At 37.9% G+C, this 144,179-nt stretch overlaps 1 protein-coding gene across 2 annotated transcripts; it reads right to left on the bottom strand.

Annotated features, from left to right (window-relative positions):
- Positions 1-524: 524 nt before the first annotated feature.
- unc5b (unc-5 netrin receptor B) lies at positions 525-119,497 on the bottom strand. Of its 2 annotated transcripts, XM_002938959.5 has the most exons (17): positions 118,872-119,496; positions 30,605-30,826; positions 27,311-27,454; positions 25,424-25,527; positions 21,665-21,845; positions 20,629-20,796; positions 19,639-19,803; positions 19,233-19,265; positions 18,222-18,416; positions 16,739-17,116; positions 16,140-16,227; positions 15,634-15,802; positions 14,351-14,584; positions 9,953-10,102; positions 8,781-8,945; positions 8,167-8,345; positions 525-7,655 (listed from the first exon to the last, which is right to left on the bottom strand). In XM_002938959.5, the coding sequence occupies exons 1-17, from the start codon at positions 118,960-118,962 to the stop codon at positions 7,490-7,492; spliced, it is 2,832 nt and encodes a 943-aa protein (XP_002939005.3). In that variant the 5' UTR covers positions 118,963-119,496; the 3' UTR covers positions 525-7,489. The 2 variants fall into 2 exon arrangements, with proteins under 2 accessions (XP_002939005.3, XP_004916000.2); XM_004915943.4 differs by lacking the exon at positions 19,233-19,265 and having other exon boundaries at positions 118,872-119,497.
- Positions 119,498-144,179: the final 24,682 nt, after the last annotated feature.

Genomic DNA, 144,179 nt, shown 5'->3' on the forward strand with positions numbered 1-144,179 from the left:
ACCAGAATACACAGCTTAGGGCTGTTTAAGGTGAAAAACTGAAAGGTGTGCTCAACTATAGAATGTTCAGCTGTAAAACATTAAAGTCAATGGGGGCCAAATCTTGTAATTATTGCCACGATTGTTAACCTGGCAAATGATGGAATAGAATTTTGTTTACATGTATATCTAAACTCTGTGCAGAGGTTGAGTAACGTAACAAAAACAGCTTCATACGTTCTTACCTTAGCAGGGTTGGACTGGGGGGTGCAGGGCACACCGGGGCTACCGTTTTAGGGGCCCCTGCAGTGGCCTTTACACCCCCAATCTGACCCCTCCCCCATAAATTAAGCTTAACTTCAGCGCCTCAGGGGAGGGAGACTGGTGGCTCGGGGGAGTGCCCTGCAGGGATCGGGTCTGTCCAACCCTGTACTTTAACCATTAATACAGATGTAATTTACAACAGAATAGATAAATTAAGACCACACATTTCTTTTTTTTATTACACTAGGAAATATAATTTATTGCATAAAAATTAATTTGTTACAATAGGAATGCTAAACATTATTTACAATTTGTAAATTACAGAACAGACAGACGGGTGTTTGAAGGAGAGGCCGTAATGGAAAAACAGGTGAGGCAGAAAGTCTCAAACTCCCTCCGTCTGTCAGAGTCCAACACCAAACCCAGACGCACACAGAAAATGTCAATGATTTTCCGACAAAACAGTACATATTATTTAATAAACAAACTGTGAGAAAATAGAATGTATCTGAGACATGGAACAGTTATCAAACAAGCATACAATACTTTGTTGCCGCTACATATCCTGATAGAAATGAAAATGTCTCCAACTCCCGATTCCTTTGCTTGGTTAGAGCTCTACGTTTCCCGTCCATCTGCCCAAGGACATAAGCTTTACTGGTGGCCATATTGATACGACAAGCGCCACCAATAACACTGCTGCAAGTCAGAAATAGAGCTCTGCAAATATATCACTGTTTCTGTATTAAGAGGCTGTGATTAAAATATTTCAACAAAAATGGTGTTGCAAAAGTGTTTTTTTTTTTTTTTACAAGCGCTCTTAATATGCCTGCAACCAAAGAGCTTAAAGGAATACGGTCATGGGAAAATGTGTTTTTTGGTTTTTTTTCAAAATGTATCAGTTGATAGAGCTTCTCCAGCAGAATCCTGCATTGAAATCCATTTTTTAAAAACAAAAACAGTTTTTTTACATTTAATTTTGAAATATACCACACAAATCATGACAGTATGCCTTTAACTTTTAATACATCAATATGGTGGTTACATTCCCTTGCAGCTTATGCAGAACACTAGCTACTAAGGCCAACACATTGATAAATAGTCTTCCAGTTTGATTTGTAAGAACCACTAAGGAAGAAGACCCTTGAAAAAAAAAATCTGATGTGCTCCTGCACCCATATTCTTACCTCCATCAACATGTATAATACTCTTCAGATGGAACCCCAAACATTGCACTCTTTATTAAACAACACAGCATATATATAATGAACACTACATTAAAACTCATCCTCAGTGACCCTTGCCAATTAAACAGAATGTTGTGGGAGGCAATTACAACAGTGTAAAATTGAAAACAAAACAACCAAAGCCAAAGTTGCTACAATAGATTAAAGGACCCATGTTCCCTTGGTTTCCATGCATACGGTGAATCTGAATCAGTAACTTTTCATGTCATTATTAAATACTTATAAGCTATCGATCTTATGGCCCCAGATCCATTATGTGTTTATTTTTTATATAGGGCTGCCCTACCCCTTATGTACCTTGTGTTATGCTTGTAGATCTGTGTATGGGAAGCAGAACAGCAATCCTATGCATTGATATGCATAGAGATAGTGTTTTAATTGGCCTTTAGACCTCATTGGTAAGGTTTAATAATCAGGCCATTACACTGTTGCTATCAGGCAATATTGCCTCTCCTGTGTGGTTACATTATCTAATGCATTCATTGTCAATGAAATCAGGGACTTGAATATGCCGAATGGCTTTTCGGTGCTCATACATATAAAGACTAAGGTTCCAGCTGAATTAAAAGCTACATAATATGGTGATAAAGAAAAAACTGTTCAACACTAAACACATTGAAAGAAAGAAGAGCAGCATAAACCACACCAGAAGATGAACTGAAATTGTCTGACCAAGCAAACCTTTTTAGCTAATGTGGAACCAAAACCATGAAGAGACAGCTGCAAGGCTTTGCAAATTTCCTTAGACATCTGAAAAAGCATTACCATAGGAATGCTCATAATGCTTTATAACTCTTTGTATTTCCACAGGAATACTACACACCAAGAATTCAAGCCAAATGCATAATTATAGTATTAACGCAATTGCAAGCCCAAGCATTAATGACTTGTCAGAAAGTTTCAAATCCCTCGCATTATCTCCTTATCACTTCTACCAAGCTTTCCCACTTAACTAAAATATCCTAGCACCTACGGGAAGGGTGTAAGAGCATGAAACAGAAGGCATTAGAATACACTGATAATCTTCTAAATGCAAGAATGGATGAAGAGAAGCATTTCAATGAAAGATCTATGCATCATATGCCAGAACAAGTACATCAAAAGGGTTGCCTGGTTACACGTTCAATTAAATCAGTGTTGGGCAAAGGAGGCTAGAGTCTACTGGTCGCTGGATCATGTGGGAAGTCACAAAAAATTGTGTTCAATCTAACTGGGTTGAGAAAAGCCCATGGCCAGCTGTCAATTCTAATTGTTTTCTTAATGTTGTTTCTGCATTACATGGTGCTGCCTTTCTTGCAGCTACTTCTAGCAGTTGTTGTTGACAGTGTAATCAGACCATGGCCCTTGGAAACAGCTTTGCTGCCTTTATTTAATGCAAGGAGATTATGGCATAGTCTGGTCATGGGAGGACATATGCAAAGTTGTGGTCTGAAAGCCTTGAAGTTTTAATGCAGAATCTTCAGGCTGATTCAGTAACACATTTATAAATATGAGGAAAACATCCAACAAATTATATATTTGCCTCTGTATATGGTTTATTGGGACTTTGCAGCTTCTAACCAACAGCAGCAACCTTTGTTTTTCTTTGTCCAAAGCAAGAGGATGCCAGTTTGTGAGCACTTTGGCCTCTTATTCTATGCCAACCCTCATAAATGCTAAATGCAGGAGGCACGTAACACTACTACTTAATCTTTTACAAATACTGTAGAAGAGACTCTGACCAAAATGAGGATGAAGTTATAACTCTATGCTATGAATGTCATTTTATTATTGTAGGAGTGGTTGCCCATTTTACTTATTACCCCAACTTATTCCCAACTTTTGTTTTCTTTAATGTCTTGTGGATTAAATAATTGTAGACAGTTTGTAGAGCCATGGACCTTTCTGGTCAATATATAATACTGACTTTATACAGAATTAAAGACAGTGGAAGTATTTCCAAGTTACTGTTAACAGGCAAAAAATAAAAATATAAATTGCCTTCTGGTGAAAAATACCTAAATATATTACTATAACTTTAATTTTTTTTTTTGTACAACGGTACTAACTGAGTTTAAAATGGTTCGGAGAGGTCATTTACAAAGACCTTGGGCAAAAGTACAAAAGCCATAAGTGGTGCAAGAGTGCACCCCATAATTCTCATGCAGTGAGCACTTCTACCCAGGGTCTGGCAGTGTTCTACACCTCCCACCAGCAGTACGGGTGGTAAGTACAGGGTTCCATTGCAGGCTGTGTTTGCCTTCCAAGGCTGTAAATGACTCCTAATGTAGGGCTATTGCTATTCCAGTTGTTCTGTGCAACAAAATTCTAGCTGGTGTCGCTGTTATATTGCAAATTTTGCTTAAGATGCCACACATCCATTTATATTTAGCAAGGGATTGCATATTATTTACGCAAATTCTGCTTCATATATGCTTGTCTCTAAACAAAAACAGTTTTCCATTTTAATAACCTTTGCTGTGCTTCCACTTGTGATTTACGAGTCCTAAATGAAACCACATGCATTAAAAATAAAACAACAAAGCATTATGAAGGAATATTATTTTATAAATATTGTGGTAAAAGGGTGCTAATGATCAAATAGTCACATAATTAATGCTCTATTCGACCAAAAATGTGCAAGCTACGCTTACTTGGGTTATACGTATGTGTGCCCCTATTTCTCTGCTGCTTAAAACTTCATTTTACCAAGTGGTGACAATAGTATTAAATATAGAAAATAAGCATTGTCTCGAAAATTGGCATTCAGGCTGGGTGCCATTGGGTGAGCAGCCACACAGGTTGGTTGGGAAACACTGCAATAAAGAGCTGGAGAAGAATTTACTAGCACTTATAGACCAAATACCACTGTGTACAGCAGTTATCCCTATTTTCCTGATGTAATAATGGCTTGCAATTTTAGTTTCCAACATTATGTTGTTGTCTCAAAATTAATTTTAGCAAAATTATATTTTTTAAACTTATTTGTGCATCAGAAGCATAGCTAATTTATCCCTTATAACTAGAAGACTAGTCCTTACAGGTCCCGTTTTTCAATATCATTTATTGATCAAATGATGGTTTCAGAACATGTCAGTGTGTGAAAAATAAATGACATGAAAATGATCTGCATTAAAAACTTGTGCATATATTATATATAAGCATTACTGCGGACAGCACGCTGCTTCTACAGCGATTACTGCAAAGGGAACAAAAAGACGACTAACACGCAGCGAGTAATAACTAGTTGCGTTCATCGAGTGCTGGCTTTTTTTACACACACTCTTAAACTGATCAATTAAAGCTCCCCAACATATAAAAGACATCAGCATACAAAATACACTAGTGTATTGGGGAGCAAACACAATTTTGTTTTTAGAAAGGCACACAAAATGTTATTCCCACAGGTACATCATAACCTACCATTGCATTACCATACAATTAGCCTTTGCCAGCATTTGGATATCTTATAAACAGCCCAGAACCTTAAAATAGGAGTTAGCCTAAATTAAAATACAAAACAAATCTCAGTGCCCCAAAACTAAACTCCATTTGATCTATCTAGGCCAACTTAGAAAGTAACAGTAAAAAAATATCAAGCTATTTATAACACAGGCAATAAAGTCATGGGTTAAATTAAAAGATCAATGGAAAGGCACTTCGGTGTCAAGGCCCCTTGCATTAGTAATAGTCTTAGAGAACACCTTAGATGAGAGGGGCTCTGTAGTAGAATTTGACGTTTAACAAGAGTTGAAAATGACATCACCAAAATTGAATTCAGACTTAGGGCAAAAGGATTATGGAGAGTGTCAAGAAGGCTATAGGTCCTACTGCCATAACTAGTATATTTTCTTACTGGAATAAGCATAACATTGAGGTACGTACTGATAAGTGATCAACACACAGACATATACCATATGCATTGGTTTTTTTTTGGTAACTGAATAATAATCAGCAGAACAACATCTGCAAACCATGATCTCTTTGGCAGTCATGCAACAGCACTCAGGCAACCCACATGAGTCAATGTGTTTGGGTTAGACCAAGGTATATAGTGTGAGAGCCCTCTATATGGACATGGAACATATTTCTAAAAACCTTTATCCTAACTTACCACAAAGACATAGCAGAAATCTGAAGTCAGAAATCAGAAGTCTTTAAAGGGTCTTTTTGCTATTTCATTTTTTCATTAATGGGCAAAGTCAAATGTAGAAAATCATGAAATGAACAATTTAAAGAACATACCACAGAAGTAAAATCTTTGATCACACTTTCCCAAAAGCCCCTGAGAGAAAGAGAACCTGAATTATTTGTGTCTTCCTTTTGTCTTGTACACTTGTAAGGCCTGCAGACAACAGATTGTAGGCCCTTCCTGCAAGCAAGCGTTGCAACTGACTGCCTGAACCCTGAGAGAAGAGCCTACTCAAATGAAAAGTAGCTGTATGCCTCCTCCTATAAATAAGTTTGACAGAAGAATTAGATGAGGATCAGCGATGGAAACTTGCAAGTCCTTTAAAAAAATATAACACCTTTAAAACATTTCCCTCTCATGAAAAGTCTATATTTTAAAAACAGGTTTTGAGCTTTACATCAATGTACTTTAGTTACATCTCCATCGTCACCTCTGTCTGTAAGTATAAATGAAATAGCTCAACGATGAGAATATAGAAAAAAGCCTTATAATACTGTTCTGACTGCCTATCAGGGTAATTAGCTGGACTACACACAGGGCTAGTTCTCATAACTACATTTATTCAAAGATCTAGCAGTGTAAAAGGTAGTGTTTCCAGAAGTGTCCTGCACAGTTATGTATCAGTGACAATGAAGTTCTTTTGACTACGAAAATACATCCATCCTGGTCTTGAAATTGCTGAACAGGTGGGACTAGTGAATATCTATACAAAACAGAAGTTGTTTGAGGGCCCTTTAAATTGAAACATACACCATTATGTTAACCAAGGTCCATGCTTCTGAAGCAATGCCAGTGTCTTTGTTCATAGTAGTACATATGTTTCTGACTCCAAATAATAAGTCCCGCAAATAAAGCAGGAGGAGAAAACCCACATCATATGTTTGCTCCTCTCCTACTAGTTTAAAAACAATATATCTTTTTAGGGAAAACATTTGAAGGTTTCCTCATTTTCCTTTGAAAGCTCTAAAAACATAATTATCATGGTGTTCAATTAGGATGCTTTCCTTGCAATAAAAAAAGGTACTCTTGCTCATTGACTAGCTCTTTTATGCAAGTCTGATGAATTATCTCCCTGAGCTGTGTAGGGTTTGTAGCCAGGCATTATAAATGGAAAATTAGGGAACATTTCTCCATTGACGCATGCTCAAAGGAACATAGTTTAGCTGATTACCAGTGTAACACCACTCCCTCCCTGTTAATGAGTGCCCGTATTCTAAAGGATTTAAAATGAGATGTTGAACTAAAAAGCCTATCTATCTTCCTTACCAGCCCTCATGGAATCATACACTCAGAAGTATTGTCATTTCATATATAAAACAAAAATTCATCCAAAGATCTGGATAATAAATAATGCTGCGTTTCCTAGGAAACCATTTGCCATATCATTTAGGCTGTTCCAAGTCTGGATAGGAAAAAAGCAGTTTGTTTTGGATGATTAGAAACAAATGATAATGGACAAAGAAAAATTAGAAAATATAACATTATAAAGTCTTAAAAGCTTAGTGTGTTAAGGTGGAACACATCTGCCAGCAGTTATCATGATACCAGTGATGCCTTCTTCTTATGCAGGCCTTTATGTAAGTAATGAGGGCAATAATATATTCCAGTAGACACTTGAATGGCTTGTAAACAGAGTTTTTAAGAATTTCTAAGGCTGGTTGCGATTGGACTTTAAGGAGCATGCCCATCTCCTTACTGAACTGTAGTTCTGAGTTATCCAGAATAATCCAGGACCACAAATGTCTCTTGTTAATGGGCCAGAAGACATCCTCCACCAACCTATTTTGTCTTTCAAAGAACAACTCATATCAATTGAGCAATGAAGTCATTAGCAATCCCCATCAGTTGCCATTACAAGCATCATCTCACTTTTGCCCATTTCCTCCAAGGCACTGGCCAGAGTGTTGAGGTCACCATCATCTTGGTGTAAGGCTTCCCATAAGTCCAAGATAACTCCTGTGGGACTTGCTTTGGTAGCAAAATAGTTTAAATATCTGAGGAGGGAAACAAAACAGATCGATGAATGGAACATCATTGGTTAACATACTTTGTAAATGCACAGAAAGGTTAGTGGCTTTGAAATCGTACTAGCTTTAAAGTTTGAGAATCTTGCTATCTTGAGAGGATTATCAAATAAAAATTGGGCAAAATTAGTATCCATTTGTGTACATGTTTGCTGCAAATCATACAAAAAATAAAAACTTACTGGGTGGAGGGGGTAGTGTAATTAGAGGTGCAATACAGGTTTAGGATCCAACCAATGACAGTTAGCATTGAGAGGTCATTGGGTTGGTTGCCATGGGTTACTACATAGGCAAATATTTTTATTACAGTTCCAGAAGTATGAGCAAAACACATGTTGCACCCCTATAATAAGAATTTGTTGTATCCACAGACGAAGCAGACCTTACTAAAGTGTCTAGATCACATGTATTCTATTGGTGTAAGCAAAATATGTTGAGTATATACAAGTGTATAACTTAGGGCGATGATACGAAGACTCACCGGTCCATGCAAAGCTTTTGTGCCAGAAGCCTCCAGTCATTTCCTCTGGAATTAGGGGCATCCAAACTGTTGCAAATTTTTTGACGGATTGAGTATGGAATTTTGAAGGCATATGGTCCCAGCTGAGTAGTCACACTGTTTTCAGTATGTGAACAAAACGGGTCAAATGACTTGACATTCTGGGGGGAGGAAAAACAAAAACAAAAACTGTAGATTACAAAAAGCTGTTTTTTTCACTCTACTGCGCTTGCACCGGCCCCAGGATTCAGAAGACAGATGAAAGAAGGAAAAGGAAAGCTGGCTCACAGCTACCTCAGACTGGTGTGGTTTTCTCCTAACAGGAGCACCAGCCTGGGGTATAAGGTAAGTGATTACAATCACTGTAGGGGCCTAACATTTTGGCACCACCTAGTGATTTTCCCTTTCCTTCGCCTTTAATCAGTTAAAAGAGCAGTACAAAAAGCAAATTATTTACAATCTCCAAGCCAAAGATTATTATCTTGCTTCAGACACAGCAGTTCTAATTATATACAGTGCATTGCACAGCAATTTTTGACTCTCAAGTGATAAACTAGCATCATGTACTTTGTAACTTGAAGCCTGTTGTTTCTTACCTCTTCTAGCGAAGTGTGTAGCTGGAATATCTGTCCTTCTCCTTCAACCTGCCTTACACAGATTTTGCATGTTAGTTCTGTGGCTGCCAGGCTGTACCTCTCCAGTGTGAATGTGCAATGTAATGTGCGCTGGCTCCCACTCCAGATATGATAAAAGGGAATTTCCTGAAAGACAAATAAAGGCAATAGTGCTATTTTTCAGAATTTCAGTTATCAGTTTAGAGGTGAATTTTGGGTAAGATTTCATTAAGATATAAAAAAGTTTTTACAGATGTAAACTACCCCACATATCAGCTGCTATTATGACTACATTTTGCAATTAGTGGAAAAGATAGATTATAGGTCATTGTTAGCTTGGTCCAAAAATCTATGTAGGTGCCAACTGGTACTCAAACATGATCACATTTGCCAGGGATAACCTGGTCTGAATGAACCTGTCCAAACAGCCTTTAAGTCAGTTTAGTGCTAACGCAACAGATTTAGAGCCAGGTGGCTATAACACTGCGAAACTAGCAAATTAAATCTTTCTGTGTAAGATATGCTTGATTTCTACAATCCTAGGTTGAGCGGTTTGTGGTGGAGGGTGGTCGTAGCTTGTGTTGATATGAGAGTCCATAACTCTAAAGACAATAAATAAAATATATACCCTATGTTTAAGCAGGCTTTATGGGATGGATTTATAAACAACTGCATTGGCAAATATATCTGTTAGAATGTCATAAAAATATTTAGAAAATGGTCTAGGACTTCCTCTGTAGGTTCATTAGAAATTACAAAGTCCCCTGGCATTGCAGTTAAGGGAAATGTTTCTGGCTTTAACACAAAAAAATGGCCATAGACTCCAATGGCTGCAAAATAATGTTGCGCATTAGCTGCCAAAAAAGGCCCATCATCATTTTAGTGTTTTGCGAGTTTTTGCCGTTTTGACAATTTTCCCGCAAAGCAAAATGGGACCAACTCACTTATCACTAGTTACCACCTGGCTGGTATTTTACCAGTAAAATGATGCTTGGTACCAACACTTTTAATTGGGAGAAAAAAAAAAGATAAAAGCAAAGGCTGGTATTTTTTCTAGAAAAGGTGGCAACCCTAATAACAATAAATACTGGTGCATGATCAGCACATGACAATATAATGCTATAAAAAAAATGGTATTTCTTCTGATCACTGACCTGATATTTAGCCAACAGTTTGCTTCTCCACAATGAGTGGGGAATATCGTGGATGGATAGTCGTAAATTGTGGTAACTGTCCTTAAACATTAGTGGCTTTGGATCTTCTACAAGGTATCCTCCCAAAGTCTTTTCCAATTCAAGTACTTCCTACAAATAGGGAAAATAATGGTGCTATTAGTGTAAAAGCAAGATGTCAAGCCTGAACCCCTTTAGAATGTTTTCAATTTCAAGTGTAGTTTAAACAATGACTGTTTATTAAAACTACAAACCTTACAAATTCATCCTTTAGGCAAAATGAGCGGGTGCTACATAGGGTTGTACCGTGTATATTTCTCCAAAAGTTTTGTTTTGTATACATGGGATGTATTGAAGTGAATTCATTAGTGGGGTTTGACATCGTGAACAAGGTCCTAGACCCGGACCAAAACGTTGATGTGTGAGCTATGATGTAAGTTATTAATAAAGCTAATTGATCTACGCTGGAGTGCACATAACTTTTGGAGATATATATATAAAAATTACAGGCAAAGCATTACATTACAAGCATCTGAATGAATCACATCCAGATAAAGAGTCAGTTTGAAAGAATAAAGTACAAAAATCACTGAAAGCTAATTAAAATATTCTAACAACTTGATGACAATAACCTATTACAAGCTAATTTTTTTGTTTATAATACACTAATAACATGTCAGGGGATGTGTTAATCTGCAAAACCTTTAAGGCAATATTCTCAAAATTGAACTTGCGTTATTTCACAAATCTGAAATGTGAGAATTGAATGCAAAATATTTTAAAGAAAGAGAGCTGAAACCCACCCTATTTATTCTACTAATCATAGTTAAACAGAGTTATTTTTATGCTGGAGAGATAATTAGGCCATTAGAATAAATGCATTCACTTGTGATGAGAATTTGAGAAGTGTAGCTAAAAAATTTTTTGCCCTTTTAAACTCACTTAGAACACTAAATACACAACAGCTGAATTAGTAAAATATACAATGCTTCAATAAGTTATTTCAGTAAATACAGATATGGGATCCATTATCCAGAAAGTTCCAGATTACAGGAAGACCATCTCCCATAGACTCCATTTTAATAAAATAGTTCACATTTTTTAAAATGATTTCCTTTTTCTCTGTAATAATAAAACAGTACCTGGTACTTGATCCCAACTAAGATATACAGGTCCTTTTCAAAAAATTAGCATATTGTGATAAAGTTCATTATTTTCTGTAATGTACTGATAAACATTAGACTTTCATATATTTTAGATTCATTACACACAACTGAAGTAGTTCAAGCCTTTTCTTGTTTTAATATTGATGATTGTGGCATACAGCTCATGAAAACCCAAAATTCCTATCTCAAAAAATTAGCATATTTCATCCGACCAATAAAAGAAAAGTGTTTTTAATACAAAAAAAGTCAACCTTCAAATAATTATGTTCAGTTATGCACTCAATACTTGGTCGGGAATCCTTTTGCAGAAATGACTGCTTCAGTGCGGCGTGGCATGGAGGCAATCAGCCTGTGGCACTGCTCAGGTGTTATGGAGGCCCAGGATGCTTCAATAGCGGCTTTAAGCTCATCCAGAGTGTTGGGTCTTGTGTCTCTCAACTTTCTCCTCACAATATCCCACAGATTCTCTATGGGGTTCAGGTCAGGAGAGTTGGCAGGCCAGTTGAGCACAGTAATACCAGGGTCAGTAAACCATTTACCAGTGGTTTTGGCACTGTGAGCAGGTGCCAGGTTGTGCTGAAAAATGAAATCTTCATCTCCATAAAGCTTTTCAGCAGATGGAAGCATGAAGTGCTCCAAAATCTCCTGATAGCTAGCTGCATCGACCCTGCCCTTGATAAAACACAGTGGACCAACACCAGCAGCTGACATGGCACCCCAGACCATCACTGACTGTGGGTACTTGACACTGGACTTCAGGCATTTTGGCATTTCCCTCTCCCCAGTCTTCCTCCAGACTCTCGCACCTTGATTTCCAAATGACATACTTTGGACCACTGAGCAACAGTCCAGTGCTGCTTCTCTGTAGCCCAGGTCAGGCGCTTCTGCCGCTGTTTCTGGTTCAAAAGTGGCTTGACCTGGGGAATGCGGCACCTGTAGCCCATTTCCTGCACACGCCTGTACACGGTGGCTCTGGATGTTTCTACTCCAGACTCAGTCCACTGCTTCCGCAGGTCCCCCAAGGTCAGGAATCGGTCCTTCTCCACAATTTTCCTCAGGGCCCGGTCACCTCTTCTCGTTGTGCAGCGTTTTCTGCAACACTTTTTCCTTCCCACAGACTTCCCACTGAGGTGCCTTGATACAGCACTCTGGGAACAGCCTATTCATTCAGAAATTTCTTTCTGTGTCTTACCCTCTTGCTTGAGGGTGTCAATGATGGCCTTCTGGACAGCAGTCAGGTCGGCAGTCTTACCCATGATTGCGGTTTTGAGTAATGAACCAGGCTGGGAGTTTTTAAAAGCCTCAGGAATCTTTTGCAGGTTTTTAGAGTTACTTAGTTGATTCAGATGATTAGGTTAATAGCTCGTTTAGAGAACCTTTTCATGATATGCTAATTTTTTGAGATAGGAATTTTGGGTTTTCATGAGCTGTATGCCACAATCATCAATATTAAAACAAGAAAAGGCTTGAACTACTTCAGTTGTGTGTAATGAATCTAAAATATATGAAAGTCTAATGTTTATCAGTACATTACAGAAAATAATGAACTTTATCACAATATGCTAATTTTTTTAAAAGGACCTGTAATACTTATTGGAGGCAAAACATTCCTACTGGGATTAAAGGAGAAGGAAAGGCTAGTAAAGAGTTAATCTCAAGCTGCAAGCATACCTTCAGTTGTCTCAATAGTGCCCTTAAGTCTCCCTTTATTTCTCCTGTTCAGAAGATCTGAAGCCAAACAGGAAGAAAAAACGCTGAGCTGTGTAAAGAAAGTTCCCATAATGCCTCACTCCTGCACAGACACCGGGACTAAGTGAACATGCTCAGTTAGTTAGACTATGTGTCAGCTTCCTGCTGATTGGCTCAGATCCACATTCCTAAGGGGGGGGAGGGAGCTCTTAGCATTCTTGTGGGAGGGGGGAACAGGAGAGAGCAGGAAGCCGAAAGTTGCGTGTGGAAAACAGACACAACTAATCTTTTTACAGAGAAGTCAGTGCAGCGTTTCTGTGAGTGCTTATGGCTGTATTTACATAGACCTTTCTGATAAAGCTTACTTAGTTTTTACCTTTCCTTCTCCTTTAATGTTTAAATGATTTTTCAATAGACTTGAGGTATAGAGATCCAAATGAAAGAAAAAACCCTTATCCGGAAAACCTCAGGTCCCAAGCTTTCTGGATAACAGGTCTCACTTGTAGTAAGATTTACTAATGCTTAATCAGCATTTATTCAGCATGTGATTTCAAAAATGGAAAGTGTGTTTTCTGATAAGAATTTTCTGAAAGGTAATTCATGCCCCTGGATAATCTCATTTTTGTCATTGACTGAAATAATTGCAAATGTTTAATGCCACCATAAAGTAATCTGACTTTATGGAAAGCTGTGGAATGGAACAAAGTTTAAACCTTTACTTTGAAGGACCAAAATAAATGTAACCAAATTTAACACAGTTAGTACTAGTGGTTGTATTTATAGTTTATGTATGTGAGTATATAGATTGGTAGGTGTGGGTTAGGTGTGCTGCGTTTACTTGGATGGGTTGAACTTGATGGTCTTTTTTCAACCCTATGTAACTATGTAACACAATACCCCATATTTTGCCATTAAAAGCAGCCTCAGCAGCCTTCTGTATGGCTCTTTCTGGAATATCAAATCTTATTATACCTGCATTTTCATTCTTTGTTCTGACTGCTCTGTATATTTTTAATTCTACTACAAGTATGGGAACCATTATCTGGAAACCAATTACCCAGAAAGTTCAAAATTACAGAAAGGCCATTTCCCATACTCCATTTTAATCAAGTAATTCGCATTTTTAAAAAACAATTTCCCTTTTCTCTGTACTAACAATACAGTACCTTGTACTTGATCCCAACTAAGATATAATTAGTAGTAATAAGTAGAGTTAAGGTTTGGAGAAGACTCCCTATCTGGAAAACCCCAGGTCCCTGCATTCTGGATAACAGGTCCTATACCTGTATGTTTTGGGCTTCTATACAGGTTGCAAAACATGTCTGAAAAGATGTGTATTCTGTGGGATAATATTTTCAAGATCTCAGAATTATTTAGAAAGTTACCATGTATGTTTATAAAATAGTTAAATCTTGATTTAACATAGTGCCACTGGGTAAGGTGAGGTACATGTATCTCATTACCATCCTCTCCCAGCACGCTACCTCATCAGGCACAAAACACCAGCACCCAGTAAATGCTCTACCTTTAATGCATCAGGCGTGTCTTCTACACAGTATACTTTAAGATTGTATTCCAGGGAGGTGCAGAGCATAGGTGCAAATATAGCAAGCTGAAGCCTCTTTACTGCCGATTTAGAGTAGGACTCTCCCACAAAAGCATAGGTGCCCAGCTGGTCAAGCAAAATGTGGCAGGAGTGACTTTCCAACTGACAATAACATGGAGTATTAAGAGTTTCTTCATTCAGTGTCACAACCTCCTGGAAAATAGCAAATTGCATAAAAAACAATATGTGGTTAACATGATACAGCAAAACAACTAATTTCCTACCCCTGTGCCTGTGCCCCACAGTGTGGTTACAATTTTGTATAAACATATACAAAGGTTTTATTTTGTCCCATCCTTATTCTTGGCTTGCTTAGTCTACAAAATGGTGTGGAGCTGACTGCTATAACTTCACTCTAAGGAATTTGAAAGCAACGGCTGTCTAAAGATCCACAAGTATTATTTACTGCCAGCACTGACACCCAAAAATGTGAAATAAAAGGGTGTGGCGATTATGTAACACTTAATAAAAAAAATAGTGATATTGCACTAACCAATTCTGACATACAATACTGTATTGCAGTACAAAAGTACTTTGAAACCAGCGCTCAGAGTTAATGCTTGTTAATGGTAGGCTAAAAAAACATTATATAATTTATACGACAATATAGCCACAAAAGTGTTTCATTATTAATTTGGACACATTGCTTTATTAGAGGACCCATAGCTGCTCCATCTAGGTTAAATAATTAACTAAAAATATTCCAGTATATTTAACTGACACAGTGATGCTGTGAGATATAATAAAGGTTTTAACTGGGAGTTATCTTTTCCATATTAACTATATGTATTTATAGACAAATTTAGTGGATTCCAATTATGATTTATCTTTAAATCCATATAATGTCTGTAATTATTAGAAGCAAATTAAAAACAAAAACTATAGGCAGGCAAAACATTTATGGTAACAGTAATGCTGTGACTAGCACAATCCTAATCTCAAATGGTCCAGAAAACACTTATACCAGTTATTGTCTAAAGGGACAATGTACTGCCATCTGTGTGTTATAGATAATACAGAATAATATTGCTTAAACAGAGTTGGCAAGGCAAATGTAATATGAATAAGTACTACATACCAGGCCAGTTCCCTAACAGGAAAAGGCCCTTTCTGTACAACACAGTACTAAGGAATAGATTTCCAAGCAATGAGCATTTCTAAAGCATTTGTTTGTCAGAAATACATTCTTTACAGTAACCTACCTCCCAGTTGCCTTGATGTGATTGGGTCTTCAGCTGTAAAATCCAGTCCGATGTGGCAATATCTGCACAGTGAGGAACTGTTAGGATAACTGGCTTGCATAGTAGAAGTCCGGTGGGACCACAAGTGATTATGGGACTCAAAATGGTCTGTGTCCCTTCTGAAGGCAAACTACAAAAGAACATGAAAAGGTGTGTGTCAAACAGGGGCACAAAACATAAAAAGGTTTAAAGCATGGAGGGAACAGATTGCAGCTTTTGTGGTAACAATTACTTCAGTCCCACCCAATGGATATTTGTCTAAAATCAATTCTTTTCCTCTATGGAAAGGAAAACAAACAGAGGCTGAATATGGAATAGGTAAGAAAACAAAAGCATTATTAACCAGCAAATTATAAGCAGGATCTCTAATATGGCTGAATGCAGCTGATTTGTTTTAAGATCTATCCATACATGTCTCTGAAATATTAGCAATAATTCATGTTCACATACAGTGAAACTATACTTACACAGTGTTTTCTCGCTTGTTGATCATTAGGTACATTTCATAGTATTTTCCCTGTGGAATTGCCCCTTGAGGAATCAATAAACTCACACCTGTTGGTAAAAAAAAATAAATGTTTCTTTTCATTACCTAGTATTTTGTATGTCTCTGTTTTAAAACCAACTTTTACGCACAAAATCTTAGATGAACACAAGCAGCTAGACAGCAACAAGTGCATTTGCATTACAGAGCACTTTGCAGCCACACCTGTTTATGAATTCATTTTCAATTCTTGGTGTGATAAAACACAACTTCCATGCAAAGTCTAGCCATTGACATCATCTTTTCTGCTAAAACTAATTAACAGAATTGCGGAAACATAGCCAAAAAGAGTCATTATAGACTTGAGTTAGTCTGATGTGGAATGGGTATTACTAATGCATGTGTAATTTCTAATAATTTCTGTTGTGAAGCACTCTGAACAGACATTAGATATCTATTAGGAATAATAAAACAAAATAAGGTTATGTTTGAATCACTGGCCATTTTATGTAATCTTAGTGAACTATGATATCACATTATCAAGGTATGACAAGTTCTAAACTCTTTTTGTACCAAACTCACCAGTGTTAGGAAATGTTAGTCTCCCACCAAGGCTTCCGAATGTCCCTGTTACACTGTTACTAGAGTCCCGAGGTAATGTGAGCAGATGCTGAGTGCTCATATTTTTATTTCTTGCATTCATTATGTTGTTATCAGATGGGTAGGTGCCAGTGGGCTTTACCCCAAGCAGGTCATTCCCATCATGTATCCCAGGACTGGAGCCAACTGTAGATGAATTAAAAACCTTAATCTTCAGGTTTGGTAGAGGATCCAGTAAGGGAGAATTGGTCATGGGAATTTTATCTGCAGAGTCCTGCAGGGCGTACATATGACCACGGTAGATGCCAGCATTTGCAGTTAAATCTGGCTGCATAGCAGGGTGAATAAGATGGGAATTATCTGCAAAAAAAAAAAAAAAAAAGAGAAAAAAAAAATATTTTACAGTATTACTTCTGCCATAAAGCAAACACACATAAAACTGATCCCAGGAATCCGCTAAAGAACATAAACCCTATCATAATTGTAAAGAAGATACAAGATATAAGGGCATAGGTCACACTGAAATATTGTAGGTTTACTAAAGTGATAAAATAGATTAACAGAAAACAGTGCATGGACTTCAAAAATCCAACAATCTTACCTCCCAGTGTGATAAACATTTTATAGTGATCACATTACTAGCATGCCTAAATGTATTATTTTTACCATGTTGCCACCAGTCGACTACTAGTCCAAGCATTCTCACCAAGTACACAGTGTTTAATTAAACTTATACGTGATAAGCTGCATTCCAAATTACACATATGTATGATGTGTGTATTGTAATGTATAACAAAGATGATTTTATTATCATCAGAAATAAATTTGTAAAATTTCTGATCTCATTGATTGAAAAACACTATGAATGCAAAAGAAAATGTTAAAGCCACAATCAAAATTTTGATATGCCTTTTATCAACCACAGATAATGTAAACATATCCAGAGGATCATACATGTTTCTATATTCCTTTGCTTTAATAATGAAGACCAGAAGACCAACCAATTAATACAGCTTCGGGTAAGAGTAATCGTTTATGAATAAACTCCTTGCCATGGTCATTATACATGAGTAGACATAGATCTGTATCTTAGCCCCTAGAGGTGGTAAATTGTTAGTGTTTTTCAAAAGTTCAGAGTAAATGACTAGTTACTGCTTATTGCATGCTTTCATACACTGTGCAAGATAAAGTGACTTCATTGTTAACAGCAGACTCAGTAACTTCAAAGCACAAAACTGAATGACAACAATGTATCCTTTAGATGCATGTCACAAAGAGATGAGCTCTGTAATTACAAACTATACAGTCTGTAATTACAATTCCCTGAATAGAAACCAATGGAATGTTGTCTTTATAAGCTTCATCTGTTTTGTTTTCTGCACCATCTGCCAGCACCTCAGATGATGACAGTTAATGAGCGCACACAGCAGTGAACAGGTCAACATGTCAACTACATTAGCCTTACCATGTCTAGAGGTTTTAAAGTTGACTGGATGAAACCCTCCAGTAAGGGCAGCTGATGAGTCTGTAATGTCTGTGTCAAGCTCTCGGCAGTTGCGTCGATAAACCACTATGCCCACAGCCATGAGTAGGATGATGACGATAAAAATGGCAACAACTAGGCCAGCATACAAAGCCACATCCCCTGTAGATTCTAGCACTGAAGGGAGATGTAGAACAGTGAGTAACAAGCCAGGACCCAACTTACCAATCAGACCTTTGTGCATAACTTTCATTGTCTGCTCTTATAATCTGAGGAAATTCATGATCTAAATCAAGAATACCCTAACAGTGACTTCCAGCACCTCCAAAGATATATTTTAAATCACCCTCACCCAACAGGGAAAGGAGATTGCTTATGCCTAGATTACACATCAAGAGTTGCAAACATTTTTATCCTCTCACTGTAACTTTGTCAGATTTATAGAAAAAACCCTCAAATGAAACTGATTATAAAAACTAAAGAGGCAGCCATACAGTGTATTGCCCCTTGTATGATTTTTATCTGTTTGGAATGATGGCCAGTCAGTCAGATACTGTGCAGGGCTGGAGAGTGAAAAACAGCAATATTGGATTTCCTGTACTGTACTGGACTTGTGCATTTGCCAAAATGCAGTGGATGCAACAAGGCTACTTAGACAGGAGTTAGACATATTAATGAATGTTGCATTTTTTTGGCAAACAAAAGACATGGAAAAAATTCTCGAAATGTTTGATGCAAAACTGTACTGGGCAAGACAATTTTCTCATCCCTACTAAAGACTAATCAGATTGCCTTAAACACTGCTGAACACTTGAACACTGTTAAATACTGATTGTGAGACTTTGTAGTTATTTATCCTGTATAATCAATGGATATAATGTCATTATGTTTGAATGAAAACTGACGTCAGTAATCAGACATGCAGAATAAAAATAATGATGTTACATGATAAAAAGGCTGAAAAAATAAAAATAAATATGAAATGAAACTTACAATGGCTTTTTGTTTCACCTAAAACTCTTTTGTCTGTTAAAAACACAAATTAAAATAATGAAGTTAGTTGGCATGAAAGCATTCAAAATAAAATGAAGAAAAAAATGAATATATAATGAAATAAATATAAGGTTACATAAATGGTGAAAGAAAAAAAAAATGGATAAATTGGTTTTCCAATATTGCAGGTAGTGGGAGAGGAAGGAGTTAATTGGTAGATTATCTTGCATCTCTTGGTCTACTCCTTATTTCTATGCAAGGCCGGACTGATTTATATTCTTTGTAACATAGACAGGAAGCTATGTAATTACTGGGCATTACTCTGCACCACTGCTCCCTGTTGTTAAAATATTGCACATTATACCTACTTTAATAAGTTATTTGTAATTAGTGAACTGACACTTACTTTGCATGCATAACCCATCAGTGCAATTTTTAGAATCCAACAGCATGCCACTGCAATCCTTCCCTCCATTCTTTGGTGTGGGTGCATTGCATTCTCGACTTCGCCAATGTGTGCACTCAGTGCTGCAGGCTGACCACTTGCTCCATTCAGTCCAGCCTCCATCCACTGCATTGTAAAAATAGAATGTGCATGGAATGAAAAAGTCTAGTGCAGAAGACTTGTACATTTTGGAAGATGCTTAAAGATTAAAAGGTTAGAATTATGGTTTTCACTGCCTCTCTATAGTAGGGGTTGCTATGTGATTATACCACTTTTGCCTGGCTCGCGAATTTGCCAAATAAGTCACACCCCCACAGCCATTAATGGGGTGGGGCTGACACTCTCTTAATGTATTCTTTTTGCTTAGGTCATGATTAGGTCATTTATTTCATTCAAATAATGATTAATATATCACAAATAGCTACAAAAAGATGTAACTGTCAACATTTCAGTCTGGTAGAAAGCACATAGATATCTTTTGTGTGCTGCGTTCCTCTCAGGGAGAGCCTGTGCTCTAAATGTTCTTCTCTGCTAATAACTGCTTCAGTCACTTGAATTGGAAATGCTTTATCTACAGCAGACACTTGTGCCAATATGTGTGCTCCCTCCTGGCACAAATGCCAGCTGTAGATAGAACATTTTCAATTCAAGTAAACGAGAAGCAGTAGCTGTTGAAGAAGGGTATTTTGATCACTGTAGTTTCTTCAAAGGGATCATAAAAACCTGTGAAAATTGACAGAACTTAGGGAATGTCTGTGTTCAGACAAAAACACTGCCGTTTGATCAACAGAGTACTTTAAGTAATGTCCACAGTTTGGCTAATATGGCATCACAAAAACTGTATCACTAACAAATCAGTTAATTTTATACAACAAATGGCAACACTTAATATTTATGAGCATTTCTATTATAGCAAATTATACAGGATATGCAAGGAGGTAGGTCATATACCTGGGCACATAGTGTTGCAAGCAAATTTTTGGTATTGTTGCCCCTCGCACATTGTGCCACCATTGAGTGGAGCTGGGTTGGTGCATGTTCTTGTCCTTTTCTGCCAGCCATGGCCACATCGATTGTTACACGGGGACCATTCTGTCCAAGAAGACCATCCTCCGTTAACTAAGCAGAAGGAAAAAAAAAAACATCATCAAAGCAATTCCCTAAAGAATCCCACTAAGCACAGAGTAATTGAATATGAAGTGTGGCTGGATGCAAAGTAGAAAAGCAAGCTAGGAAAAAAAAGTACAGGCAGGAAGAAACTGGAGAGAAAAATAACAGTTATTTTATCTTGATGATTCGAAAATCTTTTACCACCATCTGTTAAGCCAAAGCCCAGTCTGAATAAATGTCTGCCACCCACCGTCTGCTGGACAGAATTGGCACAAACAACCAGTTAACAGGTGCTGTGATTATTTCATTATAAGCATGCAATTAATTTACTAGACAAATAACAGTTAAGTGACTTCATCTTGGGTGTCTGTAACCTTCTGCTATTTAGATAGCCAACTCTGACAGGGTTAACTGTATCCATTAATTTAGGACTTGTGCTGAACACACTTTTCAACTATTGTTTTGACGACAGAAAATCTGTCTTTTTTACTATTTCTTGAGGTAAACAGGGAAACTAAAGCTATTCCATGTTTGGTCTGTGCCAGGCTGATAATTAGATGTGCACTGCCCTCTCCTTTCACCCAGTATGCACTAGGAATCTAGGGCCAAACATGGAGTAGCTTCAGTTTCCCTACATTCTCAGCCTTGGGGCATATGTTGTCCCATTACATTTTTTCTTAAAGGGACAATACAACTAAATTTGCTAAAAATAAACACAATAAATAGGACTTGCGTTAAAATTACATTCTGTTTTCCAAAAATAATGCATTTTTTTAGCTCTGAACAAAGCATCACCCCATGTAGTCATAGCTGCTCTCCATGCATTAATAGACACAAGCCAGTGTAAACAAGCCACTGCAATAAAATGTATATTTACCAAATACAATAACAGTTGCTGTGGTACTTCTGCGCTTAGCGACAATGTTCTTAGCAACACAGGTGTAGTTGGCAGTGTCTGAAAGGCGAGCTTGTTTAATTATGAGGTTGTGGTCAATTGTAATGAGAAAATTAGTGTCTTTTGTAGGATCAATGATTTCTTCATTTTTTAGCCACTCCACCTACAAAAAAAGGTTAAGACATATATATTTTAGTAATTTAGAGGGCACAGCAAGCCTTATATTATTCCTGGGTTGAAACCACCATCCAACAATTACCCAAACAGTAAAAAGTAATAGTCAGATATTCAGTTTGACCCTTCGCTTGCTTGCCCTGACACAGACACAACACCCTTGAGGTCTTAATATATTTACCCAAAAGTGGCAATACCAAAAATTAAAAATGAAACCATTAAAAAACAATACCATACAACACAAGTAATCTCCATAGCAGTTGCTGGGGCATACAAAGCAGGGGTCTAGGCCTTAGTTTGCATTAATATGTCTAGCTCTTTAAACTAAAGTTTGTAAAACCAATTATTAGGATAAAAATTCTCAAAACTACAAAATTAGGGCTCTCTTCCAAAGGAAATATCTGTTATTTTTATCCTGGTGGCTGACTGAAGTAAATTCCATTTTAATATATAGAGAGATTATTGATTTTTTTGTGTTAAAGGTGCCTGAGTGAATGTGATATTACCCTATAGGCTTGATTGGACACTACGAGAAAACAAACAGGTGTGGAAGGCTGAATGTGTCATATGTCAGAATAACAGATCCAAATCCCAAAATAAACAATTCTACAGAATAATGAAATCTGGCAGCTTTAATGCAGTCACATTTATCATGTTAATGCATCTGTATGGATGGAACTAATTCATCTCCATCCTTTTGTTCCTAAAGTTTAACTGCCAAAGATTTGTAGGTGTCATCCCCTACTGAGACACTAAAGCTGTTGCAAGGGTTTCAGGATGGCTGCATTCAATAAGGCAAGTCAAATTAAATCTTGCCTCGGGGAGACAAGAGTTATTTTAATTGTGAACAAAGTCACTTCCAGCAGTGTTAAAGACTGTACAACTTACAACAGTCACAAGTGTTAGTAATGTGACACTGGCTTGCACCCCCCCACAAACAACTTGAAAGGAAGCTTTCATTTGTTCATTTATTTTGTTAAATGAAAATTTTTTTGTAAACTACATTTAAGAAAATAAGGGTCCTTCAATAAAGATGATGAAAATATCCAACATCACTGTAGGTTACCTGGCTACTTGTTTTTTACTCAGTGCAGCAAAGTAATTATACAGTAACACCTTACTAATATAGTATCTCCACAGCAAAGTCCAACAGCTACAGCCCCTTAACAACCATATATTGCACCTGGTAGAGAAAACAGAAATCTTCTGCTACCTCAGTATTATTAAGCACAGCTTTACGGACAATTTTGGTAAATGTAATTGCAGCAATTTGTTTATCATTTTCTGTTCCCTAGTTCTGACTCTTAAAATAATGTAACAGTAGTCAGTTCTCCTCTAGGTTAGAGGTGTAAACAACCAGACAACTATACCCCCAAACAATGTAGGTCTCTATAAAAATATATTGCATAAACAAGCTTATATGTAAAACCCTGCTTCATCTAAATAAACCATTTTCATAAAAATATATATTTTTTTAGTAGTATGTGCTGTTAGATACTCCTAAATAGAAATTTGCCATTTTAAGAATTAAGGGCCGCCTCCTGGGATCATAGTATTCACAGTGGGAGAGGGAGAGGAGCACACAGCCCAACACTAAATGGTGGATCAAAAAAAAAGGATGTAAAAGGACAATATTTACTGATATATCTATTTTAGTTTGGTGAGAACCTTTAATAGGTCACTTAGTATGATATAGACCAGTGCTGTCCAACTGGCGGCCCGCGACCCCCCTCTGTGTGGCCCCCCACCTGTCTGGCTGCTTTGATGGCTTACCTTTGAGTAAGCATTAAATGGTATCAGTACTGAGATTAACTGCCCCCCTGCATGGTTCCACCTCAGATTCAGGCTGCAATCCCTCTGTATTGTTTAAAAATGTAATCCCCTGTGTTGTTCACACCTTTTAATCCCTGCATTGTTCACCCCCTGCAGTGTTCACACCTCAGGCTCAGACTGTAATCACTCCCATTGTTCACTTCTTCACACCTCAGACATAGGTACTGTAGGCAGAGTATGGCACATACAGCCAGCATAGGGCAGGTAGAGTATGGCACACACAGGCAGCATAGGTCAGGGAGGGTATGGCACACACAGGAAGGGTAGGGCAGGCAGAGTATGGCACACACAGGCAGGGTAGGGCAGGCAGAGTATGGCACACAGAGGCAGCATAGGGAAGGCAGAGTATGGCACACACAGGCAGGGTAGGACAGGCAGAGTATGGCACACACAGACAGCATAGGGCAAGCAGAGTATGGCACACACAGACAGCATAGGACAGGCAGAGTGCTGCCTGTGTGTGCCATACTCTGCTTGCCCTATGCTGCTTGTGGGAGGTGAACCTGGCAGGGGTTTGTTGTGGGAGTTTGTTAGCAGTTGGAAATAGCCATTAAATGGCCCCTAAGGTGTGTAATTATGTACTGGGGGTTGCTCTGCTATCCACAGGGGAGGAGGAGGCATATGGAATTTAAGGGTATATCTTAATATGACATAATTCTTTCACATATGAATGATGGTTGATATCCCCACAGTAAGGACCAAGCATTTGGGATTTTGCTGTGCTACCACCATTGTGATAAAATAGGTGTGGTTTGAAGTGGGTGTGGTTTCAAAAGGGGGAGTGGTCAAAACTGGCTTCCATTAGCGGCCCTCCACCATGTATGCTAGAGAAATTCCGGCCCTCGGCACCGTAGAAGTTGGACAGCACTGATATAGACTATCTGTTGGTTAAGTATTCATTCTGGGGGTAAATATTTCCTTTAATAACAATTACATTTTCAAATGTGCAAGTGGTCCCCTTTAAATTAGGCATGAGGGTGGAAAGATTTTTCATTCTTTATGTAGGGACTTCATAGACCGCTACTATGCTGAGTACAGAAGCCCCCCAAAAAATGTTTTTTTTTGGGGGGGGGGGGGACACAACACACCCTGAAAAATATGAGCTAGGGTACTTCAGAAATGTATACATATAAATGTATAATTAATTACTGCTCCAGTATATTTATTTAGTCACATCTGCAGGCACAGGAGACAGGAAAACAGATAAGCCCCAAGGATACCCCCCACTCCTGTGATATTCCCCTTCCAGTAATGAAATGATCACTTAGGGGCATATTTATTATGCTGTGTAAAACTAATTTGCCGAAAAAACGGAGTAAAAAGCTGTGTAAATGGAAAAGATCGCCATCTGAACGCCGGATATTACGCCGTTATTTTCCATAAGTTCCAGTGGAAGAAAAAAATGCGTAAAACAATTACGCCGATTTTACGCCATTTTTACATGGCGTTTTTTACACAGCATGATAAATATGCCCCTTGATGTATTAATGTAGAATGTAAGTTCAAAGGTTTCTAAATGTTGCTGAGACGATCAAGCCATGAGATTTTATGAGCAAGTGTTTATGGTTTCTATGTCTCTATGCATTCTGCAATGTTCCCCCTGACTAATATGGAGTTCTAAAATGAACAAGCAGTTAGTTCACAACAGTACTTCTGGAATAGTTCAACTTTTTTTTAGTCACAAATAAAACAGTAAAAACATTATAGCACAAAGTAATTAAGTATCTCCCTCACCTCAGCAGGTGGCACGCCTTCTGGGGGACGGCACTGAAGTAACGCTTCCTGTTCTAAAGCTACCTCTTTGCCCAGCGGTTCCTGGTCAAAATTCTTCCTCAAATCTGTGAGTGAGAAGCACAGGGCACAATCACAAAATATCCTGTCAGAGGATCTGTGTATTATTTCGGAAAGAGAACATTATTTTTCAGATTTCATAGACACTTTAGGAAAGTTACTAGTCCAGGCTCTGTGCCCAATCTAAAAATTTCCATTTTCCCACCTAACACATGCATAACTGCACACTGGTGCTCAATGAAACAGCATAATGTCTGTCAAAGGCTGGTGGGGAATGCAGTGTATTGCAGTTTAACAACAAATGCAAAGTAGCAGTTTGGGCATAAACGGCTATAATCCATTCCCACCCCTTTACTTACTCAAGCCCTGGGAGGTTGACTTGTTTTTACTGATTCCGATTTCCTTGTACAGGAGGAATAGAATGCGCTTTTATTAAAAACATGCCAACTGTTGTATATTATTGTAAAGAAAGCTTAGTAACTGAGAATCTAAAAATAAGTTTATTCCAGAGTCATCCACAAGATGGGAGTGTGGATCTGCCCTTGTGCCCTCATGGCTCTGAAACTTGCAAAAGTGCTGGCAAGAGCCTGCAAGTGACACAAAGCCAGGTGAAAATGGAACTTATAACTTTATTCCCATAAGCAGCTATCAGTTTAAAGATTAACAAATTAAAATCAAAGCAAAGTGAACAGCATTAAAAAAAGAAATTGCCCATATGTAAGTATAAATGATGGACACTTGGTCTACATATAATAATTATTTTATAATTATAATATTTATACAACGTCCACATTGTAGAGCCCTCAGACTTAATCATAACTAGGTATTACAAAAATGATGTATTGCTTGTCTGCAGTTGGTATCTTTGAAAACTCCCCTATATTTATTCTCAAACATTTCTCTCTAACTTGCAGTTCTATTGATATATGCAGACCACAAGCCTACATACCATATTCATTTTATATCCTACCTTTGTATTTAAAGGAACAGTTCAGTATAAAAATAAAACTGGTTAAAATAGATAGACTGTGCAAAATAAAAAATGTTTTCTATATAGTTAGTTAGCCAAATATGTAATCTGTAAAGGCTGGAGTGGACAGATGTCTAAGATGATAGCCAGAACTCTACTTCCTACTCTACTTCCACTCTAAGCAGTTAGTAACCAATCAGTGACTTGAGGGGGGCAATGTGGCCCCCTAAAGTCACTGACTAACTAAGAGGTTAGAGAGCTGAAAGCAGGAAGTAGTGTTCTGGCTATTATGTTAGACATTTGTCCACTCCAGCCTTTATGGATTAAATTTTTACCCAACTATATTGAAAACATTTTTTTATATTGCGCACTCAGTTTCATTTTTACACTGTAGTGTAGCTATTGCCAATGAACAGGGTTGGGCTGGGATGGCGGGACACCAGGAGCTGTGGACACTCTACCTCTCTTACCTGAGGAAGGCAATAACTCTTATGCAGCATGATGGCAGCGGGGAAGGGAGGGGGTTGCAGCTCTGGTGCGCCCAGGACACCCCAGTCCAATGCTGCCAATGAACCTTGCATCTAATTAAGTGTGAGCCAACTAATAGATACATCTATTAGATCTATTACATCTATGGCAGAAAATGTAAACCTTCCCAATAGATGCTTGGGGGATATCTTTTATACAATCTGTGTCAATCTGTGTTCAAGAAAGAAAAAATGTTGTTAAATAAAAATATAGAATGAATTGTAATGAAATCTTTAAAGAATCATTGTTTTCTATTTACAAAAATATGAATATCCTTTTCAACAGGGAAAAGGATTGTAACATTTTGGACTATAACGCTGTGCATGACTTACAGGCAATTCTGACATAAGCTCTTTTGCTCTTGGTGGTTCCTGCTGAGCTCCAAGCAACGCACTGGCACCAGTAATCTTCCAAGCCAAAAAGTTCCTCTACCTGCTGCCTGGAGACCTCAATCTGGACTTCTCGTACCACGAGGCCTAATGAGGGTAAAAAAAAAAAAATGCTTATTGCACATATGACAGTTTCATGATATGCTCAGTTGATGCTATATAAATCTCAAGAACAGTTACAACATGCATAGATTTTTTTTTATTATACATGGAAAAGGCACATGTATGTCCAGAAGTGCAAGAGCAAAGTGTACTATGTATCCCACAAATCGTGTGCAGTTGTGCAGGAGTTTGCATGGTGTCATTTCCGTTATTATCTGCCACCTATTTGTGCTTTAAAAGCATGTTGGGTGCCTCATAGTTTTAATGTGCATCTACTGAAATGCATAAATTAAATTCAGATTTTTTTTTAAGCCAGGAGTGCTGTTTATGAGATTAACATGCATTTTTTTTATTTTAATGTATTCAAAAGCATGTCAAATGCATAAATATGCAACAGGTTATGTTAAACTACACAAATATAACTGTGCCAAATGACACATATGATATTGGTGGGTACAACCAGGCAGAATAAAACACAATCAATCAGCTCATGCATTAGGGTGCACTTATTCCTGCATCTTAAATGCTTAAACTACACCCGTGTATAAGAACCCACACATAGGAACTGATTCCATACTATTTAGGTTTATGTTGGTGAAGCCAAATATAATCATGGAAAATGCTAAGTGACAGAGCTGTGCTGATTTCAGTGCTCCAACATAATAATTAACCACCCCACACACAACCCGGTCTCATGTCATAAAGAATAGTGTGAAAATACGGTGTGACATCGGCACAGGGATATTTTATTACATTAACTGGAAAAGGAAAGCGCATCACATGATTATTCTTATTTATAGCTTATTACAAAGGCACAGTTCATGTAACACACATTATTCTGGTGCTTGGTTTTTATGGAGGAAAAAGTGAGTTCAAGGTTCCAGAACAAGGAGATTCCCTACTTTATGTCAGTCCTAAATCAATAAAGGAATGAAGTTGTTTCATGGATGATCACTATATTACTCTAGGACCACTAATAAAAAGATACATCTTCCCAAAGCTTTGGCTGTTATAGAATGTATATGCATTCATTTACTTGGCTACTTTCATCTCCCTTAAAGGGACAGTCTTGCTGTTAAAGGGTTCACCTTCCAAACACTTTCTTGGGTAAATATTTTTTTATTGCAAAATATAACCGACAGATTTTCTAAAAAGTTTTAAATTTCAGTTTTCACCCTTGTATGCCTTCCAATTAACCTGTCACAGGCATTACAAGCTTCCTTCTCAGAAATGCTGGTTTCCAACAATCTTTAGAGGGCACTGCAACAGTGCAGTCAGGTTTCATATCTGAGAATTGTTACGTAAGGTGTCATTTGAGAAGCCTGCCTCAAGTAGCCCCAAATCATAGTGTGCCAAAAAATCAAACTGGCGTTTAACCAGTTTCTTAAGGTTTGCTAATAATGATCCCCACTACTGCTAGTAATTATATATTACAATTATTAGTTGATTTTAGAGCAGTCATGTGCAGGCCTGGACTGGGATTTAAAATAGGTCCTGGCATTTCAAGTACAAAGAGGCCCAAACAGCTCCCACCAGCCCACTAAATAGTAACTGTCTATGGCATCGTACAGCAGCCCCTCTGGCATGTGCCAGAATTCACAGATTGCCAGTCTGGGCCTGGTCAGGGGCAACATCTTTTAAACATGTCTGCCTGCTTTTTTGAATGAGCTTTTATTAGCCTTCAGTCACCTAGAGTATGATTTACTTATAAAAAATTAAAGGTATTAAGAGAGCAGAATGTTCATGATCTGGTCTCTCAGCCTTTTACAGCAATAATGTTGCTTGCCGAATTCATGTATACTTATCTTACTTTCAGATTTTGCTGTCATTCATTTTCACTTTTAGTTAAGTGTCAAGACACTTAGTATGGTATTCACAGAACACTCACTCTGCATATAGGAAAATAAAGTCAGCTTATAAATAGGGCTGGTTTTCAAAGTATAATTGATTCAGAACAATGAGTGAATGCTACTCTAAGGGGTTTTGTTGTCGTAGTAAGCAGAATCCATAAAGTCTGGGTGCACATTCTAGCCTGCTGCCTTGTCTCTTGTGGGAAGATATCAGAAAATTTCATGTGCAACACCATCTGCATAACCCAGTATCCACAAGGGAGCATGGCATGAACTGTAGTTAAAACTAATTATGCAATGACACACACACTAACCAAATTTATTATGTGGAAAATCTACATCAATCATCTAGCGGTTTCGGCATTAAGTTAATCATATATTAGGGCACTGAGATATCCAATTTAGAAGTCAGATACATTTGTATTGAATGACTACATATAATCAAATACCCTGGATACATTACAAAGGAAAAGGCTCCAATACTTTTGCACCAATAAATAAACTGATGCAGAGAATTTTCTCTTCAAGATATGTGTAAAAGCGAAATAAGAAGATATTTCCTACACACTGTGTAGGAAAGAGTTGTCCTATTGGAGACTCGTACACTGGACGTTTTGTATGAATTGAGAAAAATATACTATTGTGGCATAATCTGGCTCAATAAATAACCAGCCCACTAGATTCAACTTAGTTGGAAACCACTGATCTAGGAGGTAAAAAATTGACTGAATGATTGAAACAAGCTAGTTAAGGGTGATAAGCTCTTTCTTTGTCAGAAAATGAAGGGGTGGGGGGGTGTTGATGGTTTTAGCAGTGGTTCAACAAATCAAAGTTTTTGTTTAAGGATTCCAGGAGTTGCAGTACAACAATATCATCTGAGCAGCCAAACGTTAGACATCAAAGGCATCAAAGTTATTGAAGTATAAAAGTCAAGAATTTTTCTTTAATAAAAAATAAAATGATTAGCAGAAATGCACATGTAAGGAACGAGCTAGCAGTCATGCTAGGGACTGTAAGGTATTGAGACAGGAAATAATCTCAAGTTTACTTTATAGCTGAGCTTATTCAGACAGTGAAGAAAGCAGCAGATCAAATGGATGCCAGAATTACAGGCAAATACCCACTCCAAAACATAGACTGTAAGCTCTTGTGAATAGAGCTCTCTGATGATATTATTTTTCTGTAACTCTTGTTTATTAGATTCTTGTAACACCCTTGTTTGTTGTAAATGAATGTAAATTGCTGCAAAACTTGCTGGCAGTATAAAAATTAATAATAACCATACCTGTCACTTCATCCACTCTTTCCTTGGTGATGTGGTCATTCTGGTTGACCCATTCCCCATTGCACTTGAAGTAGATCTGTGTGGCTGGGTTTGCTTTGCATACCAATTCTACAGGCTTGTTCTTTACAATATAGGCATCCTCTGGTTCCAACAGGAAATGTGGCAAGGACTCTGCTGGGGCTGATGGGAAGGAGTCTGGTAGGACATCACTGTATTCAATTCCTAGAAAGACAAAGAAAATTTTGAGCAAACGGGATAAAGAACCATGATTACCACTTATATTTTAATATCTTTGGTTAGTGACAATGTTTTTCATGGCTAATTCAGTGCATTATTTATAAAAATAAGTCTATAATGGAGAACAGGCAGTAAACTTGTACTGGGTTATGCAGCTCTATGTTAAGTGATTAGTACTGGATTCCCAATGTCTACTATACTAAATGGGCCAGTAACATTTTTGATATTTGCCTGATTTCTTGATAACAAATGTTGTAATTTATATTAGGTATTTGAGAGAGGCATTTGGCCCCTCTCAATCTTTCTGCGTAAGCATTATACCCATGATGTTCTTATTTTGACTGTTTTACATCATTTTTTCTTCCCTTTGTTTATATAACCATATCGTACTTATCATGGCATCTTTAAAACATATGTTTGTACTATAACGCAACTCAATAAAGACACCTGTATTGTATTTATGTATAAGCTCTAAATCAATAAAAGTGTAAGATTTCCTTTAAAACCAGTTCCTGAAAAGAAGACTATTAGAATGCTAGAGCACAGATAATAGCTCTGCATAATGCTGGGCATACACGCACCGATAATATCGTACCAAACCTCGTTCCATACGATATTCAGTGCATGTATGGCGGCTCGACAAGGCAACAGATATAGCAAAAGGCTGCAGATATCGGTCGATTGGCCAGGTTAAAAGATTTGATCAGGCGACATTGAAGTTGCCCAAACAAAATCTATGTTCAGGGCTGAATCGACAGAAGGAGGTAGAATTTATATTGTTTCTACCTCCATATCTGACAATTCAGCCCTGAACACCAGTGGAGGGCGGGAACGATCTTTTGTGCGACCAATGGTCGCACCAAAGGTCAAAATTGCTTTGCGTATGGCCACCTTACCAGAGCTCTGCTTTTCTGCAGGTCAAAACAGTCATAAAGAAGGGTGAACAGAGGGGGTGGCTAATACAGAGCTCACTATTGCTATATCAAATTACAGACAGCAAGGCAGCAAAAGTGTGAAAGCAAAATAATGTTTTGTTGCTGCTTCATAATTAAAATAACTAAGAAATATGCATTTTCTAGGAATAGACAGAACCTTTTTCAGCATGATATTTATTTCTTTTGCTCATGTTAAAAAAAGGTTTATATTGGTATATCCTGCCCCTATACTGATAAAAAAAATATTTTAAAAATAATGAAACCACCAGTTAAGGGATTTGAGAAGGTGTGTGGGCTGACTTATTTAAAAACCATTTAGAAAAAACATTACAGTTTTGACACAGCAGGACATTGTTATATTCTATTAAATGTTCTTTTGGAAATGATGAATTCAACTCCAGGCTAACCTCATCAATGTGTTATCTCCTTTACTGACTGCCTCTATATCATTCTACCATCAGATGCCACAGAACTTTCATCCCAACTTTATTATCGGCCAGTAATTTTCTCAGTAGCCCACCAATTGTACCCAGTTACTAAGTAAATAGAATGGAAAGCGCTAAGCTACTGCCCTGGGGTGAGCACAGCAACACAGAGTTTTAAAGTATCCTACAGATGCAAATTTAAAAAAGATACAAGTAAATAGCAGGACCGTTTCATTATTATTTTATCACTACTACTCTTCTTGCTAGCCTTGTCTCCTGAATAAACCTTAATTTTTTTTCTCATCTGCTTTATTTTTCCCATTTTTGGGGTACTCTAAACTGGTGTCTTCCTGCTGGTCCTTGGACATCTTAAAACATAAATAGACCTTACGTTACTTTTATGTTACATTATCTTTCATATGTACCCATTTAACTAGCAAAGCCCAGTGGCTTACAGTCTTTCTAACAACTAGCCTAAAGGAAAACAATAAATAAACAGTTGTTAACTACTACACATTTAGTTGCATTTCTTCCCTCCCGCAAAGTTAATTTGTTTCCTAAGCACTGAGGGACTGCAAAACAGATGGCAGGAATGCATGTGAAAACCTATTTAAGGTCCTAAACAGGGCCCACATGCCTTTGAGAATCTGTGGGGTTTATTTAACACTGCTTTGCAGTCACGCAACAAAACACAGAGCTACGATTATTGTACATTTATTCTAACTACTGAAATTGCTAAAGGCAAGTCTAGCAGATCATGGCCGGATAAATCCAAAGGGATTAGGGAGAAAATGTTCAAACGTACAATATTTTATGTCAATGCATCAGCCCGTACTCTTTTGATGTATGGAGTTCTCATGCTAATGTAAATTGTATATATAAGCCCAAGCGTGATAGATGTCAAGCACTACTTACTTGAACGTGTAATGCCAATTGTAACTTTTGATTGAGAAGGTATAATGGTTAGGGTCTAGAATTCCAGTAAAAGCAAACCTTAATGTTACAGTAGGAAATAATATTCTTGATAGGAAATTAGATGGACTACTGAATTCCTTAAAAAAATCAGAGAGAAAAAAAGGGAACCAAGCTGGTGCACATAATCCAGTTTTGGGTTGCCCAACCGTGGTCTCTAAAGGTGGCCATACACGTAGCAATGCCGATTTTTCGTGCGACCATTAAAATCTTTTAACCTGGCCGATCGACAAGTCGACCAATATCCTCAGCCTTTAGCGATATCGGCCACCTCTTCGAGTCGCCATACACACACCAAATATCGTACAAAACAAGGTTTTATACGATATTATCGGTGCATGTATGGCCGGCTCAACAAATAAAATTATTCAAATATTTCTTTTTTTACAACTTCCACTTAAATATATTTTGGATTGGAATTTGAGAAGATAGGAGAAGAAATAGAGAATAGTATGCAGTGTTCCGGCCAATTTCTATTTTACAGAGCTCATTTAGCTCGGGATATTTTGCTTATATGTTATCGTTATATTTTCTATGTCCCCCCAGAGATGTGATTATCCTAGCACGCACCAACTCTGTTTATGGTTCAGTGGTATCTGTGAGTGCTTTATTATTATTTATTTTTTTTTAAATGACGCTTAGTTTATAATTGAAAAGATACAGAAATAAAATCACCCTGTGTGCTCAGCCATAAAATTATAAGACTCATCAAAAAACTAGATGAACACAGCACTAACAACTCTAAACCAATTAGCAATGCGATCTTGTGCTAAAAGTTATGAAGTTATGCTACATTTGCAGGGTCAAGCACATCATATAGACTATGTACACAGTGTTTCCGATTACTTCTTAAATTCTTCTTTTTAATTATTCCCATCTGGTATGAGAGTTTTAGGAAACACAGGATCGCAAAATTCAAGAAACAACCCATATGGAATATAATTGGTCATATTATATGTTTCACTTTCCTGCAGAAGGCAGAATGAAGGGGCTGATTTATTAACATAGGTGCTAAATTGTAAAAGTGCAGTTGTCAATAGCAACTGATCAGCAATTAGCTTTCAACAGTCTACTCACACATGCTGAATAATGTACCCCCTATTGTTAAATGTTATAGGTTACCAAGGAATTCCATGTAAAGTCATAGAACTCCAAGATGACTTATAATATCCTCATCATTTGCAAAAGAGAAATACTTTATTATAATACACGCGTCAGTCATTACTAATAATATTAGTAAGCAGCACTTATGAACATCTATTTTATTGTGATATACATATATATAATGTGTGTGTGTGTGTGTGTGTATACGTCATAATAACATCATACAAGAATTTTGATAGTGTATTGTAAACATGATAGCAATGATTTTATAAATGCAGGATTAATTTACTTTCTATGTCTACAGTTTTCCCTCCTTATACTGCCCCTTTATAAGGGCTCCCTCTTTATAATACCATCACTGGCCTATATTACAGGTAGATGGAAAATTAAAGGAGTACTGTGGCACATATTTATAATTAAAGTGCCAATAATTATTTTTCTTTCTCTTTGCCAGTCAGCTGCACGGCTACATTACACCTCTGAAACACTTTTTCAATCCAGCAGGGACACAAATGTATCAGGTTACCCTGATTAAAACCAAGCCTAGCCGGGCTCAGAATTGTTAATTATCTTAAAGATGCTAGGAATCCCAAGGGCAAACCAAAGATTTACAAAATAATCTTTTAACCCAATGCCATGAAGATGATTTACAACATTTTTCCTGTAATAAATACATGTGTTCATTTTTGGAACTGGAGCTACATAAGAGCTCAACTTCACCATTCCATATTCAGTATTACTGCCATACGAATTAAGGTACATATAGCCATTTCAGATCACCGTTATTCTGAGCTGATTGTCACAAGGGATGAAATATCAAATAAGATGTAGCCTGTGTATGAATGCATCATTTATATACACACTAGCTTCTTTTACGCTCCCAACAGCATTCTAGGTAGCTGCAACACATGCTGAGCATCATTGTAACACTTCAGAACATACTATATAGCTTATCCATGGTACTGTAATAAATGGATACATATGCTGTACTTTTTTTTAACTGGAGCTGCTGCACAGTCCATTAAATCAGTTGTTGACATAAATTAAACCACACTACTGCACTTCTAAGTTATGGTTAGGATACAAAAGCATAAATAGTTAGATAGTTACTGGAGATCTGTGGAACCTTTACAAGCTAATGTACAAAATCCTGTAGTGCATGGGCAAAGTGACACGTCTAGTAGGCAACCGATAAGCAGTTAAAGGACACCTTCCATGCAAAAGTTTTTGCATTTCTGTTAAGGGAGAGCAATAGTATTTTGTCAAGGTAACCCCTTCTGAACGCTATGCTCCCTACAATGAAAGCAAGATCCAATGGAGTTTTGTTTTGTTTCCCTGGAGTTCAGGATCTACAAGCCCATAACTCCGGTATGAGAAAATATATTTGCACAACAGGTGCTCTTTAACTGGGTGCAGGTAGAATTGGTCATTACAGACTACAGAATTGGAGCAAATCATATTATCCTTCCCCTTTAAAGGAAAACTATATCACCAACATGAACACTTAACCAACAGATAGTTTATATTATGTTAAGTGACCTATTAAAGAATTTCGCTAAACTTGAATATATATAGCAGTACATCCTTTCCTTTGATCCACTATTTAGAGATGGGCTGTGTGCTCCCTTAGAGATTTCATGACCAGAAATAATGCAGCTTTAACTGTAACAGAAAGTAGTATGGGAGTAAAAGGCAGAACCCTTTCCATTAATTGGCTGATGTGACCTAGCAATGTGTGCCTTGGATTGTTTGTGTGCACTGTGAATCCTATGATCCCAGGAGGCGGCCCTTAATTCTGCAAATGGCAGATTTCTATTTAGGATTACCCAGTGGCACACACTACTAAATAAGTATATTTGTATAAAAATGGTTTATTTAGATGAAGCTGGGTTTTACATATGAGCTTGTTTATACAATATATTTTCATAGAGACCTACATTGTTTGGGGGTATAGTTTCCCTTTAAGATTTTACAGACTACAAATTTAAGACCATTTTCGGAAGCAGTGAAGTAGCCTGCTGAAAAGAATTCACCACTATGTATTGGTTGAGGGAATTTGATAAATCACACCTGCTGTGTATAGGGATGGCCAATTTTTCATTCCGTCATCTCCCGTTCTTCATAAATAAAAATAAGCCAAGAAAAGAACGTACACCTAAGTTTGCTTGACAGTAAATAAGTGTTTAGATATAACAGCTCTAGATCCTTTTTTACCCTTCTATAAAGGCACATACCAGTCTAGTATGATTATTTTTCTGACTCTAGGTATAGTACAGTTCTACTGCCTTAAAGTGATTTGAGTTTCTGGAGACAATAACCCATTACAATCACTCAAACTTCTATAGTTAAAATAGATTGAAAAGGCCTTGTACATGATGATGATCTTATACAGAAACCTGTTATCCAAAAAATATCTGAAATATGACAATGCCATTCCTATAAAATCCTATTTAAAGGAAAAAGAAATCCAGATTCACTGGGGGAGCCACTATGTTTGGCACGCCCCAGTCAAAGTTTTGTTGCCAGGGCTGGTGCTTGTTTTATGAAAACTAAGCACTGGGGTCTTTTGCAAAAATTAATGCAGTGCTGCCATTTTGCTTACCTTTCCCTCATCAGACACGCTCATGCGCAGTAAAATAAAAAATCTAATACAAAAAAAAGATTTAAATCTACTAAGCATGCACTCGTCGTACCAGCTTAATACGTTGGCATTATTGTCTGAATATATTTTGGTGGCACTCTTTCTACACTGCCCTTTGTGTAATATATCTCATAACAGAAAGCCAAATGTGTTTTGGTATTTAATTCACTCCTGGCTTCTTGCCTGCTCTCAATTTCCCAGACTAATCTGGGTGCTGTTTAGACCAGAGCTGACATGAGTCTCAGCCATTACATACACTTAAAGATATATTACTCCGCTGAAGCTTGTTGTGACATTTGCTCGAGGCCAATTATTAAACTCATCTTTTTCCTGTGCAATCATATTCTTAACAATAATTATTTTTGTAATCCCTTTATAGCCACAGGGTCATTGACAATGTTGGCAGTACTTGTTGCCTGGCAATGTACTCCATTCCCTCATTAATTTGGGGGAGAAAAAAAAGTAAGTTTGTGTAGCAAATGTGCGGTTCATACTGACTAAATCGCGTTTCAAAATAAGACAACAGCTGTGAGGCGTAAAGCACTACTACAACTTCATTTATAATAAACCAAGTGTGACAATAGTACTTCCATTTCATTCTTTTTAAATAAAGCACAAGTACAGTAACATTGCTAAAGGGGCAAAGCACAGAAAAGCAGGGCTTTATGTGTACAACTGTTTTATAGGGGGTTGACAGCATGGGCGTAACCACAGAGGGGGGCGGGGGCATAGAGGGCCCAGTAAAGCCCTAAATAATGAAGAATTTCAATCTATCTTGGTAAAATAGGTCAACTTGCCTAGATTTTGAGGCTCAAATTGAATTTGCTGTGCAGCCAACTAACAACTAGTTATGGTTGACAGTCCCCAGCCCCAGTACATCTCTCTACTCACAACCCTGGTCTTTATACATGTGGTTCTCTCTCTGAGCAGCTAATTTCACATTGTGACACAGAGGCTGACAACTGTAGTGGAAGGTTATTTCCCTGTGCTGCAAAAAAACATTTGCTTATCTGACACATTTGCGCAGACACACATATGGATAAACAGGCATGTTGTAGGGCAGAGGTCCCCAACCTTTTTTACCCATGAGCCACATTCAAATGTAAAAAGACTTGGGGAGCAACACAAGCATAAAACATGTTCCTGGGGTTCCAAATAAGGACTATTATTGGCTATTTGGTAACCCCTATATGGACTGGCAGCCTACAGAAGGTTCTGTTTATGCAACCAAAACTTGCCTCCAAGCCAAGAATTCAAAAATAAGCACCTGCTTTGAGGCCACTGGGAGCAACATCTAAGGGGCTGGTGAGCCACTGGTTGGGGATTACTGGTGTAGGGGGAAGATGAAGGCCTTTACCGGGCCCCTCTGCAGTTGCAGCTTCTGCTGTAGCACAATTAAGCCACTAGCTATTGCATGTAGGCTCACTAGCTACATTGCACTGGTTAAAGATCTCTGAACAAAATGTAAGATCCTTTTAGGATCCAAGGGTGAAAAGTTTCCAAGGATGAAAGGCAGATTTATGAAAGATCAAAATTCCCAGCAGTCTAATAGCAAACCGACATTTGTCAAAGGTTTACTTAGAGCAGTTGAACACATTCATTGTCATATGGGGTATTACCTGCTTAACTGATAATTGTTTTTAGCAATGTATCTTATAAATTAAGAAACAGAATACAATGAATACTACTAAAATGCACAAGACCATAAATTACAGAAGACACTTGGAAAGTTATACTGGCCATTCAGACATGAGCAAATTAGAAAAAAAAAAAAAAAAAAAAAAAAAGAAACAGGAGTGGGCCAAACATAAAAATAGGCTCTCCCTAGAACTAAAGTAGTATTCTATTATCAATTATATTTCAGGAACATTAGTGGGAAAGAGTGAAATACTGGCTACCAATCTTTATTAGTATCACAGGCAGCCAAGCTCAGGAGCGTGGAGTTCCCTCTGGCTGGTGGAAGAATAGATGAGCGCTATTAACCTCCGCACTCAAGACTCTTACTGCCGTAAATCTAATAAGATTCTATGCTACCCTGTAGCAGACTTAAAGCTTCTACTTCCTCTGTATCTCATTACAGAGCAAATAAATGGCAGAACTTCACAGGCCAGACCTTTTTTTCTGTAAAGTATTGATTTCTGTGTTATTAGATTATATTTTATATTCATAGATCTAAGTTTATATTTTACATTGACTGCACATAAAAAAGAGGTTTCACATCTGATTAAAAAGTAAAGTATTACATTTCTTCGGATTTTAGGGATATTCAAATTATATTAACAGAGTCACAGTTTTTCTATTAACAAGTAAATGTTTAGTGAGATTCCAGTTACTTAACAGGGAAATAAAACATTTTTTTATTGCTCTTTTTACCGCAGAGAGTCAGATTACAAATTCTTAAAAAGTAAGTGTGGGGGTCCAAATATACAAGGTTATGTGAGTAATATAATCTGTTTGCCATCACTGATTTGGTTATATCACGTGGCATTCTAATAAGAGTAAAAGGGCTATCTTATTATTTGTGAACGTACCACAAATGCATTAAAGGGGACAAATTGTGTGAAAAACAATATTGTGCAACAAATTGTACCCATCTAAATATAGAAGGAATGTGCTTTAAAAAGTAATGTTTTGGGGCAATTTATGAAAAATGTCTCCCAAAAACCCCACTAGTCCCGCCCATCTGTTCCACTACCTGCTGCCTCCTTTCCCAGGCTGTGCAGGAAGGCCGGTGGCACTTGGCACATTGTACTGTAGGATAAGAACCAAACAGCAGCTAGACTGACTTGAAAGGGAATTGAAGCCGTCTTGTGTGACTGCAGGGCTGTAATTGGCTATCCCTCTTCTACTGTGCTTCTGGCAAGGACCACACCCATCCCTTATTTGAAACACCACAGGGACCCGAGAGGATCTACAGAGAGCTCCAATAAAGGGGCCATTTTTACAGATAGTATTCATTTTTTGACCAAAGTGGAACCATATATTATTCAAAAGCGCCTACAATTAGAAGTTGTTTAGTTTATCCTATATGTCTCTTTTAAATAAATGATGGCAACAGACAATTCAGCTTTAATAAGCTGCTTTCTGTAGTCTGCTTATAACTGAAACTTTTAACCAAACATCGAATATTACATCATGCTTTCTCTGAATGTTATCACATTATCCCATAATAGGGTAAAATATCTTTTTTCCCCAAGAAAATCCTGGACGTTGTTTTCTTATTTTACAAAAAATGATTAATATGTTTTGATCCTTTACAAACATTAACTGCCAAGGTACAAGCAAGATCCATTTAGCCCACGTATATAAAGGAGATATAAAGTATAAAATAATCCACAGTAACGGCAGTAGACAGCACTATAGGCACAACTATCAGAGATTATGTGGTGTTTTGGCAACCCAAGTAGATTTTACAGTATTAAAGCCGCGACGACCACCAACAAATGTTTTGACCAATTGAATCCTGCTGTGGTTGCAATGTGGTTATTGGCCAAAAAAAAAAAAAAGAATGAATGCTGACCACTGATGCCTATCCGTTGACCTAAACCAGTACAGCACTGCACAGTGCTCTGTTTACTGTGATTAAAAATATGTTGTTAAACTACATATTTGCCTTAACCTTAAAAATACGAAGCTGTACATATATGGGTTGATAATTCCCTAATAGTATGTGCCACTGAACAATCCCATACTAAAACACTACCATTTTAATCCCTCAGGCCCATATAAGGCACTATTCTCACACACAAATTAGGGACACACATACAGAGAAGGTTACATCGGTTATTGGAATGGATAAATGAGTGTCTTTTTGACCCATATTCCTTCCAGTTAGAACTTGTATTTTTTTTCCTGTCAGGCCAGCAGTGACCAACACAAAACAATTGCTTAAGGTAAAATATGTAAAAAGGCACCATTTATGGCTATATATTGACCTGTTTAGGAAGTTTAAAGTTCAGCAGCAAAGTTCACTCTTATTGATGTTAGTTAAATTTTCATTCAGAGTATATTGTTCCCTTTTAAATACATTTTAGCCAAGAGAATTATGGCTCTCCATTACAAAAACTCTCCTGGGCTGATCCTAATGCAGGAGGTGGAGAGAATGACAAATAAAATACAAACAAGAACAAGCAAACTGAATAAAAGATTCCTGCAGGTTTTCTTTGTGTTTCTTTCCAAGTGGCTGGTACATTTTATGCTGTGCCAAGGGAAAGGAAGCAGAGGATGCTGGGAAATTAAGGCAAAGTCTCTCAGCTAGCAGGGGGAGGCTACCATGCTGGGCACATTTATCATAGGCAATCAAAACATCCTTTCATACCCATCCCAACACTTTCCAAATCCATGCCAGACGGGCCCACCCACTGCATGGGAACTAACTTGCATTGTCTCCTCTCAGCTAAAATTCACAGTGGGGAGAAAGGAAAAATCCATTTATAGGAAGATCCTTTCCTTTTATGCAGAAATTCATTGTGAACAGCAGGAGTGATGGCTTTGGCGCTTGAGTTTAAATAGTACCAGGTCAGAAAATGATTTAAAATGCAATAGGAGGTATATAGGTTTTACTTGTTAAATTGTGTGCGCTGAAAGGAATGACAGAATGCAACATGGATTTTCCTGTTTCGAGGAAAACAAACTAAATACAGATTTAAACTTCAAAGAGTGTCTGTATATTTATTCTTAAAATCCACTATTATATTTAAACAATTCTTTTGCTATCTCTTTATGTAGTGCTGTCTCTAAACATCCACTGCATAAAAGGCATTTTAATCCAACCTTTGTGTAACCTCTAAGGAAAATGTATCTGTTTACAAAGAAAACATGCCCAGCCAAACTTCAGCAAAAATCGCTGCCAAATTCTGGCCAAAGCTTTATAATTGATCGGAAAACAAGCAGCATTTTTAGCTATGGATAAAACCAAGAGTGCTTAATAAAACAGAAAAATGAACACTTCTTGACACAGATCTCTTGTTGATTTGACCACCCCATAATAGACTAAGCCCATCATTTGGATCTGATCACAATAGGGGCTTATGAAGATCTGTCTGGTGAGAACAGCAAAAAGCAAATGGCACTCAGGGCTAGAGGAAAAATTCCTTTAAAAAAAGATTTTATTTGCGGAACAATGCAACGTTTCGAGGCAAAGTAGCCCCTTTATCATGCTTGATAAAGGGGCTACTTTGCCTTTACTTTTTTGGCCCCCTCCCAAAATCCCAAACTGGATTTTGGGAGGGGGCCGATCCCTCTGGCAGTGTGCACCGGGCGTTCTAGTTTGGAGAGCTAGGGTGTGCGGAAAAAGCCTCTGTTGTACTGATCTGTCTGGTGAGGACAGCATCAATAGCTTTTAACCAATGGGATTTAAAAACCTTTCTTTCTGATACCTACCTAGGCAGATCCCTGACCACACAGAGGTTGGGCAGGCATTTATTTTCCCCTGTAGATAGGACACTTTAGATTATGTTGGTGAAAAAGTTTTTCCCAAGTATGGTTACATGGCAAGCACAAAGTCTCTCAAGCTGAGAGATGAGATATGCTTTCATAGTTGGGGTTGCTGAAGTAGACCTTTTGCTTTATGTACAAGGATAAACTGTTCTTAATTTGTTCAACATTGTATCTAAAATGTCAAAAATGCATTGGGTTTCTCCTGAGTGCAGTCTGTTCTTGTGTTTTCTGTTGGCAATGTCTGCAGCTACAAGGAACTTTCTTGTTATTACAGAGAAAAAGCAAATCAGTAAAAAATTAACATAATTTTTTTAAACAGGATACTAAGAAGATTTCTGGATACTGTGTTCCAGGAGAATACATTCTAAAATGTTTTCCTAAAGCAACAAAGCATTTCTGTAAGCCTATATTGTGCAGGTGTACTACAGTCCTACACATACCTGTATAATCCCAAGTTATACTAGGAAGCAGAAGAAAAGTAGAAGAAAACTCATTTCTGCAGAGAAAGGTGCAGGCGTATAGAGAAAAACACCTCCCTGGTTCATATACTGCAATCAGATAACTCCCTGGAGCGCCCATACATTTAAAATTAAATATATCATATATAAATCATATATATTAAGTATAAATTGTTTTTTAAAAAGAAGTCACAATAACAAGAATTACATTCAGAAAGGGAGTAATACATTCTTTAATAAGTAAAAGGAGATGCAGAAAGAAAGTATGCATTGTGAAGCAAGGTATTGTGCACCTGCCTGCTAAAATCTTGTGCATGTCAAAAATCTGTTTAAGACCCCTTATTTGAGTCCAGTAACAAGCCCCTGTCAGAGCACTCCAAATGCATTTCTAATACTAAATGACAACATGCCTTGGCTGAACCAGTACTTAGAGCATAGCCTTTCCAATTTATTTGTTTACTTGTACCCAATGCTGTATAGGAGATATTTTTAGCAGCTGTTAAACCTGCATTCTTGCTTGTGGCAATATATTGACTATCATTGGAAACAAATTAAAAGACAATTACAAAATAATTTTCCTTGGGGTGGGACACAGTTACCAAACACTAATAGATATAAGTACATGTTCAATTATCTGGAAACCTGTTATCCAGAGATGTTTACAATATGACAACTTTATTTGTTTTTTTTTTCCCTGGTAACAAAAACACAGAACTTTGTGCTTAGTAGAACTAACTTGTATAAATCCACACTGCATGCATGTGCAGATTAGAGATAGCTGTCTGGACTGTTAAAGTATGCCACTGTTGAAGCCTGGGGGTCACTATGCAAACGGGGTCCCCTGTGTTATATATGCTAGGGACACACCTTGTCATAAAAGCTGCGGTCAAACTTTCAAGAAATGCTGGGGTCTTATGGAACCTGGATTAGCCTAGATGCGGTCCACTTTAACCACTGAATATCTGCAATAAACTAGAAGCACATTGGTCAAGCTTCATTTTGAATCATAAGGTAAACTGCGGTCTTCATCAAAGTCGCTTTAAAGGGGATGTAAAGGGAAAAAACAATATTCCCAACAACCAGTGCTAGCACAAAGTCATTAAAGCCTCTTTCTCTAGTCATGTTAAACTATTACAAAATCAATCGAAAACCAAACAAGGCTTTATTTTTGACAGTTTTTTTGCAGTTGTTTTTTCTTTTTCCTAAAGCCAACCAACAAAGCTTGTTTCAAAACCACCACCTAAAAGTCTGGATTGTGTCTTCTGTTATTCATTAAGTAAAGAATTTATGGATGATTGACTAGTGGATGGAGTCTCAGATTTGCTATTTAAGTAGCACATAGTCTGTTTGAATGATCAGTAGGTAGTGGAAGAGTAAAAGAGCAAGAATTTTTCTGCTTTTGAGGTCCTTTTAATTTTTTTTTTGTTTTTTTTTTATAGAGGTTGATTCCTTGGAATTTACATTGTCTTTATTTTTACTTTTCCTCCAGTACATGGTCAGCCATGACTGCAGAATAAAACATGATAATCAGTCCCATAAGGCAATGACAAGGGCTTCTAGAAGAACAGACCCCAGACACAGACAGACTGTGGCATTTTACAGCTCCTCCTGGTATTTGCCACAATCTACAGATTGACAATAACCAAAAACTAGACCTGTTTAGTGCAAACCTCCAGCTGCTAAATATTACTTCTGGCATCCCCTCAGTAGTTGTAGGTGGGAGTTTGATGTCCTTAAAAATGCTTTTTAATAAAACTGAAGGTTAAGAATGTAACATTAGGGATGACTAGTATCTCACAAAAGGAAATGGTCATAAATTAAAAGGCAATTAATATTGAATAATAAATATTGCTTAATGACTGCATGTATGCAAGCCTGCTGAACAATTTTACTTTTAACAGCATCCCAATAAAACTTACATTTACACCTCAAGCCTCTACCCAATTTATTTTCCCAAATCTAAAATTAAAATAAATACACGTTATCTACCTTAGACATGCAGAATGAAAAACACAGTAGACTGTGCTTCCCACCCCTTCTTTCTTGTTTTTATCTTCCCACGCTTCTAAAGCCACTTGCCATTTTCTTTTCGCTTCCTATTCTCAAAAAAATGGTAACATATAATTATCAGGGACTTCTGACAACTCTCTCTCAAATTATGCTACCATAGGTGATTGCCTTGTTTGTGTAACTGCTAGTTTACAAGGACCATTTGTCTGCATAAACTGCATTGTAAATAAATTGTATACTTGTTTTTAAAGAAAGTGACAATTGCAATTCAGTTAGGATTTGCCAGTTTCAAAATAAATCTTAAAGGAACAGTAACACCAAAAAATGAAAGAGCTTTAAAGTATTAAAAATATAATGCACTGTTGCCCTGCACTGGTAAAACTGGTGTGTTTGCTACAGTAACACTACTATAATTTATATAATAAGCTGCTGTATAGCCACGGGGGCAGCCATTAAAGCTGGAAAAAAGGAGAAAAGGCACAGGTTACAGAGCAGATAACAGATAAGTTCTGTAGAATACAATAGTGTTTTATCTGTTATCTGCTATGTGCCTGTGCCTTTTCTCCTTTGAATGGCTGCCCCCATGGCTACATAGCAGCTTATTTATATAAATTATAGTAGACTTTCTGAAGTAAACACACAACTTTTACCAGTGCAGGGCAGCAGCACATAATATTTTAGTTACTTTTATACACTTTAATTTTTTGGTGTTACTGTTCCTTTAAGCAACAGAAGGAAAGGTAAAATGTGACAGCAAAGGCCACAATGTAAGGTGAGGTAGGCTACAGAAGCTGCTCCAACACAACTTGCATGATGGCCCTAAAAGTTAAGGACTGGCAATAAACCTTTAGATGTTTGTTTAATTTTTTAAACTTGGATAGAACGATGCAGAGCCATAGTTATTTGACTAGGGCAATCCGCAGAGCCATCTTCCAAATGAGTGAAATACAGATAATGGAAACTACATGACTGTACTAACAAGCATTGTTCCCTAACAGCTGTATTAAAAGTGCACAAAAAATGACAGAGAACATTGTTATAGGCATTCTGTGAGTAGCAAAGCTCAACCATGGGAGACAAAAATAGTCGCGCAGCAGCACTTATTACAGTGTGAAAAGCAGCTTGCAAGAGGAGACCTTTCCCTGCAGGACAATGAAGCGGATATACAAACATAGGTGCCAAATAGTGCATTGGGGGAGATTTGCCCTACACTGCCTGTGTGTGCCATACTTTGCCTGCCCTACCCTGCCTGTGTGTGCCATACTCTGCCTGCCCTACACTGCCTGTGTGTGCCATACTCTGCCTGCCCTACCCTGCCTGTGTGTACTATACTCTGCCTGTCCTATGCTGCCTGTGTGTCATACTCTGCCTGCCCTACCATGCATGTGTGTATGGCACACACAGGCAGCATAGGGCAGGCAGAGTATGCACACACAGGCAGCATACAGTGACACAATGCTGGCACTGCTCCTACAGTCTGCAATAACTTAATATTAAAAAAAATTGCAGTACCACCTCAGTATTTGTTCTTTTTGTAGTGTGCAATGTTTATTTGTGGGTTTCTATTGCTCCTACAGTCTGAGGTGTGAACAGGTGAACAATGTGGGTGATTACAGCCTGAGCCTGAGGTGTGAACACTGCAGGGGGTGAACAATGCTGGGATTAAAAGGTGTGAACAACACAGGGGATTACATTTTTAAACAATACAGGGCAATTGCAGCCTGAATCTGAGGTGTGAGCAATGCAGGGGGCAGTTAATCTCAGTACAGATACCATTTAAAGCTTACACAAAGGTAAGCCATCAAAGCAGCCAGACAGGTGGGGGGCCACATAGAGGGGGGTCCCACGGGCCACCAGTTGGACAGCACTGGTCTAGTGCAAGTTATTAAAATGTGAGCAAACACCTGATAGCTTGCTGCTGGCAACTATCATTGTTATAGTGTAGCATATATGTAGCATCTATGTTCGTAAATCTCCCCCAATGCAATATTCTATTCTCATCTTTTAGTGGATGGCAACACACATATGTGCTGACTGAGCTATTATGTTGCCTTTTTTAAGATACTTGGTTCTTCTTCTCCAGTCACAGATAGAAGGCGTATGTCCTTCACCCTAAGGTGTAAGTCTGTATCCGAGTCTACTGTGCAGCTATGCACTTCTTTATACTGCCCCGCTGTCTACTTTTTGCTGCTTAATCCGATAAAGGTTTTATACAAATCAATACTTTTTCATAAAGCCTCTGATAAATAATAACTGGCATATTCCCTAGGAGGAAGATGATTTGATGATACATAGCATTGAAGTTAATACCAGACTTTTCCAGCAGAAAGGTCAAAATACTGAAACTCTGGACATGAACTGCACAATATAATCTGTTCTGTCTGAGTCCCGGATTACAGAAAACATCTGCTCTCAAGTGACTTCTTTGCAGATGTTTACAACAAACTAAAGACATCAATGAGCAAAACCTCAGAATAATGACTGTGAATAATTCTTTCAGCAATAATTAAGCTAATAAAGAGGTTAAATATGATTGAGAAAATAGGCATATAGCACAACCCCTTATCAGAGCAGGTCACATTTTTCATTTTACAAATTTATAAAGTTAGTAATTAAGCACAATGTGGCATTATACATTTTAATCAAACCTAACTGTAGAGGCAATCAAAACACCTGTTTCTTGCTAAGGACCCAACCCCATAAATATCAGTGGGAAAAGGCAGTAATAATGAGCCTCAGTGACATTGCCGACATTGTGGAATGTTTTTATAATAAAGGAAAAAACATTTTGAAAATTCTTTTTTTTTTAAATAAATGGGCTGATGGGGGGGGGGGGTCTCACTATCCCCTGCCCTAGTGGGACATTCCCCTTTTGTTTATTTATAAAATCATCCCAGATCACTCACTCAGGCAATCAATTCCCCATTTAGCAACACATGTTTGGCAGGTACAAGTGTCTGTGTGGCCATGTACTTATGCCACTGAAAAAAAACTAACCCCTCATTTGCATATTCAAGTTTTGTTTTGGTATTAAGTAAATACATAAGGGTGGTTTTATATTTAACACCTAACATATTTTACATGCACAATGTTTCTTAAATTAAGGCAAGTATACATACACACACACCCATAACAAGTAAGGACTCTTACCCCCAATTACAAAAGTGTAGTAAGCATGCAAGAAAACAGAACAAACCGGGAGCCTGTAACACTAGTTTTCCCAGATGTAAAAGAACAGATACCTCATCAACAACTATTTATTTTCCATGACTGAACATTTAATAGGATACAGTGTGGGCTTTTTAATTTGTATACTTTTCTTCCTGTCAAGACAGTAACAGAGGTGTCACATGACTGAAATTGGTACAAATGCCTAACTTTTTCACTTTAAATAACTGATACAATATCTGCACCAGATAATTTACTAAACTCTTCTGCACAGAAATCTATGACAAGACCACAATGTGTTACAATAACTGGCCAGATATCCATTCTGGCAGACCTTCTGGAAAACACCACAGGCAAGCCATCTTGCTCTAAAAAGGCCTGAGTCAGCAGCTGTGTATAGTCATCTAGAATTCTCTGCAGCACACAACCAACAAAAACAGGTACACAGCCTGGTACCACAATCTATTATCTAACACAATACATTAAAATACATAAAAGATAAAGTTAAAGCACTCCACTTACTAACCACACATATGCCTTTAAGGGAGATGTAAAATAAAACTGAAAAATTTAGGTAAATGATGTAAAAGTGCTATCAACTGATATGTACTATTTTTATATTTTCATGTTTGATCAATTAAATAGAATTTATCTCAGAATCCCAAATGCCTGAAAGTGTCAGCATAATCTAACAAAGTGATGCAGCAGATAATATGAACAAACTACAAGCTGTAAACACATTTAGCCTAATGCTATTGTCTTTTTGGCACAGAACAGATACATTTGGACATTCCCGAACATCACAAAAGCCCTTTCTGTACATTAGCAGCCTAATCCTGTGATCAGTGTGGAAGTAATTGAGGGGATCTGGGTGTGCTGGTGGGAAAACCTCTTATCTCTGGAAAACAACACAGAACAATACAAAAACCCAAGGTTACAGATCATCACATCTATGACTTTGACTGCCTGCCAAGACAGTTTAATTAAACTTTTGCAACTAATTTCACAGAGGGTCCTCTGAGGCAGAGAACTGCAGCGACAAGTTAGAACAGTTACCAGCATCAGTCTGTAAACATTTCCAGGTAATTAAATAAGGTTTCAGCTCTAGTGTTTATTGATGCTCATGCAGGTATTTTTTCTATGCAGAGGATCAACATTGTAATCACTGTCTGAATAAACGAGACAATCGATGCTCTTTGTTCGGCGTACTCAGATATTGCATGTTTTCAGCCATGGTTTAAATTCACTTTTTCTTTACTTTATAAAGTAACCCTGAATTCTTTTTAAACAGTGGCTTGCCCATATAAATACAGTAAATGAACAATAATGGTCTCCATAATTTCGTTTTGACACCCATACAAAACTTCACCCTCTCTTTCATTTTCAGATGTCACGCCATGTTTGTGGCACAATACTATATTAAATCAAATGGGCTGTGATATTTTGGGAGAGGTTTGCCTTTCCTTGGTGACCCAGCCTGTGAAATGGGTTGGTTCACCTATGTTAACTTTTAGTATGATGTAGACTAGAGAGTAATATACTGAGATAATTTGCAATCAGTCTTCATATTTAATTATTTGTAGTTTTTATAATTGCAGGAATGGGCCCCCTTATCCAAAAACCCCTTATCCAGAAAGTTCCGAATTACGGAATTACAGACTCTATTATAAGCAAATCTAATTTTTAAAAACGGTTTCCTTTTTTTTTTTCAGTAATAATAAAACAGTACCTTGTACTTGATCCTACCTAAAATATAATTACTCCGTATGGGAGGCACAACAATCCTATTGGGTTTAATTAATATTTAAATGATTTAAAGCAGACAAGTTATGGAGATCCAAATTACGGAAAGATCCCTTATCTGGAAAACACCAGGTCCTGAGCATTCTGGATAACAGGTCTCATTTACCTGTATTTCAATTTTTATTGAGCAGCTCCCCAGATTGCAGTTTCAGCAGTTATCTGGTTGCTAGTGTTCAAATTACTTAGCAACCAGGGAGAGGTTTAAATAAAAGACTGGTATATAAATAGGAGAGGACCCGAAAAGAAAAAAAAATTATAAAATGTAAAAATAACAATAAAATTGTAGCCTCACAGAGTAATAGTTCTCTGTCTGCTGGGGTCAGTGACAACCATTTGAAAGGTGGAAAGCGGCAGAAGTATATTAAAAGAAAAATAATGAAGACCATTTGAAAAGTTGCTTGAACTGGTTATTCTATAACATAGTAAAAGTTAACTTAAAGGTGAACCACCTCCTTAAATATAGTCTGAGGCCTCTAATAGTTAAAATAAATGTCTATAGTGCTTGAAGGATTCCTTTTATATGTGGTGGTAGTTTTATTGAAGAGTTAGTAATTGATACACCAGTATTGTCCACCAACTTAGCTGTCAAGAAACTTCAGATTTAATTTTGAGCACATCACATTCTTTCCTGTAGAGTTATTATTGTACCTGTAAAAATTTCAAATGGATTTTATAAGACACACAGTAAGACAGGCGCAACAATCGTTGATGGTTTATTAGGATACCAATTCTCTTTTCTCTAACGACATTTGTAACATTAGATGTTGCCTGTTGAAGAGGTGAAAGTGAAAACTGAAAGTTGACAAAAGGACGTTTTGCTTTATTAAACCAGGAATTAAACCGAGCTCTTAGGGCTCTGGCACACAGGGAGATTAGGCAACTTCCGCGCCGTGTATGCCATCCCACCGGCCATTTACATTCTCGCCGGTGAGATGTCAAATCGGGGAGATTAGTCGCCCACGACAAGGGAGATTTGTTGCGAGCGACTAATCACCCCGTGTGCCACAGCCCTTATTGTCTCTCTCTCAATTTATCTTAACAATAAAAATGGCAAAATCCCAGCTGAACATTTGATCAAAATTAAACTGTAAACACTGACCACTCCCTTCCATAAAAAAGATACAGAGAGATATATATCTTCTGTTAAGATGGAGTGGTGCTGAAGGTAGACATGATATTCTATTACTCATATTCTAACACACAACTAAACTGCTGTATATGCAGTACTTCCACAATTTCTAAAACAGCTACAAAAAAAAGGAAATGCCCCATGTCTGCACATGCACTGTAAACATTAGTTAAAGGTGCTTTAAATACAGATACTGGGAAATGCTGTAGGCCCCACCTTGATCCACCAAATCTGCCCACTAACATTCAGGTTTACTCTAAACCAGGGGTGGCCAAAACGCTGATCGCGGTCCACCAGTCGATCCCCCGTGGACTTCTGATGGACTGTGTCTAAGCCGGGAAAAGCGGAAGTGCGACGCTTGTATTGGGTATGTTTATATACGAAGGGAAGAGCCAAAGTCGATCGCTGCCCAAAAAAGTCTGGGCACCCCTGCTTTAAACACTCTCCTCTGCATAGATGCCCATCAGATTTTTTTTTTAATGGTTGAAACCAGGGGTCCCCAACCACCGGGCCGCGGACCGGTGCCGGGCCGTGGACTGATTGGCACTGGGCCGCCGCGGTTCCCCTGGAGCATAATAAGCCCTACCCAGAGAGGCACAAATTCAACAAGCATCGCATTTTAAGGCGCGAACGAACGTGCCGTAAGCAATATTGTGCAAATGAACGCAACGTGCGCAATGCGCAAATGCATGTAAGACCACGCCTGCAATTCACGCTCCCCGCCCTGGTCTGTGGAAAATTTTTTCTCCTTGCAACCGGTTCTTGGAGAAATAAAGGTTGGGGACCCCTGGTTCAAACAATGTCACACCCCTCCTAGCTAGTCAGGTGATCCCAGTGGAGCCAACAAAGGGCAACCATTTGGTTTTAACCTTACAGGACAGAATGTCTTCATGTCCTGTGCATACAAATATATTTATAATGGCTGAGCGTTAAGGACCTCTTGTTGCTGTCTGTGCAAACAATTATGATATATAGCCCTTCCCAGTATGTAACTACCCATAAAGTTTTTACATTAATACAACTGCTGTACCATTTTTTAAATATTGTCGTGTGTGTAACCCTTTCAATTTGGGGCCTTATGGCTATTTTACCTCTGTTTGCTATAGGCTGTGCCTAAGCTTCAATAACCTGTATGTAAAATAAGCAATATAATTAAATAAAAATACTTATTACAAATAGGGTTTATTTTCCCTTTAAAAGTAAGAGATTCTGTTTCACCACACATAGTCTCCTGGGAGCTCTACCATGGAGATTCTCATATCTTTCTGTAAGGAAGGGAGGTTGGAGGTTAAACCGTTCTCAGCTTCCTGTCTAGTCACAGGGGAAGCCCTCCTGTCTGCAACCAAAATAAATATGTATGTTAAATAGCTACAAATTTTATCTTGTAAATGATTCATTATGATTACTAAAGAGATTATCTTTTGTTTTCATAAGTCTGTACTGCTGTTATGATATTACTTTTACGTAAGCTACAGTGCTGAAAAATCTGCAATTATACTAAGATGGAATTTGAAAATGACCTTCCTGTGCCTCTTACATGAGGCAGGAAAAGATTCCTAGTCTTTTAATAAACTATTTTGTATAGCAACAACAATCTATGGGGGGGGGGGAACCAAGTGCTTAGGATGTCACTGCAAGAAAAAGGTTTTTCACTAGTATAGGACCAACATAACTAACACATATTGATATGAACAGAGTATACAGAGTATACAGAGGGTAGTTGCCAGAAAATAGCATCCTATTTTTTTTCTTTTCTTTTTTTTTTAAACGCACTAAATAATCTATCTATACATACATACATACATACATATATATATATATACATATATATATATATATATATATATATATATATATATATATATATAAATGATTGGCAAAGGGAGGGGGTGGTTGGAGGTTCGGGGTGTGTGTGTGTGTATATATATATTTAAACCTCTCTCACTGCATCCTGATGCATCCCAGTAAAAAGTTGGCATAGGTGATCATTATAGGGAGCTGAACCACCAAACGCTGATGACATGGAGCTGTAAAAATGGCTGATGCAAGGCAGAACAAGCCAGTGTAATACAGAAATTAAGGATACAGGAGAAAGCACTCTTTCTTACTGGCCTCCCCTGAGAGAGTTCATTTCCAGGCTGTTTGCATGCTGCTGATGTAACAAAGAAACCTCATTAAATCAGTGTATTAACTTTTGCAAGGCAAAAATCACATCAGAAGACTAAATGAGCTACAACACTTATTATTACTAGTATTATATATGAACACACACACTCATATATATATACCCTTGGTTCAGCACTTATGAGGTAAGGATCAGTGACACTATACCAGTAGAGAGAACCAAAGAAAGGAATATAGCTCTAATTAAATAGGGTTCTTCTAACCTTCTACCATAGTAGAATACCCAATCCAATGCATGTCCATCTGTGGTCAGACTAAATGACCTGTTTAAGGCCCCCTTACACGCGAGATCGCCAAGCGAGCGGATCTGCACCCGATATCCCCACCTACGGGTGGGCGATATCGGGTAGCGTGTAGTTAAAAAAATAATTCGATCGTTTGGCTACAATCTGCCCGTGTATGGGGACTTTTAGACTATTCTGCCTAATTACCTGGACCTTTCAGTTAGCTTGTAGTATGATGTAGAGAGTACTATTTTGAAACAATTTGCAATTGGTCTTCATTTTTTATTATTTGTAGTAATTTTTTTTAGTTATTTCTTTTATTTCTTCATTTTTTGTGCAGCAGCTCTACAGTTTGGAGTTTCAGCAGCTATCTGGTTGCTAGGAACCAATTTACCTTAGCAACCAGGGAGTGGTTTAAATGAGAGATATACGAACAGGAGAGGACCTAAGTTGCAAAATTAGGTATAAAAAGTAACAATAACAATAAAATTGTAGCCTCACAGAGCAACAGTTTTTGGCTGCTGGGGTCAGTGACCCCCATTTAAAAGCTGAAACAGCAAACAATTAAAGACTATAAATAATTAAGACTAATTAAAAAGTTGCTTAGAATGGGCCATCCTATTACATACTAATAGTTAACTTAAAGGTGAACACCCCCTTCCAACACACCATCCTGGGATCCTATTAGATTAAAGCCCATACCACAAGGTTTACTTGCTTCCCTTCCAACTCAGAGCTGTCAAAGGAAGGCCATCTTCCATAGACTTTGCGTGCATTAATTTATTACAGAGAAAAAGCAAATTCACATAAGCGGAGAACTAAAATAGTGCAAGCTTGATGTATTTATACGTATTTCTAAGTCTTCTTGGTGGCATACATGTGGTGAGAGTGTAAAAATGATATTAAAAGTAAAGCATATGTGATATATTGACACTTTAATTCTTCTCTTTCCCTTTTTCATTAAAATACTAACATATCAATAAAGTTACTTAGTTGTGCTAGAAATCGCCTGCTGCTTGCGTGCTACGAAAAGTAAATATAATTATATGAGATGATGGGAGCAACTATGCTGAATTGTTAAATCAATTGCCTTCCAACATGTTTGTACAGGCTTTATAGATCTTTGAAACAATAGGCAACTACTGGGATAGCTTTAATTCCATTACACTGGAGTTCGTCAGCGATGCGCTTCACAAGGTGTTTTCTGGTCATAGCTCAGCAAATGCAGAGACTTTCTTTTTAAATCTACATTGTCTTGCAAAAAATGTACAACCTTGACCAAGTGTCTAATTTTACTCAAAAACAAATCTAACCATTATGTTCTCTGTGATATTTGTATCACAAAACACAGAAACTCCAAAAACATATTACCTACAGCGAAGTATGGTGATCATATCATGCTATAAGAATACATCAGGAGGGACTGAGCATCTTGTTAAAGGAACAGTAACACCAAAAAATGAAAGTGTATAAAAGTAATTACAATATGATGCACTGTTGCCCTGCATTGCTACAACTGGTGTGTTTGCCTCAGAAAGACTACTACAGTTTATATAAGTAAGCTGCTGTGTAGCCATGGGGGCAGCCATTCAAAGGAGAAAAGGCACAGGTTACTTAGCAGATAACAGATAAACCCCCATTAGGGCTCTGGCACACGGGGAGATTAGTCGCCCGCTAATCTCCCCGAGTTGCCATCAGTTGCCATCCCACCGTCGACAATGTAAGTCGCCGGTGGGATGGCATACACGGCGGCGCGATTTTGGCAAATCCCTGAAAATGCCTCACGAGGCAACTTCGGCGATTTGCCGAAATCGCCTGCGCAGCGTGTGCCATCCCAGCGGCGACTTAAATTGTCGCCGGTGGGATGGCAATTCAGGGAGATTAGACGTCCGCGAACAGGGAGATTTGGCGCGGGCGACTAATCTCCCCGTGTGCCAGAGCCCTTATATGGGGCTTATCTACTAGTTATCTGCTATGTAACCTATGCCTTTTCTCCTTTTTTCCAGCTTGAATGGCTGCCCCCATGGCTACACAGCAGCTTATTTATATAGTAGCTTTTCTGTAGCAAAAACACAATTTTTTTGCAGAACAACAGCACATTATATTTTAATTACTTTAAAACACTTTAATTTTTTGATGTTACTGTTTCTTTAAATTAGTGCATAATACAGTAAAAAAAAGTCTGTTGAAGTAAAGCTTCTTCAAAAGTTTAGTAGGAAAATTAACCCAAACACAAGGCCAAAGTAACTATTACGTGACTTAAAGAACTAGCGCTTGAAAGGAACATGCTATATTTTATATAATGTACCAGCCCAGTGATTCAGCAGCCCTATATTAGTAATGACACATGTTTTCAAAGTGTCAACTTCTCATGTTGTTTACCATCTTTTGAGTGTCAGTGTGCTCTGGGCTGCAGCTGAAAAGCTAAGCATAGTGATCAGAAATTTTAAACATTAGCAGAAAGCTAATCTGCATTAAAATGGATTGTGTAAGATTTACTATTTATCAGTCTTGTATTGTAAAGATTTTATTGTGTACATTCTGTATATTGTGAGTTAAAAGGTGGCCATACACCTTCAGATCCACTCGCCACCAGAGCATGTGCTGTAAATAAGCACAAAAAAAGCTACTGGGGACATCTTCAGAAACACAGATACTCAATGCTAAAGGGTTGTGGTGGTCTTAAGCTGGCCATACACGTGGCGATCTGACGATGTTTCGTGCGACCATCGGTTGCACGAAACATCGTCAGATCCGCCACACACCATTCAGGGCTGAATCGGCAGGTAAGGAGGTAGAAACAATAGGATTTCTACCTCCTTCTGCCGATTCAGCGCTGAAGGGAGATTTTGATCAGGCGCCTTCTATGGCGCCCGATCGGCGAGTCGGCCGATATCAGCAGCTTCCTGCGAGATCGGTCGACTCGCCGAGATACCACACACGCACCAAATATTGTATGAAACGAGGTTTCATACGATATTATCGGTGCGTGTATGGCCACCTTTAGACTGGTACAAAAGCTGTAGTATTTATACCTTTATTTTGTCATGACCTATACACAATGTGACTGAAACAGTAAGGTGACTGAAACAGTAAGATGACTTGCTACACAATGGGATTTCACGGTTTTCTCTGATTAATATGTTAATCAATCAGCCTAGATCTCTGGTACTCCTGAGATCATAGTCAGTTCAGGTAAAAGACTGAGAAGCATGCACATGTAATAGTTTTTAGTGTCCAATGTAAAATAACTGCATCTTTATGCTTAACAATTTAACCCCAGGCTACACCATTTATTAACAGTAAGGATTACTAATTACTGATTACTATTTTGTCCATCTTACAAATTATTTCATTTATAAGCAGAGTCTTGCTTAAATAGATTCCAAAAGCATTAACATCTTGTCAGACTCCCTCTGTAAGGCCATATGCTTACCTCCATTAAAATCAACTGGCTTTTTAATTTCTACAAGGTGTCAGTTACTGGCCATGTTAGCATGACCAATGTGTGACAAGTGCTGGAAAAAGGAACCAAAAATGCACAAGAAAGAGATTACTTGCATAATGACATTTTGAGAAAGATTATGTATTTAAAATACAGCTGAAGTTGAATGAGACTTTTTGACCTTACAGTATCCAACAGATGTGACATGTTCCAGAAGTATTTTCTAGCCAGCTGGCAGGCTCAGGAGGACAACAGAATGAATTAGCAAGTAAAATAATTTATTCCCCACTTCTGAAGTCCGTTTATACAGTGGCTAGAGCAGTGCTGTGGGGTACAGGAAGGATTTTGTTTCCTATATTCATTTCACAAACACACATGTACAAGAGGCTCAAACGAATAATAAATGAGACAGCTGTTTTTTCACTAAATATATCCTTTGGGGAGGGTGTAAGGTGAATCTGTTAAGCTCCATATGGGGAGTTATGTAGACGTGTGTAAAAGACCATGCATTAAAAACAGCCCCCCTGGGTCTGCCTATATAATAGCCCTGGAATCAAAATGCTAAAAGGAGAGGCAATTGCAAACACTTCATGCAACTTTTAGCAGTAACTATCCGAGTGTGTGTTTTTGAGTAACAGAAGCACAAATTGCTTTCTGATATTTTGTTTTCTACTTAGAAACAACAATCGCAACAACTCGTTTTGCCACAGCTCTTAAAGGAGAAAGAAAGACTAATAAAGAGTTAATCTCAAGTGAAAAAAGCTATTGTACCCTACACCAGTAACTGCCCTATCCTGCAAACCACTTAGTATTTTGAATGCTTTAATAGAAAATACCTGCTAAAACTTGGCTTCCTGTCAATTGAACTACGTTGATACGGCGAAGGAAGGAGCAGATTGATCGATTGATCGAGCCTAGCCTGACTCCTTCCTATACAGAAAGAAGGCTAGGCTCGATCAATAGATAGTCGCATAGTGGATGCTGCTCCTTCCTTCGCCGTATCAATGTAGTTCAATTGACAGGAAGCCAAGTTTTAGCAGGTATTTTCTATTAAAGCATTTAAAATACTAAGTGGTTTGCAGGATAGGGCAGTTATTGGTGCAGGGTAGAATAGCTTTTTTACTTAAAAAATGTTAGTGTTACTTTTCCTTTAAGTCTCCCCATATTTCACCTGTTCAGATGATCAGAAGCCAAACAGGAAGAAAAAACGCTGAGTGGTGTAAAGAAAGTTCCCATAATGCCTCACTCCTGCACCGAGACCCAGGCCAAGTGTACATGCTCAGTTTCCTGAGCTTCCTGCTGATTGGCTCAGATCACACATTCCTAAGGGGGGGGGGAAATTCTTGAGAGAAGGGAGAACAGGAGGGGGGAGAGAGGAGAGAGCTGCGTGTCTCTGGCACATGAATTACAGACACAAGAAATCTTTTGACCGAGAAGTCAGTGCAGCATTTCTGTAAGTGCTTATGGCTGTATTTACATAGACCTTTCTGATAAAGCTTACTCTTTTTAGTTTTTACCTTTCTTTCTCCTTTAAGCAAATGGTACATAGGGCACTTGGTCATGTTAAGAGGTCTAAAGCAATCTTCACTATTTAGATTACCACAACCATAAGCAACAATCAAGACATCTGGTGTGCCATAGGCCTCAAATAGAAAACCCAACCAATGTATGGCAAAATAATGTTTTGCAAGCAGTTTTTTTGAGAGACTGCTAGCTTAGGCAAGCACATTCTGGGGCACTCACAAAATCATGTGCTAGTTTGAAAGCCTGGGCATATATCATCAACCACTAAAAGCAAGACCATAGTTGCCCATTCATATTCATTGGGTGTGGTGACACATAAAAATAAAATAGTGCAAGAAAAAAAAATCACAAGAAAAATACACCCTTCAAACTGTAAAGACACAATTTTACAGAAAAAACATTCATACTTATGCCAGTATGAGATCCAGTATCAAGACTGCTCAGGACCTGGAGTTCAATGAAAATGAGGGGACACTTAGAACAAGTGTAGGGAGAAAACTACAAAATCACCAGCATTTTTTTCCCAGCATTCCAGTGCTGTTGCGTTTGCCAGGGCATGTTGAACCTGAAGCATTTGCTTCAGTGTGTTAAAATTGAAGGCAACTGTGCTTACATTTCACTGTAAATTGGACATAATTGTGCAGAAAGTTTTCCAAGTCCAGTTGGCATAATTCAAGGTGTTCAGTGTGAGAGTATGTGGGCCTGATACTTTAGACCAGTGATCCCCAACCAGTATTTCGTGAGCAACATGTTGCTCACCAACCCCTTGAATGTTGCTCCCAGTGGCCTCAAAGCAGGTGCTTAATTTTGAATTCCTGGCTTGGAGGCAATTGTTGTTGCATAAAACCCAGTGTAAAGCCAAACAGAGCCTTCTATAGGCTGCCAGTCCACATAGGGGCTACCAAATAGCCAATTATAGCTCTTATTTGCACTCACAGGAACTTTTTTCATGCTTGTGTTGCTCCCCAACACTTTTTCCATTTGAATGTGGCTCACGGGAAAAAAAAGTTGGGGATACCTGCTTTAGACACAAGTAGGCACTAAGGGAACTATGCAGCTGCCACCTAGTCTGAAGGTGATGGCAGCTTCAGGGATCCCCTGCATAATTTGGTAGATCAGCACTTCATTCGAACAGGAGGCAGGCAGAAGGCAGCAGTGGTGAGTGCAAGTATACAAGGTAGAGGATTGCATTTTGATGCAAGTATCTTTAATGGAGGTTTTACACACAACTGACTGTGGGGGAAATGTGCACACACAGTTGTGATTGCAGACCTCTAAGGTCTTTTTCGAAATGAGGAAAATCATGCCTTTGAACTACAAAAAAAACCCCACCAGGATTAAGTAGCTACTAAATGTGCCACTGCCCTACCCTAACCTAACCTAACAAAGTACAAAATACGGTCACATTTTGGTGCTTTCTGATTTGTAAGGAATGGATCTTATGCTTATAAATATTTGTAGCGATGAGATGCACTACTTCTGCAAACACCGCTATAAAAACAGATTATCTTTCTTAAAGTATAAACAGACTTCGAAGCCTGAAAAAAAACTGACAAATACCATAGCAAGCAGTGTTCTAAATAGCATTTCCCCTAAGATTTCTCATTGCTCCACATAATCACCTACTGAGAGGAATCAGTTCAGCGTGGCAAAGATAAATTTGCTATGTGGTTGGAACAGACATAAATCCATCATCCTATAGCTATGACATATCTTTATTTTTGCTGATAAAAAAAAAGATACAGAAAAAAATTTCTAAAAATGACAGCCATGAAATGAAAAACTCAGAACTAAAAAAAAAATATGAAAACATTACAATACACATTTGATCCATTAGAAAAATGAGCAATAAAGCCAGCGTCACTTGGGTGACGTCTGTCACTGCATCTCTAGCAGTGTTCGCCTGCTCGGTTATTGCTTTGGCTGCAATCTGAGGCAAGTTAGGGGAAGAGCAGCCAACTAGCATGCACTACCTGGTTCATCAGTAAGCTGCCTGGCACATTCACTTCCTAGCACTGTCAAGGAGTAAGCTTATGTGCTTAATCTTTTATGAAGGCAGATTTGGGGTCCAGAAAATGTGCCTAATGAGCTGAGTAGGTTCAGTGTCTGTCAGGAATAATAGAACGAAAAGCAGCCAATTGCTTGTGTATGGTTCACAATAGCACTGTTACTTTTTTTTTGCAGCTTGGCTCCTGAGCAAGAGTTTAAGATGACTTTTGCTCATATGTCTGGTACATTAAGCCAATTGGTCACTCAGACAGCAATACTGGATAACATTCCATTCACTGTAATCTTTGTGATCTTTCAAAAATTATATATATATATATATTTTTTTTTTCATATAAATCTGGTAAGTCTCTTTGTTACATTTTGTCCAACCTAAATAGCATTTCATTATACAGAAATATGAAAAATAAACTTATTTTGCACTTATCTGTATATATCTCCACACACTCCTGGTAAATCTGGCATGTTAAATTAAGAGAGTGGTCCTAAACTACAGTTCCCACAATAACTGCAGTCAAGAAGATGCAGTTAACATAAACTGCGGGACTTTGAATTTGACATCCTTCGCTTAAATGAAATCATTTAGAATTACTTCTAGTGCTGAAAAAGACATTTAACCTATTTTCTCTCTGAGGCGCCTAGTATCCATTGCTACACAATATGTCAGCAGGCTTTGAGAAGCTTTGGGATTAAAATGGCTAGCATTGTAGCCCTTTTAATCTCTGGTGGTCAAACAGCAATCCCGATCTACAGATTATCATATATCTTACAGCCCACATGTATTTCCTTAAGGAGTCTGAGTTCCTCCCAAGTGTTGGTTTTCCCAGTAGTAACGCATATATGGTTGGATAAGAATTTGAAATACCAAACCACATGTCTGTCTATCTGTACCACATGCAACTTCTCAAACATGCACCCATATTCTCCCCCTTTTAACCTTGCCACAAATATCCAGCCAGTGTAATTATACTCTGAAAGAAGCAGCATTCTTTCCAGTCACTGGTAATGAGAGGGTACTGCTAGCCAGCAAGTAATTACAAAGTTTAAAATAAGTAGGCGCCTTCTCCAAGCAAATTAGAGGGCTGCTGTTTCTGGTCTCCTCCAGTGTACACCTTATTAAAGGGAAAGACTTACACTGTCGACATGCAGAGATGAAAATGTCTGAAGTACAGTTACTATTAAAGTCAATGACAGGAGGAGTTGGTGCCCGGGGGCATCTTGTTATTATGTTAAGTTTGTGTTATTGCTGTCTGCAGACCTCCCACGTGTGCCCTGAAAAACAATGCACTGACTGTAATATCAATCACCCGTTTCCCATAATCCACTCTATTTCTTCATTTCTGTGGCAAGCAAACAAGCCAAATTGTTTGCATTTCTCAAAATTTATGAAACCTGGTTTATATTTATTTAAACTAGCATAGCAAAAAAGCTTTTATTAGTACTCTATAAAATAATTTTTATAAAAGAGCATTATGACTATACAGGAAAACTATAATAAGGCAATTTTGTTGCATCCTTTAATTATGCCGATTAGGTCTATCTTTAATTAAGAGAAGTCCTGAAGGAAAGTTTAGGATACAGTTGAATATAAAGACCAGTATTGTTTGATTTAAAGGGCCTCGGCAGATATTTCGTTTTTTAGTGTGTTTAGTGAGCAGCTCTCTCCTGCAAACGATCCTGCATGAAATATAAAAGATCCGTCCCCTTAGAGTAACACTAAAAATTTTCAAGTAAAAAAATCTATTCTATCCTGCTCCAATAATTGCCCTATCCTGCACACCATTTATTATTTTGAATGCTTTATTAGAAAATACCTGGTAAAACTTTGCTTCCTGTCATTTGAAATAGGGCGATACGGCGATGCAGAAGCAGAATCCACTATGCGATGATCGATTGATCGATCCTAACCTTCCTTCTGTATAGGAAGGAGTCAAGTCAAGCCAAGTTTTAGCAGGTATTTTCTAATAAAGCATTCAAAATAATAAATGGTGTGTAGGAGAGAGCAATTATTGGAGCAGGGTAGAATAGATTTATTACTTAAACATTTTTTAGTGTTACTTTTCCATCTGAGGTGCCTCTTGGAGAATTGCAACTAGAATAGTAGGTTTTGAATTGTGTATTCTGTTAAATAGAGGCATAATCTGTGTGGAACATAGGTTAGCAGGTTTATGGGAACATTATCATTTTATGGGTAGCAGCAAGGAAAGGGGAACAATACCCCTTTAAGTGTAGGGGTTGATGGTCCGCTTTCTCTTATCCACAGGCTGACAATCTGCCCCATGTGCCCTTGCCCTAAATCCCCTGCATAATGGACTCATGCTAAGAAAACTGTCACAACATAGTGTGAATTAGGCGCAAGTTCAAGGAAGCAGAAGCGGACCTGGGCTGGCAGAGACCACAGGGCTTTTTCTCAAGGTCCCGCCAGCCCAGTGCGACACTGCATGGAGTTGCCTTAATTTCTCTGTTTATCTCAAGAAATAACAAAAATCATTGACAACAAGTGTGTGACAGAAGGGTTGGGCCATATTAACACTCTCCAAATACTGAAAATACACAGGCTTGCCAGCTATAGACATAATAGTGTCTGGCTGCAAGCAATTTGGATTTCAACCATCAACCATACTCAGCCTGGTCAAAATGTTCAGGGTCTACTTCGGAGAAGTTGAATTATTGGTTATCAGCCTTGTGAGCCTGTCACTTCCTGGGACACTAATCAGTTAGCAATCTCTATTGCTGTATTCTGTATGAACCTTAATGATTTGTTTATTATAATACATGCAATTCTTGGAACCAGCAAACTATGACTGGTGATGTCCTTAGGCTGCATTTTAACAGTAGAAGACTCTTACCACACCCTAGATTTTAACTCTGCAAAACCTTTGATGATTTTGTTTTGAAAAATAAATAATCAGATGATCTTTGCGCTCTAGTAACCCATATCCACATTAGTCTGTCACCCAGGTATATCTAGCAGACACGAGACTGGGTTGTATCTACTCTGCGTGCACTTAAGAAACTAAGTGGGCAATGTGTGTTAAAACCTGGAGATAACTATAGACACCCTGGGCAGCCACAGAGTATTTAGCAGTTGTGAATGGAACAGTGGAATGCACAATTCTTGGGTGTACAAGTCACAGAGGCATTTGTAACCTCCCCATGAGTTAAGATTCCAAATGGAAATAGATTAAATTCCTTGTACATAGAAGGCTGTCACATTTGGGGTGATTTTTTTTAGATGTGGAAAATACCCCCATTTAACATCAGACTATACCATGACTCAGAGGTCCCCAACATTTTTTACCCGTGAGCCACATTGGGGAGCAACACAAGCATAAAACATGTTCCAGAGGGTGCCAAATAAGTGCTGTTTAATTGTCTATTTGGTAGGCTCTATGTGGACTGGCAGCCTACATGAGACTCTGTTTGGCAGTACATCTGGTTTTTATGCAACCAAAACTTGCCTTCAAGCCAGGAATTCAAAAATAAGCACCTGCTTTAAGGCCACTGGGAGCAACAGCCAAGGGGTTGGAGAGTAACATGTTGCTCACGAACCACTGGTTGCGGACCACTGCTCTAACTATTGGGCTTCTTCTTAGTATCTAAATGGCCACTTAATGTGAACACATTGCATATGGTCTTTTAAAGCACTTTAGAACTCTTGATATTCAGGGCTACATTTCCATATAGACACAGCTAAAACATGACATTGACTGAAAAAAAGAGCCAGTCATGTTACTACAGGAGCCAGGCACATTTATTTAGGAGCTGGAGAGGATCAGCCCATACAAGAACAAATATAAAACATCCTAGAATCCTTGAAGAGCCATGAGGGAAACAGCCATTGTAGAGCCACTGTGCAAGTAAAGTTTGAACTAACTCATACAAGATGATGTTTTGTAACTTTATATTAATTACTTTCTCTAATTAAAGACATTGTAAAAAGTTAAATGTCAGTAGGAGTCCCCCACTGAGACCTTTTGACAGAAACATCATTAGATTACAGCAATATGCAAATGAGAGCAAAAGGACAGCTTCAGTGGGAATGAAGTATGTTAACCTCTTTATAATGAAAGTCAGGCGTTGCCAATATTACCTAAGTGCACAAATTAGCATAATATATTCAGCACCATTGTAGTATGGTTAAAGGGTAAATATAGCCTTTGTGTAAAAAAACATTTAAAAAATAAACAAAAATTCAATAAAACATTGCTATGGGTTATTTTACATAAGTATCCTTTAATATCTGGTTAATCACATTAGTATAATTAAAAATGGGAGTTTCATTTTACCCTCAAATCTGGATCAAAGAAACCTAGCAGAAAACTGCCATCCCACCCCATTTGTCAAAATTACATTGCATATGTAACTACAGTTTTAAAAATGCAAAACAAGAATGGTAAATATATGTGACATTTGATTTGTTCAAGTTATTATATTCATTTTATTCTAACATTTAATTACCAAATGTAAACTTAATAAATGTATTTATAATGTTGTGTTCCTCAAGCTACATCAATATAGTTTGCCTATGCAGAATGCATTGCTCAGAGTGACCTTGTATAGTGACTCTCTGCAATAACAGTTCATTGAATATAGTCTCCAAAGATTCCCATCAAGCAGTATCACAAATATTGATCAGCCTTGATCCATGGTTTTTACTTGCTTCCCTTTCTTTGTCTGTCGATCCCAGGCCATTAACTATTATTGCTTTTACAATCCCTACATCCCACATTTCCCCCACTTTTGTTTTTGCAAGCTGGGTCAAGTTTTCATCACTATACTATTTTCAGTCAGTCACCAAAATTGCCTATTTTTTTTAGGGGGATGTTATAAAAAAAAGCCACATATTGCTAGTGTACCAGGTGTAGGGTTGCCACCTTTTCTGGAAAAAAAATAGTATATTTTTGCTTTTCTTCCTTATTTATAATATTTAATATACCGGGCCAGGTGGCAAGTGTAACCAGGTGGGATCTAGCACTTATATTGTTATGTTTTATTATTTATTATATTTTAAATTTTTTAAACCAAGCATAAGTCATTCAAAGGGTTTCTTATATATAGCATTTAGCTCTTGACTGGTTGCTAATTGTTTCTAGACTGGGACAAACACTGTCTATGCTCCAGCATTTCCTGTGCTAGCATTACGGAAGGGGCCAAATCAGCTTTAGTCTAATTAGCATGGTTATGGGATGGAAAATAAATAACCGTTTGTATGCTACACTGCAGTTTTGCCAGGAAAATAGTAGAAAAGTTCCTAGTTAGCCAATGAAGCTGGAGGTAGTAACAAGTATTCTTTCAAGAGAAAAAAGCCTGTCCTGATCTTTTCTACTAGGAAACTTCAGGAGCTCATTTAAAGGGTTAAATATCCAGTGCTTAAATCCCTTCACAGACACAATAATATCAGCTTGTTTGTGTTGTGCTAAAAGATGCTCCGTGTAAAGTCAGATTCATATGAAGCTGCTTTATTGATGAAAGCTGTACTTTTTGGCTCTGTCACAGTAGGTAGCTTTCCACTGGAATTACATCCTGTTATAAAAAAAAATCTCCTTATGAGAGCTCTTTTACTGCCTCCCAGGGGCATTCTTATATTCATACTGACACTAAACTTTGAAGAAAGGATCTGCAAGTCAAAGTGTGATGTTTACAACAATATGTTCTCTGGAATATATTAATGTACATAAATACTTGAGTAGTACAAACACATGTATATACAAATGCTGTTTATAAACATTTTCAAGACTTGGCAAGCAAAAACATCTGTAAACATCCTGCACATTGTAATTGTGACACTGACCAGCTAGTTTTAATGTAATATGACATGTTTCTAAAATGAGAACTGCAATTTAAAGGGTACTTTTTACCTCTAGACTGTGCTTCCATTACCAGTTAAGTTGACTTTTCAAGGAGCAACAACATATCTGCTACCCCTAAACAGACTTTAACAATGTGAACCCACAGCTATAGTGCCTTTGCTGGGCATTGTGGCTTTTCATTGATATCATGCTATTTTGCGTAATAACAAGACAATAAAACTATAATGTTGTGATCATTAATTTATACTGTGAGCTCACTTGGCCTCATGCATTAACTAATTACAAAGATTGCTGTCTCTGACATACAAATGTGCTAAAATTCAATGAAAAAAAAGACAATGTAATTATTAAATATAAAAAGTATAGAAAACAGGAAAATGCATAGGAGAAAAAAAAAAGTGTGAATTTAAAAGAAAATCATGTAATTGGACAATAGTGTAGGTTCCCTAAGTGCTGGGCTTCCCGTCATGTCCCCAAACAACAGATTGTTCGGAACAGCCTGGAAGCTAATGAGACTGAGATGTGACTGGTCGTTTGTGGCACTTGAGGGGCAAAGCATTAGTTGTCTGCACAACCATATGTATGTGTCATTGTGTTACCATATATTTAAATGAAAGAGAATCCAAACAAAAAAAAAGGGACATTTTTCTTTAAAGTTGTTATAGTTAGCACAAATGTGACTGACTACATTTCCACAAGAGAAACTATAATGTAAGCAAAAGGTTTATATGCACTAATTTTACAAACATCATCTAATGTGTCAGTTTTTAATCATGCCAAAAGGAAGTGATGGCTTTTCCTGTCTGCCTCTGTTAAAGCCATGTAAACTAGCACCATATCTGCACCTGCTGACAGCACTAAATGCACACATATTGTTTATCCATGGGAATTTCAAGAGTACATAATACATGGCTACAATAGGAAATACAACAATCCAAGGCAGAACAAACACGCTTTGCACTCACAATTATATTCCTTTTCCATTAATTGTAGAATAACTTCCCCTCCCTCTCTATTACTTTAAAACCCAGTCTCTCATTCTACTTTCCCAATTGACTGTGTTCAGCAACTGTCTGCTTCCTTTGGGAGTTTCCATGAATTGTTTGCGGAGGGGGTGCTGATCTTGGTTTTGAGCACCAGCCTCTTTTGTCTTTTTCTGGCCCATATATTATTAATACATCAACAGCACAGAATACACACTTCAGAAACTGGATCTTGCCTCTGGCGACAGTATTATTTCATAATCAAGGTTGTGTATCTCCACCTCTTCCATACTGTGCTGTTTCAGTTTTCAGAGAAAATGAAAACTTTTTGCTACCGCAGCTCATAAGAGCAGTTATTTTATGTGGGAAAGGAAATGCAGGCAAAGGCGATGATTCATCATGAACATTATTTGACACAATAACTTCCGTTTAAGTAATTCCCTTGATCTAAGTGGGAGAAAAAATAAACATCCCCTTGATTTTAGCAGTACATATTCTTTCCTTGATGGGAAAAAGCACTGCTTTAATAAAGCTCTAGAGTACTGAGTATCATTTTTGGAAGAATAAAAAACATTTACTACTGCTATAGTACCTTTTATGCCCCCCATTGCCCAAGGGATTAAAATAAATTTCTGTATGACATCATAATTTCCATAAAACTTGGCACTATAACATGTAGAATATGTTTTTGCCCGCTTCATACTTGGTTTTGATTGATCATATACATACTAAAAATAACCAAATAAAACATTTCTAAATGTAGCCAGTTTGAAAGAGAGCAAGTCAATTTAGATGAAACACAGCAGTATATAATGTTCCCCTGGCCCTCAGTGAGTTAACTGCGTCCCCCCTGCAAATCCCACTTAATTCTTGTCCTGCCCAAGGGAAAGTAGGAGAAGGATGGTGGTGCAGAGGCTGTAAATTGCTGTATATTGCTGCCGAGTAATAAAACAAGCTATATTGTATCTTTACTTGCTCCTTAAGAAACTATACCATTTTTTATACCCACTAAAATGAATTAGATAAATAAGATGCATTCAGTTGTCAGCACCAAACTTCTCTGTTTCTGTCTAAAAGATTTAGAAGCAAAAGTCAGTTATCATTTGTCTAACTTTAGTTGTTTAAATTGATTTCAGAGAGCCTGTATAAAATAAGGTGCTGATTAAGGTGCCCATTGTGTTTCTCCCTCATCCACACATGCATTCTGAGAGTTGTAGTTCACTTGTAGCTAGAGAACAGAAATATGCAGATATATAAGTTATATATAAAATTCATATAAACTGTATATAAATAAGGTAATATATGCAGCAGGAAAGAACAGCAGTCATTTTTTTCCTGACTTTAATTAATTATAGAGATTCTCTGCTGTAACCAGAAAAGAAAAACTTACTTTATGCAGCCCAGGGATCCAACCACTGGTCTGCATTAATCTATTTGCAATCAACAGGAGAACTCTGCTTGCTCACTGATCTGTATTATACTGAACTATTTGCATTTAAGCAGGAAAAACAAGTATGATTGTTTTTGCCTCAAATAAAAGTTTTTAGTGTAGAGTAAGGGTAAATACAAGGCGATCAGCAAAGTTGAGTAGCCACATAAATATCTAGACAGTTGGCATAAACTTGTTTTCATGGTAGTAACCAGGGGATTATAACTAGATAAAATAACTAGATAAAATAAGATTGTGTTTATTGTATTGTCATGGTTACTGCATCATGGGGCACTTAACAGGATATTGTCTTGAGACAAGGAAAATTAAGAACCCCGTGGATAAAATACAGATATAGCTGCCATTATTTTGAAATAACCTAAGTGGCTACCAAAGTATTTAACATCTCCAAAACATATCTAAAGTAAATTTATTATTGTAAAACTGAAGAGACCCATTGAGTTTTAACTTTTTCGACGCTTGCGCAACTTTTTCGTATTTTTAGTGCAGAAAAAACGGATCGTTTTTGCCGCTGTTTACAATCGTTTGGTACGAAAATTTTGTGACTTTCGGATCACCAATACGATATTATCATGACTAATACGATTTTTTTCGGAAGCATTTTTGTGATATTTACGATCTTCAGAAATTTTCGTTTCCAATCAGAATTTTTCCATTCGGGATTCGAACTCGTGTTTTGATAAATCTGCCCCTATGAGTCAGCTTCCTGCTGATTGGCTCAGATCCACATTCTGAAGGAGAGGGGGGGGCGAGTTCATAGCATTCTTGAGGGAGGGGGGAGCAGAGAGCTGCATGTCTCTGGCACATGAATTACAGACACAAGAAATCTTTTGACAGAGAAGTCAGTGCAGCATTTCTGTAAGTGCTTATGGCTGTATTTACATAGACCTTTCTGATAAAGCTTACTTAGTTTTTACCTGTCTTTCTCCTTTAAAGGCTTTAGAGACTAAAAACAATTACTATTGCTCTAAATGGCATCACTAACTACTTCTTATGTATGACTTCTCCCTCTTTCCTGGACTCCTGGGTGCCAAATGTGTGGTTTTTAAATTGAAACCCTTACATATATTGTGTTTGACAGGAACCTTTGCTTAGCAGCTGATAATAGCTTTAGACATAAGTGCTAGGAACTACTGGAGATGAAAAGTGAAAAAATACTGCTCCTCCAGGGACTTGGGTTTCTAAGGAAAACAAGCCAGAGATTTTTAACTTAATACATACGGGATTTAATACCTCAAGGGAAATTAGAAGACTTCTGTGCTGATGTGGCCTAAAGTCATCATGTTTTTATTTTATTTGCGTATCTGAATAGAGTATATAAGACACAAATACTCTGTCCCAACAAGCTCAAAGGCATATGGCTGGAAATATGGTTGAAAACCACAAGGAAGGATCAACTGAAACCAAAGTGGTATAGAGTAAAAAAAAATATTCTAAAGGACAGAGGAAGTAATTTTCCGGTATGATTTGCAGAGTACTGGGCAGGAAGAACAAATGAAAATATCATAGCTCACTGTACTGATACTCAAAATTCCCACAGTATCACTATACTTCTTTTGTAGAATGATTTTTGTAGCATTAATACAAACATTCTGGTAAGGTCTAAAGGGACAGCCAATAATGTATTTGTTGGAAGGTTGGAAGTATTTCAGAATTTTCATGTTTTTAGATAATTTAAAATATTAGCAATATAAATTTTGTTTACCTAGCTGAACAGGAAAAGTCTTCCTTAGTGCAGAAATTGTAACGTTTTCATTCAGCAGCAGGCAAGACTTTCTATTCAGTAGAAAGGAAAGGGATAAACTGGTAGAGAGGATTTTCACAAGAAACATTCTATTATATTTTGGACCAAAAAGTAATTTCAAATATTTGAAAGGTCTGTAAATATATTTAAATATGGTGAAATATTTACTGAATGTTACGGAATCTGATAAGGAGGAGCAACAGGAACTCTTCTACAGTTACTGTTTATTAAACAAAGAACTGACTGTAGAATGAAACAAGGACAGTGGTTTAATATATTACTGCATTTATACCACCAGGATATTACTGGGAAATTACCACCTTAATTATAGAAAATTGAATAACTGAGAGAGCATAAAATCGCAAAGATCAATCACATAAACTGTTCCTTATTATTCATTTTCATGCTCTGACATTTTAGAGGCCACAGACAGCCCTCAGAATGCACAACTTAAACCATACTTGAACTCTGCTGAGAACAGAAAAAATTAAACCAGCAATTATGCTTCATTAAATATGCAATGCTAATATATACTAATAAAATGTGTGATTCTCAGATATAAAGTACTTTCTTGCAAGTTGGAATTTGCAGGCTATGAAAAAAGGAGACTGCTAAATAGGAAACACCACGAGTAGCTCTAACCAATTCCTTTCATTTATTTGACTCAATCTACAGTCTAGGGTTCCTTGTAAAATGTGTTAATATATGTCGAAAACCCCTTTACACATGGTCCTCTCATTACAGGGGGGTGAAGGGGGTATTAGGGCTCTGGCACACGGGGAGATTAGTCGCCCGCGGCAAGAGTTTTGCCGCGGGCGACTAATCTCCCCGTGTGCCAGAGCCCTAAAGGGTAAAAACAAAACAATGATTAAAAAGCGAATAAGATTGCTTAGGTCTCAGGCACATGGGGAGATAAGTCGCCAGCAGGAGACTTATCCCCCCCCACCCCCAAATGCCTTCCCACTCGCAAGCATGTGAATCACTGGCGGGATGGCATATGCATCTAAAACCAAAGTGAGGTGTGTGCCCTTACTCTCTCAACAGGTAATGCTGATCATATTACTATTACATATTATACCATTAACCTTGGTTTGCTAACTTAATGTTGTACTTTGTGCAGAAAGCAGATGAAATACTGGTAAAGAAGGTTGTAGCATCAAGGATCCCATATAGTGGAAACATAAGGTATCACATTAATATAAACTGCTACAATTTGATACATTTATTTCTAACATTTATATCAGTAGCAACTCCAGCCCTTTTGAGTTTTACTAAACTCTGTTAGTTACCGTGTTTCCCCGAAAATAAGACACTGTCTTATATATTTTTAAGCTCCAAAATATGCACTAGGTCTTATTTTTAGGGGATGTCTTATTTTTCCATGAAGAAGAATACAGTACACATTTATTCCATCGTTTGGGCGAGATTTATCGCCCAGCCCTAGGTGGGTGTCTTATTTTCGGGGGGTGCCTTATTTTCCACAGGGGGGTGAAAAATCGGGGGGGGGTGCCTTACTTTCGGAGGATGTCCTATTTTCGGGGAAACAGGGTATTAGCTGATACTTTACAGAGAAAAGCAAGCAAGTGAAGTGTCAAATTATTACTGTTGGCAACAAGGTTTGCTAGTGTAGGAAAATGAAAACTAAATATTTTCAAAATATTAATTGTAGAAAAAAAAAAAGGTGTTCGATCTGTGGATCTGGAGCTTTATTTGCCCATCAAGTATAAATCTTTGCTATAGTTTTGTTTCACAGAATTTTTTGAATTTATGTCCTTTTTAAAATGCTAAAAAACTAGAATTTAAAAAGGAAAAATTCTGCTGCAGTTGAACAGTTGGACAAAAAGGGGCCTATTTATTAAAGTACGACAGGTACGAAATACAAAAAATTCATATTTGTTTGGACTGTGCGTATTTTTTGAGACTTTTTCGTATATTTGCACGACTTTTTTGTACTTTGCGACAAAATTGTATTGTCGCGCTGTGTAGGAAAGTTTTGGATTCATTCAAACTTCGGTATCATGCCTTTCTTTGGGCCAGGTTGGAGCTGCAGAGTGCCATTGAGTCCTATGGGAGGCTTCCAAAATCATGCACAGAAGGATCAAAGTCGGATAGGTTTTCCCGCCGTTTGGATATGAAAATTTTGTGACTTTCAGATCGCCAATACAATATTATCATGACTAATATGATTTTTTCGTAAGCATTTTCGTGATATTTGCGATCATCAGAAATTATTGTATCTAATCTGAATTTTACCCAATTCGGGATTCAACAACAACAACAACAAAAAAAAAACATTTGTAAAGCGCTTTTCTCCCGTAGGACCCAAAGCGCATGATGAATCAGCCCCATGGTCTCAGAAACAAAGTACTACACAGACATACATATTTCTAGTAATAACAGCACTAGAGATTAATCCATTTTACTCTTTTGAAAATTGAACATATTACAGAAAATGTATATTACAAACAATACATATCTAAATATTGCTGTAAATTATAAAACAATAAAATAGAAGCTTCCAAAGACGATCCAGCAACACTGATCCATGAAATGCAAAAAAGTCATTTATGCTTTGTGTACATGTCTGGCGGCATATTGCTGTCATATTACCAACAGCCAGAGCATTAGAAAGCAAAGATGGGCACATGTTCTACATTTGAATGGTCTGGTTTTATAGACTTGATACCTCAAGGAATGTATGCAAGCCTATTCAGTGGTTTGCTGGAGTGCAATAACTGATGCACTTTCCAATAACACAGGACTAAAATTTACATTTTCAAATGAATTTTCCAAGTGTCTGAGAAAATTGCTTTACTGAATACTTTGTCTGGAGCCATTCACATTTATAAATTGTAGGCCATAAAGACAGTATTTCCAGCAAAGACTCTTGGAAGGACACATCTAATATAACCTTTTAGAAAAGTGGGACACAAAGAATAGTTGGTACTGCAGGAACCATGTTTAACACGTGCCATCTCCCAGGCCTCAAATACTACATAAAGCTGACACCTAAAAAAACATCTATTTAAAACACTACTACTGTAAATACAACGCAAAGTCAACCTCTTATGGTCTGGTATTCACATTCAAGTTCATTCCAGTGGGGGCTTCCTTGTCCTTTAATGCCATGTAATAATGCCCAAGAGAAAGGTCTACAGTGAGGGCTGCAGCGCATCTGCTTATCAGATTGTGCCTTGGTCCTTTGCACATTTACCCCTGCACCTTATCTTGTATCAAGATGTCCCTAAACATTAAAATGTCCATGTTTTACACATACTGGAATGTTTTAGGTTTCTCATCTACTCTGCAAACAGAATGGCTTAGTAACCTTTTGTCAATTTCGGATTAGCAGCATATTAAATGACTATTCAGTTCTACATGTTAATGAACCTTGTATAAAGAGGACTATTACAAAATGCCACACATACACTTTGAATTGAAAAAGTGAAAATTTCAGTGAAAAGGATTTACAGCAGTTATGGGTTCTTCTATAACCTCTTACAACAGGACCTAAATAAAAGGTATTTTGCATAATGAAAGTAAATGAATTATAAGCAACTATCCAATATACATTACACATTTCCATTAGTTTTAAAATTATTTGTAAATGTAAATGCAGCTGAAAGCAGTATTTGTTCTCTTTCTGCACCATTCCTTTAGGAAAGACTTTTCCATAATGATTCTTTATAGACTTATCAATCTGTTTTAAAATCAAAGAACATTTGTAATAAATGTTTATTAGAAAGCTGCTTAAAATGTAACTTTTATAATTTCATAAAAAGCATTTAGAATCCCTTCAAGTCTAGAAGACAGTTTTGTGACCTAGAGCTCATTATAACCAATCATGTACCTAATTATAATTGCTATTTTCTACAAATTAAATGTACTATACTGATTTAGGAGTAAATGTAAATTATATTAATGTTAAATCAATAAAGGTGAGCAAACCTTAGCCTAATAAGTTAAGCATCTTTGCACTACAATATAAACATATTTTTGAAAACAAACTGGCACCATATAAAGCAGATGGAGTAACAGTGGATGATAATTGTGCACCATTGTGGCAACTTGATACAAACTACAACTCACAGAATTGGTATAAGAGTTGACTGCTGATCCATAACTTCTGTACACCTTAGGGGGAGTACATTTTACACATGAACAACCTCAGGTTTCTGAGCATGATGGATCCTCAATAAATCGGTGATCAGGAAGAAACAAAAAGGTCACTTACCTAAAAGGAAAAAGAGAAGGAAAAGGTCAATAAGATGTTACAAGAAAACAAATCTATATTGTGCAAATGATGCTGGCAGCTTATTGCCTAGAAATTCAAATCCTAATGTATAGGTTTCTATGATAAGATGAAAGAAACTACACACAGGAAAGAAGAGCAATATTCTCTCCTTTCTTTTATTATAGTAGTAAGCAATACATTTATATACAAATGTATGCTTTCATAAACCCCATCTTAAAGATGCCCGTTTTTCATATTATTTATTGTCACCTTGAATCTAAGAGGTAAATTCAACAGCTAGTACATATAACTCACCAACTCCTGCATAACCATGCACTAGAGAATTACATTGCTAGAGACCTTTTTTACTATTTCATCCTCCAACACAAAACAATAATGTCTGAACCACCCTTGTGTTGGCAAGATACAGGCACATTTGCCTAGCTGGGCAAGAAGTGCATTACCCTAAAAAGTGCTTTGACCCTTTTACCTCTTAAGGTTTGAAATACAGGGGGAAAATAGAAAAGGATTACATGTGTCTTTAATTGAGGCTACTGAAGTACCCGTTACAACAATTATTCCAGTCTGGTATTACACCTGTAATTTTACCACTAGGTACAGAACAGCCTCTGTTTTACTTCATGTACATAAAGCTAAGAAAAACAAATTCCACTTAAAAACACTCAAAAACAAACCCTGATTGCCAAATTATACCAGCACCAGCATATATGAGCAGGACATTTATGTTTTAAAATGTACACAATCCAGTTTAGTTGCTCTATTCGAAGGCCAATTAAGTTGGATACTGTAAAAGGCATCCAGTACACATCCAGCCTTATTCCTGCAATTTATACTGATTGGTTAACTTACTCTATGGCAGCCAACAACAGCTGTGGATCAGCTTAGAACACAAAGAGGTTGCTCTGCTGTGCAAAGGAAATAGGCCTGAGAGCCTGCAACCTAATAGTTTCCTAATTTTGACAGGGCTTTCCATAATATTCAAATATACAGAAGTAAATATTTACATCAGATAATACAGCTTATGCATTATGCACTCCCCCTCATTGGCCCAAGGAAGTCATTTAACATCCTTATCACTCCCTGCTATTCTTGTCATAGTAGACTCCCATCTCCTGTCACACAATTAAAGAATTCAGAAGAAAACTATTTCCCACAGTATTCTAAAAAAGAGCACATCTCTTAGATTATATGCAGCCCCTTTTCTAATGTAAGAGGTACCACCATTAAGTCTCAGGTCACAGCTTTTAGTGAAGTGCTAGAGAATACATATTCATGAATATGGACATATTCAATATTCTGTAACTATAATTATGTTTTTAAAATTATCATTATGTTTGAATGCATATAATAAAAATGTTCTTTTCAACAAATGCCGCAAGCTGTAATTCACCAAATGTTTTTGGATGCAGTGCAAGTTGCATTATCATATGATAGGTATCCCTTTGGAAGTGTTTTTTTTTTTAAATATGGCATGAGAACATGTATATGCTGGTATGAAAATTGTCCATTATTTTGACAGACTATAATATATTACAGGTTCTATATTACAAGAGTTGGTTGTTGTTTTTCCCTAATCATAAGCCATAATAAAGACAAACTGCAATATAAACATTTGACTAGTCTTAATACGTTAAAAACAAACTTTATGACTCTGGGTTCCTACCTATACCTGTAAGAAAACTATTCTATCACCCCTGTGGGCTGTATTTAAAGATCCACTTGCTGACCAACTGCTCAGAGGGTATGGGTGCATTCATTTTTGGCATCACAGGGTGTGGCTTCTTTTGGTTGCATGGGGCCTCATGCAAGGACATACATACTAAATATGCCTACTGCTTACAAAATTTGACACTGTGGGTTGACAGCTCTGTTAATAAAAGGAAATGCATGAATAATTTCACACAACCAAGGACTTAAACTGTAAGGTCATACATTGTCCCTAAATATACACAAGAGTCTATCATTGCCTGAAGTTCCTCAGCACTATATAGTACTATCTACAGGAAAAAGGAAGATGTTAATGAATACAAAAGCCTATTGTTTACCAAGAATGCACCACTGAAAAACACTACATTCGCTTTGGTATTCCATTTTAGATTGTAGCACAAGTAATCAAAGTCATATATCATTTTATTAAAGCCCTTCACAATTTAAGTATATTTTCTGTTTTAGTTATAATAAGCAATAAACAAGTTAGCATAGTTGGGCCATACAGCAGGTTCACAAATGGGCTTTAGGGTGAAGACACATGGAGCAACTAGTAGCAGCTACTAAACGCTAGAAAATCCCCTGCCATAGACTAAGGGGCACATTTACTTACCCACGAACGGGCCGAATGCGCCCAAATGCGTTTTTTTCGTAATGATCGGTATTTGGCGATTTTTCGGAAAATTATTGCAACTTTTTTGTTGCCATTCCGAATGTTTTTTCGTAGCGTTAAAACTTGCGCGAAAAGTCGCGCCTTTTTCCTAGCCATTCCGAAAGTTGCGCAAAATGTTGCGATTTTTTCGTAGCGTTCGGATTCATTCAAGCTTCAGTATGGTGACTTTTCTTGGGCCAGGTTGGAGCTGCAGGGTGCCATTGAGTCCTATGGGAGGCTTCCAAAATCATGCTAAGTCTGAAAGTCTGAAAGTTTCGCCCGCCGCTTACGAACGCTCAATACGAAAAAGTCGCGACAAGATACGAGCGAATCGTAATGGCTACGAAAAACTTGCGTTTTTTGCGAAAATCGTATTGGTAACGAAAAAGTTGCGACAATTTCCGAAAAGTCGTAAAGGCGCCAAAAAAATTGCAACAAATACGAAAAAGTCGCAAAATGTTCGTTTTCCAATCGGAATTTTTCCAATTCGGATTCGAATTCGTGTCTTAGTAAATCAGCCCCTAAGGGTAGTGGCACAGGAAAGATTAGTTGCCCCGCAACAAATCTTCTTTGTCGCGGGCAACTAATCTCCCAGCAATGCTATCACACCGGCTAGAATGTGAATCACCACTGGGATGGCATATGCGCCGCTGCGATGTCCCGAAGTCACCCAAAGTTTCCTCTCGAGACAACTTCGGGAAATCATAGCAATGTGTATGCCATCCCACCGGCGATTTACAGTCTAGTCGGTGGGATGGCATTGCAGGGAGATTAGTCACCCGCGACAACGAAGATTTATCGCAGGGTTACTAATCTCCCCGTCTGCCACTGCCCTAATACTAATAATTGCCCCTGCTAAAAGACACATAGAGACAATTATCAGTAAATGATCAGCATTGTCTATTTCTGTAGCCATGACAAGTAACTGCTACTAGTAGCTTCATGTGTCTTCAGTGGCACATGGGGAGTTTAGTCACCCAAGATAAATCTTCACTATTGCGGGCGACTAATCTCCATGACATGCCATACCACCGGCAAGAATTTAAATCGCTGGTGGGATGGTATATGCATCGTTTCGATCGCCCGAAGCTGCCTCGCAAGGAACCAAAGCGACACCGCCATCCCACTGGCGATTAGTCGCCCCCAATAGTGACGATGTATTGCGGGTGACTAATCTCTCCGTGTGTCACTGCCCTTAATCAACATAATACAATCTTGTTTTACCGGATAATGCAGTAGTGGTCTAGGATTCAGAATTTTTCATAAAAAAAAAAAAAGCTTGGGACTGCCACTAATCCAGGTCTATTTTGTGTTTGACTTTGCTGATAAAGATTTGAATATTTAGATTACTTCCCCTAATCTCTACATAAGATCAACAGACACACTAACAATTAAATAAGGAATAGTCTGGCAGCTGAAGCTACAAAAAAAAAAAAACTCAAGCAAATCTCAGAAAGCATCAGGAGATCCAGATTAGCAACAGTCTCAAAATCCAATTAAGAGGAAAATATATTAGTAAACCCCTTCAGATAGGGACCTGTAACACAATGCAATTATCAGTATCAGGAGAACTGCTCTGCATACTTTGAAAACCATTTAAAAAACCACTGCTATGCCAGCTCTGTCTGTAAAGGTGGCCATACACGCACCGATATTATCGTACGAAACCTCGTTTCGTACGATAATCGGTGCGTGTATGGCATGTCGGCGAGTCGACCGATATCGCAGGAAGCTGCCGATATCGGACGACTCGCCGATCGGACAAGTTTGAAAATTTTGATCGGGCGCCATAGAAGGCGCCTGACCAAAATTCTCACTTCAGAGCTGAATCGGCAGAAGGAGGTAGAAATCCTATTGTTTCTACCTCCTTACCTGCCGATTCAGTCCTGAATGGTGTGTGGCGGATCTTACGATGTTTCGTGCGACCGATGGTCGCACGAAACATCGTCGGATCGCCACGTGTATGGCCACCTTAAGGCAGAATATACATTATTTCACGATAAGACCAATATGACCACATTGAAAACTTTCTGCTTTAATGGAATGCTTCTGTAGACTTTTAGGCCTTAATTCTCCTTTTTAGTACAATATGTGTTCCAGGACCCCCTAGGTCGAAATAAGATTACAATGATGATATTCGATAATTTGTAACATTCTCACTAATGTAGTGTTATAGCAGCTTTTAATTGGTCCATGTAAGGCCCCCTTTAGATACAATAAACAGATACAAAAACAGATGTTTTTTAAAATTTGGTGCTCAGTAAGTACATGTTTGCCAGTCCTTTCCCTACCAATAGTTAGTGTTGACACAACCTCTAGGGCAGTGATCCCCAACCAGTGGCTCAGGGGCAACATGTTGCTCCCCAACCTCTTGGATGTTGCTTTCTGTGTTCCCACCAAACCAGGTAGTTATTTTTGAATTCCTGACTTGGGGGCAAGTTTTGGTTGAATAAAAACAAGATTTACTACCAAATAAAGCCTCCTGTAAGCTGATAGTGTGCATAGAGGCTGCCTAATAGCCAATCTTGGCCCTAAAGCTGGCCATACACGTGGCGATCTGACATCATAAGATCCACCACGCACCGTCAGGGCTGAAACAGCAGATAAGGAAGTAGAAACAATAGGATTTCTACCTCCTTCTGCCTGGTCAGGCACCTTCTATGGCGCCCGGTCAAAATTTTCTAACCTGGCCGATCGGCGAGTTGACCGATATCAGCAGCCTCCTGCGATATCGGTCGACTCGCCGACATGCCATACACGCACCGAATATCGTACGAAACAAGGCTTCATACGATAGTATCGGTGCGTGTATGGCCAGCTTTATTTGGCACCTCCAATAATTTTTATGGTGCTTGTGTTGCTCTCCAAGTCTTTTTACATTTGACTGTGGCTCACGAGTAAGAAAGGTTGGGGATCCCTGCTCTAGGGAATAGGGCTGCAGCAACAACTTATTCCTACTTTAGCTTATCACTTTGCTTTCCCTGATACAAAGCAAATACAGAAAACCTTTTAAATGCACTTATTTATGGAAAAAAATATCCAGCTCTTAATGGGAAAGCTATTAAACCTATATTAAATCATATGTAGAAGCTTGATGGTGACAGTTTGGACTTTGTTGAGGGAAACCTGGCTGAAATCCCAGAGCTGAATTCACGTTGCAGCTTGCAAGCCACTCTACGTTGTAAAATCACAGCCGTCTGTAAGCTCACGCTTGCAAGCCTTCTCCTTGTTTACCAAGCTCTGAGAGGCTGCAGTTAGTGTGCAGTGCTGCTGAGAGTGAAATTAGACTCCAGTCTAGAGCATATGAAAAGCTGGCAATACAGGCAGAACTGACACAGAATTGGTCTGTTTTATTGGGCCCCTAACCAACAACATCAAGTTAATATTGTGCAATGTGATCAGGTAAAATGACTTATTGCATAGGAACTGCCCTAAGTAACCCCATCTTTGGAAGATTCATCACAGCACACTCAGCAATGCCTTTCTATATGTCTGTATTGAGACATTGTATTGTGATCCTTTAATTAACTTAGTGCTGTTGTTCTGACCTAAAATAAAGCTGCAGCTGAGAAGTGACTGTGCAACTGGTGGTCCGCGGGGCCCCCTGCATGTTTTACACCTCAGATTCAAAATACAAGACCCTACATTGATCACACCTGTTAGACCCTGTGTTGTTCACGTTTGTAAGGCATTGCATTGTGCATCACCATTAATATGGATATGGTATGAAAATTTCTTGTGATAACATGGGTGTGGTTTAAAGTGTGTTAAAGCTTCCATTATCGGCCCTCCAACATAAGCCAGAAAAATTCTGTTCCTCTGTACCACACAAGTTGGACAGTACTAGTCTAGAGGATAGCTGGACTGATTTGTCTTTTAGATACTATCACAATTAGTATCCACACTGACTACTCCTGACTGCTTTTTCCCTTCCTAATGAACAAAATTGTTTCCTACAGATAATGGAGAAATTCAAGTGAAAGATGCCGGAAAGTAAATGTGTAGCTGTAGTAATGAAGGTTAATGCTGTGCATGGCAGTGTTCTAAACAATGTAAAATTCCAGTTGAGGTCAGAAAGACCCAGACATTCCATGCCCTCTAAACACGCTGCCAGAAGTGCAATCAATAACACAGGAGAGCTCTCTCTCCTGTAACTAAAATGCCAAGTTACATCTTCCTTCAAACCCTTGCTGCTGGCTGGGTAAGGCTTGTGATAGAGCAAATCTTGGCACAAGTACACTTGAATGATTTTCTTCCCTAGCAAGAACAAATTGTGTAAAAATGTTTTTGTTTTTTTTAAATTGGCCCAAACAGGTTTAAACAATACTGTAATGTTTGTGTTTGATTCTGCATAGAAGAAAATATTGTTAAGAAGTATGCAAGACAAGCGAGCAAGCAACTTGTGCCAGGCCACATTTCAGATTATAAACAATCTCCATTTTCAGTCACTACGAAGCTAAACAATTCAATATATTGATTATTTTAGCTATTACAATCAGGAAAAGAGCACTAAGCCACAAAGGAAAAACAAGAGCACTAAGCTGCAAACATCAAATAGCACATGGCTACACTGCTGCTCTAAAGGAATGTTTAAATGCTTGCCGAGACTGGCAGAGCAACAGACACCATGCAGAGCTACAGTAAATACTTGTAGGACAACAGGATATCAGACTTTGTCTGTACGATTGTGCTTCTGTCAGCTGTAAGGTTTTGCTTCAACTACTGCTAAAATGCGGTTAAAATTAGCTATAAAAACACTTATAGTTTCACACAGTTTAAAAATTTCATAAACGTGTATAAATGTGGCCACAAAAAAATCAGCTGCAAATGTAAAGGACAATATCAGCCCCAAAACCACTAAACAGAATCCATTGCCACTTGAGAAGATCAACTGCATGTGAAACCACAAAGTTCTACCTGCTATCATCATTTTTTATGCATTCTGTTTCTTCCAATGGCATGCGCCTGCATAACCTGCCAATTCTTGCATGTCTTCATATTTTATGATCAATGATCTTGCCTGGGGCTGTGATTCCCCCATAATTTTTAATGCACAAAAACAAAGCTATTTTGCTATTAATCAACTAAATAAAGGCATGTCATTAGAAAGATGGCATGCATGTTGATCTTCAGCCCAGTTTAAAGCGGCTCCTATTATCTTGAATGTAAAACACAAAAAAACTGAAACATATTACAGGTATGGGACCCATTATCCAGAATGCTCGGGACCAAGGGTATTCCGGATAAGGGGTCTTTCTGTAATTTGAATCTCCATATCTAAAATCTACTAAAAAAATCAATAAAACATAAATTAAACCCAACAGAATTGTTTTGTGTCCAAAAAGGATTAATTATATCCTAGTTGGGATCAATTACAAGGTACTGTTTTATTAATACAGAGAAAAAGAAAATCAATTTTAAAATTCTGAATTATTTGATTAAAATGTAGTCTATGGGAGACAGGCTTTCCGTAATTCGGAGCTTTCTGGTTAACAGGTTTCCGGATAACGGATCCCATACCTGTATATCTAAATTCCTAATATGACAAAAAAAACATTCCGTTGGAATAAAGTCCTCAGTCTGTGGTTTTGCTTTGTCTTGCTGATGCACTCCTGGAAAACATTGTATCACAAGAAACCTGTTGTTACAGAAGAAGCATTCGCACAATTACCTCACCGTATTTCATACTTCCGCAAACAATATTTGACTACATTCTCCACATATCTGATATTATACATAAGAACTGTAACAGCCATAGCCACACTGACATGTGTCAGAATGGGCCCATACAGATTACCAAAGAAACGGATATTGAAGGCCCAAAAATATTAAAAGTATTGAGTGAAAAATTATATATATTTAAAATCCCCAGTTTTTAGGAAAAATACAACTAAAACAAACAAATAAAATGGAAGATCTAATGTTATACTGCCAACACATGCTCATACTGTATTAAAAATACATTATAACAGATTAAAAGTATATGTGACAAGAATTCCTACAAATCATTGATACTACCAACACAAAAATGTAAACACAGCTGCTGAATTCTGTCCTTTCTCTCTGCCTATTTCTTCTACAAGCAAGAGCCATGGTGCATATGCCTGTATTCCTAATAAAACTATAAGCAAATTGGAAAGACCACAACATTTTTTTGTCCTGTTTATATACCTGCTCTAATATTTCATTTGGGTTGTTCCACACCAAATTAATAAAATGACTTATATACTATACTAGCTTATATACTAAAGTCAGGGCTTTGATTTCAGTTTGCATTATTCGATCTGACCATAAACTCACTTCTTCTGATAAGCCATGCGGTCATTCACATTGAGCAGCCTTGCATTACAGTTTTTAAAATTGTAACACACTTGCCCACTTATATCCCACCCCCAGAGAGGCAGTGTCGGACTGAGATGGCAGGGGCCCACCAGAAAACCCTGGACCAGGGGCCCACTCTCAAAACTTTAATTCCTCCTCTCATCCCTCAAACTCTTTATTATCCTAGTCTCTTTTCTCTTAATACTATACTCTATTCTTCTATCTATTAAGCTTCCTTGTTCCCATGCAAAAAAAGGGAATGACCATGAAATAGGCTAAATAGGTAGAAGCAAAAGGGCCCACTGACACCTGGGCCCACCGGGAGTTTTCCCCGATATCCTGGTGGGCCAGTTCGACACTGCAGAGAGGTCTCCCTGCCCTCTCCTCAACTGCACATTGCCTGCAGGTAAAACTACTGCCCCTCCCCCCCAAATAAAAGTATTTTAGAGTAACACAACAAGGTTGGCAGGCACGTTACATCCTTTTTCTGTCCCACTGGCAGTGACTAATGACCAGGAGTATGTGGAGTGGAAGCCAGGACCAGAATGGCCTTTATGGAGGCTGCAGCCCACTGACTGCACTACGTGCAGCATGCCCCCCCCCCCCCCACACACACTAACACCTAAAAGCCCATTGACAGCAAGACGTGGCCTGCATCAAATACTGTCAGCATTGGACTGGGCTGGCGAGGCACAAGGAAAAACCTGATGGGTCCAACATTGACAGTATTTGACACAGGGAAGATGGTGGCTGCCAACTCTCCATGCCAATAGATCCCACACCTGTACTGAAATTTGGACCATCTGTAACATTTCCTCATTGGTTTCTAGACAAGTATATGTCTAAACTTAAAGGAGAAGGAAAGGCTAAGTCACTTGGGGGTGCCAAAATGTTAGGCACCCCCAAGTGACTTAGATCGCTTACCTTTTACCCCGGGCTGGTGCCCCTGTTAGTAGAAAAAAGCACCAGCCCAGGGCACCTGCAGGAAGCGCTTCCTCCTTCCTTTTTCTTCTGCCGGCGAAATCCGTGGGCCGGCACATGCGCAGTAGAGTGAAAAGCCGACTTTCTTGTTTAAGTTCGGCTTTTCACTCTACTGCGCACGCAAGCGAATAGGAAGTAGGAAGCGTTTGCTGCTACCCCGGGCTGGTGCTGTTCTCTTCGTACAGGGGCACCAGCCCGGGGTAAAAGGTAAGCGATCTAAGTCACTTGGGGGTGCCTAACATTTTGGCACCCCCAAGTGACTTAGCCTTTCCTTCTCCTTTAATGTTGTGGCACTGTTCAGTACTGCTGGACAATAGGAATGTACAAAATCTGTCAACTGTGCATCATAAAATGCAGTATAGGGAAGATATAAATCAAAAGGCATTAAAGATATGGATATTATTGATAATATTCCAGGAACACGTTTGGTTTACGTGGATTTTTCAATTCTAAAAGAGACTATTACAGCAACAGCACATCCATTTAGCCAGATGTATAAATTACTAATGTAAATTAATGGATAGTTGAAATCCTTCGGTTCTAAAATTTTTAATAATTAAAGATAAAGTCATAAAAATCCAGAGACCAATAAAAATTAGAAAGAAAAATAAAAATGTTAGAACTGAGCCAGTGTAGTGTTTTTATCTGGGAGTGTTCACTGCTTTATATTCCTATAAATCTTGCCTAAATTTGGCTTTTTTTCTTGTTCTTTATTCAATAGTGCCCTACTATAGTTCCTGCTCTGACAGGAAATTATTGTGGGATTTATCAGCTATTTATTACTAGCTCCTCAGGGGTCAGTTTTAGGCATTTATCACCAGCATTAAAACTTTTCTCTGTACCTCCCAAATAATAATTAATATACAGGTCTTTTAACTTCTGGGGAGGTGGATAAGTCATCTGCTATTAATCTAGGCTACCGCGGGCAACTAACCTCCCAAAATGCCTTCCTACTGGCAATAAAGTAAATTACTGGTGGGGCGTGTTGTTTTGTATTCCGAAGTTGTACCAATTCTAAGCCACATTTTCAATTGGTCTTCATTATTTATTTATTGTTTTTGAACTACTGCCCTTCTTCTCACTCTCACGTTGCTTTCAAATGGGGGAAACTATTGCTCGGTGAGGCTACAGTTTTATTTTTAGTGTTACTTTTTATAATTTTTTTTTCTATTCAGGTTCTCTCCTGTTTATATACCAGCCTCTCATTCAAACCACTCCCTGGTTGTTAATGTTATTTGGACCCTTTAAATCGGAAGGCAAATGTAGACAGAAATGCAACAGACATGATTGGAACAAACCTGCTTGTGTGCCCTTTGCCTAAACTGTGCCAAAGCCCACCTCCACTAATATAAGTATTATAATTATGTAGTGATCATCCTTTATAGCATTGTGTTAAGTGTGTGTGTGTGTGTGTGTATGTATTTGCCAGTACATTCGTTACATTAAAGTAGGCCAATTACAATGCTTGTTTGAAAAAAATAAGTAAATGAAACAAACAAAACAAAACCTCTAAACTGGCATATATTTGGTAGGAAACAGCCCCATAAACTTTGATGGTATACTCAGCAGAATGCATTTGGCTGTCTTTATGCCAATAATATATCACATTGGTCTCTTGTTCAACTGCTCAATAATTATAATTAAGTTACAGGCAGATTGTTTATTTATGTAGGGAAAAGCTGCAGGAATTTGACAAGATGCTTCCTTTAGCAGGAGCCAGGGTATTTCAAATCTCTGTGCCGTTTTCTGCTTTCAGCTGTATTGTTCAGCTTTAGGGCTCTGGTACACGGGGAGATTAGTCGCATTAATCGAGAATAATCGCGGCGGCGCGATTTCGGGAAATCGCCGAAAAAGCCTCGCGAGTCTTTTTCGGCGATTTGCGCGAAATCGCGCCACCGCGTCTGCCATCCCGCCGGCGACTTACATGTTCGCCGGTGGGATGGCAGAGGGAAGGCAACTCGGGGAGATTAGTCGCCCGCGAGCAGGGAGTTTTGCCGCGGGCGACTAATCTCCCCGTGTACCAGAGCCCTTAGTGAGGGGAAAGTGAAAGCATACAATATGGCAGGTCTGCCAGATCTATATAAATGTACAGTAGTTTATCATATCAAGGACCATATTTTCTATACAGTTGTCCAAGGGCACATGACTAGGGTGGCAGCTTCAGGAGTGCGGCCTACAATTTCTATAAAAAAAAAAAAAAAAACCCAGCCAACTGCCTGACTACTGAATGCAGTAGTTTATTCTTACTTTTTGTTTAAACCTTATACATTCCTGTTCATGTAAAGAATACTTCCTCAGTATTTATTCAAAGTTACAGCAGATCCCTTTGGAATAATCTAACTTTCCTTTGTTTAACAGCACTTCATAAATCAAAATATTCTATTGCATGCAGCATTATTAAAGAGCTGAGTAATCTTACTTTATTTTGCTTATGAAATTTACTGATTTAATCACCTAAGGCATTTGCTTTCTCTCCCTCTAAGCATCAATTTATGATCATCAGTACAGGGTAAATTAAAGAATTCAAGTAAAACCAGTCACAGCCATATATTATATATATATATATATATATATATATATATATATATATATATATATATATATATATATATATATATATATATATCCCTAATCTGGAAACCCATTATTCAGAAAGCTCCAAATTACAGAAAGGGTCCATTATAAGCAAATAATTGTAATTTTTACAAATATTTCCAGCAGCTTGTACTTAGTAACTAAACTGCATGAATCTATATTGGTGGCAAAATAATCCTACTGTGGTTACATGATTTTTAAAAGATTTACGATACGATGATCCAAATTACAGAAAGATTCTTTATCCAGAAAATGCCAGGTTCCAAGCATTCCAAATAATAGATTCCAATTAAACATAGTAATTAAAACAGTGCATCTAATCTTGCAACACAATAAGCCTATAAAAAATAGGCTTACGAAACATGGCCATAAAGATAGGCCAGATGCAGCATTAGTCTAGGGACATTAGAGTTAATTCAGATTTGCCATACTGTATTGCTAGCTACAGGCTTATGAATAAGGCTGGCACATAATCTATTATATGGGTTACCAGTGGGAATTAAGAGCTGCTATAGCCACTCAAACACACTACTGACTTAACATGATTCTCTTACATGTTTTTAGATATCTTTTGAATAAGCAATATTTTGTGAATTCCCCAAGATGGATAAAGCCAACATTAACATTTTCTTCTAAAGAGCCCCCTCTAACATATAGAATCCGGGGCCAAAGAGCCTTTCTATTATACTAGAACTGGACTTACTTACTGTAGAATTCATATTAAGTAAAATGGTAAGGATTGGTCTATCATTGACTTCTACATGACTGCAACAGCTTTTTGATGGGGTATTTTTTACTTTCGGATTTGTTGCAGTTTAAATGCATAATAAATGGCAGAAAAAAAATCATGTTTTTTCCTACTAAAAAATTGTATTTTTTGAAAAAAAATATGAATCGATAAAAACATTAAATATAAAACATTAAATATGAACTAATGAATATTGGTAAATGCCCCCCAAACTTTCACAGACAGATCTCGGCATCTTTGTCACAGGCAAACAGGAGTTATAATTATACCCAGAAGAAATAGTTGTATTTAAACATATGTGTTGTCTGGTGGTAATAAGTGTTCAGACTTACTGTATTCTATATGAAACTAGCAATGCATTGGAGATTAGGGAAAGGCGCTCCTTTCATCATGAAAATTATAGGTATGCCTGAATTCCTTCCAAGTGATCACGCACGTATAGAAATAACTTCCCAACTCTCAAACTATTTGTACTTGACCACAGGGCATAGTTTTTCTAACTAATTACAACTTTGAACATCTTTCCACCAGCCAGAGATAATATATGTGCTGACACAAGGATTCACTTATCTCAAGAGGAAAACACTTAACATTCATGGGTTCCTTGATCCTAAACCAGCACCATTATGTAATAATCTGATGGCTCTCAGTGCATTGGAATGCTTCACTGACTATAGGTACAAGCAGGCAAAAAAATGTCTCTCTCAGGGTGGAAAACTGCAAAACCCTTTTACTACAATCAAAAAAATTAAATATAAACAGCTCCTGTTAATATAAGGAAAAAGTAAAACTAAATCTTTTTTAAGTAAAAAAGCTATTCTACCCTGTACCAATAACTGCCCTGTCCTGCAAACCACAGTATTTTAAATGCTTTAATAGTAAATACCTGCTAAAACTTGGCTTCCTGTCAATTGAACTACGGCGATATGGCGAAGTAAGGAGCTGCATCCACTATGCGACGATCGATTGATCGAGCCTAGCCTTCTTTCTGTATAGGAAGGAGTCAGGCTAGGCTCGATCGTCGCATAGTGGATGCAGCTCCTTCTTTCGCCTTATCGCTGTTGTTCAATTGACAAAGCCAAGTTTTAGAAGGTATTTTCTATTAAAGCATTTAAAATACTAAGTGGTTTGCAGGATAGGGCAGTTATTGGTGCAGGGTAGAATAGCTTTTTTACTTAAAAAAAATGTAGTGTTACATTTCCTTTAAATGTAATGGGGTGTTTTTAACTCCAAGAACGTGCCTAGCAGTGAGGGAGTTGAAGCTATTCTGAGGGTTTTCAAAGGGTTTTCAAAGGATGCTATTTGTACAAAACTAGTCAATTTGCAGCTAAACAAACAATTTTGGTATCATGCTTTTTAGTTTTGATTCCCGTAGATAGAGATGAAACAAACACCTTATTGTGACGCTCTCAATTCAATGACATGGCCTCTGGCAGTGAAGGGATTAACCTACCAAGCAGGTTCTGTTTGAGTAGAAAGTGACTAAATCCCCCAAGAGCTTTTTAATCAATAAACACATAATCTAGCAAAGCCACCTTATTATATTGTGCTAGCAAACCTAAGATCAGCAGCAGTTTAATAACGTGTCCGTATGAACGTATACTGGAAAAAGGTTTGACCATACATGTAAAGGCACTTACTTCTTGATTATGTACACAGCAGGAAAAACAAAAAATACTTTGAGAGAATTTACAGGCCTATGCCTGCCCAAAGGCTCCACCAACTTCTTGGTATGACATCAACATTCTACATAAGGGAGCACTGTAAGAATCAATTTATGAACCTTGGGTGTGCTGTTGCTATTATTGTTTCAATAAAGATTGTTCAGCTTTACCCATGGCAAAGCAATATGGCACCTCCCACTCATATAAATAACTGCAAAAATGCAGAGAAGAATAATTTTTTGGACATAATATGACACTACTTATAAATATGATCTTAAACATTTAATTTCCAATAAAATCAGGAAAGCCACAGTTATAACATCCCTTACATCATGAGGTCACTGATGAAATCTGATCTGTAAACTCCTTTGTTGTTCTGCTCTTTAACATTATCTATTCCACATCTATTATTATTAGATATCAGGTTATGAATGGCAGTCTTAATCAATCCCCTGGATATAACAGGTTATCCACTGGATTAATACATGTAATGAAAGGCTATCTATCATATGACACATTACACAAGCACAGAAACACTATTGCAAAACCAAATGGTCTCCTTTACTATCTTGTTTACTAAAACTCTGGAATGTTTTCCAGAACTGTACCATAACTGTGTCATGAGATCCTCCACTGTAAATGGTACACAATATGTAGTCATGCAAAATGGACATCAGGCATTTTTTCAATGGTAATTTTACTGGTGCAAGAAAAATATAGCTTATGGGTAAAATTTGCAAATGAGGACGTAGTTAATCCCATGCCAGAAAAAGATGTAATATTAAAGGCTTCTTTGCACATCTATAGGCTTTCTTCTTTTAAAGGTAATTTTTGGTTTGTGAGAATGAATAAGTGTGTTTCTTAAGGTGAGACATGCCTATCAACTAATTACAAAAAATATGTTTAAAATAATATTTACTTTCCTTTTTGAGTTGTTCATTGAAGGCCAAAAGTTAATGCATCTCTGAATAAAACTGTACCCCTGGATTTACTCAGTGTGTTATAGGTATTGATGAGCAGACAACTAAATAAATGCAAATGTCTCCGCAGAGTAACAATGGAGTGCACAGCAGAACTTACTGCAGGAAGGTTATGTGTCCAAGACTGACACTGTAAAAGTTGTCTGGGAAGCATGGTTTGGGCCACAGCATGCATCAGCTTTGCTTTTCTATGTTGCCCTTCTGTTTGTGAAGTGTTAATTCACATGAACTGATTTCAGGACTGACAGGTGATTTGAATTGTCTTTTAGTTTTAAAGGCAGTAGATTAATCATTGAGAGCACGAGCACCCCATGGGGATATTCAGGCTTCAGAGAATACTGACTGCAACCTTCTACTAACAACACAGAGAAAACTAAATTGACCATTCTTTAGCAGAACAAAAAAGTGAACTATGGCAGAAGCCAGATTCCATCATTTGGATACAACCCTATTCCCTGACTGCCTGGGAGTTGGGACGTATGAAGCAACATTATTGCAGTGACCTGCAATTCTATTGCCTCATTCCTGAGTAGTGATTCAGTCAACTACACAAGAAACCAACTTAGAAATAGAGGAGATTTCCAAGTCATGGAGTCACGGTTTGTGGTGATTATTCAAACAAATAATGATGGTTGGATGGTCAAAGTTCGTGCTGCTGGCTTGGGTTACAGTTGAGTTGTTTGAGATTCACAACTCAAACAGACATTTACATTTTTACTGAAATGGTATTGGTACCTCTCAAAGATCCAAGAATGATAGTCTACAATATGTGTGGATAAAAATAAAAATTTGCAGTGCAATTCCCTTGTCTAAGGACTTCCTGTAGAGTACAGGTCTGAAAAAAAAAAGAACAACAAAGGGTTCATGCAGCAGTAAGGGAGTTTTGTTGAAGCAGCAACTCCAGCAGAGAAGAGTTTAAGCTTCAGAGATGAATTGCTCTGACATGCTCAAATCTCCTGTAGTTAACACGCTTTCATTCTTACGAGGAAGACAACTAGCATACAGACTTCATAACAACATGAATCACTGGCGCACCACACGCCTCTGTGCACCTGTGAGCTGGATGATGCAAAGCAAGATAGAGAGAGGGGTGTGACATCCCCATCCTTAAGGTACCCAGATCAAGGCTTATATATATTATGCCAGAATAAAAGATTTTTTCTATGGATATTTATGCCGTGAGTGCTGTCTGTGGACTGGATGCGAATTGCTGGTTAGCACACGGCTTATATTTCTTGGTCTGGTGAGTGCCGATATTGGGAAAGTATATTTTATATATATACAGTGGTGTGAAAAACTATTTGCCCCCTTCCTGATTTCTTATTCTTTTGCATGTTTGTCACACAAAATGTTTCTGCTCATCAAAAACCGTTAACTATTAGTCAAAGATAACATAATTGAACACAAAATGCAGTTTTTAAATGAAGGTTTACGTTATTAAGGGAGAAAAAAAACTCCAAATCTACATGGCCCTGTGTGAAAAAGTGATTGCCCCCCTTGTAAAAAATAACTTAACTGTGGTTTATCAATTTCAATTTTCAATTTCAATATCAATTTCTGTAGTCACCCCCAGGCCTGATTACTGCCACACCTGTTTCAATCAAGAAATCACTTAAATAGGAGCTACCTGACACAGAGAAGTAGACCAAAAGCACCTCAAAAGCTAGACATCATACCAAGATCCAAAGAAATTCAGGAACAAATGAGAACAAAAGTAATTGAGATCTATCAGTCTGGTAAAGGTTATAAAGCCATTTCTAAAGCTTTGGGACTCCAGCGAGAGCCATTATCCACAAATGGCAAAAACATGGAACAGTGGTGAACCTTCCCAGGAGTGGCCGGCCGACCAAAATTACCCCAAGAGCGCAGAGACAACTCATCCAAGAGGCCACAAAAGACCCCAGGACAACATCTAAAGAACTGCAGGCCTCACTTGCCTCAATTAAGGTCAGTGTTCACGACTCCACCATAAGAAAGAGACTGGGCAAAAACGGCCTGTATGGCAGATTTCCAAGGCGCAAACCACTTTTAAGCAAAAAGAACATTATGGCTCATCTCAATTTTGCTAAAAAACATCTCAATGATTGCCAAGACTTTTGGGAAAATACCTTGTGGACCGACGAGACAAAAGTTGAACTTTTTGGAAGGTACATGTCCCGTTACATCTGGCGTAAAAGTAACACAGCATTTCAGAAAAAGAACATCATACCAACAGTAAAATATGGTGGCGGTAGTGTGATGGTCTGGGGTTGTTTTGCTGCTTCAGGACCTGGAAGGCTTGCTGTGATAGATGGAACCATGAATTCTACTGTCTACCAAAAAATCCTGAAGGAGAATGTCCGGCCATCTGTTCGTCAACTCAAGCTGAAGCGATCTTGGGTGCTGCAGCAGGACAATGACCCAAAACACACCAGCAAATCCACCTCTGAATGGCTGAAGAAAAACAAAATGAAGACTTTGGAGTGGCCTAGTCAAAGTCCTGACCTGAATCCTATTGAGATGTTGTGGCATGACCTTAAAAAGGCGGTTCATGCTAGAAAACCCTCAAATAAAGCTGAATTACAACAATTCTGCAAAGATGAGTGGGCCAAAATTCCTCCAGAGCGCTGTAAAAGACTCGTTGCAAGTTATCGCCAACGCTTGATTGCAGTTATTGCTGCTAAGGGTGGCCCAACCAGTTATTAGGTTCAGGGGGCAATTACTTTTTCACACAGGGCCATGTAGGTTTGGATTTTTTTTCTCCCTAAATAATAAAAACCCTCATTTAAAAACTGCATTTTGTGTTTACTTGTGTTATCTTTGACTAATAGTTAAATGTGTTTGATGATCAGAAACATTTTGTGTGACAAACATGCAAAAGAATAAGAAATCAGGAAGGGGGCAAATAGTTTTTCACACCACTGTATATATATATATATATATATAGGGAAGATACACACTGCATGATCAGATCGTGGACAATATAACCACATAGATGAACCTGAAAATCAAGGATTCTAAGTGCTAAGGAAAGAGCACATAACACTTAAAACTTGTCCATTCCTACTGGCAGGTAGGAAAGGTCCACCACATAGCACCAACGAGGGCAAACCAAGCTATACAGTGTACATCTGTAGTGTTACAGGGCACAAGGACTAGATTATTCAAAACCTTGAAATAGGGGATATTCAGCCTTTGGCTTTTTATGTACGATATGGATGTAGTCAACATATATATTTCTCTCATGCACACTCTAGGGCACTGCTTGTTCCTCTTGTTCTTGAGATACCAGGCAATAATCACTATTTTTAGTCTAATAAGTACTATCATTCTGACCTGTATAAGGCACTGTTCTCACATATACTGTACATATATACAGCACTGCACACACCACAGCGATATGTAAATAAAAATGTACATACACATGCTAGGATACATCAGCCAATGAATAGACAGAGGCGTGTTTTTACTCTCATATCCAGCCTGCATTTTTCCAGTCAGGTGATCACAATGTGCCACACAGAAAATAACAGAATAGTGGAACAAGGCAAAAGATTTCAATTTGATACAATTCTTTGATGAGCGGGTTATTAAGATATAAATGATCAGTTGGTTAAGCATCTGTATAGAGTGTACAGTTCTCCTTTAAATCAAATATAACCATTTCCAGTATGTTACTCAGTCTCTTGAAAGAAAGCTTTAACTTTCAAAACTTATGCAACACTTTTTGCTGCTGGATTACCATGTGAAATTATGAAGGTCAGTAAGATAAAAAAGATATAAGCAACCTTCTCTTTTATATTGTAAGCCCCTGTGATTGAAAACAGTATGGTGATCAATTGATCTCATCTGACCTTGACTCTGTAAATGGTTGGCTACAATGAACGAACATCTAACAAGCATTAAACCAAACTCAAGATGTATGTGGATCACCTCTTTGTTCTTGCTTCAAAGATTTTAAAATGCACAACATAAGGCCATCTGCAATGAACTTAATGAGGTGACAACTAGCTTACTACGCTGTCCTTGAAGGCTCTTCCATACCATCCGCAATAGCTAAAAAAGCTTTTGTAATTATCTGGAAGCCCCATAAACTCAACCTAATTTGAAATCAGGTTTCCATTAGTTCTGGGATTCCTTAAAGAATGACTGGACTCTACCTCTTAAGAACCCTTTTCAAACATGATGCCATTACAGCACAGCTAATCAAATTTAGGAATTTCCTAAGAACAATGGTTTTGCTGCAAATTATTATGCTGAAGGACTCTGAATGATGGAAAACGTTAACAATAATTTGCTGTGGCCATAAGTTATATACTGATACATTTTTAGCGCAGTGGTTGTAGGGATAATTGCTGTAGTATATCCAACTGACCAGCTTAACAAAGCTACTTTTTGTTTTGCAGTCCCTATTTTCATCTTGGGATTTAGTTCAATGAATGACACCTTTGTGCAAAAGTTTTAAAATATTTTACTACTAAAAGTTTTGCTTTGTTAATGCTTCCTTTAATTTTCATGAAGATGCCCAGCTAGTGCTAATGACAAGTAGCCCCAAAGCACCATCATCGCTCTAGGTACCATGTTTTTTGTAGCGTGTGTGCTTTGCACCATGTCTATTGCTTTTAAAAAAATTATCTCATCTGACCACAAAATTGCTACTCAAAATGCAAACGTGTCACTCGTGTTTTCTGGAAAATTCTAGAAGTGCATTAGTATGTATCTATGTCTTTCTCTAGATAGGGGGCCATAAACCTAACAGGTACATAGACATAGAACTCTAAATGAATCATTGCCGAGAATAACAAGAACCATCATATCTGAATCCCCACACCCCGCGGTTAAGCAGAGTTGAAATGTCCGCTAATAGACATTGTTTTTTACGACCTATCCTGGAAGCATTTCGAAGGATTTATGCCCTTTGCATTTTGAAGCTAATGGCTTTATATTTACGATCTGAAAGGGAAGAGATGGAGGCAGACAGCCATGAAGCTTGGCCCATGTTTCTCTGCACCTTCCTCTTCATTTCAGAGAGAAGGGCTCCCGGAAGACATAAAAGACACTCCCATTTTTTCAGTAATTTTAATGCACATCTAAGGAGTACATCAAATATTCATTAGTGGATGTTTTTCTCAAAAAAAAAAAAAAAAAATAGCATGAAATTTGTTTGTTTTGTTATCCCTATGGATACCTGCCAGTTACTTACACCAAAGCTTTCCCTTAAACAGCTGACCACTAATCATCTCATAGTGGGACTTAATTATCAAGAATCCAATTTGGGAGCAAGGCATGGCCAGCAAAGATATCGCTGGAGTGAACTGGAAAAGTTAAATGGATTTAAAATGCTACAGAGCAGTTTACACATGAAAAGTAAAGTGAACAAAACCAGAAAGGGGTTTTGGATTTCCAATAAAGACAGGATTGCACTGCTCAAAAACAATATGTATGCCATTAGTCTTATGAATACAAAATTCCATGACCATGAAGTTAAAAAAAAACATGTCATATAAGCCTGCAACTGTTTATGTGACATAGTACACAGAAATATATTTAGTGAGCACTCTATTGCTTTGGGGTAAACACTTAGGGTTACATTCATGAAAACAAGAGTTCAAATCCCGAATGGGACAAAGTTGGATTGGATACGATAATTTCTGAAGATCGCAAATATCACGAAATTGCCTATGAAGAAAATGTATTAGTCACAATAATATCGTATTGACGATCCGAAATTTTCGTACCGAACAATTGTAAACAGCGGGAAAACCTTTCCGACTTTGATCCTTCTGTGCATGATTTAGGAAGCCTCCCATAGGAATCAATGGCACTCTGCAGCTCCAACCTGGCCCAAGGAAAGTCACGATAACGAAGCTTGAATGAATCCGAAACTTTCGTACTCAGCGCAACAATACGATTTTGTCTCACAAATTTTGTCGCAAAGTACAAAAAAGTTGCACAAGCGCTGAAAAAGTTGCAGAAAATACGCAAGGAGCGTTTGTGGATTAGTAAATCTCCCCCCTAGTAGCAACTGTACAAACTGCATTCAGTAGGTGGCAATTTTAAAAGATGATCTGGTGATAAAAGAAAACATCATTCTGAACAACTTTTCAATATGAGTTTATTAAAAATGATTAGTGCATTAAAATTTATTTGTAAATGTAATTGCTATTGAAAGAAGCATTTGCAACTCCTGGTTGTAACTTTTTAAACAATGTTGCAAAGGTCAGTCTCCTCTAGCAAGACAGGTCTGTCAGTCTGTTGGCTTGTGTTACATTGTTTCAAAGCACCAGGGCAGAGAACAGAAAAGGACAAACAAACACTGCTTTTAAATAGCAATTATATATACAAATATCTCAAACCATTAGAAATATGTAATGAATATACTTTGCAAAGTTGCTTAAAATTATGTTGTTTTCTTTTATTAGGCAAAAAAATATTTTTGGGTTTGTTCTTTAACATAGGAAAAATGCTATTTGTATGACTGATTTAAAATATTTGTAGCACTGTTATTCATCTGTGCATTTCATTTTTAAGTGTTTGTTGGGAATCCTACCTTTGTTGATTCACTACAAAAAGACCTAATCAGAGCAGATTTTGTCCAGAAAACACTTAATTGTGAAATTTTTGAATGAATCTGTTCAGCGTGCATACTTACTGGTGGATTCCAGTTGTTTCATTGTATCTGTATAGTGTGGTCAAATCAGAATTTTCTACACTGTTGTGCACCATAAGCCTCAGGGTGAGATTTGTAGGGAATGCCCCCCCCCCCCCCACATAATGCACTAACTAGGAGCTCAATTAAGATGAGATTTGCACCTAAGGTGGGCGATATCAGGCTAATTTGATCATTTGGCTCTAGGGCCAAACAATCAAATTCAAACGGCTGGCATAGGCACCGTCGGGCTGAGGACCACATTAAGGAGCCGATGCAGTCCCTGATCCAATGGAAATTCAAACCTGATCGATTTAGTTGTGCCCAATTTCAGGACAGATGTCGGTCAGGTAGGCCCATCGGGGGGGCATACAAGAGCAGATAAGCTGCTGAATCAGCCTTATGGACCCATATTGGCAGCTGAAATCTGCCCGTGTATGGCCACCTTTAGTCAACTGCGGTTTAAAGACAAGAGTAAAAAAAATATGTCCACTATCACCTAAATGTAAAATGAAATGTTTATCCATGAAATACCACTGTCAGATTGAATGCTGAGGTACAATACAGTTTGATTATTCAAAATTATTCAACATTTATGTTTGACCACATTTAAGTAAAACCCTAGTCTGTGTTTTTTTTTTCTTTTGCATAAAACTTAGGTTACATTTTGTCAGCTTTACTAAATAAAGTTAAAAGAGAAACCTTTTTCCAATTTAGGCAGCAGTTTCCTGAGAGCACAGTGTTGAGATGCATTTCGGTGATTGTGAGCAGGGCAAAGCAAGTCAGACTGGAGATTTGGACACTAACACTAACTTTTCCCTTTTGTACAAGGTATCTTCATTTTGGCTGTATAGCCTGGGGCGCTCATACCAGGGCGTCTACTGATAATCAGGTAGCAGCTTGGAATCCCAGGCGCCAGACAGGGATTCTTATCTGCTTGTCAGAAGGAATGTTGAATTAGAGCAAGAAGCACAACATTTTGAGAGCAGAACACACAATAAACAAAGAGAAATGGAATGGCAGCATGGGGGAGGAATTGACCAAGGAAGTTTCCCTTTTGAACAAATGGTTAAGATATATTCCAGCAATGGAACCACATGACGGACTGTGAAAAGCTCCTAAATGGGTTTACCAAGTTCCTTTTTTTTATAATAGAAACCTGAAATACTTTAAGCTCTGTGGGACATAAATATGTTTGTCACTCTTTTTTTGTTGCCAGATAATTATGACCTGGAAAACTTGCTTTGAAAAATAATATCTGCGAAATACAGATTTTAAAGAGTTAGATCTGTGACATTAGAGAGAGGCCTGTTTTAAGTTAAATGAATTTTAGGTAATGTGCATTAAAGGAAAAGGAAAGTTTATTGCGTAGTGCACATACAGACCAAATAATTCAAGAGCTACATGCTCTCTTCATCAGTGGGAAAAGGTACGTACGTGTGTACTTTTTCCACTGAAGAAGAGAGCATGTAGCTCTTGAAACGTTTGGTCTATATGTGCACTCTGCAATAAACAGGTTGGAGGTATTTTTTTACACCAGCAATTTCTTCTGTGTGCTATTTCCCCCTTTCTTCTTGTGCTCGCTCCTAAACTTAAGGTGGGAATTTAGGCTAATTCGAATTATAACGACTGTTAGGGGCGCAGTTGGTTCAGGGACCGCATCAATGAGCCGATGGGTCCCCGATCCGACTGAATTTTTTAACCTGCACGATCGATATCTGGCCGATTTCAGCCGTTGCTCCCCCTACATGGGCCGATAAGCTGCCGGATCGGTCCAAGGGACTGATATCGGCAGCTAAAATCGGGCCGTGTATGGCCACCTTTAGGCTACTGAGCATGTGCTCTGAATCAACAAAAGAAAAAAAAAAAAAGATGAGGAGCTACTGGGGGCATCTTTGAAGACACAGATGCTAAATGGGTGTGGTCATCTTGAGCTGGAACTCGGTTTTGAACTACAAAACGTAATGTGCAGCATTTCACTTTTTTGTTATGCTTTAGTTCTCCTTTAAGCTGGAACAAACAGAAAACTTTGTTTGGCCATTCAATCAGATCTAATTACATGCAAACATTTGCCATACACATAATTTAGGGCTCTGGCACACGGGGAGATTAGTCGCCCGCGGGATGGCAGACGCGGCGGGGTGATTTCAGGAAATCGCCAAAAAGTTGCGTGAAATCGCGCCGCCGCGTCTGCCATCCCGCCGGCGACTTACATGTTCGTCGGTGGGATGGCAGGTGTAGGCAACTCGGGGAGATTAGTCGCCCGCGAACAGGGAGTTTTGCCACGGGCGACTAATCTCCCCGTGTGCCAGAGCCCTAACATGTACCTGGCCATATTAGTGTGATTTGCTCTGAATAAAAAGAGTATGAATAAGGCTTTATGGTTGCAAGACTATGACAATATGCTCAAAAAAAGTGTGTTAAAAATGTGCCTAAATGCTGCTCCCCATGGAATACATGGGCATACTTAGCAATATTACAACTGAGTGGGTACCAGAAACTAGACCAGAAAAAAAAAATACATATACATGTACGCACAATTACAAGTTATGTGATTTTCACTAGCATTGAAAGGACTCATTTGCTTCTGTTTTTTAAAAAAAGGAAACCACTTATTTATTAGTCCATACATACTAACTCTGATACACTTAGCATGCTGGCCAATAATTATGCCCTTGGAAAACTGATTGCAAAGAGGGCTAAGTGTGAGGTGACAGAAAAAGCACAACTTCTCTGCACTAATGTCATTTCATATGTGGGCTGGAAGTTTGACTGCAATAAAGACATTTAACAATTCTTATCAGGCACCAAACACATTACACATTTCCTTATTATTAAGGAGACCCTCCTTCTATGGGCTTGCAAGTTTTTCTCTTTTTTTGCTTATTTTTACAGTTGCTTAAACAGAGGCAGCATTATCTAAAGACAAGCAACTGGTTAGCATATGTATCCATTAAAGAACTATTATGACATCCCCAAGACTTTGCAAAAATAAATAAAAATATGCCTCCATGGTAGCTAATGTGACTTTTGTTGTTAGCCTCCTGACCTGGAATTTTAAAGGAAATAAACAGTGGCCCTAATGAGTGATTTTAGAAGAACATTAAGCTAGCACACACTGTTAAACTGATGAGTGCTTTCTCTTTCTAGCAAAGCCTGCTAAGTGCACTCTTTGTTGACCCAGAACAAACAAAGAAATTGAAGGAACCGTGCAGCCACTTTTCAACCGTGCAGCCACTTTTCAGAGTTGAATATGCAGTAAAAACTGGAAGAAACTGATTCAATGAGGTCTGCTCTGCTGCTCATTTAGAAACAGCACATAAATATAGGTAAAAATGTATAGAATGTGTCTCAATTTTGGCTTGTAATGTACAGTTATGTGCTTATTCAATTTCCCCATAGGGTCCCTGAGGATACATTAGCATTTCAACAGTATATTGGATATCTGCTTAAAGCAGCTCTGTACTTCCTGCACAAATCTCCTGAAACACAAATTATGAAACACCATGATGAGATTTTCTCATGATGCTAGGTATTATAGCCTACTGTAATATTTACAGATTTGTTTTTAAAATTCCAAACTGATATTTACAATAGTGCATAGTTTTACAGCAAGCTGGGGAGCAGTTATCCTTTTCACTTCTTGTTCAGGAAACTGCCATGTGTGTGTAGAAGACAGAACTTGCAAGTGAAGCCCTCCTACAAACCTGTCTGGTCTGTTTATATCCAGTGTAAGATGCACCTGAGAGTGAAGACGTTCAAAAGCCATACAAAAAAAGTAACTGCTACGTATGAGCTGTCTGTTACGAAAACTGCATGCATGATTTCATCTGGTCAAAGTTCAAATTTAGATCATTATATATGAATATGACATTTCATCAGATTTTGCACTCATTTTGCATTAAGGTGTTAACAACACAGATTTCCAAAACTTAAATCGATGTCCAGTTAGAAATTCTGAAAGCTTCACTTGTACATATGCTAATCTTGACATGTAACATGAGCATACTTATGTTTATAAAGACCGTGCAATTAAGTAAACCTTTGGAAAACTAACCAAGCAATCTACTACTTCTGAAGACAGTGTGATTTTCCAGAGTCTGTAGTTGAACTGTTTCCTCAGAAAGCAACAGTAATTTAACTCCCTCTCATACAAACCAACATATCTAATCTCATAACATTGTCAGTGCACATTAATATATGCTAACATGTCTACTAAACACTTTTGGAAAAATATAGGGAACCTTGATCAGAACTTTAAAACTGTGTGTTTTTTCATGAAAGGAAGAATGCACTGCCTTTAATAGGAAGCTTCATATGCCATTCATTTTTTTTCCCACTCCATAATCCCCCCCCCCCTTTATCCTAAAAAAAAAAATCAGGTTTAACAATTTACCGTATGTGTCAGGAATGTACAAATATACGATTTACTGACTTCTTCCAGCTTCCAAGCAGAGAAAGTATTTTGTCAGGCAATGTTTACTTTTTCTACCCCAAAGGTCCTGCTGACACCCGATTAAGCAGGAATTACAGTAAGCACCTTCAGCAAACCCTATCTGTGCCTTATTAAAGAACTCTGTTGCCAAGAACTAAAAAAAGCTCTTGCTCAATAGTGCTGATCAAAGGAATGCCGCTAGCCAGTAGTTTTGCTGAAGCAGAATACAGATCCTCTAGTTTTCCCTTTCCCTCAGACAGATGCAGTGCCCATTACACAGCAGAGCCTGGCTGAATAAATAATGCATATCCAGATGTGTGGTGAGAAAGACTTCCCCTGTACTAGCAAGACTGTTCTCATGTTGGCTCTGTTTTGAGTCATACCATTATTAGAACATTGTTGTGTATATGCGCTGAATGGCATTATATAACTTCTGGTGGGGACAACAGATGGCTGCTTTGTTCTGAAGCATCATAGCTGCCTTGCTAACAGCTCTGGCAGAGCACAGACATGCTTACAGTTTTCGATGAGCTGCATTATAACTTGTATGGTATCCTATTTAACAAACAATTTATTACCTGGTTTTAAATAAATGCGAGTCAATAAAATGTTATCTATATGTGATTTAACTAATCACATTGCATAACTGGGATTTTTTTTTTAACACAGAAAAGTATCAAAGGATGATAGATTACAAGAGAAGTCTCATGCCTCAAGGCAAAACAAAAAAAGACAGTAACCTATCATTAGCAGTGATATTACCTGCAACCACCATCTGTACCAACCTATGGGGTGTGTCTCTCTTAAAGTTTGCTTATGAAGCATGGTAAGATTAACACTTACAAACTAATAAACTTAAATATATGCGCACAAGCTTTACAGATATTACATCCCATGCCATTTATCATAACCTTGCAAAAATATGCAGCAATAACTGCAATCAAGCGTTTGCGATAACTTGCAACGAGTCTTTTACAGCGCTCTGGAGGAATTTTGGCCCACTCATCTTTGCAGAATTGTTGTAATTCAGCTTTATTTGAGGGTTTTCTAGCATGAACCGTCTTTTTAAGGTCATGCCACAACATCTCAATAGGATTCAGGTCAGGACTTTGACAGGACTTCATTTTGTTTTTCTTCAGCCATTCAGAGGTGGATTTGCTGGTGTGTTTTGGGTCATTGTCCTGCTGCAGCATCCAAGATCGCTTCAGCTTGAGTTGACGAACAGATAGCCGGACATTCTCCTTCAGGATTTTTTGGTAGACAGTAGAATTCATGGTTCCATGTATCACAGCAAGCCTTCCAGGTCCTGAAGCAGCAAAACAACCCCAGACCATCACACTACCGCCACCATATTTTACTGTTGGTATGATGTTCTTTTTCTGAAATGCTGTGTTACTTTTACGCCAGATGTAACGGGACACGCACCTTCCAAAAAGTTCAACTTTTGTCTCGTCGGTCCACAAGATATTTTCCCAAAAGTCTTGGCAATCATTGAGATGTTTTTTAGCAAAATTGAGACGAGCCATAATGTTCTTTTTGCTTAAAAGTGGTTTGCGCCTTGGAAATCTGCCATGCAGGCTGTTTTTGCCCAGTCTCTTTCTTATGGTGGAGTCGTGAACACTGACCTTAATTGAGGCAAGTGAGGCCTGCAGTTCTTTAGATGTTGTCCTGGGGTCTTTTGTGGCCTCTCGGATGAGTTGTCTCTGCGCTCTTGGGGTAATTTTGGTCGGCCGGCCACTCCTGGGAAGGTTCACCACTGTTCCATGTTTTTGCCATTTGTGGATAATGGCTCTCACTGTGGTTCGCTGGAGTCCCAAAGCTTTAGAAATGGCTTTATAACCTTTACCAGACTGATAGATCTCAATTACTTTTGTTCTCATTTGTTCCTGAATTTCTTTGGATCTTGGCATGATGTCTAGCTTTTGAGGTGCTTTTGGTCTACTTCTCTGTGTCAGGTAGCTCCTATTTAAGTGATTTCTTGATTGAAACAGGTGTGGCAGTAATCAGGCCTGGGAGTGACTACAGAAATTGATATTGAAATTGAAAATTGAAATTGATAAACCACAGTTAAGTTATTTTTTAACAAGGGGGGCAATCACTTTTTCACACAGGGCCATGTAGATTTGGAGTTTTTTTTCTCCCTTAATAACGTAAACCTTCATTTAAAAACTGCATTTTGTGTTCAATTATGTTATCTTTGACTAAAAGTTAACGGTTTTTGATGAACAGAAACATTTAAGTGTGACAAACATGCAAAAGAATGTATATTAACATTTTCACTCATAATATAATCATTAGAATTAGGGGAAAAATGTTTTTAGGATAGATAAGTAAATGGCAGATGGGGAATAGAAGTAAGACTGAAAATTATAAGACAGGACATGACTACATCAGTTCATTTATGCAGCCCTCGGCCCAAGGGTGCCTATACCCACCCTGGGGCCAAATGATCAAATTAGCTCAATATGGCTTAGGCGAAACGAGCGGATCTTAACACGTATTGCCACCGTCACCTTAATGTTACATAACTATTTTAATTTGTATATCTGTATACCAAAATAGAAAAATAACATTTCTAACCAGAATTATCTTCCATATAGTTACATGGTTAAGCTGGCTTAAAAAAAGACTGAAGTCCATCAAGTTCAACCCTTCCAATGAACCCAAGCACACACATACAGTATACCTACACTGACCTATCTATACACTCACATACATAAACCATATATACCAACATCAGTACTAACTGTAGATTTTAGTATCACAATAGCCCTGGATACTACGCTTGTTCAAGAAATCATCCAAGCCCCCCTTTTGAAGGCATTAACAGAATCTGCCATCACAACATTACATGGAAGGGTATTCCACAACCTCACTGCCCTTTGCTACCAATAAGGTAAAGTAATAGTTACCAATGGGAAACTTGCTTTGAAATTACTGTTGAAAATTCAGCATTACCCTGAAAAGTGTACACAAACTTGTGCTTTATAACCAAGATGGCTAGTTCAGGATAAGACAACTAGTAGTTCAGTTCTTGTGTGCCTTGCATCAAATAAAAGTTCCTATCCTGGAGGCCAACGCAGAAGCTAACCAGGAGACAGATGGATCTAATAAGCATTAAACTTCCGAAAATGTGATTATCCATGGTGCTTCAAAAGTAACAATTCATCTGTCCCCTTCTCAGATTTCCTGCTCTGTGTGTGTGCTAAGATGAATAAAAGATGTCTGGCTGGGGGGGCCAAGGGTGGTTTCTGAAACCAACCTGGCCATCATTTTCACAGCATGTGATGTCATTAAAAGTTCTGAATATCTTTTCCATGCTACAGGGATGTTCAAGGTAATACTTTATAGGGAAGGGACAAGAATTCCTTTGATGTTATTTAATAGAATGCACAGCATACAATTAAACCACTCTTAATTACTATTGTTATCATAAATTCAAATTTTCCAAATGACCATTGTTTTCCACTCTAAATTGCCTTCTTTAATGTTAGAGGAAGTTTGTACAAACTGGACATACTGGTGGTTGGGTTAATTTTAGATCAAAGCAACCTAAACAGGAAAAATATCCTTTTTAGAAAAGGGGTTTACATTAGTTTTATTTTAGAAATACCTTTATCTAGTCCTCATTGTCAAGGGGATATTCTAGCTCTCTTAATTATCACTTTGGGAGGGCAGTATTTTGATTTCTAATACATAAGCCAAGAGGCAGTCAGCATTGGCCTTTGTATAGCTGGGCATATTTTCTGGCTGGATTTCTAAGAAAAAACTCCTAATCCAAAACACTGTGCTACATATCTACCATTCTTAAACAGTTATAAAAAAGCAAGTATATAAGGCATGCTAAAATGTATGCAGCCCCCTTATGTGCCATGTCACAGAAGTAACTTAACCTGGAAATACAAGCATATATGAACTTGTTTGGTGAGGCTGCAAATGAGTGAACAAAGCTGATCTGAATGCATGGACCCTGGGCCAACAATTAGATCATTACATTAAACCTTGATGGTCTCCAACTAGATATTGGTTAGGTAGGCTGTCATTTGAGCCTTATACATGAGCTACATGTGGGCTGTGCATGGCCACATTTAGAGTAGACAAAGTAGATTCTATTTTTCTCTGAGAAAAGTCAATGCTACAGAACCAAAAAGTCTGAAAACCTCTGACATGGGCATACAGCATACACTTTTTTTAGGGTTTAAAGAGGGTAGTTCAAAGGCAAACTATATGAAAATTAGGCAGATTATATGAAAATTAAAGCTACTCAATAATTTAACAAGCATCATAATATATTCAGTGGTGATAGTGTACCTTTAAATGACTTTTCTCAGGATCCAATATGCCAATCAATACCCTGTACTACATAATAAGATATCAATAGTTGTCTCAAAACAAGATTTTCTGTCAGTATTAAATCAGTTAAAAACCTCTAGTTGACCTCCCAAAATCCTCTGTGAATTCTTTTTAGCTTCTGGAAACATCTAACATTTTTAATTAAACAATGTGTACTCTAACATTACATTCATAATGCCAATATATAAATCTTGTAACCATGCAGCACAAAACACATTACAATTGCTATTGTCTTTATTTCCAGCATGGACACATTTATTTTATCTCAACCACTGAAAAGTTAATTGATAGAGAACTGTTTGTTGCTGTACGATACAGGGATACTGAGCAATAGCCATGAACTACGTCACCAAAAATCCACTTTACTTATGGATTCCAAACTTCAGCATCCAAATAACAGAAGGTGCCTATAGTTTGAAATCGAATAGTTATAGATGATCAGCAACAAACTGATAATTATCAATCACTAAAACTGGGGGAAAAAAACAGCATCTTTAACTTGTTTTCTGTGGATTACTATAGTAGCCAAAAAAGTAGCCAAAAACTACTTAAAGGAAATGTAACACTAACTTTTTTTAAGTAAAAAAGCTATTCTACCCTGCATCAATAACTGCCCTATCCTGCAAACCACTTAGTATTTTAAATGCTTTAATAGAAAATACCTGCTAAAACTTGGCTTCCTGTCAATTGAACTACGGCGATAAGTCGAAGGAAGGAGCTGCATCCACTATGCGACGATCGAATGATCGAGCCTAGCCTTCTTTCCGTATAGGAAATTTTAGTGTTACTTTTCCTTTAAATCAGTTAAAGTGACAAAGCTCTCACAACTGGATAAACACAACACTGTACTCTTCATGACTTGCAATAGAATCTATTGGGCACAAATAAATTGCAAACTGACCATTTGAGAGCCATATATACCAGACCAAAGCACAAAGTCATGCACTCCAGCCTGGAACAGGGATAGAATACAAAAGCCAGGGAGGCTGTATTAATCATAATAAGATTATTTGTGATTATGCCAGTTGCTCTAATACCGCATGTGTTATATTTGGAATTTATTCCTCAGATTAGACCTATGAATGGATGACATGATGCAAGATAATAGCACAATGATACACATAACCTCTAACAATAACACTGCCACAATTTAAGAGATATAATATTTAAACTGTAAAATCATAACAAAATTATTTGCAGGATATGACCACTGTATTAACCACTTTAATTAATTGACGTAAAACTCCAAGTACGGTAACTCAAAATAAATGTGCTATAAAAAAAATGAAATATGTGAGTCTGTCTCAGATAGGATGTTCACAATTTTAGTAGGCAGACCCCCACTGACAAGTTTCTTCCTTGTAGTTAGCCGATAAGCCAATACAGCATATGTCGGGATAACATGCTAATATTTTAGTCTGGCTCCTAAAGAAGTTTACAGAGCTCTTTGGCAGGCATAAAAAAAATGTACTAGAGGCCTCTATCTATGACGTGCGCTAGACAACCTGTATGTATATAAAACAATACTATACAATCTAAAACATTTTGTATTTGGTGTTAAGGTTTTTTTCATCTATACATCACCAAGACTCCAGCAACTGGACTGACTTTACACATTATATATATAGAATTTGCCCAGTCATTAAAATGCATGAATTCTGTTGCACATAAATACATATCTTTTCCCAGCATGCTGACAGACATAAGTGACTTTTTAAAAAAAATCAATTCCCATTAAGTTATTTAAGAGACTGCCGCATTCCTTTATTCTTTAAATTGGTGGTGGTCAGTCTGTGGCCCTCCAGTTTTTACTGAACTACAATTCCAATATCTTTTTCACCAAACACCAAGGAAAACTACAAAATACTGCATTTTTTGGCAGAAAGTGTAGGTATGTAGATATGAAGGACTAAATGCCTACTAAAATGGCATTAGTCCTAGAGTGCTTATTTCCTGCAGCTTATGAAGAATCCTTTTGGGAGGAAAGGTTAGCGTTCTCCCCACAGAGCTTTTGTGCTTTCTTTTCACTCCCTGCGATAGTGAAAAAAAGAAAAAGTAATTACAAGGGGGTGTGGGAGTTGGGTCAGTGAATCATTTTCTCTTTTTCCCCACTGGTGCCAGGGTCAAACACAGCAGGGCAGAAGGTCTCTAGTTGGAGCAGTCTCTGGTAATAGAGTTTTGCTTTGATTTAACACTTCAGGGGTCATTTTTTTTTTTTTTTTTTTTTTTTTTACAAGGACTCAACAAATGTGTTCCGCCTTCAACATGTCTGCCAATACAGACTGCAGCCACTTAAAAATAACTAACATAAGGAAGTCATTAAATAGCATAACAATATTTATATATTTCCACCAAATGGTTTCTGTGAGAAAGCAGATCAGCCTCAAAACTCCAATGTACCACTGGTTTAAGATATTTTCTTCCACCTTGGGCATTATTAGCTCCAGACATTTTGCAGGCATAATTCCAAAAATAATTGCTTTACCTGTGCTTCCAAAACTTGCCTTCCAAGCTAGAAATGTAACAATTGGCACATACTTTGAGGCCACTGGAAGCTACATCAAAGGGAAAGGTGAGCAACATAACGCCCCTGAGCCACTGGTTGGGGATCACTGCTGTAAGCCTAACGTGGACACATTTTGACCAAACTGGACAAAATGTTCCCCTGTAGTCTGCTCCAAATGAGCCAACATTTCATAGAAATCTTTTTAAATTATTGATTTCCATTCGATGCGTTGAGAAATCTATTCAGCAGATGCTGGTGTTGATCCATATTCATATGATCATCAGCAAAACAGATCTCTCCCACACTATCCTTTCTTTTGGTGCCTTTCTGACTGAGTGGACCTACAGTGGTTAAAAAGCATTCTAGAAATTATAAAAAAGAAGAATTAAAACTGTACATTCTAATTCGGGGGTCCCCAACCTGTTGGGGAGCAACACAATCACAAAAAAGCGTTCCTATGGGTGACCAATGAGGGCTGTGATTGGTTATTTGGTAGCCCCATGTGGACTGGTAGCCTACAGGAGTCTTTGTTTGGCAGTACACATGGACTTTATACCTCCAAAACTTGCCTCCAAGTTAGAAATTCAAAAATAACTACCTGCTTAAGGCCACTGGGAGCAACATTAAAGGGGTTGGTGAGCAACATGTTGCCCCCAAGCCACTGGTTGGGGATCATTGTTCTAATGTATAGCATTAGAACAGTTTAATGCAACATTTATTGCAACTTTTTCAAAAATACAATACCCATTTATAATAGAACATTTAATTTTACCAGGGATTAGTCTGTAAATAAAACCGAAGGACAAACATAATATATTGTGGCTTATTGGAATGCAGGTATGTAGTTTATTTTATTCAGAATTACTAGCTGAAGCAACAGTTTGTTCCAGTTAAATAGCGTAATCCGTTATCAGTAGCAAGGTGGGTTTAGAAAAAAAAAAACTCATATAAAATGGAGTTTATATGTTCTCAAAGCTGCTGGTTTAATACCGCAGGGAGTCATAAATTCAGAGTCATAGGTGGCAATCAAATACAATTAAACCCTAAGAATGTCCATTGTCTTTACTGGCAACGTGGTAATATTTATATAGACACAGGTTTTGCAATTCAAACATGGGAAGAAGTGATCCATAGAACACATTTTCATGCTACCCTGCCATAATTTTTTTTTGTCAACATTCTCTTTAGAAAACATTTTTTGCATCTTGTAGACAGAAATAATATAAGTCACTTTCAGTCGGTATTTAATTGTTAACTACTTTCCTCTCTTGTCTATAAACACCCTTTAATTCCATGTGTGAACTTCCAGTCACGCACAGTTACATAATAATAGAGTTTGAGAAAAAGTCAAAATGTCCATCAAGTCATACCTTGTCCAAGCAAATCCAAGCTAACAAATAATAATTATGTTTCTGCCCTGGTCCTTACCAAATTACCTTCCAACCTGTCATTTAAACCATGACCTAGTTGTTATAACTGACCCAAGTCAATCTGCATAGCTGCAGAATAATTATATATATATATATATATATATATATATATATATATATATATATATATATATATATATATATATATATTTTTTTTTTTTTTTTTTTTTTTTTGCAACATCTTATTAAAACGTACAGTTTGTAAACTTTAAGAAAATGAAACAAAATGATGCAAAGCATCAGTGTCTCTGGATTCTTACTTCTTGTCAAGAAAAATGATTGTGCGCTTCTTACACAGGGAGAGCTGGGGTGCCAAGCAGAAATGCTGCACCAGTTTCATCGTGATTAGCACAGCAGCACTCTAACAGTGAGAGAGATTGCCAGCTCCTGCATCATTAGCAACATCACAACCTACTTATTGCATCATTTATTTATTACAGATTGCAGGAGATTGTTGGGATGAAGGCAAAAAATACAGCAACTGAAAACACAAATGATAGTAGGACTGTAGGCGCAACCATAAAAAATAGTAAATGGTGAAGAAAAGAAGGGAAAAAAGAGAAAGGAAACCTGCTGTGCAAGGGCAAAGAGGAAAGAAAATGAACAGCTTCTATTTAAATAACACTAGTGCATTAAACCCACATTGCTTAAGAGATGCTAATAAACTTTCTTTGTTGTATGGCATAAACTGTGAGGGTCTATAGGCCTTCTGCACTGTTAAAATGAAGTGTTGGGAAAAGGGCACAAAGGGACAATGAGGAAGAGGAGGGAAGGGGGAAGGGTTTGCGATGACAGAAGATTGCTTGGGGAGCGAGAGAGACTTCCATGATTTATGCCAGCACTTTAGCAAATGTTTTCACTCACTTTACCACTCTTGTAGCCCAAAGGATGTGGGGGATGAGAAGCAGCAGGACCTCTGCCTTTATTGTACTAACATCTGCTGTAATGAACTCATCACTAGCTTATTCTGCATTCTAGCAGGGTTTAGGCATCTTGTATTGTATTGTATGTTGCTGTGTGAACCTTTTAAAACTACCACTAAACGACCTGAGGATTGCGCTTATCAAGATCAGAAGTCAAAGGATACTCACTCCCTTCCGTTTTTACAACTGGCAGTTTATGTTCAATGGTGCAGTGCCTGGCTGGTGCATTTTAACTGACTAAGCTCAATTAGACGATGCAGTTAAAAAGAAAGAGGAACTATAGGAAAATAGGTCATTTCTAGGTAGAAGTGTTCCTTACAGCTATCCAGCATATCTACTGTCTGCAATCACACTGGGTGACTTTCTCATTCTGAAAAATGTGTCAAATTGTTTAAGGAACCTGAAACTTGCTTTTATGTATTGGTATATGCACTGTATGATTCCTTATGAGATACTTCATTCAGTGAAATATTCCATAGTTTTATACTGGCATGAGAAAATCCTCACGCTCACAGCCTGCCACAAGTGAAGTGACAGCCCTGCGTTTAAGAATTTGATTTGTTAGCAGTGAAAATAATGCTAACTGCACTTCAAGACAGAGCAAAAGACCACTGCTGTCTAATACTATATTGGCATAAAGAGAAGTTTTCAAACAGTCTTTCAGCATCAACAGGGATTTAAAAGGCACTTACATCACATAGCAGCATTCCACCACCTCATAAAATACATAGTTGCACCACACCCTATCAGCTGTCCCTAAGCAATGCCATGCAGAAACTGTCAGAAGAAGGTTTTCAGAATATATGAAATGCTTCCAAAATATTAACTTCCATACACATAGCAAGTACTAAAAAGCATGTTCAAGCCCAAAGAGAGAGAAAAAGAAGCAGAGCATTAAAACACATTTCATATTAACATACAGCGGTTATCTCAATCCCATTAGAATAACAAGCAGCATTCAGAAAACTGAGAATCTATGGCAGGGTCTACCAAGAAATTCTGTACCTGTGCTTTAAATCGGCCATACATATGAGGTTTCTTACGACAATGGAATACATTTATCAGATTCGCATAAGGTGCTGACATCATTAAACAGAGACACTTGAGGAAGTCTTGACCTCAGTACTAGTCATGCCTTTATAACGCTTAAAAACAGTCATGCGGGAAGAACCTTGATGTTAAAAGATCAACAAACAAATTCTAGAAGGAAGAATATGTTGAGGAACATACTAATGGTTAATTACCTTGACCTACATAGTCCTGTCCAAATATTAGTCTAATGTTAGGATAAGAAATCTCCCCCTGTGGAAAACAAAACTAATGCCAAGAACAGGGGATGGGCTCTTGTGAAGTGATTTTTAGGCGACGCCCGCTGCAGTCAAAAGGATATTTTAGAGGGAAAATACACCACTTGTTAACTTGCACGGGAGTGTGTTGTGTGATGTGACTCATCAATCTCCACCCAAGAGGTCAAGCCTACTCTTAAGATTACACTTACAGAAAAATACAGGTAACATTATATCCCTTATTATAAACAAATCATATACATAAGTTTCATGTGGCTTTTGATGTTGCTACACACCACTTGATGGCTACTAAGAACCATTTTAAGTTAATGTTACACCAATGCTTATTCTTAGATAAACTTACAGATAACACCTCAGAAGTGTTATCTATATCTATCCATATAATATAAATATAGCACTGAATACATTTCTGTTACTCAGTTTATTTCAACGACAAAGAAAACAAAAAAATAAATAAATAACACTTCACCTATAGAAATGGATAGTACAAAGCAGTAAAAGAGCAGTCTGGTCATAAATATTAAAAAAATATATATCATATTATTCCAGATATCAGCATGACATTTTATATGATATAACAGCCTTTATATTACACAGCATTCATCAACAGACACAGCCAGGTAACAGTGGGAGTTGACCTTCAACAGCATGTCTACAACAGCATGTCTACAACAGCCACACTATCATGGGACCCAAAACACTACATACTGTCCTGAGAACTAAAAGCTAAAACCTACAGAGATCATGTAGAAGTCAACGGCAGGTGTCCCTTCCTTTTCCTGGAGGATCCTTCTTTGCTTCAAAACTCATTGTTGACACTGTTTTTTTTGTGTAACAAGTCAAAAAAGTAGAGGTTTACGTTCAATAAGTCGAGTTTAGAGACTTTTCTGCAACTTTTTCCTGCACAGACTTTTTCAGTTCAGTCTTCTGAGTAAATGTCAGACATTTGTGGATATGAGTTTATTCAAAATTTTAAAAATAATAAAAAAAACCACAAATACAAGAGTATTGTAGAAATGATACCTATATTGGCCAATAAAAAAAATACATTGCAATCTTTCAGAGCTCTAAGGCCCCGTCCGTTATTTTGCCCAAAGAAGGGGCCTTAGAGCTCCGAAAGCTTGCGATGTATTTTTATTGTTGCCCAATATAGGTATCATTTCTACAATACTCTTGTATTTGTGGGGTTTTTTTTTTATTATTATTATTGGCACTAACTAACACGATACTACAGTTTTTGTTTGGTTCAAAATTTTAAAAAGACAAAAATAAGAAATGTTAGAGTATCTTCAAATCTAGGACCCAAGGCAAACCTAACAGGTCCAGTTTGCAGGAGGAGATAACCAATCCTGTTTTAGACTAGCTCTGATAAGACATTACACAAGACTTTCTTATATATGCACCCAAAAACTTTAGACCCAAAACTGCACGCATGGGAAACTTGTATCTAACCAACCTCACAACAAAAAGCTCCACCTTTACCCTACCATAGATAATTATGGTGAGCTCTCTCTTCCTGTCAACTCCCTTTAACAATTACATAAAGGGATTCCAAAAGGTTGTTGTGTTTTCTTTTTATAAAAAATGTAATAGTAGTACTATGTCCCTTGTCATAGACTGTTTGCTCTATATCAGCTAAGCTTTCTTATCTCTATCATTCTCAATCAGTATATCAAAAGAATGGTAGAGTGACTGCTAGTTGTCACACTTATGTCATGTAAGCTACTCATATTGTGCTAGCTTTAACCAGGGGGAAACATATATCCATGCAAAACTGTGTGAAAATGGTATTGCCAATCTTTGTCAAAATGTATGCTATCTTGCATTGTTTATTCTTTATATATCAATACTTAACTAACAAAACACTTTGGGAGTTATGTAAAAAAATAACTAAGTTTGCCCAGGAGCAATAACCCATAGCAACCAATCAGCAGGCAGCATTTACTAGTCACCTGTTTAAAAGCAAACATCTTATTGGCTGCTGTGGGTTACTGCTTTTGGACAAACTTAAGTTAGGCCAATGCTTGTGGAACTGTAGCAAGCCAGTGAATGAGAACATATCTGCCTTTTGAATGAAGACAATATGCAAGTGAATTGTCCCAGAAAACAGTAATTATCATGAGGAAATTTAGTGGTCCCAATTCATTGGACCAAATAAACCGAAATCATCTGACAAGTGAAAGAATTCTAACATTACTGCGGTCCTTAATGATGATGCCATAATAACCATTAACTAAGGTGTAATATCATTATCCAAAATGTGTTAAAACAAACCTTCTAATGTTACTTACCTTATAGGGTGTGTGGAACTAAAAGCAGAAAATAGATTTATGGAAAAATAGCAGAAGTTCACAACAAGCGTTTAGAAATAGCAATGTTGAAAAACAAGTTTACATAGGAGTTCACACTTTTATAAAATGGTATTTGCTCATAAAACTGCCAAAAGACAGTGAATGGCAATGCAATTATCATGTTTTTTGTATTCTTACAACAATAATTAAAATGACAAAATGTGCTAATCCTCATGCACCATGTGTCCTTACCTTCAGGGCAGGGAAAGCTCTATTAAACACATGCACATTAAAAGGTAGCTGTACATTCCTGCTGAATGCACAACATTTTCTAATCAGTGAAAGGTAATAGTACATGATATTTCAATTCATACCAACACTTTCACAGTCCTCTTATGAAGTAATTTCATGAACATCATAGAGATCATTTTCCCAACAACGCTTTACCTCTTTGACATTAAAATGCCTGGCATCACTGTTAGCCAATTTAACAGTGCCCCTAGTGGCCAGAAAAAATGTGAAAGGGTAGCTTGGCTTCACTAAACTACAACATGTAAACAAAACACCTTACACATGGAGACATTCTTATTTCAGGCAGAAAAAGGCAACCTATCTTAAAATCCTTAATCAGTCATTATAATGTCTCTAAAAATCATAAGTTATGAAAACCTGAACAAGAATTAGCAAAATAGAAAAAAGATCTACTAAAAATATTGTTTTAAGAGATATAACTACAACATACTTTTCTTATGAAAACATCTTTCTATGTTGCAATACCCTTGTTGTGCTCCTCTGTAGAATGTGTGCCGTAAAATAATTATGGCATTACTCAGAGAGCTGATAATGTAAGAGGTTCATAGTGAGGGTCATTCTTTGTGAACCACTTAAAACAACACATGCTATTAAACAATGCAACACTCTTCTCATCTCTGTCTCTTTCATGCATCAATGTGACTTTTTTTAGTAGCCCAGTGATGGAAAACAAGGTAGTTTTACTTTTCTTTCCAGTCAAACTTTTGGTCACAAAAAGAATGTATGTGTTTCAGCAGTATACTTTTCCATACACAAATAGGAAATACTCCTGGTAAAACTGCAAAGATTTTATTTAGCCACAAATGGCTCAAAACTACAATTGCCTGCATTCAGTTGAATAAAGTCTGACATTCAAACTAAAAGGATACAGAGCATTTCTGAAAGTTCTACAAGAATCCACAGTAATTACTACGCTGATCAGAGCATTTTTATAGCACAAAAAAACGAACAGTTGAACTCAAACTAATTAGCTCACATCTCGCACAATGGGAGTGAAAAGCTATCTGCCTTAACAACTCACCATCTTTAGAAATTGGCCTTATGTGCTTTAGAGACCTTATGTAGAATTATAGCCATTTGCCTATCCTTTAATCACGGGGAAGGTTTGTCTTTACAGCTTTACAGGTATATGCTTATTCTTTAATTTGTCTTTACTGACAGCAGAATAGTACACCATAATGAACTAAATGGCCTTATCTAATGATGTTTACTCTAAATAGGAGCTTGCTATGCTACTAGCAGAATTCAGGTGATTTGAATGGGTGGTGCAATGTTTTCAAGTAAGTCCATGCCTAGGCCCAGGCTCAATGTGCTATGAGTGTCCACATTTACAATGCAAGTAAAGCTTGCAAGTGCATCAGATGACAGATTTTCATAAATATATTTGTCTGGCTCTGACCTTAACATTTGACCATTTACAACAACATTCTATAGACCTATTATGGGTCCTGACATATAATTTGTATTGCTTTGCTGAATATAGTATACCCATGCCTGGGGGTTCCTAAATGAAACTGAGTGTTAAGTCAAGTTGCTTCTACACTTGCATAAGGAAAAAGCAAACTAAAATTTACAGCTGCTAGCAATACTAACAGTAACCACACCTAGACCTTGCGGAAAGTTACTAATTAGTGTCCGTTGAGCTTAATCTACTTAGTTCTTTGCATATAAGTTTTATACAGTGCTACAGAATATAAACATGTGATGATGAATGATGATAATCACCATAATAATAATTTTAAAAAACTGCACGCAACATAAGCTACATTAGAACACGCCTCTATACTTAGCATTAAAAGAACCTAATATACCAAAAGTCATTTAATTTATCATCTACATTTATTGACAAACAGATTTACAAAATCAAATTTTTGAATCACTGTAGAGTAGTTTGCTGCTAAAACAGTACTGTTTATTTACATTTCTACTGTGTAAATAGTAACCTTAGGCTCACAATAACTTTGTCTGGAACTAACTACTGTTTTACATACTATTCAAAAAGTCTATTTACATAGACAAACCAAACTTTGTTTTTCAGCTGCTGAAACTATGTCCGGAGTGTACTTACATGTGCAAAACACCTGAATTTACATGTCATTTAATGTGTTGGGCAGTGGTACTCTTAACAAGCAACACCCTTCCTACAAATCAGATCACCCTATGTATGCTATAAAGTTAGCACTGATTTGTTACTTATTTTAAACTGTGCAACAATCAAAATCAACTTGTTTAGTACTAATAGTACACTTATCATGTTAGGGTACAATAAATAAATACAACTGAAATGTTCGAGGCCACCTCTACAGACAAAAGTTTTAATTGTTATACAGAGCAAATACAACAATGCACGAATAGGACACTGAATCACTGCACATGATGACATAGGGTATTTAGGGCAGTGAAATGGTTTCACTGATTTCAATGATATATGCCACACAAGCAAGTCTGTGTCACTGCTTCAGATGCAGCTGCCAGGAATAGGAATGACTGAATATAAAACAGAACAAATAGAGCAATTTGCCCTTTGGTCCAATTATGACAAAACAATATCCAGGGTAACAATAAACAGGCAAAAAATGCATTAATATTTACAAGAAGAAAAAAGATAAATCCCTTAAAACAAGTCATTGTCTGATAAACAGGTTTAACAGACAAAAGTATGTAACACCAAGAAAATCAGTCCCTGACCATATTATGGAAGAGAAGAACCTCATAGATGGCCTATTATCCCAGAACCTGACTCAGGGAAGACTGGGTTTGATTCCTTTCTTTTTAGTCCCTTATGACCTTGGCCACGTCAGTACTGCAGACTATCCAGCTGCTTAATACATAGCTGCCAATAATATTACTAAACAGAGTGATGTATCTTACATGAAATAGATTGTAAGCTTTATGGGACAGGGTTTTAGTGAATATTTCTCTACAAAGCTCACTGTGAAGTTAGACATACTGTATCATTAGTATTATTTCTCATCTTTCCACATGACAAGGCTGGGCAGATCTCTGCAGGAACCAGCAATGTGGAGGTCATAATTAGTTCAATTACTGCTTTCCCCCCACACTGCAAGTTTATTCACTCAGACAGACAGAATGCACTCTAATTACACTCTCTACGGAGACAGGGTATGAAAATCAGAGATAGCAGGAGCACTCCTAAAAACAGTCTTATCTAATTGAAAAAAAACACTTTGCACCAGATCTCCTGAAGGGAAAGGAAACATTCAAAATGCATTAGGGTACCCATGAAATGTAACCTAACCCCTCCAGTTTTAGAAGTCCTCAAGATAAGAGGCACAATGCTTGCATTTATATGAACCACAAAAATGCCAAACTGTACAGAAACTAAAAACAGTCTTTAGAATGCAAACTGACAATAAAGCACATTCCCACCACTGAATCATGCTATATAAAATCCATTTTTCATTTCTCGCAATGCTTATTAAACAACTTGATATCCCACTAATCTTACTATTCAGTGACACACTTAATATTTGTTCTTCTTTTGTAAAAAATGCAAACACTCATGAACTTTTCCCTGACCTGTGAAGTCAAGTGTGTGTTTTTGTATTGACAAGAATCAATAGACTGACTGCTACTCATTATGATTACTAACAAAGTGCAAAGGTGTAGATGGCAAGCCCCTGGCTCAGGGTCCCTCCGTTCATCTGTATCATGCAAATGTCATTGGTGTTAAAATTAAGGGGCAAATGCATGATGCTAGATACAACTTTACACTCCTTAATATCTCCTTCCAACCTTACAGATCTGCAGTCCCAGCAACGCTCCTTCTGTGGGATGAGGAAAGTTTTAGTTCTACTGTATCTGTGGGGCTTAGGACTGGCTGGGCTGAGTCCTCTTCACCTCTTACATGCTCTCAGTTATAATGAACACTTGTACGTGATCTCTTTCAGTTGTATAAAGCAGCAGAGAGCAGGCTATGCTAGAGCCTGGAAATGTTAGGTCTATAAGAACTAAATGGTGATTTACATAAAAGGACAAAAACCTTTACTCATGGTAGACTGAGATAAAAACGAGCCCCTGGATTTATTAGAAAAATGAGACCATATTTAGAAATTACATAATTCATGATGAATCTCTTACCTGCAGCTGTTGCTAAACTACAACTCTCTGACATACCCACAGCCATTCCATCCCAAGAGCAGTCAAAGGGCTGCAGGTAGAACATGGCTGATGTATATACTTAAATTAGCTAATAATCTGATAAATCCTCCTGTCCAAGGTGGTCCTGTGATGTTTGAGTCCGGGAGCGAATGCCGGAGTTTTGGCGATTAAAGCTGATGTGACTTTCGTGTTGTACAGAAAGTCTGTTTCTTTCGAGATATAATGAAATATCTTTATACAGGGAGATATCCGTGGTGTGCTACATTACCAGTCGCTCACATTACAACTAGAAGTCGTTCCGTATGGTTACCTGCACCCATCCCGCTGCCCCGCACCCAGTTACCTCTCCCCAGAGCGCTTACCTGCGGCAGAAGGAGGAAAGTTGCAGCAGAGAAGCAGAGCCACGAGTAGCGCAGCCAACGCTGCTCCGCTGGGGATCCGGGATAAATGCATCGCTTAGCGTCTCCACTCCAGGGTCTCCCCGATCCGGTCGCAATAGTCTTCTTGCGCACGTAAAATATACAGGGAGGCACCAAGTCCAGCCACAGCCCGGGTATATCCCCTTCCAGCGGCGCCCAGTCCGATGCCCAGTGCCTCTCTGACGACAAAACTTGCTCCCTGTGAAAGTGCACGGAGCCAGAGCTTCCCGGGAAGTAATAGTAGGTCTCCGTGTCTGCCAACACTCCTACAGCTGGAGGCTGACTCGCCTGTGCCCTGTACGGATGCAGCTAACAGGGCTTGTACATGTTCCCCCCTTGCCCTGCCTACTGCTATAATGCCAAGGTGTCCCGCAAGCAGCAGCAGCGCAGGCAGCAGGGACCGTGTGAGGGGGTGTGCAACGTGCGGACTGTTTCTCAGTGGAAGGGAAGAGCCCAAACAAATGGGAGCAGAGGTGGAGCCAAAGCGGAGGGGAGGGAGATCATTATCCCAATACCTCAGTCAGTCTGGCAATACAGTGGTACCTTCGTTCTATTCAGTTCCGACTAACTTTCTCATGGCGGGGTTTCCAGTCATTTTATTGACCTGCTCCACAGTTCGCTGACTCTCTAACTAGAATGGCTGCGTAATGGCAGCCCGGGGGACGCTTCACACACACACATACACACACAGTGCAATTGTTCCGGGACTCTCTGAAACAGGGCCAAGGTAAAATAGCATGTGGTTAATTATGGAATAAAATCGGGGAATTATAAAATGTATCTATACTTTATAGACGGAAACATATTATCATTGAACTGAAAGCGAAAAATGGCCTATGTTTAGGCAGCATGTTCATCTCTCAGTAGAGAATGTTGCGTGTGTTCTTTGTACAGAGAATGAGCTCTTTGGAGCAGTCACTTGCTTCCTGGTACTCAATAATGATGTAGTACTCTTACCTTACTGTAATATCCCTGCCACACCTGTACTGAATGGGGATGTGCCAGTGTGTCCTTTCTGGTACATCTACACTAGTGTAAATAGATACCCATGAAGCAAAATTTCTTAATTATCCAGCTTGACTATGTTTAATCAATCCTTAGATGGATGCCACCCCTAGGATCTCAGTAGTGTCAGTTTATACGCGTTTTGCACGTTTGAATTGACGCGTGATTAGTATACGCATATAAATATAAGTGTACATAACAAATTTCTTAACCAACAATATTAAATTATATTATATCATATTTTATCATATGTTGACCAATACTGAATGTATAAGTTTTCAACGGCTGTTATTATTTGTACTGCAGATTATTTTTCTGCATAATGTAAAATATTAATGTTTGAAAATATTTTAATGCCTTTATTTGGCTATAATGTTTAAAAAATCCCAATAAAAATTATTGAAACTAAATAGATACCCACTGATCTGGGGCAAAAATAGGGCATTTACCCTGTTATTACCACCAACTCTAATCACCACCAAATTCTTACCCCATACAGTACACCTCTGAATATCAGACAGCACTTTGACAATTGTAATCCCAAAACCTCATATGCAAAGGATATGATTTTGTATGACACTGAGTCCATAGAGGTACATAAACATTGATGTATAAAGTACCCTCCTTGGTTTGGTTTCACTTTATTATCTCCCTCACTTATATGGTTATGGGAGTCCTTGGTGACTCCTTATATTTTACAACACAGGGTACTTTATATCCTGTATATTTGCCATTTAGCTTACATGGGTACTTCCCTATTGTTCTGCAAGGAAAAATGAAACAATAGATTCTACTTCAGATTTTCCCCTTGTTGCCAACTAATCATGGAGCTGCTAGAATGTTTACTTGGTTTCATTGAGTAATACACGTTGTATTACTCAATAAATACTTTTTGTTTTTTATCCATTAGAACAGATGTTTTGTAAGTCAAATGCCAATGTATTGAGCGCAAAAAACCTTAAAAGTTTTATACTAGTTTAATATGATCACGAAAAGCTAAGGTACAGTGGCTAAAGTATAGACGCTACTGGGTGCAACAGCAAAATCATTTTAGGCCCCCCTTTTTTAAAAAAAGACGTTGATAAACGTTCATTCAAACATCTTATCGGTCATTGCCCCACCGGGTTCCGGGTAGCTACCTTGTTAGGTACATTTTTGCAGTTTATATATATAGAGTTCAAGGGTCAACAGGCTAGATACTATATGCTCCAGAACAGGGCAGGCCATCTGGAAGCCATGGTAGCCTCTTGGTTATGTAATACAGTGTTTAAACTTTGCTATAGTCATCTATGTCAACCATCAGCAGCATGTCTAGGTCACCTGTTTCAAAGTAAATTTTTTGCCATGGGTTACTGTACCTGGGCAAACGTCATGCCTTTTATTACATATGGAGTTTTACTCTAATGTCAAATTCCCCACCAGTATATGTCCTCCAGCAAAAACAGCCCATGCTTCTCCTATATTTTTATGATTTTTATGAAAACTACCCATCACTGTGGTTATAGGCAGTTTTTGGCCCCCAAAAATGCACATTTAAGCTGGCCCAAAACTACTTGCAACTACATTGCAATTTCCATTAATGTCTGTAGGAGGGAGCAAAGGTGATTTTAGTTTTTTTTTCTTCTGACAAAAACACACAGGCAAAGAATACATATGAGAATATTTTTTGAAAAAAGAGATTGCCATGATTTGCTAGAATGAAATTCCATATTCACATATATGGTATTTTTAGTTATATATTTTTCAATGATTAAAAGTTCACCCAATTATGAATATGTCCTTAAATTTGTATTCCATTGTATAGAGAGCCGCGGAGTTTATGCTAAAGGACTGTGGCAAGTTTAGTTTTTACACTTTGATAAATTGATAGCATTAGGGTCATGTCACACAAGACATCTTCTCTACTAGCGTACCCAGCTGGGGGAGAAAATGCTGATCCCCTTCCTCCTGCCTGAAATCCCAGTCATGGAATTGTTCCTGTTCGTTCATAGACGGAGTGGTTTTTGTTGCAAAAATGCATGCTTCGATGTTTCCACACTGAACTCTAGAAAACATGGAAGAAGGAAGAGGATCTGCATTTTCTTCCCGGCATAGATACACTGGCAGAGAAATGCCTCATGATATGGCCTCATGTAACAGAAGTTGGACAGAGGCACAGACCTTGTGTCCTGAATATACTAGGCATTGGGATGATTTACTAAAATGTGAACTGGGGATTTTTGATGGTGTGCCAGCAGTTTGAATTTTTTTTCACAGTTATTAGGAAACTTTATTAAAATGAATACATTTCATTTAAATTAATTTTCACATTTATCAAAGTTTTTTAAATGTGCCACTTTGTCAAAATTGGTTAAAGCAGTTGAATCCAATTATTTTCTAGGGACAGCAAAGTTCAGTGAGAGCGCAGAACCATTGTATTTCTTCATTTGTAAAACAGTTCCATTGCAATAGCTGTCTCCTACATTTTCATGCCACGATTCACGTAGACATCACAGAGATATTTTAGCGTTTTCTTGCCCACAGGGGAGCATGATTTCCTGCAGGAGGCAAAAAGCCCTGTGAGACATTACTAAAAAACGCTAATTATTCCGCTTTTTGCAGGAAGAGCAACCACCTCAGTGGTCTGTATTCTCACATAAAGCCAGTCCTTTTTCTAGCTCATGGGTGATGTCAGCACTCACTCCCCTTTCCTTTAAGGGCTCTGGCACACGGGGAGATTAGTCACCCGCGACAAATCTCCCTCTTCTCGGGCGACTAATCTCCCCGAAATGCCATCCCACCGGCGAAAATGTAAATCGCCGGTGGGATGGCATACGCGGCGGCGCGATTTCAGTGAAATCGTGGAAGTTTCCTCTCGAGGCAAGGCACACAGAGCTACTTAGTAGCAGCTACTTGTCACGGCTACTAAACGCCAGAAAATAACCTGCCATAAACAATACTGAGAATTGCCTCTGTTAAACACACGTGGAGACAATGATCAGTAAGTGATTAGCATTGTCTATTTTTAAAGCCATGACAAGTAGCTTCTACTAGTGCCTCCATGTTACTTCACCCTTAAACAGTGCGGTCACCAATACACAAATGTTCAGTAGCAGAATAGCCTGTTTGTTCATAGACGGAGAGGATTTTGTTGCAAAAATGCATACTTTCATGTTTCACTGCGCTTGTAATTTGGAAGGGCCAGGAAAACTCATCCGCTGGGAAGACCAAGGCTGCAGAATCTAAAGTGGCAGTGGCAATTTTAAAAAAAGGTAAAGGATTTCAAGTAAATAAAATTAGTGGTTTAGGTTGGTGTACCATTTCCATTTCCACACATTTGGGAGTTAAAATTAGCTGGTTTGGCTTTCATTTTCCTTACATAGATATATAGACAATCCTTCCAAACCATAACCATGCTTTGTAAGGCCAGATGATGCATTTTCTTTGCTGAAATATCTACGGAATCTGTTGTCTTCCACATCCTATCTGCATATCTGCAAAAACTGACAAGCACGGAATTGGCATGAGAATCCACACATGGGAGAGATTTGGGCATGAAAACACAAAGTATATATTTCTCAAATCTGCCCTGGGGTAAAAGATAGCAGATAATGTTTTCTCCACTAGCCATTATAATGGGAAATGCACCATGTGCCCCTGGCCTATTACAGTACTCTTAATTAGTTTGGTTAGTTACAACTGAAAACATGAAAAGGGCTTTAAAAAGGCTCAGCATCAGTGTTTACTTATTAGAGAATATTTTCTAATGAAACTTGCATGCAAACTAACCCTAAACAGAACAAAAACAAAACAGGCATTAGCCAAATCAACCCAGTTTTCACAAAATGTCTCAAGCTATCCATGAACCTGAACACGCAAAATGACTTACACCTTCTCTGTACCCAAGATGTAGTGATTATTCTCAGGGGAGAGTAATTGCAAATGCACTGCTGTCTACTAGTCACAGAAATATGCTGGACATCGTTGCTAATTAGGCAGTTTATTTCTTCAGAACCACCATTAATTACCTTTTTCACACATCAAAGTTACAACTTGTTCACCAGTCTTAATGGCAAGACATTTTATTTTTTAAGATTAAAAAGTGACAACCAAGAATAAAATAGGCCCCTTTTAACACATAATTACTTAATCAACTTAATTAATATTTTTGTTATATTTATACCATACACTCTTATTTTCAGCTTCTACAGCCCTAAAAGCTCACCACATTTAAATTATTTTTCTTCATTTGCCTTTGTCATAGCAATAACATACACACAATATTGCTAAGTGGCAACAGCTATTGATTTGTAAATTATACTCATAACTGCTACCATCGTGCATCCTTCATTCTAGCAATCAATATGTTCTTTATGTCTGTGATCAACTTGATGCCTACTGCCCTTTATACTACATAGGCTTTTTATGTCACCTCTTAAACCATGTCTCTAACAGCTTCTAATTGACTATGCTGCATCTATATACATTACTGCTGCAGGGACAGAATTATAGACAGTGCTGCCTAAGTGCCCATGTGAAAGAGACTAATCCACATCTCTCTTCCAAACATTTTATCAAACAATACCGGTGGCGTTTAAGTTGAAAGGGATAGATCTTTTAAGCCACTAGTGCTTTCTGTTATACAGTCACTTTTTAACAACACGTGCATTCGAAGGGAACTGACAGAACAAAATAATTTTTAAAGTCGCAGTTGGCTTTATTTAGTTGTGTGAGTCTGTCTAAATTGTTTTTTTTATTTTATCTCAGTGCTGTCTGAAACAGATTAAAGACGAACAGAAAACAGATCCCTGCTTTGATAAGTCAAAGTCAAAGCAAACTACTGATCTCTGTTGGTCTACTGATCTACACTGATAAAAATAATTACATTTCTCTGTGGTATGCAGGGACTCTGGCAGCTTTCTGACTGCAGGGCAAACAATTCCTATTGGCTCAGCTAATAGTCCATCAGTAGTCATAATACTTCCCCAGTAGTGTAAGTAGGGTCATAACAAATCCATTAATCATCATAGACAGGACACCTTTTGGAGCCAAACGTCTTCTGCTGATGCAGAACCTCTTGGGGACGTAAGCTAAAAACGTAAGCAAAACAACTGTTTATTGATGGATGCAATGCATACCCCAAGATTTTCTGCAGCAGCTGCAGACTTTCCAAGACCACATGCAAGTGTCCTCCAGTGACTTCCAAATAATTAAATTAGCATAAGCCTAGGAGGCAACTGTTAAATAGTCTACTTCATGGAAGAGTATTGATTCATTGATCCCATGTTTCCCATGCAATAAAATATGGTGTAGAACATGTTTTTTTATTTAAATTATATTTGAATATATAACATACTTATTGTAATTAATTAATTCCTGCATTGTACGTAAGATGTAAGCTGTAAATCAGACATATTAAAAGACAGTAATAATTTCTTTAGTGTGTGTGCTAATAGATAGCATTGGAATCAGAGTTGCTTACTATTTCATATAACTGGGAAACATGCATTAGCTAAATGTACGTTTTAATTTTCCAATTAGTATTGATGTTGCTATGTATAGTTTATGTATGCACTGGGGTTTATGTTTGCTTGGAAGGGTTGAACTTAAGGGTCTATTTTCAACCCAGCGTAACTATGTAACTATTTTATACTGCTGTCTACTGAGTGAAAGTAAATATAAGCCATACATAACAATGTCCTCACTGGCCAAATTATTATGAAAAATGGTCTGTTTTTTTTTACCGAGCTATAACAGATAAGCAAGGAATCTCATGAATGGAATTACCTTTGTTATACTGTGGTATAAAAACCACTTGGTAAGGGTCAAAGCATACAGGACATAATGGTGCCAGTTCTTTTGTGACTGGGGAAAACATGGCTACCATACTGAATGCTTGGAGTTAAAATTTAAACAGGTAAAACATCCTGCTGAGTTTGCTGCCCTGTCATTTTCTCATGGAAATACTGCATCATTTTTGCAAGCTTTTGCTAAGATCAAAGGTAAACAGAGGAGACAGGAATGAAAGGGACACTGACAGACACAGTGTCTTCTTTGTCATCTCCAGACTGGAAAGATAGTAAAGTTTCCCTTTCTGATGCTTGTGGCTTGCTGTAAACATAAGGTGTAGCAGAGCCTGGCTTATCAGAGATCAGCTGCCTGTCCTTTTATTGTTTTAGTGCAGAGTAGAATTATAGTTGTGGCGCCTGGGAGGGAGGACCTGCTAAAGTCAGCCAGTCAGACACAGATCTGCTAAACTAAATCTTGAAATCTTGTGCTGTGCAAATACTTGGTAAGAAAATAAATGCTATACAGTTCCAGGTAGTTGTGGAAAAACATAGGCAACTCCTCTGCTGCCCATATTAGCCTAAAGTTGCTTTGCAACTGCACAGCTGCCTAGCTACAGGCTTCTACAGAATGCATGTTTTCCTAACATTACATTTTATCAAAACATCCCATGAGCCATTGCCCTTAAATAATGGCAGCACTGTGCAATTTGTAGCATTTTATTACCTGGGGTGGGAGGAAGACAAAATGTTAGTATTGCTCTATTTAAAGCCAGTAGGAATTGGCAGCAAGCACTGGTTTCTGCCTTGTGATGTGTTCATATAGCTAGAAAATGTTACATAGGGTATTTTTTACTTACTTGCCTCTGCCCACCAATGGAGCAAATCAAAAAACAAAAATCAAAAGTTAGTCCAGAGCAACCAATCACAATTTATCTGGCACTAGTTGAATGGAAAAAATGCACTTCAAATTAAAGGCATCCAAATTTTTCCTGCTTTTTATAGTTTGTATTTTTACTGTAAAATATGAGGAAACCGAAGGGTCAAAATTTTCACTCTCATCAAGGAGCAGTAGCTGTATTTGTCAAAAAAAAAAAAAAGATTTATGTGTCAATGCAGTCATTCAATAATTCACCACAAGAGGGTGCTCCTTTACTTAACCAGTTCAGTCAATCAGCCCATTGGCTAGAGCCTTGTACTCTCTGACATCTTAAACTATTGATACAAATGCAAGGGCCTTACGCCCCTTGTATTTGGCCTCACTAACAAACAGCATCGCTGCAGTAAGAAAGAACAATACAGAAAAGCAATTTCTGGTGCACAGGAACATGGCATAAATGCTCAGCACAACAGGCTGCGACAGATTTCCATTACTAGAGTTACTAAATAATTTATTCATGTAAAGGAGATTCACACCAGGCTGTTGTTCAATGATTAGAACACTCTTAATTTTTACAATTTAAAGATATATGCAAAATGTAGCTTCTGGGGGTGGAATAGATGGGTCCCTAGGCAATGCCAACAATGCTAACTTTGTTAAAAAAAAAATATATATATATATATACAGTCCAGAGTGGGAGGCACACCATAAAATGAGAGTAAACCTAGGTGCCAGAGCTATAGAATCTGCAGATAAGTAAAGAATGTCGGCACTCTTAGGGTTTCCACAATAAGGCAAAAAAGTAAAGCTTTTTTTTTTTTTTTTTTCCAATGGCAAGCGGTGAGTTTTATTGTTTCCAACGTTTCAGTCCTTTACTAGGACTCCCTGACGAAAGTCCTAGTAAAGGAATGAAACGTTGGAAACAATAAAACTCACCGCTTGCATTTGAAAAAAAAAAAAAAAAAAGCTTTACTTTTTTGCCTTATTGTGGAAACCCTAAGGGGCTGATTTACTTACCCACGAACGGGTCGAAATGAGTCCGATTGCGTTTTTTTCGTAATGATCGGTTCGTTTTCAAGTCGGAACTTTTCCAATTCGGGTTGGATTCGTGGGTTAGTAAATCAGCCCCTAAGAGTGCCGACATTCTTTACTTATCTATATATATATATATGTATCAGGGATCTGTCCTTTATGTCTCTAAGGGGAAGATTTATTAATCCATGAACGCTCCGAGCGCTTGTTCGATCGGAGTGTTCGTATTTTACATGACTTTTTCGTACCTTGCGTATTTTCGCCGATTTTTTCGTACTTGCAACTTTTTCGTACTTGCGGTAAAAATTACGCAACAAAATCATATTGTCGCAACGAGTACTAAAGTTTCGGATTCCTTGAAGCTTCGGTATCGTGACTTTCCTTGGGCCAGGTTGGAGCTGCAGAGTGCCATTGATTCCTATGGGATGCTTCCAAAATCATGCACAGAAGAATCAAAGTCAGAAAGGTTTTCCTGCATTTTACGATCGTTCAGTACGAACATTTTGTGACTAATACGATTTTTTCGAAAGCATATTTGTGATATTTGCGATCCTAATTCGGCATTCGAACTCGTGTTTTAATGAATCGGCCCCCAAGTGTTCTACAACCCCCAGACTGCAGAGTTTGGAATACATAGGCAGGAAAGCCTTGACATTAACACTAAAATATTGTAGTTTCTGGTAAAGGGGCATACACTGAGTTCAAACTGTCTTCATAAAAAAGTATGTTCACACTAACAAGATATACTAATTCTGTTTTTAGGCACTTTCATTGTTTCTATGCAAAAAAATATCAAAACCTTTCAGGTGCACATTTAAGTAGAATCCAGAGTGTGACAATTTTTTCTAGAAGATATGTAGTTGCACAGATTACGAATTGTCCCACAATGGAAGATTTTTTTTAATCAGAATTCCATCTTTGCTGTGCTCGTCTGGGGTGTTGAGTCAGACACAGTTGGGGCTAATGCATCAAACATAACACAGTTGCTGCCAAAGCGTCAATATTATTGCAATTGCACTTGCACTTTTATGCAATTGTGCCATAAAATCCTACCAGCACAATTAGAAATATGTCACTGCTGTGTATTAACGTATCTAGAAAAAGGAAAAGTAAAGGTTAGCTAGTTTTATAAGTTCTTTTAGAAGTAGGAGCTGTTTTTTATTTTTAAGGGGCAGAGGAAGCATTCTGTACGCAGAAATTCAGGGAATTTCAAACGTAAGTTGCAGTAACAGACAAACTTTTGGAGAGGACACTGGATATAGGTGGTAAGAAAGGACAGTAGTCCTAAAAAATGGAGAGAACCAGGAACAGTAAAAGTGAAGGTAAAGGGAAACGTGAGGTGCAGTAAAGTAAAGGATTTTTGACATGTAATAGGTGGGAACAGAAGCATTCCAGCAGTGAAGTGTAAGACTGAAGTATAATGTTACAGTAACTTTGGTAGAATAGGATAAGGGCATGACTGAGTATATTAGAAGTTGCATGGAAGAAAAAAGTATGGATCTTGGCAATCATACAAACGTTTTAGCAGTGGTATTTATATGAATAGAGAAGTTTACCTTTAGGCAGCGTGTTTAATCAGTAAGGTTAATCCCATGCCATCAGTAATAACTGTAAAGGGAGGGATCTGTGACAAATTTGGGTGAAGAGTATGGATGCACCGAACCCGTTTTTTTTGGGTTCAGCTGAACCCCCTGAACTGAATCCGAACCCTAATTAGCATATACTAATTAGGATCCGGAAAGGGTAAAAATCACCTTTTTCCCCCCTAACATTTATCCCTTCTGAATGCTAATCAGCATATGCTTCTTTATGCTAATTCGGATTCGGTTCGGCCAGGACCGTGGATTCGGCCCTGCCCTGCTGTGTGTAAATGAGGAGATAGCTAGGAAGATGAGATCAAGGTCTGCATATGAGTGGTTAGTGAAAGAGTTTCTAAATATATCTGAATATAATAAAAGAGCTATTTAGAGCCAAATGAAGAGACATGGTCTCCCTAGTAGAACAGTTTTCTGTTCTCTGCACAGAAAATGGAATTTTGACGCACCCTCATACTAAGTTGAACTGGTAATGAAAATTTGTTAAGCATACTTTAGAAAGGTAAAAAAATTACCATACAAAACAGGATAAAAGTGCTGAGCGATTATTCCACATGTGTACTTACTGGTATTTAACTTGTCCTCTAAGAAACCAGGGTATTTAAATACTATTAAATTCACTCACGCACATTAACACTGTTAACACATTAGCACTGTTTTATCATGCAACACACTTGGTTTCATGTGCTTTTTGAGAAAAGGGGGAGTTAAGGGATTACATGATCATTTTTACTGCTCATTCAGCAGACCACTGCATGTGTTCTTTGCATGACTATTTTTTTTGAGTTTGTAGTGGTATTCTACCCTGCCAGAGAAGACAAAGGGCCCCATGTTCATCAATAACATTATCACCTTTGGTTCCACAATGTCATCAGCCTTTCTTTGTCCTAAATAAGCTCCACACATGAACACTTAAAGGTCTTTACCGGGGTGGTTGCCTCAATGTGGAATTAATTATCATTCAACATGAGACTTTCTATAACCCCTTTAAATGAATTCCACATGTAGGTAAGTTCCCTGGTGAAGTCCTGTAAGTCTGACTAAAACTCATCTCTTCTACCAAACCTACACACTAACCTATTTTCTTCTGTCAGCTTCCTTATAAAGGTATTTAATTCCAAGATATGCCTTTTCTGTTTACTTATGACAGCCATGAGCTTAATGGCTAACTTAAGCTGAAGAAGGCTGTTAAGCTGAAACATGTAGTGCTATGATGTCTCCACAAATAAACAACACTGTTATGAAGTATTATGCACTGTTACAAATCATTAAGGTATGGCGTGCTCTCCGGGTCATTGGTCTATGCCAGTGATCCCCAACCAGTGGTTCATGAGCAACATGTTGTTAACCAATCCCTTGGATGTTCCTCCCAGTGGCCTCAAAGTAGGTGCTCATTTTTGAATTTATGGCTTGGAGTCAAGTGTTGATTGCATAAAACCCAATGTAAAGCCAAACAGAGCCTTCTATAGGCTGCCAGTCCACATAGCCAACTATAGGTCTTATTTGCACCCCCAGGAACATTTTCCATGCTTGTGTTGCTCCCCATACCTATTTTTCAATTAAATGTGACTCACAGTTATAAAAGGTTGGGGATCCCTGGTCTACGCATTTGTAATTGTTTACAGCCAGCACGGGGTCTGTGACCTGTTGGGAAGCACTTATTATTCTGAAAGACACTGCATAACTTATTTGCTACTTAATTGCCACCTCGCTATTCTTCAAGCATAAACTTCCATAAATGCATGCGCAGTAACGCTGTTGTTACCTGGCGCTGCATCGTGACATCATCGGATGCACTGACGTCACTTTTGGCGCCAAATTTGAACTTAAATGCTGGTTTCGCCTTGTTTTAAGTGCCCAAGCTGGTTCTGTGATTATAGATCTTTGCTAAAGCCTTGTTTTGTTTGCCTTGCTGGTTTTTGACTTTTTGCCTGAATATTTACTCCCGAATCTCTGCTGCCTGCCACCGACTTTTGCCTGAATTGACTTTGCCTCTGCCTAATCCTTTTTTGTACCACGTTCACTGGAATACCTTGGCCATGTGTAGAATCCCTGTCTACTCCGCTGCAGAAAGTCCGGGGCCCCAAAAGGGCACCGGTGAACACCGGGGTTGGCAGGGCTCTCCTGCTACACCTAAAAAGTACTCCTGGCAGATTACAGGCTCCTCTACTCTACAGTCCATAACAGATATGTGTGGAAAAAGGCATATTTATGCGCCAAATCCGCTCATGTGCCTGCACACAGGCTGATTCAACGCCTCTCAGTGCAGTGCAGATTCAGTAAGGAGCGGAAAGGAGCAGATAAACTTTCTCCGCCTGTGTATAAAAAGCCTCATGTGACAGTAGACTTGTGTGCAGAAATGCAAAATTTTCGGCACTTTATAAATGAATGTGATAATACCAATAATACTATAATTTGTAAAGCAAGATCACACTGAACAGGCTTCATTACTATAGGTCTGGCCAAGAATTGCCTCAACAATTATCCCATTAAAATCATAGGTCACAGTAGCTAAAATATTGTCCAGATCCTCAACATCACAGGATATACAATGCTTACCATAGACTTGCATCAGTGTAAAGGGTTCATGGCCCTGGGGAATAATCTGCCTGGCTATTTCAGCTTTACTGACAAGCCATGAGCTAATAGTCTGAAAGGCACAACCACTTCTTATCTTAAAGTAATGTGAGTTTGTTTGGTGAGACCAAACAATAAAGAAAATGTCATCCAGTATATTATATTTATAAAAAGAATGCCGGTTGGCTATACTGTAGAATCTAATCTAACCTAATGGCTTTGTCTGCTTCTATTTAAAGCAGTTTTAAAATAAGAGATGTATGGTTCTAGTGTGTTAAGGTTCGTGTTTTGCTGGGATGTGGACCACTAGTAACTGGCAATGTCCACACAGTTTTTCTCAGCTATTGCAGAATGCTGTACGTGATATCAGCTAAATAAGAAGTTATTTTACTTCTCAATTAAAGGGAAAAGGAAACATATGGTAGGCAGTGTCCTACTCACCCCGACCGCCCCCTGCCCCCCCCTTCAGGTAAGCGATGAATGAGTGATGGTGGGACATGGGCGCGGACTGTTGCAGTAGGCAGCAGAAGAAGACTGTGCCTAGCTCCCCCCACACACACACCATTTTGGTCCTGGATAAAATTTTCTGGAATTATTATAATTTGTTCTCTTTTATTTTAGCATCATTTTTGTTATTTGTTGGCTTTGGTCCATAAGTTCCAGAAAACGGTTTGAATGGCAAGCTGTAGTAAAGCAAACGCAGGATTACAATTAACTACATAACATTCTATTTTGGAAAACGTAGAAAACAGCAACTGCGTACATTACTTCCATTCCAAATTTTCCTGAGAACCTACTTATTATAATACACAGCTAAGTATGCATTCTTTGCGCCTCTGTTCTAATTAGGGGCTAAAATCTGACAGAAAAGGACCACAGCCATTTATTTCTAATTAGTGCTCCCTGTTTATGCCATTGAATCTATGGACTGGAATATTGGTTTTACATTGATATTTCAGGCTTGCTGTGGGACAGCACACCAGGTTAAGCTGAACACTTTTAAGTGATGATAAGGACGAAAATGTGTCAGAATTATTATGGTGCTTTGATGCTGGAAACCTGGCTATGGTGGACAGTTTAATTAGAATTTGCATTTAATACCATGCTGAGAAAACATCCTGAGTGAGAAAAGATCTGGCTCCATAAAGGAGAAGAGTCTGTACACAAAGCTCAGGCCTAGCCTGCTGAGCAAGTATGGCAGTTACTTGTTTTCCTATATTTTAAATACAAGTTAATATTACTGAGAAAAAACACCACAACTCTCACGACAAATGTGTTTTTTTATGCTTGTCATCAAATTTTCTTATAGAATGTAATGTAGAACTCTCTCAATAGGCTGCTGAAACCATGGGAAGCCAGGGATCAATTCTACTGAAATGGGATCCATTATCTGGAAACTGTAATCCAGAAAGTTCCAAATTACTTAGACTTCAGTTTAATCAAACATTGTTTAAAATGATTTCCTTTTTCTGTGAAGTAATAAGACAGTACTTTGTACTTTATCCCAACTAAGATATAATAAATCTTACTAAAGCCAAAATAATTCTATTGGATTTAATTGCTGTTTAAATGATTTTTTTAAAAATTGTTTTTATTTATCATTTTCAAGACAACAAGAAAACAAAACCCCATAGTATAGTATAGAAGAGAAAGTAAGAAGGTAACTAGGAAAGAAAGAGAGAGAAAAGTAGGGAGAAAAGAACATTCTCATCTTGCTTAATTTGGGAAGGTTATGGATGGGCATTTGGAATGTCAGATCTCAAGTGTCATATAGTCTTGGCAATGTGTCGCCTTCATTCTCTAGCCATGTTTGCCATAGTCTGTCAACTTGGCTGGGCACCTGTTTAAATAATTTTTAGTAGACTTAAGGTATGGAGATTCTGGAAAATTACAGAAATAACCCTTATCCAGAAAATCCCTGGTCCCAAGCATTCTGGATAACAGTTCTCATGCCTGTATATGGATATTTTTGTAAACAGTATCTGTTGTGTTTAAAGATTGACTCACAGAGCCCATGCTCCGTTTTATTCTTGGCAGTGGCTTCATCCATTCTTACAAGATTCCTGTTTCTGATTGTTGAAGTGATTTGCCATTTCCTGTAATTTCTAAGGCAGAGAGATTGTCTGTACAAGAACAAGATAATTCAGTGAAGCAGAATGTGTTAAAAAAGTCTTAAAGGTTTTTTTTTTCCAGTTTCACAGTTCACTTTGCCTGTAGCACAACACAGGTATAACAAATTCTACTAGAACAAACGGGCTTTACTAAACTTGGAAGGAGTAAAAGTATATTCAGATGTCAGTAATGGTCTGTGAGTATCTATCAGTTAGTAAAGTCACCCTAATGACTTTGTCATGCTTCCAATGCAACGCGCCATAATGGGACGCTCACACAGCACTAATATGATGGGAGCGCACACAGCATATGAGTGAAGCACACGATTGATACAATGAGAGTGCACACAGCAGGACTGGAGCGCACACAGCAGGATGGCAAGTATTTGATAATTAGTATGCCAGCTTCTTTAGCCTTCCCAAACTTGCTTTTGTCTGCTGCTGTAGCATTTTTCTTTCCCTAAAGTTATCTATTATTTATTTGATTATTGAAACTTAGCAGTAGCGGTTGCATTTCCCACCCTAGGCTTATACTCGAGTCAATAAGTTTTTTCAGTTTTCTTAGGTAAAATTAGGTACCTTGGCTTACATTCGGATCGGCTTATACTCGAGTATATACGGTAGTATAATTTTGTATTTACAAGAAGGAATTTCAACTTGTCAGTCTGAGTTCCAGCTTTTGCAGAACAACTTCTAGCCTTATACAGTCAGGGTGATGGGCAGACTTTCCTATATTGCCTAGGAATTCCGCTTATTTACCTCCAGTTCTGTAACAGATAATGAGAGGGATAAATGCATATGAGAATAAAGATCTATGAAGTGAAAAAGCACAGTAAGAGTATTGGCACATTTGGAGATCCAGATTGTCATCCAGAGGAAAACAGCGCTACTGCTGGTAACATATCTATATGTCCACAAGTACAGTTCCATCCCCACACTTTCCCTATAGTTTTGCTTGAAACCACTTGTAAAAATACACTTCTATATAGTGTTTCTCAGTAGTGCTCAGTCCTTCTTGCCATTATGTTCTGATTTGATCAATGCTGTGCCTACTGACACAGGGGAACCCTGTAGCTACTGCTACTTCTGGACTGATGGTAACTCCAGGGCTCCCTCAGGGCCCTTCATTAGTTGCAACAGTTTGGTTTCGCTGAAAGAACACGTGTAGCTCACACTACAAACAAAGGAAATGATGCTAGGCAAAGAACTGCATCCAATTTGCGACAAAGCACACAAGCAGTTGCATTGGCAGATGGGACACAATTGTTGTAGGTGCAGCACAATTGCCTCAAGAGCATAGCAACAGAAATTATGCTGGAATTTTGGGAAGAAACCTTGCATTGTGGGAAAAAAAATATGGAAATTGCACTTGCTGACGTACATGTGCCCTATTACTTTCAACGATAGTGTTTAATCGCAGGATAATGTGGAAGACGGTATTTACCCAAGCATTGTCAGCCACTGTAGCACGGAATTCCCATGGCTGACAAATCTCCTTGTGTGCCATTAACCTTAGAGAGCTATTCTTACTCTGTTGTGGATTCTTAATTTCATGTTCTATCAACAAATCCTGAGCAGGTTTCTGTTCCTTTGCCTCCAAAACCAGGCACATCGGTGCTTTCTGGAAGTAGTTATCCTGATATATAAAGTGTATTTCTTTTACTTTACTGCATTAATCTTCATGTACAGTGGTAGAATAAAAGCTACAATGGCTTCTTCTTCATTTGTAACATCACCACTTCACAAAGGCGATTAATGCTGAAAAAATAATGCACAACTTCAGATTTTCACTTTGTCTTTGAAAATGATAACTATAGGGTAATAATTCCATTTTAGAGATTCATTTATGATAACATAAATTACAGTATATACAGTAAAGATTGCAATTTTCAGTAAAATATATGAGCAGTTCAGGGAAGGTTGGTACACAAATAGAGCTTTAATTGTACATTACACAGTCATAACAGCTTCACACTGATTAGGTAAGGTGATATCCTTGGGTTCAAAAACATTGCACTTGAACAGAAACAGAATAAAAAATTATACAGGACAGGACAGAGAAATCAGCCAAGGTTCAGCTCAGGAGAACAGATAATAGAAGGCATTTTCTTTCTGACATGTGACACAATTAATGTGTTGTGAAAGTAATGTCTATAATTTTGCCTAAAACTACCGAAGCAGTAAAATGCAGCCATTGTACGCTACTGAATGAAGTGATGTAAGTTCAGAAACATATTATATTTTAAGGTTCTGTTATGTTTTACCTGTACAGTTATTATGTAGGGTTTCTTATCACAAAATATATGGGTTCTAATAAAATTATAAATGCCAGGCAAAATAGGCACAGAATTGTGCCTATAAAATGCCATTTCCCAAGGTGCTTGCACCTACATTCTTTTTTGTTAGTTTGGGTGGAGGACTAATTGGCTAGTTGTGCAAGTTGATATGCCACTAAGGGAAACCTGCATTTAGCAAGGGTCTTATTAGGGTCTTTTTTTTTTTTTATAAACTGTTTTTATTTCTTTTTTTTTTAACAATCGGATTCCACATGTGTAAAGTAATATCCATTGCAAGAGAATACCAATTGATATAGGATTTGGCATATATTATCGATACAATATGCGTTGGTTATCTTATGTCTGGTCGTCTTGGAGTTCAGAAGCGGTGGGGTAATTGGCTGTCTCACTCTTGGGTGTGCCAAATTACCATGGGTGTGTTGTGGAAAGAGTCCGATTGGTAATTAAATCAAGCAATCAAAAAGAATATGGTATGAGGCTTCTAATGAAACCAACATAAACTATATACATTTAAGTTCACCGGTTCTGGACAAGATTTTTTAGGATACCCGTTTTCTGTTGTATTGGATCCTGGGAGGCAGCGATGGTTCATTTCATCCTGGAGTCGTTATTGCGTGTAATAAAGGATTAGTACCCCTGAGGCTCTCTTGGTCATACCAGGTTGTATGTTTGAATGTGTCAACTGTCAGTTGTCTAATGTCTGGGGCGAGGTTCAAAATGTAGGTTGACCATGTGTCGAAAAATTTGTATGTATGGGTTGTTTTGTTGGTTGACGCCTCGAGCCAGTCCATATGAAAGAGGAAATGTAGTTTGTTTTTTACCAGATTTATGGATGGTGTTGTAGTTGATAGCCATTCCTGGAGTATGGCTTACCTAGTAGCCGTGGACAGTTTTCCTGCTAGTGTTCTGTTGGTTTTAGTCATCTGTTGTCTTCCTTTTATTTTGCTAAAGAGGGCCCATTCAATGTCTGGTGTGAAGTTTTGTCAGTTGGTGCCCGTAGTTATATACCTGTGTCCACAGGGATTGAATAGTTGGGCATTGCCAGATGCAGTGGGTTATTTGGGATTGTCAAGTTGTCCCATTTTGAATCTCCGTGATGGAGTGAGGTAAGATTGGTGTAATAGTTGCAGGGCCATTATTTGGTACTGGCTAGAGGGGGTAAGTCTCATGGCGTATGAGTGGAGTTTGAGGATGTATTGCCCGTCAGTGTTTGGGATGGCATCTGTATTAGGGTTTTTTGTGCATTGTGCATTCAGGAATCCATTGCTTCGCAAGGGAACAAGGCTAGAAAGGGAGGGGGTTGGGAAATGATTTGTAAAAGTCAGAGATTCAGTTAGAGAAATTCCTTTCAGGTATGTCAGGAAAAAAAAAAATATATATATATATTGATAATTTCCTTTTTAGGGATACTGTGAAGAATAATTAGTGATTAGGATGGAGCTGAATTTGTAGTTCTCCAATCAACTGCTGCTGGGTCCCAGTATGTTAGGCAAATCAGTGGGAACTCTAGGAATAAAATACATTAGGTTTTAAAGCACAGCCAGGGGTGTTGCTGCCCAGATGCCAACTACAGTTGGATTTTGCCCTTATTGGTACTATAGGTATATGTAGATCCTGGGAAGTAGATCCACATGAGCAGCATTTTAAGTAAACATAATGCAGAAAACAAATGGAATCCAAGGAGGAATGGTTTCAAGTGGATCCACTTACCTGGCTTAACATATGCTGAACAGAGAACTGTAATTGGGATCTAATCAGCAATAGCACTGTCTGTGCTTTAATGCTCAGTGGGTGAACTTTAGCCCATAGCACATGAAGGCTGAGATTCAAAATAGGCCTTGGGATTTCAAGTACAAAGAGGTCCAAACATCCCTGACAGGCCAAATAAATAGTGACTGTCTATGGCATCTTGCATGAGCCCCTTTAGCATTTGCTAGAATATATAGATTGCCCGTCTGGGCCTTGCCTATTCGGTATACCATGTAAACAGAAATTGCAGGTGCAGGTTGGGGTGACATCATTGTGAGCATACCAGAATATACAACATGAATAAAATTGCGTGCAATTTATCGGGGCAGGTTAGATTGCCTACAAACACAACATGCAAATGGAACCCAGGAATTGCCATATATTTAACGCTCTCTTGCACTAGAGTATGCTGCCCTTTGTGCACTATTTTGCCATGCAGGTACCACCAGCATATTGGAATATGTTGCAAATATAAAAGAGCACAAATATTTTACTGAATTGTGTTTTCACTGGGATGTTTTGCACCTACTTTGGTCCCTTGCATATAATTTTGAGACACCTTTGACTTTTGAGATTCCTTTTATCTTTTATTTACCTAACTGTTAATGAGCTCACATGGTGAGGATATCCTGAGAGAAAAGTTACCATAAAGCTCATAAAATCAGATTACTGCTATACAGTATTTTAAGGATTACAGAGAAGAGGCTGGTTATTATGTTTGGTTGAAAAACCCACATACTGTTCTTCAACTTCAGCTTATTCTTCCGCTTCTTCTTCTTCTTCTTAGAGCCCCCCATTTTCCAAACGCTACTCCTCCTACAGTTTTAGGGGTACAACACCCAAACTCTCCACACTTCTTCATCCTATAGCGGAGCAGGTTGCTTGTGCTTTTCTAAGCAATCCCGCCCCCATCTTTTTGTGGCGCCGCTCCGAACCCCCCAATTTTTTCCCATTGACTTTGACAGGGAAGATTTTCAAACTGCTGCCACACTTACAACTTTAAAGCTACACACCCCAAACTTGAACAACATAATAAAGGGGTCACTGTGAATGAAACAGTGACATTGGTTGGATGACCCCAAAGTGGGAGGGGCCAACAACAGCCAATCAAATTTCACCAATGGACTTTTATGGGGAAATTGAAACTGCTGCCAATCTTACAGCTTTGAGGCCACACTCCCCAAACTTGAATCACATAGTCATGGGGTCAGCCTGAATGAAATAATGATGATTGTTGAATGCCCAAAAGTGGGCAGAGATTTGAACAGCCAATCAGATTTTACCTATTGACTTGGCGGAGATCTGACCTGCTGCTATTCTCACAGTAATAACATCAGGGTCCCCAAACTTTGCAGGGTTCAGCACCAGTTAAATGCGGTTCAGGGTTAGAACAAATGGGCGGAGCCACCAACAGCCAATCAGATTTTACCTATTGATTTCCCCTTTTAATGGGGAAATTCAACCTGCTGCCATTCTCACAGTATTAACCCCAGGGTCCCCAAACTTTTCTCAGTTGGTCACTAGGGGACTGCAGTTTTAGTTTTGAAAAAGTGGGCGGGTCTACCAACAGCCAATCCATTTCCACCCATTAAATTTCATTGGTTTATTTATTTAAACTGATGCCATTATTTAAGTATTAATTCCAGGGTTGTTAAACTTTCCAAAGTTAGTCACTGGGTATTTGCCATTCAAAGTTAGAAACAAGTGGGCGGGGCCACCAACAGCCAATCACATGTCACCTATTTAATTTCAGTGGGGAACTGTAAAATGCTAACAGTCTCACAATTTTTATGCCTGAGTCCCCAAACTTTGCAAAGTTGGTCACTGGGGGACTGCAGTTTAAAGATAGAAATAGTGTGTTGGGCCACTAACAGCCAATCAGATTTCATCCATAAATGTTATTGGTTTAAATTTAAAATGCTGTCATTGTCACACTATTTATGCCAGGGTGCACACTGTTTGTCACTGTGATTGGCGGAGCGGAGCCATCAAAACGCCAGATATCATTGTCACTCGTTGATTTTCAGTGGGGAAATTTAAATTACTGCCATTCAGACACTATTAAAACCAGGGTCCCCAAACTTTGCACAGTGGTTTTTTATTATATTACTGTGTTTTACTCCATCTGCTTCTCCTAACTTGCTCTCTAAAGAGCATCTACCTTATGATATAGAATTTGGGTAGCCAAGCTGTCTTACCAAGCCAGTCTTAAGAATGTTTTCCATATTCCTTTATTTTGTGTGATACCAACACCTTTTGGGAAGCTAAATATAGGGGCAGAATGAATAGAAACAAATGTGTGTTTTTCTATGTATTATGCTCTAAACTCACATTTTGATAAATCTGTCCTATAGTGTATGCTGGCCTTGTATATAGTCATGCAAACTATATTGAACAGTACATGGCTTAATTCAAATGTAGAACTGTCTATGGCATCTAAGTGGTTTTCCCTAGCCACAAGTTTGCATATGTCCTGTTCACAAACTGTGGGTAGTTCATTATCTTAGTCAGGGCTGTATTTTTATAAAAGGACACATAGTTGTATCTATATCAACCAAAACAAAGATATTGCACATTGAGTGGTGAGTCCTTTTTTGTGCATATAGTTGTATTTATATATATATATATATATATAAGCACACATAAACTCGTGCCCACTGCAAGGGAGTGGCATTACCTTTTCCTTTGGCGCACTGGCGCATGTACAGTTTGCAGCCTGCACTGTGTACTGGTCACCAAATGGGGGTGGTCTGGTCTGGTTCCTTGCAGCACAGACCAAAATACAGACTTGCATATAGTAGTATTTAATTTTCATGCACAGACTTTAGTGGACTATCAGCCTGTAATGGTGGGACTAATGGTGATGAACAATAGTAAAATAGCAAAGTCCTGTTAAATTATTCTCTAATAAAAAAAAAAAATGTTTAATGCCTACTGCTACAAACTCATGATAAAAGAGCAAAGTGTATGCAGATCAGACAGAATTATCATTGGTGGGTCCTCTTACATTCACTGGCCCAGTGGACCTGGAGAACTTAAAATAAAGATTAAATGAGAAGCATTGATTGAAAAACACAATCCTCATGCTGCTGGACTATGGCACTCTTTAGATTTTAACCCTTTGTATTGTAGGGTAGGGTATTCTGAAATGTGTAGTGCAGCAACATTTGGTTTAATTGTGGTTTACATACCTTTTAACACCACTTTACTGACAAAACACAGTGTCAGTCTATTTACAGTAACAATATGTGTGGGCAGCACTAGGAATAGTACACTTGAAAATATTCTTTGTAAAATGGACCTATATTGGGGAGAATTATGTTGTTCTTCAAGTGTTCTGTTAAAGTTGAGTTATTACAATAAGTACACTAATTTATTTTCTTTTTCTGTGCACTCAAAGGAGTTTTTTATATTGGGCCTCAAGTTGCCATTTTGTGGATATCCAGTAAACCAGTGCCAAATCCAAGGAACCTGAAGCGTGACCAAGTGCTTATTTATTTAAATACAAGCTCTCACAGACAGGAGTTCCTAACTGTTTGTTTGTTATTATTCTGTTTGCAGCACTGCTTGTGCTTATTATTCCCTTTATTCTTTGAACAGTGAAGCGGAAAATGTTTAGCTTTATATAAACCAAAATACTAATTATAATAAGAAAAAAATAGCTTTCTAGGTAGGTAAATGCATACTGCCAAATTCCATTACAAGCCAGAATTGTGGTCTGTTGCTTTCTATTTATAGTTATTTAAAACAGAAGAACAAAACACTAAATGGAAACATTTTATATTATGTTGGCTGAAGTATATTGGATGGTTTCAATTTGCATAAGTTCTAATTATAATTAACATGATGTATTCATAAAGTTCCAACATAGTCTACACTGTACAATTTTTTGGTAACATAGACAATTAAATAATGTATATCGTAAGAATTAAAAGGAAAGTATATTATTTTTTAATCTCTGTTTATTTTACCTTTCTTTGCAATCAGATATTGAAACATAGGCATAAGCTCTGCCTTACATACTTCCTTGCATTTTATTATAAATACCAGCTCTACAAGAAACTAACTAGAGGTCATTTATGACCTACTAGTTAGCGTGCAAGTGCAAAAAGTGGGCATGATGTGCTTGTTTGCAATAGGATCCTGTCCTTACTACCTGTCCCATGGCTAGCATGTTCAGCCATTCCCCCGGACAGAATACTTCCCAATGTCTTTAAACACAGCCAGTGGTATTGCAGATAACATTCAACAGGTAGTATGCTTAGCCCAATCCGATGTTAGAGACTCACATGTACAGCCCATATCATAGGATAGACCATTACTAAACTATTATTAAATGAGCATAAGAAATTAAATTTTTAGCGGCACATACAAATTATTGTATTGTAGAACAAATTCAAGATAAAACAGACAAGGTGTTAAATATCAGAAATGATTATAATGGAACGTTAGCAAGAAAGAATCTAAAATGCCACACACTGACAAATATCATACAACACAGATCTACATAGATTGCTGGTAAGTTAAAAATGTTCTGTGGATAGGGGCAATAATGAAAACCTAAAAGCAGTATCCACCATCTCACCCCAAACTACAATGACCACCATGAGTCCCTGTTCCCTTGTTTTTAGGAAGGATGCACAGAATCCACTTTTTTTTGCATATGACTAAAACCCAAATCTTTCACAAAGGATTTGGCCGAATCCTGAACCAAATCCAAACCCTGATTTGCATATGCAAATTTGGGACAAGGGTGGAAAAATAACCCATGTAGGTGTGACCATGTATGACCATGGTCATACCTAAAGTCACATGATTTTAAGAGTTTGGATTCGGTTTGGCCAAGCGCTTGGATTCGGCTGGATCCGAATCCTGCTGAAAAAGGCTTGGATTTGGCCAAATCCAAAATTCAGTGTATCCCTACTTCTTGGAAATAGTTTCCAGTTACAGTTTACAGGACCTTTGATGGCTATAATTGAATAAACATATCAACTTTGGCCACAAGCCACTTTGTCCAACAACTATGTAGAACTGAATTGTGCCTATGTTTTCGGTGACTCCTTGACAGTGGTGTCAGTGTCAGGTGGGATGTAGCCTTCTCACCAGGGGGAGATTTTTTTCAAAATCCCTGTGAGAATAGTGATAGATCAAGAAGAGTTAGGAGGTTATAGGTAAATTATGGAGAAATATTAGCAGATATCTGGCAGAAAAAAAATAATAATAAGGGCACGGTAAAAGAGCAACAACGAACAGGGCAAAAATGAAATGTTAGAAAAGAGATGTCCAGCGGTTTCTACTGGGGGGTGAATTGGCCCTGGAAAAAAAATTTGCTGGGTGGGGCCCAAGCCCCCTTAGTTACACCACTGGCTTGACTATATCCTTATCCCCACTGACCTGGTGAGCCATCACTACTTATATGCCTGGACCAACACTGCCACATTCTGATGTCACTGGAGGAGTGGTGCAGGCACTGGTATATAATTGGTATATATATATATATATATACTGTATATATTTAGCTGAACTACACAAAGAGCTCTGCCAGGGTGCAAAACAGAATAGCATACACTGGCCTTTTGTAATTGTACTTAATGAGACCACAATACATGTGTATAGTAATAATTTAATTTTGATTTTATGCTACTTATTTAGTGCCTATCTTTCTAGCATAAAGGTTGCCTATCCTTCTATCATTAAGCGTCACAATCAATGTTCTTTTAATAGGATGACAGATTTTATGAGAGTTCATTGATTGGTCCATTATTAGTTTTTGTGGATGACTTAACTCTTACCAACCAAAGGGAATGATACAAGTATTAACTATGCTAAATACAAACTAGAAGAAAATAAAGTATATTAAACACACTGCACAGAACTTATCCACAAATATAAAATATCTATAGACATTATACTTTCTATCTATCTATCATTATACTATATTATACATTATACTATCTATCTATTTATCTATCTATCTATCTATCTATCACACAGGCAGGTTAATAGCTACTTTTACAATTTTTACATTTGAATGGAGGATCTGAAAGAGAAGATGGTCATGTTTGTAGGGGGTACAAAGATGCTGCTGATGCCAGGTGGCACGGGATTGTACAATAAGAACACAGAGTGCGTCATGCTCAAACAAGATACACAGGGTTTCCATTCTCCATTTAATATGTCACCTAAATAATTTATGAACCACAGGGTACACTAATGGTTAATTATTAATGGACAATAATG

This window comes from Xenopus tropicalis, chromosome 7 (genome assembly GCF_000004195.4).
Source record: "Xenopus tropicalis strain Nigerian chromosome 7, UCB_Xtro_10.0, whole genome shotgun sequence".
Taxonomy (NCBI): Eukaryota; Metazoa; Chordata; class Amphibia; order Anura; family Pipidae; genus Xenopus; species Xenopus tropicalis.

Bases quoted from the DNA above. Each gene is read 5' to 3' on its own strand.
- unc5b (XM_002938959.5), bottom strand. From the start codon at position 118,962: ATGCATTTATCCCGGATCCCCAGCGGAGCAGCGTTGGCTGCGCTACTC. The intron at 18,417-19,232 runs GTAAGTTTCATT...ATCTCCCTTCAG, and splicing joins AGGTGAAACAAAAAGCCATT to TGCTAGAATCTACAGGGGAT. The intron at 7,656-8,166 runs GTGAGTCTTCGT...TTCCCTCCTCAG, and splicing joins CAAAAGCTTTGCATGGACCG to ATATTTAAACTATTTTGCTA.